This window comes from Euphorbia lathyris, chromosome 9 (genome assembly GCF_963576675.1).
Source record: "Euphorbia lathyris chromosome 9, ddEupLath1.1, whole genome shotgun sequence".
NCBI classification, from domain to species: Eukaryota; Viridiplantae; Streptophyta; class Magnoliopsida; order Malpighiales; family Euphorbiaceae; genus Euphorbia; species Euphorbia lathyris.
This window is the reverse complement of record NC_088918.1, coordinates 17076220-17220044: the sequence shown is the minus strand read 5'-3', so window position 1 is coordinate 17220044 and position 143825 is coordinate 17076220. Positions and strand designations below refer to the sequence as shown.

General features: G+C 35.3%; 7 protein-coding genes, 5 long non-coding RNA genes, 11 other non-coding genes and 8 pseudogenes across 43 annotated transcripts in view; 16 read left to right on the top strand and 15 right to left on the bottom strand.

Annotated features, from left to right (window-relative positions):
* LOC136205576 (uncharacterized) overlaps positions 1-1507 on the top strand; it is a 1757-nt gene extending 250 nt beyond the window's left edge. The window contains exons 2-3 of the mRNA XM_065996231.1: positions 334-491; positions 1237-1507. Of these exons, the coding sequence (XP_065852303.1) occupies positions 334-491; positions 1237-1368 (290 nt within the window). The 3' untranslated portion in view covers positions 1369-1507. The remainder of the gene's footprint in view (positions 1-333; positions 492-1236) is intronic.
* LOC136205577 (uncharacterized) lies at positions 1400-15841 on the bottom strand. 10 transcript variants are annotated; one of them, XR_010676008.1, is made up of 10 exons: positions 15366-15841; positions 15180-15270; positions 11740-11838; positions 7250-7573; positions 6986-7084; positions 4091-6674; positions 3913-3999; positions 3743-3836; positions 2598-2670; positions 1400-2333 (listed from the first exon to the last, which is right to left on the bottom strand). It is a non-coding gene; the product is annotated as an uncharacterized lncRNA (long non-coding RNA). The 10 variants fall into 10 exon arrangements; XR_010676002.1 differs by having other exon boundaries at positions 3913-6674; XR_010676007.1 differs by having other exon boundaries at positions 3743-3782; positions 3913-6674.
* Positions 3134-3329, bottom strand: LOC136207512 (U2 spliceosomal RNA). The gene has a single exon (XR_010676659.1). It is a non-coding gene; the product is annotated as a U2 spliceosomal RNA (small nuclear RNA).
* Positions 5343-5504, bottom strand: LOC136207820 (small nucleolar RNA snoR127; annotated as a pseudogene).
* Positions 5784-5979, bottom strand: LOC136207510 (U2 spliceosomal RNA). Its single transcript, XR_010676657.1, has one exon. It is a non-coding gene; the product is annotated as a U2 spliceosomal RNA (small nuclear RNA).
* Positions 6335-6416, bottom strand: LOC136207852 (small nucleolar RNA snoR127; annotated as a pseudogene).
* On the bottom strand, positions 7299-7459 carry LOC136207630 (U1 spliceosomal RNA). The gene has a single exon (XR_010676761.1). It is a non-coding gene; the product is annotated as a U1 spliceosomal RNA (small nuclear RNA).
* LOC136207511 (U2 spliceosomal RNA) lies at positions 12034-12229 on the bottom strand. Its single transcript, XR_010676658.1, has one exon. It is a non-coding gene; the product is annotated as a U2 spliceosomal RNA (small nuclear RNA).
* LOC136207830 (small nucleolar RNA snoR127) lies at positions 13168-13359 on the bottom strand (annotated as a pseudogene).
* Positions 13840-14006, bottom strand: LOC136207831 (small nucleolar RNA snoR127; annotated as a pseudogene).
* Positions 14303-14498, bottom strand: LOC136207533 (U2 spliceosomal RNA). The gene has a single exon (XR_010676678.1). It is a non-coding gene; the product is annotated as a U2 spliceosomal RNA (small nuclear RNA).
* LOC136207877 (U1 spliceosomal RNA) lies at positions 15415-15574 on the bottom strand. Its single transcript, XR_010676962.1, has one exon. It is a non-coding gene; the product is annotated as a U1 spliceosomal RNA (small nuclear RNA).
* A 7550-nt stretch (positions 15842-23391) lies between the features above and the next one.
* On the top strand, positions 23392-31111 carry LOC136206038 (uncharacterized). Of its 5 annotated transcripts, none has more exons than XR_010676191.1 (8): positions 23393-23927; positions 24685-24762; positions 26228-26370; positions 27195-27265; positions 27401-27496; positions 28835-28927; positions 29059-29606; positions 30806-31111. XR_010676191.1 is itself a non-coding variant. In XM_065996947.1 (7 exons), the coding sequence occupies exons 1-7, from the start codon at positions 23481-23483 to the stop codon at positions 30838-30840; spliced, it is 963 nt and encodes a 320-aa protein (XP_065853019.1). In that variant the 5' UTR covers positions 23392-23480; the 3' UTR covers positions 30841-31111. The 5 variants fall into 5 exon arrangements, 2 of the variants coding, with proteins under 2 accessions (XP_065853019.1, XP_065853017.1); XR_010676190.1 differs by having other exon boundaries at positions 30759-31111; XR_010676192.1 differs by lacking the exon at positions 24685-24762 and having other exon boundaries at positions 23392-23927; positions 30759-31111.
* Positions 31112-35182: 4071 nt separating this feature from the next.
* Positions 35183-39494, top strand: LOC136206839 (uncharacterized). Its single transcript, XM_065998024.1, has 7 exons — positions 35183-35578; positions 36439-36557; positions 36645-36710; positions 36919-37116; positions 37533-37651; positions 37832-37937; positions 38146-39494. The coding sequence occupies exons 1-7, from the start codon at positions 35353-35355 to the stop codon at positions 38677-38679; spliced, it is 1368 nt and encodes a 455-aa protein (XP_065854096.1). The 5' UTR covers positions 35183-35352; the 3' UTR covers positions 38680-39494.
* A 2972-nt stretch (positions 39495-42466) lies between these two features.
* On the bottom strand, positions 42467-46648 carry LOC136207143 (large ribosomal subunit protein uL30y-like). Of its 2 annotated transcripts, none has more exons than XM_065998429.1 (7): positions 46568-46648; positions 45295-45479; positions 45067-45164; positions 44806-44863; positions 44593-44672; positions 43770-43872; positions 42467-42932 (listed from the first exon to the last, which is right to left on the bottom strand). In XM_065998429.1, exons 2-7 carry the CDS (start codon positions 45475-45477, stop codon positions 42717-42719), a joined length of 738 nt encoding a protein of 245 aa, XP_065854501.1. In that variant the 5' UTR covers positions 45478-45479; positions 46568-46648; the 3' UTR covers positions 42467-42716. The 2 variants fall into 2 exon arrangements, with proteins under 2 accessions (XP_065854501.1, XP_065854502.1); XM_065998430.1 differs by having other exon boundaries at positions 46573-46648.
* A 20942-nt stretch (positions 46649-67590) lies between these two features.
* On the top strand, positions 67591-71309 carry LOC136205855 (F-actin-capping protein subunit alpha). Its single transcript, XM_065996682.1, has 10 exons — positions 67591-67867; positions 67972-68087; positions 68193-68282; positions 68400-68464; positions 68599-68760; positions 68931-69009; positions 69132-69209; positions 70450-70524; positions 70599-70634; positions 70888-71309. The coding sequence occupies exons 1-10, from the start codon at positions 67759-67761 to the stop codon at positions 70993-70995; spliced, it is 918 nt and encodes a 305-aa protein (XP_065852754.1). The 5' UTR covers positions 67591-67758; the 3' UTR covers positions 70996-71309.
* A 566-nt stretch (positions 71310-71875) lies between these two features.
* LOC136205854 (pentatricopeptide repeat-containing protein At4g31070, mitochondrial) lies at positions 71876-74459 on the bottom strand. The gene has a single exon (XM_065996681.1). The coding sequence runs from the start codon at positions 74375-74377 to the stop codon at positions 72503-72505; it is 1875 nt and encodes a 624-aa protein (XP_065852753.1). The 5' UTR covers positions 74378-74459; the 3' UTR covers positions 71876-72502.
* A 16378-nt stretch (positions 74460-90837) lies between these two features.
* LOC136206894 (uncharacterized) lies at positions 90838-91649 on the bottom strand. Its single transcript, XR_010676475.1, has 2 exons — positions 91275-91649; positions 90838-91140 (listed from the first exon to the last, which is right to left on the bottom strand). It is a non-coding gene; the product is annotated as an uncharacterized lncRNA (long non-coding RNA).
* Positions 91650-95297: 3648 nt separating this feature from the next.
* LOC136205715 (uncharacterized) lies at positions 95298-102873 on the top strand. The gene is made up of 2 exons (XR_010676058.1): positions 95298-95615; positions 102193-102873. It is a non-coding gene; the product is annotated as an uncharacterized lncRNA (long non-coding RNA).
* On the top strand, positions 95320-95480 carry LOC136207836 (U1 spliceosomal RNA). Its single transcript, XR_010676944.1, has one exon. It is a non-coding gene; the product is annotated as a U1 spliceosomal RNA (small nuclear RNA).
* Positions 96632-96826, top strand: LOC136207525 (U2 spliceosomal RNA). The gene has a single exon (XR_010676671.1). It is a non-coding gene; the product is annotated as a U2 spliceosomal RNA (small nuclear RNA).
* On the top strand, positions 97130-97254 carry LOC136207848 (small nucleolar RNA snoR127; annotated as a pseudogene).
* Positions 98109-98304, top strand: LOC136207526 (U2 spliceosomal RNA). The gene has a single exon (XR_010676672.1). It is a non-coding gene; the product is annotated as a U2 spliceosomal RNA (small nuclear RNA).
* On the top strand, positions 98660-98821 carry LOC136207819 (small nucleolar RNA snoR127; annotated as a pseudogene).
* On the top strand, positions 100695-100890 carry LOC136207507 (U2 spliceosomal RNA). Its single transcript, XR_010676654.1, has one exon. It is a non-coding gene; the product is annotated as a U2 spliceosomal RNA (small nuclear RNA).
* On the top strand, positions 101976-102163 carry LOC136207824 (small nucleolar RNA snoR127; annotated as a pseudogene).
* Positions 102874-112552: 9679 nt separating the features above from the next.
* On the top strand, positions 112553-113846 carry LOC136206661 (uncharacterized). The gene is made up of 2 exons (XR_010676372.1): positions 112553-112999; positions 113419-113846. It is a non-coding gene; the product is annotated as an uncharacterized lncRNA (long non-coding RNA).
* A 2748-nt stretch (positions 113847-116594) lies between these two features.
* Positions 116595-116755, top strand: LOC136207879 (U1 spliceosomal RNA). The gene has a single exon (XR_010676964.1). It is a non-coding gene; the product is annotated as a U1 spliceosomal RNA (small nuclear RNA).
* A 9032-nt stretch (positions 116756-125787) lies between these two features.
* Positions 125788-128442, top strand: LOC136206820 (uncharacterized). 2 transcript variants are annotated; one of them, XR_010676451.1, is made up of 6 exons: positions 125788-126048; positions 126145-126243; positions 126406-126477; positions 127049-127138; positions 127244-127380; positions 128021-128442. It is a non-coding gene; the product is annotated as an uncharacterized lncRNA (long non-coding RNA). The 2 variants fall into 2 exon arrangements; XR_010676450.1 differs by lacking the exon at positions 127049-127138 and having other exon boundaries at positions 125790-126048.
* A 2152-nt stretch (positions 128443-130594) lies between these two features.
* On the bottom strand, positions 130595-137383 carry LOC136207271 (uncharacterized; annotated as a pseudogene).
* Positions 137384-142817: 5434 nt separating this feature from the next.
* Positions 142818-143825, top strand: part of LOC136206573 (uncharacterized) — a 4904-nt gene continuing 3896 nt past the window's right edge. For 2 of the 6 annotated variants that reach the window (XM_065997676.1, XM_065997672.1), the window contains exons 1-3: positions 142820-143163; positions 143257-143355; positions 143516-143825. The exon at positions 143516-143825 is cut by the window's right edge and continues 1702 nt beyond it. The gene's annotated coding sequence lies outside the window, so the exon portion shown is untranslated. Of the gene's footprint in view, positions 143164-143256; positions 143356-143510 lie in introns of all 6 variants that reach the window. The other 4 variants (XM_065997674.1, XM_065997677.1, XM_065997673.1 and 1 more) reach the window with 4 other exon arrangements.

Here is a 143825-nt window from a genome sequence, read left to right as displayed (position 1 = left end):
TGTGAGTGTTCTGGATATGCATTTGCCATATGTTTTCTTTTTCTTCCTCTTAATTGATGCTTAATTTTTAAACTTAGATTAAACTGTATAATATAAAATTATGGGATAAATACAAAAAAAAAAAAAAAAAATCATAGTTTCACATGTATTTACAAATTTTTAAACCATATGAATGATTTTGCAAATTCGTAAAATAATATTTTTTTAGTTTGTTCTGAAATTATTTTAATGGAAATCCTTAAATTTGGAATATTTTATTGTCCATGGAAATTATAATATGTTATGAATATTTTTACTTTTCTTACATTTTTTTGGGTTATATTCATATGGCAGAAATTATGGATTCTGCTCAAGCTTCAAATAAATCTTTCTGTCAAAAAGGAAATTTTGAGAATGAAAGCCTTGTTTCTCAGCTAAAGATTCAGTTTCATGAATTCATTCATTCTTCTATGGATGATCACAAGACTTGCTTCAAGGCAAAATTTCACAAGGTACCTGTACTTTACTTATTCTACAAGATTATGCATTTTTTTTATAAAATATATAAATTAACCCATTTACATTATTTTTAAATAATTTATTTATTGGGATAAGTATAAAAATGAATTTTATTGTTTCACACTTTTATAATGACATTCCCATAGTTCAAAGGTTACAAACATTGGTTTTCTAAAGAAAGACTTTTTCCTTCTCACTAAAACCGTTAGTGAATAAGAGAAATTTGAGCCGATTTAATTATTATTTTTATGTTTTAAAATGCTTTTATATGTTAGGAGTAGATGTGTTCATGGACTGGGCTCGATCGAATCGAACATGTTTTGCTAAGTCCTCTATTAATTTAGACATACTCGATCGGGCTTAAATTCCAATCTCAACTCCCAACCCAAATAAGCCCATTTAAAAAAATATTTTTTTATAATAAAAATTAAAATGTATACTTAAATATAAATTTATTAATTAATATTAATATGACGGATCAGACCAAGTCGGCACATCCAATTTCTATAAATTCCAAGCCCGTCTTAGAAATAGGTGAGCTTTAGCGGATCTATACCGGTCAAGACATGATATCAACTTTCTTTGCCAAGCCCGAACCATGATATAGATTTACACAGAAACATCTCTGTAATGATATAAAATGGTAATGTTTATTTTTATAGTTTGCCCTTATTTTCTTAGTATAGTTTATGAATCTTTAAACTAATTTTTTTTATTAACTAATTTGGTTGAAAACAGGCATATGACAGAGTAAAGCAGTTAGGCGAGTTTAAGATGTATGCTAGACCTAATCCTAATCAAGATGGAAGCTCTGTTCCTAACTCAACTCTCAACTCTTTCTCATATCAAATTGAAGACCCTTTTAGTTGAAAAGTTCTACTGTATTCATGTAGTAATAATATTCCGACCAATCAAAAAGAGATGTATCGACTTCATAAGAAATTGATGTTAAGAAATAAATACATTATTCTCAGAGTACACAGTAGAATTTCTCTTTTTAGTACACAGTAGAATTTCTCTTTTTAGTTAGGCAACTCTAATTTGTTTTGTTTTATTTAATCTTCAATTAAAAACTAATTTGTCTTAGTGTAACATATATATATACTGAATTTATTTATTTTTTTTAATTAGATTAAGTATCGATAAATTTCCATAGAAGGATGGAAAAAGTTACTAGCAAAGCACCAAAAAAACATCCGTCCTTCATCTCGACATCGACTTGAAGAGTTCTTATTCTAAGCATCTCTATAATTATAAATAACGTGACACAATTATCACATGACAACCCTATAATTAACTCTCTAAAAAATCAGCTATAGAGACGTTTACCTATATCGATTGATGGTAGTTCTAACATTATAACTAGGTAAAACTCAGCCTGTGCTCCAAGAGTAAAGTTTGAGAATAATCAATGGGAGCAAAAGAATTATATATGCAGTGTTGTTGAGTTGATTGAACTCCCAGCCAAATCCCCCATCTCTGATTATTTAGCAAAAGTATCAGGACTCGACGCAGTCTACTAAATATCACCTGTGTCTTGAATCTACAGCGTTTTCTGATTAATCCACCAAGTAACACTTGCAGTTGAAGCTCTAAATATTTATCTTTGTTACTTTGTTGTGCCATTAAGTTAATGTATTTGTATGTGCAAGACCAAACTCAAAGAAAGTTGAGCTGAATCAACTATGGGTGTAGCAGTAAATGCTGGTTCAAAGATTTTCATTTACACTCTTCTTTGGCCTCTTGGGTCTGACTGATTGAGGCTCAGGACCTGGAAAAGTATCATCCAACTCATAATCCAAAGTTGTATTTCATTCGTTAAATGTGCCTTTCCTCTGTTAACAAAGATCATATGCATAACTCTTAGTTTTTCAAGAAATGAATTAGCTGCATTTAGATTCGCCAGACAATGTAACATTACTGGCTAATGCTACCAAAAATTAACTACAAAAACTTATGTACCATAAACAGCTTTTGCTAAGATCTAAGATCTTTAGTTATTATATTTGGCGATCGATCCATCATTTGATTCATTTGTCTAAGGATAAATTGGTATAGTTACTAACCATACATATCTTGAAAGAGAGAGAAGAGAGTACCTTCTTGTTATAGGATTTTGCTTTCTCTGCTCAGGCCTCACTTTCTATCAAATCTTCATGATTTGAAATGCCCCTGTTTCACAAACATCAACCTAATGAAATTATTAACTTCTTTTAGCTATTCATATACCCAAACAAAAAATTCCTTTTAATGCCTACAAATCAATGAAGGGAGTTTAAACAACTTCAAGTTTTTTGTAAAACACCGACCTCTGCAATTTCACCTAGACAAACAGTGCTAACAAAGGATAATGACTTCTCTAGTCAGCCAACAACCAATCCCTAAATGATCAAACATTGGATGGCACCATATCTAATGCTTGATTGAAGACATAGACAATTGACACCATGAAGCACAGCAAATTTATGGACACTGAATCGTAATATGATATAATGAAATGAAAGAACGCCCTTTTGATTTACCCCTGAAACAGTCTGACATCAATCTATTAGCTCAAATACCAACCAATACTTTGATAATTCAAATAGAAGTCAACAAAATATAAACAAAAACTCTAAAGATAGAACTGGATTTGGAGGGGTAAGCCAGGCCAATGCTATAGTGCAACGCAATGACGACTCTTGAAGACCCTAATGGCAAGCCATTAATATAGGCCTTCCCCCTAAAAAAATTAATTTAATATCGTGTGGACCATTGGTCCACATATCAGATATTAAACTGATAAGAACAGATACTACACTTGATCTTAGCCAAAAGGCCGAGAAAGGTATGCTTCTACCAATGTTAGGCTTCTGTCTTTATATCTCACTTCTTGGTCCTCAAAGAGCTTTCTTTCCAATGTGGGAATGTGGGATGTTTGTAAAGTAAATGACACACTTTCTCACTCACTTTCAACAATTTTATCCGCTGAATAGCAGACCCAAGGCAAAGTATTTCCATCAAACAACAATTATATCAGCTGAATACCATATCTAAGGCAAAGTTTTATCGGCTGATTCCTCAGTATGGAGTAATAATCAACATTCCCAGTATATCAGAGCAAACAAAAGATAATGACTCAAACAAAAAACATGGACAATGAAACTATAACTCCTTCCTTCCAGTTATTCATATACCCAAACAAAAACGTCTTTTCAACACATAATAATGAACAAAGGGAGTTTCAAAACCAGTTCAATTTTACCTTGCAATGTTCTACAGCACGAAGGAAGAAGCTGAAAAACCTAGCCAACGAAACCAGTAGATAATCATTGCCTCCAACAGAAAGAATCGAATCCCTAATTGATAACCCATCCATTGTTCAACAAATAACACACCCATTGTTTGGATACTGAGAATATAGCATAAACTCACCTTGTATATGAAGTCGATTAGATGAACATAAAACTGAAACTAGAATTGGAAGGGGGCCTGGCACAAATTATGACGTAAGCTCTCTCTCTATGTTGCACGTGCATGGAAACGATTCAGACATCAGAATGTTATTTCTAAAACACAGCCTTCATAAAATAGCCTTCAAACAAAAGCATACATGAAAATGACATGGACATGAAATGCAGGAACGCCACTAAAGAGAATTGTCCGTGCAACATAGCTTCTCAGCAATCACACGTTCATTTCAGACATTACAATAAGCAGTATTCTTCCATGAAAAGCAAGGATTCATTCATGGATACCCTGATGGATAACGCAATACAAAGACATTTAAAATAGAAAACGAACTGAGCTTAATGAATTGGAACTAGAAATTATATTCCCCAACAACAAAAATCAACCAAACAGAATAGAAAAACACAAGGAACAGAATAATAGAATCAATAGAGAGATCTAATAATAGAATCAATAGAGAGATCTACTGCCTAAACTAACTGTCAGTGGAAAAAACTCCATAGCCCAAGCATAAAGCTGAATACTAACTGAATTCCCAAAGGATGTCTTTGACAATCTAAACTCTCACATATATAACCTATAGTATTCTCTCTCAACAAACTCCAGCTAAGCCGATAAACCATATGTCATTCGATTCCCAATTTAACCTCTTATTCCATTATCACATTCTTTATCAGACTCCAAGGTTCCATGGATCTAAGATTCCTTTTAGTGCCTAAAAATCATCAAACTTAGTATAAACAACTTAGAGATTGACATACAACAACCTAAAAGGCATCTCCGCGATTTCACCTATTGGAATGCCTCGGGACTGCCTTTAGTAAGGAAAGAGGAAGCTGAAACATAAATGACAAAGCATGTGCAGTAAACAATCAGGCCTAAGTATCAAAATCCTAATTGATAAAGAGAGTTCAGTGATTATCGAATATCAACTTCCCAGAAATGCAAAAAGCAATAGCCTACCATCATAAATAAATAAACTAAAAAGGATGATAAATAACAAAAAGGACTATGCCACAAGAGCATGAGAAGTAACCTAGTATCTCTCAATCACTTCAAGTTCTACAAGACAACTGACTTTTATCAAATAACGGAAGTTCGCACAGAACCACAAGACATACACTAAAATTAACTCGTAAGGAAAAGACAACCATATTGCATCCACGAATTGACACTTGCATTTCTGTAATACACAATGTTATCATGTTTATATGCTTCTCAGGAATGGCATTTGCATTTCTTCATACATATTTAGTAATAATCTCAACATTGCCATTACTTCACCCGGACAACTGACCTGCATCAATTGATGGTAGTTCTAAAATTACCACTGGGTATCACTGCAATCAAATTACAGGGAATAGACAACCCCAGAGCAAACAAAGGATAATGACTCTGGTCAGCCAACAACCAATCCCTAAGTGATCTAACTATTTGTTGACGTTACACAGGAGGCATCTACATGCCGTTGCAATAACTAACCGAAGCCTTGATGACATAGACATTGCCTTATGGAGCACATCTGTTTCTGATTTGGCTAAATAACATCATTCCAGAGATGGGGGAATAAAAAGTTAAGCTCATTTGGAATGCGTCAGAAGATATGGCGTGGTTTGAGAGGCAAAGAGAGCAAAAATAACCTCATCAGGACCTAAAAACACCATGATGCACCAAAAAGATTATATATACTTTGAATCACAATCTATTAAGAAATTTACCCCTGTTGTCAAACTCAATGAAGGAAGGCTCTCTTGTGTGAGCAAATTCAAAGTATGCTATTTCAAATAAAAGTCAACAAATTAAAAATCAAAAGGCCAATACTATTACTAGAAGTGGAGGGGTGAGCCAGGCCAATGCTATAGTGCAACACAATGGCGACTCTTGAAGACCCTAATGGCAAGCCATTAATATAGGACTTCCCCCTTAAAAAATTAATTTAATATCGTGTGGACCATTGGTCCACATATCAGATATTAAACTGATAAGAACAGATACTACACTTGATCTTAGCCAAAAGGCCGAGAAAGGTATGCTTCTACCAGTGTAAGGCTTCTCTCTTTATACTTCACTTCTTGGTCCTCAAAGAGCTTTTTTTCCAATGTGGGATGTTTGTAAAGTAAATGACACACTTCCTCACTCACTTTCAACAATTTTATCCGCTGAATACCAGACCCAAGGCAAAGTATTTCCATATTTTATCAGCTGAATACCATATCTAAGGCAAAGTTTATTTGCTGATTCCTGTATATGGAGTAACAATCAACATTCCCAGTATATCAGAGCAAACAAAAAGATAATGACTCTTGTCAGCAAACAACCAATCCCTAAGTGATGCACCATATCTAATGCTTGGTTGAGTTTACATGGGAAGCATCTATTATGTGCCTCTGAAATAACTAACCCAAGCCTTGAAGTCATTGCCTTATGGAGCACATCTGTTTCTGTTTGACTAAATAACATCATTCCAGAGAGGGACTATGTAACATCCTGGTCCAATACCATGTAGATATTGTCCGCTCTGGCCCAATTCCAACACATTGGGCCTCACGGCTTTAAAACGCGTCTGCATGTATTGGATTCTCATCTTACTAATAAGCCTCAATCACTCCCTCTCCATTTCCAATGTGGGATTCAGTTCATTCCTGCCCCATCGCCATCCCTTAGGGCCGCTCCTTGCTCAGGCCTTCTACCCCGGCGCCACCATCTTCGGACCGGGTCGTTACAGACTAAACACATTAAAGTGCCTCAGAAGATATGATAATTGACAAAGAAAAAAAAAGCATCTAATCTAATTATGTCCAATTTAAAACCTCATTTGGATGACCAATTTAATATTTTGATTATTTTGAAACAATAAAACAAATTAACAAGCATCTAATCTCCATGATTTGAACTTTGAAGTGGCTCAGTTTCAAAAGCATGGACAAAATGAAACTATAACTCCTTCCTTCCAGTTATTCATATACATACCCAAACAAAAACTTCTTTTCAACACATAATAATGAACAAAGGGAGTTCAAAACCAGTTCAATTTTACCTTGCATACAGTACGAAAGAAGAAGCTGAAAAACATAGCCAACGAAACCAGTAGATAATCATTGCCTCAACTTAGCCTCCAACAGAAAGAATTGAATCCCTAATTGATAACGAGAAATAATGATTAATGAACCAATAACCTACCCATTGTTCAACAAAAAACCCACCCATTGTTTGATAACGAGAAATAATGAAAATCAACTTCCAATATAAGCATAATAATCAACTTCCATTTTTGGATACTTAAAATATAACAGAAACTAACCTTGTACATGAAGTCGATTTGATGAAGATAAAACTGAAACTGGAATTGGAAGGGGGCCGCGCGAACGCAGGCCCCCACTGGCACAAATTATGACGTAAGCTCTCCCTCTTGGGGAGACTTTAGGGAAGCACCCCTCCAGAGTGCAATGGAGGTCACTACCCTAGGCCATGAGCCTCTTTGATCACCCATTGACCCCGTCCAGGTAAGTATGTTTCTCCTTCGATCTTCAGTCTCATTTATGCGGTTGCTGCTTCATTATCCTCCTCGTGCTTTCCGATGTGGGATTTTCTATCTAGGCTTTTCTTCCACTGTTATTATGAGTTACTGAACATTAAAAATCAGTTGGAGGAATAATGAGTTCTTTAAGGGGACAAAAATGGAGATTTTCATTCTAAAGACAAACGAAGATGGGAAGTTCCGTTCCTTCACTCCAATCCACCCCATTTACAAAACTACTTTTATGATTAGAAATTAAACTACAGTTTGACCCCCTAACTTTGCCCTTATTAACTATCAATTTTAAAAAGCCTAATACACAAATAACCGCTTGAACTTATCCAAATATTACAACTGCCCCCTCAAACTTTTAATTGTAACAACTTACCCTTTAAACTTATCTAATTATAAAACATAACCCCAAATTGGGAATTTTTTTATCCCGTACTTGAAGCAACCGTAAAAACGTTTCCTCGGATTCGTATCACGCTAAAGATCTGATTATCACACTCCACGAGCGTTGCAATTTTTGTATTTCATGTGTTTCTTCAATTGCAGTCCATGTCAGTAATTTGAGATTATGTTTACAATTGAACAAGTTTGATGGGTTATGTTTTATAATTGGACAAGTTTGAAGAATAAGTTGTTACAATTCAAAGTTCATGGGGGAGGGGAGAAGGGCAGTTGCAATATTTAGACAAAGTTTAGAGAGTTATTTGTGTATTAGGCCATTTTAAAATCCAACTTAAAAGTAACTCAACTGCCTTTTTTTTCAACTTTAAACAAGTCTTGGACTGTTGACTTCTTCAAAAAGATGTCCATAAATACATTTTGACAATCACCTTAGTAATCACATGGTACAGAGAGCGTATCTTTAAATTAAGGGAGATGAGAGAGAAATCGTGTCTTTTATTATGGGATAAGGTATCCATATTTATAGGTTTAAGTTATAGTTAAAAAAAGTCCTTAATGTCCCTTGTTCTCTCAGGCCATTGTAACTTAATTGGATCTTAAAGTGACTACGGAAGGCACTTTCACCTAGCTAGTAGACTTAGATTCTATATGGAGCGTTGTTGCTGGGCTTTGAGGCCCAAATGCTCAATTAGAAGTTCCTCCCCATTGTACAATCATAGTGAAAAATATGTGTTAGTCTCCCTGAGGGTAACATGCCTTCAGTTCTCGTTGGTTTTATGTGTCCGAGGTTGCGGATGCGAGCGACTGCGGAGTGTCGAGTTTCAAACACGTGTCTTGCACGCATTGATTAGCAAGAATGACGGTTTTAATAACGCCTTTTTAGATACGTGTCTCATGCATATCAGAATCAATAATGGTTTTACAAGCGTGTCGGGTAATTTTTTGAAGCGTCAACCGTCCTTATTTAAAGGCAGCTAATAAAGGCGAGCTACGATTGGCCTTCCACGATCGATTATAAATAGGCCATCTAACTATGATTGTTTCTTTTGCCTTTCAGCTTTGAAGTTCTTTCTCGTTAACCGTGTTTTTTTTTTGGAGGATGATGATATTTTTGTTCTTTTGGGACGTAGAGAACTTTTTCTGTCATCCATACAGATGACCCTACATTCTAAAGTTGATGAAAATTATATTCTAAATAACTTTATGGCTAATTACAAATCTAGCCCAATTAAGATGGGTCATTTACATATCTAACACACTTTGCTTCCATCTTACCAAATTAAACCATTTCATCCATTTTGGACAAAATTACCCTTAGTTCTATTGATCGATTCATCTTCTTCTTCTTCTTCGGTTCATCTTCTTCGATTTCTGATATCAATCGTTAGCAATTTTTGAAGTATTATGTTCAATTTCCTGTAGAAATTGTATGTTTTTAGCTTATACGCCTGCTTTTCTCGCTGGTCTTGCCTCTTTTTTCATCTGTAATGGTATCATTTCAATTTACTATATTTTCCATCATTTTCCACCATTTTTCTCCATTGTTGTCGCATTTGTGACGAAATTTGTCGCATTTCGTCACAAAAACGACAACAGTTGTCGCACTTCGTCGCAGTCACATCTGCGACAAAAGTTGTCGCATTTGTGACGAAATGCAACAAATTTCGTCACAAATGCGACAACAATGGAGAAAATGGTGGAAATTTGAGAAAATTTCAACGATACCATTATAGATGAAGAAAGAGGCAAGATCATCGAGAGAAGTAGACGTATAAGCTAAAAACATACCATTTTTACGGAAAATTGAACATAATACTTCATAAATCTCAAAAATCGCTAACGATTGATATCAGAAATCGATCCATCGATCAATAGAACTAAGGGTAATTTTGTCCAAAGTGGATGAAATTGTCTAATTTGGTAAAATGGAAGCAAAGTGGGTTAGATATGTAAATGACCCCTCTTAGTTGGGCTAGATTTGTAATTAGCCCATAACTTTATTTCTTAAACTTATTGGTTGTGAGATCACTTAGTTGTTGTTTTGTTAGGATAGAGAAAATGACCATTTAGATAGAGAAAACTCGGAAAATAATGATTTAGAAATCTAAAATGTTATTACATGAAAAATGTGGCTCTAAACAACTTTAAACCTTAGAATTTTTTCTATTTTAAGATCGTCGCCTATCATTTTGACATCGTTTACTATCGTAAGTGGGGTTGTAAAGGGTAGAGCACTACTCCCTAATCCACTTCCCTGTTTAGATGGGGAATCTCCACCCCGTATCTTTTGATGAAATGGAGAAAAAATTGTTCACATCCGCATATCCGTGGAGATGTTCCTCATTACTTAAATTCTAAATAACATTTTCTTTAGTGTAATTTAAAATTTTATCACACAATCTAAATATAATCTGTAAAATATTGTATAGTTAATACACAAAATGCAGCAATCATATTTAAAAATTCATATAAACTATAAATCATCGAATTTAAAAGAAAAAAGTACTTTAATCTACCAAACATAATATTAATTCAATTAATATTTTTTTTCTAAATGCTTAATTTTTCAAGATTTGAGTCATCCAGATTTAAAAAGCTATAAAACCCAGATTTTAATTTTGAAGTTTTTGAGTTTGCATCCAAAAATCACAGACCAAAGACAACATTGTTGATGAGGTGAAGTTTGTTGTACAAGCAAGGAAGAAGATGGATAGGATAGGTTTTAATTTTGATTTTTGAGATTTCCTTACACAAAACGACCGCGTTCCACATCGTTTCATATAACAAGATTCCAAAAAGTTTAAATTTAAAACTAAACTAATCTAATCTCTACTACTACACAGCAGGCAGACCAAACCCCCTTTTTACCTGTTTTCTTTTCTTTCATGACAAAATCCCTTATCGTCCATCTCTCACCACAAAATCCCCGATCGTCCATCTCACCATTTCGAATTGAAACCCTAATCGTTCTTTTCTTTCACGATATATATCTCTCTCACTCATTGTCCGTCTCCTATCATACTTTTCTAAGAACGACTTCCTCTTCTCTCTCAGTAGTTGAATTTGAAATTTAGAAATCCACGTATCAAAATTGATTTAGGTGGTACTTTGAATTAATTATGATTAAGGTGTGAACAAAATTGATTTCTTGCTATAACTATGAATGGTGTTAGAATTGATAATGGGTTGGATATTATTTAGTTATGTTTGCATATAAACTTTAATTAGATTTATGAGTTATTTTTATTTAGATAATTAAAATAATGTGTATTAAGAATTTAATTTTGTTTAATAGGTTTGAATATAAACTTTAATTAGATTTATGAGTTAATTTTTATTGTTAAAGTAATATGTATAAACATGAAAGAATATAATAATAATTTTAAAAATTTATCATTTTTGAGTTAGTATGTCAACTTAAGTCCAACCTAAATTTTTTTTATCAATCTCGTATCAACCCAGAAATAACTCGTAATATGTTTAATAAAACATTAATCCAATAACTTTGAGTTGGATTCATATAGTATTTTTAAGTCGTATTTGATTCGTTCATCATTGACGAATTACTAGGCTTTGGTTGAGTCCGCTTCTCAAGTGTGCCTTTCCTCTGTTAACAAAGATCATATGCGTTTCAAGACATGAATTAGCTGCATTTAGATTCACCAGACAATGTAACAATGCTGGCTAATGCTACCAAAAATTAACTACAAAAACTTATGTACCATAAACAGCTTTTGCCAAGATCTAAGATCTTACTCTAGTTATTATATTTGGCAATCGATACGTCATTTTATTCATTTGTCTAAGGATAAATTGTTATAGTTACTGTTATATATCTTGAAAGAGAGAGAAGAGAGTACCTTGTTATTGGATTTTGCTTTCTCTGCTTCTTGTGACTGCTGAGGCCCAGTAGCTTCAGCCTCACTTTTTCTATCAAATCTTCATGATTTGAAGTGCCCCTGTTTCACAAACCTAATGAAAATTATTAACTTCTTTTAGCTAATCATATACCCAAACAAAAAATTCGCTGTCAAACAGAGTCTGACATCAATCTATTAGCTCCAATTTCAAATAGAAGTCAAACAAATAAAAAATCAAATGCTCTAAAGATAGAACTCGAGGTGCGAGAAAGGCCAATACTATAGCTGGAATTGGAGGGGTGAGCCAGGCCAATGCTATAGTGCAACGCAATGGCGACTCTTGAAGACCCTAATGGCAAGCCATTAATATAGGCCTTCCCCCTAAAAAAATTAATTTAATATCGTGTGGACCATTGGCCCACATATCAGATATTAAACTGATAAGAACAGATACTACACTTGATCTTAGCCAAAAGGCCGAGAAAGGTATGATTCTACCATTGTTAGGCTTCTCTCTTTATAGTTCACTTCTTGGTCCTCAAAGAGCTTTCTTTCCAATGTGGGATGTTTGTAAAGCAAATGGCACTTCCTCACTCACTTTAAACCTTGTCAACAATTTTATCTGCTGAATACCAGACCCAAGGCAAAGTATTTCCATCAAACACAACCATTTTATCCCTCTGAATACCATTTTGCATATCAAGATGGCCATAATGCTTCACAACAAAATAGCAAGCTGGTTGCTTATATTCATTCATCAAAGAAATCTTCAGGGCTAATTTTCCATACAGAGAAACAATCAAGACTGGCAAGATGCAAAGCAAACAAAGGATAATAATAATGGAAACATCATCCCTGGTACTTAAATTCCCCTGAAAATTTGAGAGAACATAGCTCTACAACAAGGGAATGGATGAAACGAAGTATCAAAGCCAAACAAAGGGTCAACAAAGCATCAAGCTTCAGATAGTAGACGTCCAGAATAATAATTTAATGAACTAGAGCAGGACAAGTAAACTAGTATCTCTCAATCACTTCAACCAAACAACTAACTTGTATCCACAAGTGGTAGTTCACACAGAACCAAAAAACATACACTAGAATAGGTTATAAGGAAAAGACAACCACATTCCGTCCACGAACTAACGCATACATTCCGTAATCCCAATAAGTCACAACGTGATTTTGTTTAGGGAGAAGTAAATTAGCATCTCTCAATTACTTCACCCAGTCAACTGACTGTATCGGTAGTTCTAAAATTACCACTGGGTATTACTGCAATCAAATTACAGGGAATACACAACCACATTGCATCAAGCATTTCCATTCATAATTATGAAAACAAAAACCAAGTCCCAGTTTTGATAATTTCTTTGAACTTCTTTCTCTATCTTCATTCCTTAGTAATAATCAACACTTCATCATGACTCTGGTCAGCAAACAACCAGTCCCTAAGTGATCAACAAAGGACGCGCTTCTACATAACATAAGGCACCATATCACACGCTTGGTTGATGTGCATCTATGTGCCTCTGCAATAACTAACCCAAGCCTTGAAGACATAGACATTGCCTTATGGAGCACATATGTTTCTGATTTGGCTAAATAACATCATTCCAGAGAGGGAACAAAAAAATTAGAATGCCTCAGAAGATATGGTAAAGACTGTGGTTTGAGGGGCAAATAGAATTAATACTCTATGGATGTAAAATTCTAGCATTACTTTGAATTAATACCATGAAGCACAAAAAAGATTATATACTTTGAATCACAAAGCAAACTACCTTTGAACTATTTATCACTCAACAAAACAGAAAGTTCACTTCCCAAGTCTGAAATTTACGAAATGCACATTGCAAGTTCCATCATTCTTCAGCTTCACCAACCATACATATTTAGTAATAATCTCAACATTGCCATTATATAGAGAAAAACTAAAGGTTATAGAAGACGTTTAGGGAGAAGTAAATTAGCATCTCCCAATTACTTCACCCGCACAACTGACCTGCATCAATTGATGGTAGTTCTAAAATTACCACTGGGTATTACTGCAATCAAATTACAGGGAATAGACAACCGCAGAGCAAACAAAGGATAATGATTGGTCAGCAAACAACCAATCCCTAAGTGATCTAATCTAACTATTGGTTGACGTTACACAAGAGGCATCTACATGCCGTTGCAATAACTAACCGAAGCCTTGATGACATAGACATTGCCTTATGGAGCACATCTGTTTCTGATTTGGCTAAATAACATCATTCCAGAGATGGGGGAATAAAAAGTTAAGCTCATTTGGAATGCATCAGAAGATATGGCGTGGTTTGAGAGGCAAACAGAGCAAAAATAACCTCATCAGGACCTAAACTTCTAGCATCACAGATAAAATGGAACACCATGAAGCACAAAAAAGAGTCCAACTCAATGAAGGGAGGCTCTCTTGTGTGAGCAAATTTACCCCTAAAACAGTCTGACATCAAACTGCTGCTATTTCAAATAGAAGTCAACAAATTAAAAATCCAAAGCTAACAATATAGAAAGGCCAACACTGTAACTGGAATTGGAGAGGTGAGCCAGGCCAATGCTATAGTGCAACGCAATGGCAACTCTTGAAGACCCTAATGGCAAGCCATTAATATAGGACTTCCCCCTAAATAAATTAATTTAATATCGTGTGGACCGTTGGTCCACATATCAAATATTAAACTGATAAGAACAGATACTACACTTGATCTTAGCCAAAAGGCCGAGAAAGGTATGCTTCTACCATTGTTAGGCTTCTCTCTTTATATTTCACTTATTGGTCCTCAAAGAGCTTTCTTTCCAATGTGGGATATTTGTAAAGTAAATGACACACTTCCTCACTCACTTTCAACAATTTTATCCGCTGAATAGCAGACCCAAGGCAAAGTATTTCCATCAAACAACAATTATATCAGCTGAATAGCATATCTAAGGCAAAGTTTATCTGCTGATTCCTCCATATGGAGTAATAATCAACATTCCCAGTGATGACTCTTGTCAGCCAACAACCAATCCCTAAGTGAAGCATCTATGTGCCTCTGAAATAACTAACCCAAGCCTTGAAGGCATTGCCTTATGGAGGGACTAAACACATTAAGCTCATTAAAGTGCCTCAGAAGATATGATAATTGACAAAGATTGCGCAGTTTGAGGGCAAAAAGAACAACAAAGTAACCTCATTTGGATGTCCAATTTAATATTTTGATCATGTTGAATCAATAAAACAAATTAACAAGCATCTAATCTCCATGGTTTGAACTTTGAAGTGGCTCAGTTTCAAAAGCATGGACAAAATGAAACTATAAGTCCTTCCTTCCAGTTATTCATATACCCAAACAAAAACTTATTTTCGACACATAATAATGAACAAAGGGAGTTCAAAATTTGATGATAACCTAAAACCAGTTCAATTTTACCTTGCAATGTCGACAGCACGAAAGAAGAAGCTGAAAAAGATGGCCAACGAAACCAGTAGATAATCATTGCCTCCAACAGAAAATCGAATCCCTAATTGATAACGAGAAATAATGAAAATCAACTTCCAATATAAGCATAAAAAACATACCCTTTGTTTGGAGATTGAGAATATAGCATAAACTCACCTTGTACATGAAGTCGATTAGATGAACAAAAAACTGAAACTGGAATTGGAAGGGGGCCGCGCGAACGCAGGCCCCCACTGGCACAAATTATGACGTAAGCTCTCCCTCTTGGGGAGACTTTAGGGAAGCACCCCTCCAGAGTGCAATGGAGATCACAACCCTAGGCCATGACCTCTTTGATCACCCATTGACCCCGTCCAGGTAAGTATGTTTCTCCTTCGATCTTCAGTCTCATTTATACTTCGCTGGTTCATTATCCTGCTCGTGCTTTCCGATGTGGGATTAGCTTTCAAGGATTTTCTGCCACTGTTACGAGTTACGACCGGCTACTGGAAATTAAAATTTAAAAATAAGTTGGAGGAATAATGATTTCTTTAAGGGGACAAACATGGAGGTTTTCAATCTAAGTCCAATCCACCCCATTGACAGTACTTTATTTCTTTGAATTTTTTTTTGCTGTGAGATCATTTCGTTGTTTTTTTGGTTAGGACAGACAGAGAAAGTGACTATAGGAAACTACGAAAAATGATGATCTAGAAGTTTTTTTTTTTTTTCCTATTTTGAGATTGTCGGAGGATCATTTTAACATCGTGTTAAATGGAATACCTCTCATACATATTTTGATACGTGTAACATGGATCCATGATCGCACTATTTCAATTATTAAGACAATACATATATCCAAATGTGAATTAAAAATCCTTCAAATGACATCAAAGATCGAATGTAAATTATAAATTTTTAGAAAGCAACAGGGAGTGGAAAGGTAAATTGCCTTTCACTCTTCTCTCCATGCTTTTTCTCACAATTGTTTACGGAGAAAGGTTATTACCAACTTTGATAACACACCAACTTTAATGATAAGCTACGTAGCGGTAGTTTGTAACTAATTAATAAAAGTTACACCCAAATACATCCTACTAAAGTTGTTCTAAAAACTCAATAAGTGGGTTGCAAAGGGTATAGTGAGAATCCTCATTCTCATCCCTTTTGATAAAATGAAAAAAAAATTATCGTCGTCCGCATTTCTGTGGAAATGTTCCTCGTTACTTAAATTATAAATAATATTTTTTTCAGTGTAATTTAAAATTTTATCATATAATATAATTTAGGCAAATATAATCTATGAAATATTAGTATACTTAATACAAAAAATGCATCACTAGTAATTAAAATAAACATTTAAAAATTCATATAAACTATAGATTGTCCAATTTAAACAAACTACATTAATTAAACAAACATAATATTGGTTCACATTGTCTTTTTATACCTTAAAAAAATAGCTTTTCCATCTAAAAGCAACGTTTAGTAAATGCAAATTATTTACCTTAAAAGATGAGCAATATTTGGTAAACGAAAAATCGTTTTCCTTAAAAGCTAAGAAAGTTGTAAAAATTGCTTTTAGTATAAGCTACAATTTGTAGCTTTTGAGGAAAACAACTTTAGACTGGAACTTTTGGTTACAACAATGTAAACTCGCTCTCAGGTATACAAAATTAGTATTTTATGAAATTATGAGATATTGGGATTGAGTAGTGTTCTATCTTCGTATACGGTCACTTGTGCCGAGAGCGGTTCCTAAAATACACTCTAATGATCAAGTTAGTAATTACTTAGTATAGATAGCATATCTTTAAAGTAGGGAGAGAGATGAGAGAGAAACTAGATCCTTTATTGTGGCATGAGGCGCCCATATTTATAGGTTTGATCTATGGACAAGAAAACTCCTTACTACCCCTAGTTCTCCTCAGGTCGTAGTCCCTTAGTTGGGTCCTAAGGTAGCCGCAAAGGGCCGTATGATACTACTAGTGGGCTTAACTCCCGTGTGGAGCGTTGTTGGGCTTTAAGGTCCAAATGCCCAATCAGAAGTCCCCCACCTATCAAACAATCGTAGTGAGGCACTAGGTGCTAGCCAGTCTGAGGGCGACATGTCTTTAGTTCTCATTAGTTTTATGTCTCAGAGGTTGCAGAGGTGACCTACTTACAAGGTATTGGATTTCAGACACGTGTCATACACGTGTGGATTAGTAAGAATGACAGTTTTTAACAACGCCTTTCTGGACACATGTCTCATGTATGTTAGAAACAATAATGGTTTTGCATGCATACATGGGCATGTAGGAGTTTTTAGTCTGTAGGAGTTCTCACAATTTTCGATTGTCTTATTGCATGGCTTTCTAGGTTGCCATTTCTTGTTGGTCCCGTATAACGTGACAAGGTTAGTTCCAAGGGGGGGATATGAAGTATTTAAAATTTTGTCCGTTAAGGCTGACTTCTTTTCTTTTAGAAAAGGTTTACACAGCGGCGCTAAGTAGTTTTAAGACACAAGCTTAGTCAACTGGTGACTAAGTCTGCTTCTTTCCTTGAGTCAAGAGATAGCACTTAAGTCTATTCCTGAACTCAACTTCTTAGTGCACTCAACTCAGTGTCTGTTCGTTACTTAGTCAGTTTTATAGCAAGCAATATATAAAGGAGTTTAAAGGTTAGAAATATGTTACTCATCAGACATATCCTGGTTCGGCCTCTCCGCCTACGTCCAGTCCCCGGAACTCGTTCCGAGCTTTTTGAATCCTCTATTGAGCTCTTTAAAGGTAGAGCACGAAACCCTTTACAACAGAAGCTGAGTATACAAGAGTACCTTCCTCTATTCCTCTACTCACTCCTATAACTACCGCTGAGTACTATAACCGAGTACTCAGCTTCTCCTTTCTATTCTTCTAGAAATGATAAGTGTTTGTCCTAAACAACAATTGCTAAGACACTTTAGATGAATGAAATCACTCTAGACTTTTACACAATGATTGGAATTGGTGTAAGATTTGCTTTGCTTTTCTCACAGAACTTCAAGTATGAATTTGGTCAGCGTTTCGACTTGATTGAAGATCTGCCTCGAATGAAGCATTTGATAGGCCTATTTATAGTGACACTTTAAGCACCGGTGATTTTGAATTTCGAAATAACCGTTGGAGGCAAACGGCTTCCTGTCGCTTTCAATCTGGACGTGCTCAGTGTCGTTGGCCAATGAGATTCTTGTATCTTCTGTCTTCGGCAGTGCTCAACAGCTTTTCGTCAGATGAACAGAATGTTTCGACATTTATAGCAAAGTCTTCCAGACAGCTAACTGTGTCTTCTGAGCTTTACCCAAAGTAGAAATACTTTATCTCCAAGTTGGTTTTGTTCTATCGCTGACTTGTACTTCTTGTCGTTCAACTCAACAGCTTCATCTTGAAGCAATTGATAGAAGGCTTCTCGATCCTTCTTCACGCTGAGCTAGTGCTTTGCTTAGAACGACTGCGTTTTGTCTTCCTGGGCCGTGAGGTCTTGATCTGTTGACTTGGGCTGGACTTCCTCTTATGGGCCTTTAGGCTTTTTATCTTAATGTCTTATAAATCAAATTAACTCAACATTGAACAAACACATTAGTGTGAATAAATCAAGGCATTTAAATTTAATGTGTTAGAATATTTTTTATCAATTACATAAATAATTTTGTCAAATCAAAATCATGTGGAAAGGTGTTTCAACAAACTCCCCCATTTTGATGTTGGCAAAAATATTCAGTAAGGAACTCAGTGTTGAGCTCCCCCATGATAGTTGACCTTGTTTTACTCAAGATACTCCCCCGTAAGGGTTGAGCTACTGACTTAGTTTTACTTTAAACATTTCAAGGTTTAATCAAGTAAGTCTAAGGTCAGTTTTCAGAAATAGGTCAGCTCATAGAACATATTCTATTTAACTCAGTTTAAGTTATGTGGAAGATTTAGATATCAGAGTACGCTGAGTATATCTTTGTTCAATGAGTTTTAGTTGAGAAGACATGTAAGAGAGGTCAATTTATAGATCAACACAGCAGACAATCATGAAGCAATGTAAGCACATAACACAGTTGATTTAATGAAGATACATTAAGTGTTTAGCACAAAACATAAGTAGGCATCACATAAGATTAGTCAGTTTTGAAAAAGGTAAATGCATGCATAATTTTGTATTAATGGTCAGCACAACAAAATACATTAGGAAAAGAATACAAGTTTTAAATCTAGCAATCCTAGTCAAGCTATTTTTTCTTGTAGTTGATCTGGACAAGATGCTCTTTGGCTTTTCCCTTTTGTTTCTGCTGACTTCCAGATGCTTCTCCTATTTGCTGAGTTCTTTGAGCTTGTTCTTTTTCCCCCGTTTTGCCAGCATCAGGTGGAGGAGGAATGAAGGTGTCTTCGAGGGCAGCACGAGTTAATCTGGCGGAATATGCCTTAAGCTTTTTCGTGCTTTCATTGAGACCGTCAAAGACGGGAATACCATCATCCAGAACATAACGGGGAACCCTGACCGAGGCACTAAGCATACTAAGGATTTATTCTTGAGACTTCCCAACCCAGTGGATAGTGTTAGTCAGCATGGCATAAGCTTGATGAAACATCTTTAGCAAGGCCGAATCATAATACTGACGTTGAACATTTGAGTGGCGCACATGGTTGAAATTGACTTGAGAGTACCTCAGAATTTCATTCGTCTTGAGTTGGTCAGTTTCCATCTCTTCCTTACTCAAGTTGAGTAGACGGACAGCCTCACTGATTTGCTCAATGGAGCATTGGGAGGAGGAAGAGAGTTGCTCGTTGGTTTTGGCTTGCTCAGATTGAAGCTGGGTGAAGAGTTGATAAACTTCAGCAGAAGTTGCATACATTGAATTCGCAGGTGACAGGTTTTGAAGTTGACCCTGAAGAGAGTTCATGTGATTGACCATTGTCAGTTGGAGTTCGTCCAGCTTTGTTATTGATTCCTGCTTGGGCTGTTGAGACTGGAGTGAAGTCATGACACTCAGAAGATCCTTAAGACCTTTGATTTTTGTGAGAAGCTGAGTGACAGACGAAAGTTGAGTTGGCTCAACAGGAACTGACCCAGCGGCGTCGGCATTGGTTTGATGGAGGTCCTGGAGTAGAGCTTGAGCTGAGTCAATGATTCTTCGACCAGACTCAGTAGCATTCAGATAAGCATAGGATCCATCATTGTTTGACCCAGTTGCCGGAATATGAATGAAACCGGATGGAGGAGGTGTTTGGTTCAATTCATTATTTGAAGTGCCAGCATGATCAGCGGCTGGACTTGAGTTTAGATTTCCAGCAGGAGCTGACTGGTTGATATTCTGCATGTGAGGATGTGAAAGAGGATGATCGGCAGAATTATCTACTTGCTCAGAGTCAGGCTGAAGCTGACTGGTTTGAGGAGGTTGAGGTGTTTCAGCACTGACCTGAGCAGGTGTTTCCTTGGCTAGCTCATTATGTTGAGGAGCAGGAACTTCGAGCACTTGCTCGGTATCAACTTGATGTTGAGTAGCAATTGAGTCGGCATGTTCCTGCGGTTGAGAAACAGAGGCTTGCTTTTCCTGTTGCTCTGGTGGAGAAAACTCAGTTTGATCAGAGAAGAATTTGAACTACAGATCGGACAGATCAGTTATGGGATCTCGTAAAGGTGAGTCACCCAGAAGGTCAATAACGGGGGATTTTTTAGCCTTCTTTTTAAGTCTCCTTAATCTCCTAGTCTTTTGAGGAGAGGGGTCAGCAGGAATGGACTCAATTGAGTCAGTAGGTGAAGTTGCCCCTTGATCAGCATGATCTTTTGCTGTAGGCTCAGCATCTTCTTCAACCTACTCAGTGTTGGTTGGTTCATGTTGCTCAACATCTGCTGTCTCATGTTGCTCAACATCTACTGTCTCCTCAGTATCAAACTGACCACCCAGTTCTTCTTCATTTTGGTCAGTGGGGTTTTTCTCAAGAACAATGCCCTGACTTCTCACAAAATGAGAGTCTTCAGAGATAACGACTCCAATTGGAGGAACGTCGATGGGACTTAACCCAGAAGAGACCTTCTTCTTCTTTCTCAGTGGTTGCTCAGGAGTGTCCTCTTTTTCTTCTTCTTCAGGCTCAGCTTGCCTTTTGAGGTTTTCTGCTGACTTAGGCTCAGCTTGACCTTGTGCAACTTGAGGCTTTGTTCCTTTGGACACAAACCGAACCTTCTTCGGTGGAGAAACAACATCTTTTGAAGAGGTCTGAACAACTTTTCTCTTTCTGTCCTGTTTGTCAGCTTGAACTTGCTTTCCCTTCTTCCCTTTTCTAGTCAGCATTCCCTCTGTTTCCTTAACAGCGGCTCCTTTTCCTTTCTTGGGAACAATAAGTTGATCGTAGACCAGTCCGAACAGTGCAGCTGCAGTAATCTCAGTTCCCCAGACATGCTCATCGCACCAAATAATGAGAAGTTGGGATTGATGGCTTTACGTTGGGTTCATCTTTCATACATGTGCTAGGGGCGATCCCTATGATACACTATAACGATCAAGTTAATGGGCGGTGAGGGTAAGATAACAATGTATGTAGAGAGAGTATGTGTGTGTCTAGAGAGAGAAATATTAGATCATTTATTATGGGATGGGATCCCCTTATTTTTTTGGCATGGCATGTGGGGCGGTATAAGGTCCTTAAATTTTGTTTTTTGAAGTTTAAATTTTGTATTCCTTCATTAGAAGACTGATTTTAGATAATAAAATGTTATTGAGACACATGTATATTCAAAACTATTTAAAAATAAATTCAAAACGAGCCGCTCGATGAGCTTCAAGCTCGAGCTCTAAAATTCCAGGTTCGGCGAGCTTCGAGCTCGAACCGAGTCCGATCTTCGAACTTCTCGAGTCGAGCCAAGCATGACCCTGTTCGGTCTCGGTTAGGCTCGTTTGCACCCTACTCATATATATAGTCTAACTACCTAATATGCGTATTAATACAATTGATTACAATACCTATTTTATTATCTCATTCTTCTTGGGTGTTGTTATTCCCAACCCCATTTTTACACACTTAGCCTAAGGAAATGACGAAAATGTTCTTACTGTTTTAGTCTTTGCAAAAAGTTTTTTTTCTCTCTCTACGGAACGCGAGCGTATAACGACGTGGTGAGGCATGATAGCCACACGCCCCACCACGTGGTGAGGCGTGATGTTCACATGCCCACGTGTGAATTTTTTTTTCCAATTTTACATTTTAATTATTATTCTAAACAATTCTAAATATTATAATTATTTTAAAAAATTCTAAATATTTTAATTATTAACATTATAATTTGAATTATAATTATTAACATTATAATTAAATAATATACATGAAGTATCAAATATGTATTAAAATGTGTTAAAAACAATAAGTTCTAAAGAATTCTAAATATTAAAAAATTACAACAAGTCAATTCGCTCGGTTCCGTTCCTCCATAATCTGCTCCAGATCAGTCCTAACTGGTGGAGTCTGCTCAACGGGCACGAGTGCGATCGCTCGCTGAGCGATGTCTGCCAAATGACTAACCTACTGCAAAAAATTTAAATATTAGAAAAAACATAGGTAAAATAAAAATAAATAATAAAAAACTTACATATTCGCTATTGGAGCGAAAATGGTAGTGGCGTATGAGTATTACGGATGTATGAAAATAAAAAATATTATTCTAACTAAAAAATATATTTTAAACTAGAAAAAAAATTAAAAAATAATTCTAATTATAATTTTTTTAAAAATTACCCCAGGACATATAAACATCATGCCCTCACACAGGTGGAGGCGTGTTGTTCATACGCCCTATCTGTGGCGGTGGCGTATGAGTATCACGCCTCCACCACAGATGGGGCGTATGAACATTACGTCTTTACCTGTGTAGGGGTGTATTGTTTATACGTCCCTACCTGTGTCGGGACGTGATGTTCATACGTCCCGATACAGAAATCAGATTTTTTATCCGATTTCAGTAAATAAAAATGTAAATCAATCAAATTTCGATGCAAATTATGTACTATGAGTCCTTTTCCGCGACTGCTCCTCACCCGATCCATGTTTTTTGTTAATAAATTAGTTCAGATTAGATTAAAGAGAGTTTACTTTGTTCCAGAGAATTTGAGAATTTTGAAATTTGAGAATAGGGTATTTTGATCTTTTTCCGAGACTCAGCGTGGGAAATCGTGGATGGGTATAGTAATCCACCTTTTTTTAACAGCTCCAGTAAGTGAAGCATTTAGCTAACAGGAAATGGAAAATCAGTAGGTTCCCTCTTTTCCGTACCAGTCCAGTGGAGAGGGGAGAAATGGGCAATCCATTTCTTTCCCTGCGATTTGCTGTATTTTTTTCTCTCTCTCTCACAGCCTCAACATCTTCCACTCGTTTCTTCTTCAAATCACAGTCTCAATCTTCTTTACCGCCGATCCCGAAAGCCACAGCCGGCGATTTGCTCTCCGTCCTTGGCCCCACATGCCAATCCTCCAAAGTCACCCCTCTTCTCTCCGACGAACTCAGAACCTGCCTCAAATTTCTCGTCCCTTTCGTTCCTCTTGAGCCCATATCTCTGTATGAACCACACTCTTCTAGACGGAGACTCTCTTCTCAACGTCTCAACCGGGAAAGAAGCCGGAGAGAGGAGAATGAGCTCATTTGGTGGCCGCCTGAGCCCGTCCTTGAGCTGGCTCGCCTCGCCTTTGACTCCGGCGGCGATCCTGATGCAATTTATCGAGCGCTGGATCCTACTGTCTTGCCTGTGAGTTCATGTTTTAAGTAACATCTGTTTATGCTCTTTGAAGTTTAATTTTAAGTGCTTATGTTTTGGATAGGCAAAAAGCGTTCAGGTACTTATCATTCTGACTTTTCATTTCAATACATTATACCTCCCTGAATTCTGTTCATTCTTTTTTCACATTAAGTTCATACTGCCAAACTAGTTAGCGTTACTTTCTTCAAAAAAAAAAAAAAAAAAACTAGTTAGCGTTACTCAATTCATTTCACATGAAGTTCATACTGCCAAATTAGTTAACGTTATTCAATTCATATGGGTTTGAAATTTGTACTTAATAGATCAGGAGCAGTTGAATTTGGTAAAAAAAACCCGATTCTCATGTGAACTTTAAATTTTAGAGATATCTCACTAGCATCTAAATATCCTATTGGTACCTTGAACTTGCTTAAAGTAATCTTAGCCCTCTAAACTTAGTTAAATTGACTGCCCCCTGAGTTGATATGCACTTCAAACTTGTTCAACTGTCCAAATCTCCTCTTACTGTATTACATACCACTTAGAGGTTAATCGTCTAAGTTCAGGTGGTTAATGAGGCTTCTAAGTTCAAGTGGTTAATGTTTAAATTTGATTTTTACAGCCACGGGAGGATTTGTGATCGAAAATAAGAGACTAGAAGTTTAGTGTCTTGAAATAACAGATGAAGGAATCAATCCATGGCTTTTGCCGTTTGGATGTAGCTAAAATTTAAAGCTAATGTATGCTTTCTATTGTAATGCTATAGGTACCTGATGTTGAAAGATCAAAAGAAAACCGATGTGAGCTTACTAGAACACCATATGGGAGACGCTTCATTAGTGAGGTTTGGGTCGCTATTATTGGGTAAATTACACCTATGGCCACTGAATTTTCACGGTTTGGTCACTAAGAGCATCTCCAAGAGACTCTTAGTGATTTAAGAGTGACTAAGACATATCATCTCCAACAATACTCTTTATAGTCACTCCTTATTTATTATTTTATCATTAAAATTATTAATTGTTGTTATATTCACGAATAGTGCAAGAAGAGAGACTCTTCAATAATAAATTATTAATAAAAAATGAATTAAAAGACACTAAGAGGTGGAGAGATGCTCTCTATTAATAGAGAGTATGAGGCTAAGAGGCTTGCCCCCAGTACACCCTTGTGGTGGGACCCCTCCCCGGACCATCGCTGAGCGGGGACGCGTAGTGGGACCGGACCGCCCTTTTTTTTTTTAATGGGGACTAAGAGGCTGTTGGAGCTGATTTTTCATTCTCCCCCCTCAAATTTTAACTTAAGGGCCAACTTAAGAGGCTGTTCGAGATGCTCTAAGCTTCAAAACATACCATAAAATCACTGCACTTTATACTTTATCACACAGTGCAACTATTATTGACCTACTCTTTTTTTACCTTTGACTCCTCTCTAACTTTTCTCTCTATTCCTATTCTAACCCTCCCTTCCTTCTTTTTTTACTTCATCTCTTTCTCTCTATATTTTTTCTCTCTCTCTCTTTCATCTTTTTCTCTCTTCTCCTAAAAATATAGAGAAAAGGGAGGAATCCTATGATACATTAATTTTCACCTGGTCAGTGATTGACCAAGTGAATTTGGTCAATCACCATTGGATATAATCATCGCTTGAACAAGGTTCGTTTTTCTTTTTGTCCTTTTCTCTTTTCTGGGTTACGTATATTATTTTCTGGGTTTTGAATGATTTTGTTTTAGTGGGATCAGAATCATAGTAGATTGCTATTATTGGAGTTATAATTATTATTATTGATATTATGGCAGTTCAATTATTATTATTTTTCTTTACAATGCTATATGGAATTGAAAATTGTTGTATTCATTTACTGGGACTAATCACTTTATACTTATTTCTATGTTGTTTTAATTATTGCTTACCGAAATAAATTGTGTTAATGATTTTGTTTCTGCCTGTTTTAGTTCTGCAACTTTTGCACTTATTGGGGAGAAAAAGATGAAAGATAAAAAAAATATATATATAATGAGCAAGAGATGAAGTTGTGAAAGAAGGAAGGGAGGGGTAAAATAGGGAGAGAGGGAAAAGTTAATCTAATAAAAAAGAGAGTCAAAGGTGGGTAAGTGGCCACAGTGTAAAATTCAGTAGCTTTTATATTATGTTTTGAAGTTCATTGGCCATATCGTGAAAACCGTCAAAATTCAGTGTCCATGGATGTAATTTACCCGCTATTATTACATACATCTTTTTCCTTGTTTGTTTAAATGTTGTTACGATGGAAATTTATGAAGGTTATTGTTTCCTTTTTCGAATTGCAGGAATTGAATTCTTATTTTAAATTTTTATTTGAATTGATTGTTGCTCGTGGCCTCTCCATTGGGCTGGATGTTTCATTAAATCGTTATGACTTCTTTCATGGGCACGTTTTCATTGCTACTGAAACGGGAAGGCTGGGTATTTTGTAAGTCTGCTCTGCATCTATCTCCTTTGTATGCTCTCACATAGGTGGTAGAAAATTTAAGTGGATATAATTTATAAACCAAAGTAGACCAAAACAAGTCTTGGACTTTTGCTTGATTATAATTTATAACGCAAGACTGTATGTATCCATAGACATGCTTGTATATAACAATATTTGGCCAATATCTACAAGTTTTGGCTCAAGTTCTATTTGTTTGGCAGCAAACGGTTTAAAACACGTTTACATTTATTAAAAACATCCCTTACTAAGATAGCTCAATCGCTCTTTAAAAACATCCCTTACTAAGATAGCTCAATCACTCTCTTTTCAATTCCAATTCCAATGTAGGATTCATTCCATCCTCTTCCATGACCATCCTTTAGGGCTGCTAATTGTTTAGGCCTTCCACCCTGATGTCATCCTCTTAGGATCGCATTCACAGGTCCACCAACTTCTGCTTGGTTCATCTACGAACTAACACATTACGTGGAGAGTTGCTCTTATACCAATTGTAACAGTCTAATTCAATACCATGTAGATGTTGTCCGTTTTAGCTCAAGTTTCCATTCCTTAGGTCTCACGACTTTAAAACGTGTCTACATTTCTTAAGATCTTGAATACTCTAGCTCTTTATGTAGCAGGAAAATCTAAAGGTGCAACTCAGCTGCACCAACAAAGACAGTGGGTTGTTTATCAATGTATAGGCAGAGCAAGAAAGAAACAATAAACTTAAACAAATTGATATTCATATTTTCCTCCAATAGGGAAAAAAAAAATGCTGTCATATTGCATTTCTATATATGTTTAACGCTTTATACTTTCAGATTTCATGCTAAAGAATATCCAGCGTATGATAAAAAAGTATTTCCATGCAACATGGGTTATTGCCAAAAAGGTAAAGGGTCAATCAATGATTACTCAGATCCCTATTAGTGAAGCAGTATAGCAATTTTCATCTCATTTTATTACACTGAATTTGTTCATAGCTCTTTGCAGTTGTTTTGCTCATAGTGGTTGAATGTTCTCTTAGGTTCTAATGTAACTTATGATGATTCAATGAATTTGCGGAACATTCTTTGGCTAGCTCCATTTCCAAGCAATTCCTCCAAAGCTTGGCTGGCACCTGGTATGCTCCCTTAAGTCAATTTTGTATCAAGTTTGTTTTTATGCTAGTTAATTATAAAAATGAGATGCAGGTAAAAATCTTGGATAAATTACAATTATGGTCCTCAATTTTGGTCTTACTTTATGGACCTTAAACTTCAAAACTATATATAAAAGTCCATCAATTTTGCCCTTTACTAACATAAAAGTCCCTTAACTTGTGACCACTCTAATAGAAGGTATCTCTCCATTGTAGAATTGATGGAGATGATGTTCTAAGCAACTTTAATTCTCGAACTTTTTGGTTTTGAGATCATTTAGGTGGGATGGTTAGGAGAAAAAAAAAAGTGGATGCTTAGAGCGAGAAAACTCTGAAAATGGCGATTTTGGTAAATTGAAAACATGGTTCCATGGGAAATGTAGTTCTAAACAACTTCCATTGTTGAACTTTTTTTCATTTTGAGGTTGTCAATGGTCACTTTGAGGTTATTTACTTTCATAAGAGAGTTTTATGTTAGTAAAGCGCAAAGTTCATGGACTTTTATGTCCGTTTTTTAAGTTTTCCAAAGTTGAAGTGCTATGAGTGTAATTTACCCTAAAACTCTCTGTAGCTTAGATTATGAGTCAACTGTTTCTCCTTTTATCTTAGCTGGTGGAAATATGGGGTCCTTGATCTTTCTGTGGTTAATATCCTTCAAGATGATATCAGTTGTTGCAATCAGTTATTTGGCTAGTTGGCTATGTTTCTTGGTGTGGGTTCATTTCTACTGTTTTAGCCTCATGTTTGTGTACATCTTAATTGTAATAAAGAACTGCATGCATAACAAATACGCTTACTGAAGTTAAAATAGGAGTTATAGGGGTAAATTGCACTCATAGCTCCTTAACTTTGACCTTACTTTCGTTATAGCTTATGAACTTCAAAAGCGACATAAAAGTTCCTAAACTTTGTCTTTTACTAACATAAAAGTTCCGTTTGAAAATGAACAATCTCAAAATTGACAACATCAAAATATAAATACTCAAGAATTAAAGTTGTTTAGAACCACATTTTCAATTTTCCAAATCATAATTTTCGGACCTCTCTCTCTAAACAACCCCTTTCTCTCTCCTAACTGAATAACATCTAAATGACTAAAAAATCAAAAAGTTCTGCTTAGAATATCATTTTCGCTGGCTTTATAATGGAGTGTCATCTGTTATGGAAGTAGTCAAGGTTAAAGGACCTTTATGTCCGGTTTTGAGTTGAGTGGCCATGGGTATGATTTACCCTTTCTTAGGTAGATACAGTAAAAAGGGGTGCAGTGACGTCAATATTGCTACTACATGCGTGTAATGCAGTTTGCTGTCGATTTGACAGGAGTCCTGGTTGTGTTGGATGCCCATCCAGGAGGAATCATATACCGAGATATCGTACCTAAATATGTCGATTTTGCAAGAACCATATATGAAGGTTTGTATTTCTAACCCTTTTGTTATTTTTAATCTTATATCATTCGGCTTGCAAAATTAGATGTACACATGTTAGTGTTGGTTAAATTTGGTATACTAAGCTTTATCAGCATGATATTATTGGTCTGGCAGAGGATTTTGGAGAAGTGGTGGTTGATGTCAATTACTTGAAAGTCGAAGAGACATTTCCTAATTATCAGATCTTCATATGTTGAGTTAAATGCATGGTTGTTCACCGGATTTTCATGGTTATGTTAAAATGGTCACTCAGCTTTAATGTGTCTCCATACAATCATTCAACTTTGAATTTTGTCTCAATAAAGTCACTCAAACAATTTTAAGAGTAAAAATACATCGGAAATGTGATGTGGTTGCCACATCTGCAGTACTCAACTTTCAATGCTGACTAAACTGACACATGGCTACCACCTAAACGACATGTGACTACCACCTAGACGGCCAAAATATGTGTCAGCTAGGTGCAGGCACATGTCGTTTCGGTTGACTAGTGCTTGCGTGGAATGCACGTCATATTTCCGGTATCTTTTTGCTCTTAATTTGAGAGTGACTTTATTGAGACATAATTCAATGATTTTATTGAGACAAATTGAAGTTGATTGAGACGATCATAAAAGTTTGGTGACCTATGTTGCATTTAACTGGTTGAAAACCTTTCCAAGGTATGCAGCAGTTCCTCTATTTCGTTACCTCTTAGACATTGCTATGGTGTACTGCTGCATTTTTGTTATATCGCTTACATGTTTTTGCTTGGAAGTCAAGTTCGAGCTATAGAATGGGAAGATATAGGGCTATGTTGCACATATATTTTGATTTTAAAGCGTATAACATTTCCGTATCCATTTCAGACTCGGAATCTCTCAGAAATTTGTAAGACACTTTGGGTCACATTTCCATGATTTATAAAAATTGGAAATTCATTTCATGTGTTTTCAGGCGTGAATCAATATGATCTGATTCACGATGTTAATCAAATGTTCAATAGGTCCGTGATATTTTCTAGATTATCTTCTACAAGTTTTAAAATTAAAAAAAAAAAAAAAGAGCTCTTTTCCCTTCTATTATGGGACTTGTAACTCTCTATTTATATATATATACATATATATAGAGGGGTAAACAATTTATTAGTTTCTACATTTTTATATATTACACTAGTTAGTCCTCTGTTTTTTAAATAATCATATAGCGTGTCAGTTTTGTATTCGTCTAACCCCTTTAGTCCTTTTGTTAAACTTAATGGTCAAATGAAATTAAGAATGATAATTTTATCCTAATTTTAATGAAAAGAACATTTACTTTTTCTATTTTATTTTATTTTTCTCACATAAACTTTATTTTTTATATTATTTTTTTTTCCCATGTCATATCTTTTCCAATATTAATATTAAGTAATCAATTTATTAATTTTTATATAATTATAAAACTTTAATTTAGTGGCATAGAATTTGTTTCATTAGAAAAATAAATGAAACCTATTTAGAAAGTTATAAAATTAGAAGTAGAGCAATATAAAACTGTAAATTTTAGATTATAAATATTTTATTAAATAAAAATAAAAAATTTAAGAAAATAGATAATATTCCCTCCATTCCCTTGTATAGGTCAATCTACCAAATTAGTTTTTTTTTTTTTTCAAATATAAGTTATTTTAGGATTCCAAGAATCTTTAGTTTAGTTTTTTAGTCCAAATATTAATTTTTTTTTTTATTGGTACATGTATTTTTTAATATTTCATTGTTTATTTTCTGATAGTGATATTAGAGAGAATTTTTTTTAGTTAACCAATATATTTCTTAATGTGTAAAATACTCTAGCCGACACGCGTGTCAACTGACTTGGAGAATAATCCGGCCATTTTCAGCGACGGCGAATTTCCTTTCAGCGACGAAATGTTGATTTTTAGCGACGCCGAACCAGCTTTTCAGTATAAGAAGAAGATACACCAGACAAGAGGACAAAGGCTGCTCCAATTCCTTACACCTCTTATTTACCATTATGCCATTTTAGCCTTATTGTTGCCCTTTTAGTCTAATTCCCTAAATGCCATTTGGCATTTCATTCCTATTCTATCCCTGTGACTCTTTATTATTTGTAACCCTACCTAGATTAGTTATGTCTTTTACATTTTATTAGAATGAGCTATATAAGCTTCTTTCTTTATACGAAACACAGCTTTTAATCAATATAATTCTATCTTCTTCTTTATGAAGTTTTGTTGAGGTTTTCAACCTTCAACAATGGGGAATCTTGATTTTTTACGGATTTAAGCCGTAAATCCGGGATTAACTCTCTAGTTTAGCTAGAGAATAACTTCTTTGTTAGTTTAGGATTAAAACTAACACGTCTCGAGATCGATCTGTAACAGAACATCGATTGAACCTCTAATCCTTGACTCTTTATATCTTCTGGTTCTTTGACTGGTCTGGTTTTGACAACCATGATTGTAAGTGATAAGAGAAAAGAAGATAAAAGGGCTAATAAATTATGTTTGTAACTTTCAATAAATGTTAATATTATTATAAAAATGTAAAAAGTTAAACTACTAAATAATTTATATAACTGTATAAATTTTAAAAATATATATTTATAGTAAGTTACTAAAGTTAATATTTATTATTGTTACGAAGAATTTACTGAGACGTCACAATAATCTTTCACCAATTTGTCCAATGTGCAACGATGATGTTGAGGATGAGTCACATATTTTCTTACTTTGCTTGTTCTCTCAAGAGGTATGGTTAGAATTTTATTTGGATAATCGTATGTTGAGTGTTCGAGATTTTGGTGTTTGGTTGGATTTATTGTTACGGAATTTTGACCACTCCGTTTCTGGTAAAATCTTCTTTGTTCTCTTGTGGCTTTGGAAGAATAGGAATAATCATGTTTGGTCTCATTCTTGCTTATCATCACGAGATTTAATTCGTGTTGCTTCTAAGGAGTTGGAAGAGTGGAAAATTGCCCAATCTTTAAGACAAACTGGTTTTTCTGGTTTGGCTGGTCGTCTGGCTAATTGGGTCTGTCCCGATCTTGGTCAGATTGCTTGTAACGTTGACGTTGGCCTATTTCATGATGAAGGTTACTGCTCTTTTGTGTTTATTTTAAGGGATCATTCGGGTTCGTGTTTATTTGCATGTCATGGAGGTCTGAATGGATGTTTTGAACCAATATTGGCTGAGGCTATGGCCATTAAAGAAGCTCTTTCGTGGATCAAAGATTGTGGTTTAAAAAAGGTGGAGATTCGTTCAGATTGCTTGTCAGTTGTTCTTGCGATTAAGGAGCGTTATCAATCGATTTCGTATTTTTCTGAGTTGATTTCTGATTGTATTTTGTTGATTCAAGAGCTAGATGATGTATCTATCTCTTTTGTTAAACGGTTAGCGAACTGTGCTGCTCACTGTCTAGCCCAAGCAGTTAGTTCTGTGTCTTACCGTAGTGAGTGGCAATTTGCCCCTCCATTTTTGTCCTCTATTCTTTTTGCTGATATTAGCCAATAATATTGTCTTTTCTTAAAAAAAAAAAAAGTTAATATTTAGGGTAAATAATTATAAGGTCCTTGTGTTTTTACCTAATACACTACTTAGTCCCTATGTTTTTAGAAATAATTATATAGTCCTCCATTTTTTGTTTTTGTTAACTCTTTAGTCATTATGCTTGGATCAATGGTCAAACTATACTAAATAAATTTCAAAATACCAAAATTACCCTTTACTTTATGTTTTAATAATAAAACATATTTTATATTTTTTTCTCTTTTTTCCTACATAATCATAATCTTTCCATTATAAACTCCAATATAAAGTAATTGATTTATTAATTTTTATAAAATTATAGAACTTTAATTTAATAACGTAAAATCTATTGACTAAAAAAATAAATGAAAAATATTTCAAAAATTATTAAAATAGGAGTAAGACTATCATTGTAAAAAGGTTTTACAATTCTAATAAATTTTACGAATGAAGAAAAAAATATATGATTTTTAAAAAATTATAATAATATTTAATGTTAGTTTAAAGATATTATATCAAAAAAAATAATTGCAATTTAAGAAAATTAATAATACATTTTTTCAAGTATATTAATTTCAGTGTATATGTAATTCAAAAATTTCATTAAAACTAATTAGATTAAATTTGAAACTAAAAGATTAATTTTTTAATGTATATAACTAGGGACAAATTTGGACTTTCATTTACAAAAATAGATGGAAGGACTAAAGAATTGATTACGATAAAACTTAAGGACCTTGTAATAATATGATGGACTTACTAGCGTGTTAAGTAAAAACGTAAGGACCTTATAATTATTTACCATAATATTTATTATAAAAATATAGAAAGCTAAACTGCTAAATAATTTATATAACTGCATAAATTTTAAAAATAATATATTTATAGTAAATTACTATTTTGAGTTCATATTATTTTTTATTTAGAAGAAGGATAATTGTTTCATTAATAGAAAAAAGTAATATATTTCGATATCAAAAATTTAAAACTTATAATCTAGAAATACATAAAAAAAATTAAAAAAGTACATAAAAAAGTTTGAATCTGCATTTTCAATATCATAGATCGTGATAGGGCAGTAATAGACAGTGTTTGAAACTATTTTTGGCATAATGGTGAGAAATAAACTACACCCTGAATCGACTTTAGGGTCATTTTCGTCAAAAATGACTTCATGATCTTCCAATGAATCGGATCTATGTGATGATAGAAAGCATGATAACACTCATATAGGAAGAGTGACGACAAACACCCATATAGAGAGACATTTTAAAATAAAAGGTAGAAAGAACAAAAAAACTATAAATAAAGAAAAATGATTTTTTTTTAAAGCGATTCCAAAGAAGTTGTGGATAGTTTCAAGAGCGATAAGGCGGATTGGTCCGAGTTTGGAGGTATCATCTTTGATTGTAAACATATTCTTGCTAATAGAAACAATTTCTTAGTTTTGTTTTCTCCACGTGTAGCGAACGGGGCTGCTCATGTTATAGCACGTCAGGCCCGATCCAATGCTCACGTTTTTACATCATTTACCATCCCTAGTTGGTTAGGTGATGCACTTTGTAATGATTTGATATCATCTTCTTAATACAATTGTTCGTTCATCTCACAAAAAAAAAATGATTTCATGATCTTTCAACGAGTCAGATCTATATAATGATATAAAACATGATAACACTCATATAGAAAGACAGACGATAAACACTCATATAGAGACATTTCACACATAAAGGTAGAAAGAACAAAAAAAACTACTCATTCTCTTCCACAATACATGTCTTTTAAGGTTAATGCATACTAATTAAGAAATGCAATTAATTTTAAGTAAAAGACTTTGTTATCCTTGTCTTAATTGCATCCACTAGTAACTTTATCTATTCCCAAGGTAAAAAGTCAACTTAAATAGGGGTATATTTGGTAAAAGTAAATTAATGTGTATAGATTGAAACAAAATGACATGTATTGTAGAATAAAAAAAATCTCTAGAAAGACATGTATTATGGAACGAATGGAGTATAAATAAAAAAGAAACTACTCAGTTTATTACAGTAGATCAAATTAAAAAATTATTTAATAAAAAAACAAAATAAAATAAAGAATTGTTTTATCATCGCATAAAAGCTAGAAGAAAATTTCTAAAGTCTAAATGAAGAAGACTGCTGAATCATTTGAGTTATTTATGTATTGATTTTTTTTTTTTTTTGTGGATTATAAATCTATTTTGACTAACAAAATTTGTGCACTATAAAAAAAGAAGCATAATTTATAATTAAATCGGCTCTGGACATGGCAATACTAAACAGATACTATCATATACTATTAAATTATTTATCTGTTACTAATTAAAATTGATTTAAGTAATTAAAGGTTTGAGTTGTTTAAATTGAATTTTGAGTTCGAATTGTAGCATATTTTTTAGCACACGTAAAAAAAATTAATTTAGAAAAAAAAAAAAAAATCTAACGAGTCTCGAACTGAAAAATTAGAAAAGTTATAAATAAATATTTTACCCCATTGCACATTTCATTGGATTGCTCTGGAATCGTAGCAGGACACAAGGCAGGAGCTCAATAAAGCTACCCATTGATTGACCCTGGTAGAAAAGACACGTCTTTCTTCGGGCCCACAGAATACTATGTAATACTTACTTCTGTTTGTATTCGGCCCATAAGATATTTTATCTCTTATCCAAATTTCATAACTATAAAATCGCTTACATCAGCATAACGGATCCCGCTACTACGTGATCGGGTCGGGTCGGATCCCCTTCCACTACCGCCTCCACCATTTCTCTGCTTCCTTCCTACTTTTCCTCTGCCTCTCTGAACCTTCCTCTTGCTCCTTCTCTCTACACAGGAAATCTTGTGCCATTGTATTTTCAAATTTCATTTGCATATTAATGGCCGTACATAGGATCGAAAGAGCAGATCTATGGAAGAGCAAAGCACGAGTATTACAGCTTCGTCTCACAGAGCGGTTCCGAGTGGCGGTTGACCGTCATCGCCAACGTCCGCCTATGTTTCCTCATGGTTATTTCTCTTCCACGGTTCAACATTGGCTCACTCGCTTCCGTGACTTTCGACAGGGTTCTTTGCAGTCTTCTTCAGCCTTTTATCGCAAAAGAGGTGCTTCATTTCTTTCCTTTCTCGTGTATTACATTGTCGGCTTTGTTCTTCGTGTGTTGAAGTCGTATTTTGTTATTTGATCGTTCTAATACGACGGAGTTCTTTACTTAGATTTCTTTTCTTTAATTGCCGTTATGTTTAGCTTGCATCACTTCGAATTGCTTAATTTTCGTGTCTGCCTGTGTAGTTTTGCTGATCGATCCATATGTCAGATAATCAGATTTTAGTTCTCAATTAGTAATCAGCGTTAGAAGTTACCTATTGCAAGCAGTCAACGTTCCTTTTCTAGGAAATTAACTTTCATTCCCCCGAAAAGAGATTTCAGCTGATTGCTGCTACCTTCAGCAACCTTACATCACTTCGAATTGCTTAATTTTTGTGTCTGCCTGTGTAGTTTTGCTGCAATGATCTATCTATATGTCAGACAAGCAGATTTACTGCTCAATTAGTAATCAGCGTTAGAAGTACCTATTGCTAGCACTAGCTGTTTCTTTTCTAGGGAATTAACTTTCATTTCCCGAAAAGATTTCAGCTGATTGCTGCTACGTTCAGCAGCCTGGCGTCACTTCGGATTGCTTAACTTTGTGTTTGCCTGTGTAGTTTTGTTGCAATGGTCGATCCATATGTCAGATAATCAGATTAGTGCTTAATCAGTAATCAGCCTTAGAAGTTACCTATTGTCAGCAGTGGCTGTTCCTTCTAGGAAATGAACTTTGATTTTCCCAAAAGAGATTTCAGGTGACTTGTTAATAGTACTTTCCCTTATTCAAGTTGGGGATTCCAGGGTATTGACTAGCTTATCTTCTTACTAATGTAATCATTAAATTAATCATGCTTATGTTTGGATTTTTGTTATGCAGTTAGTAAAGATTTCAATGCTGAAGAAGATTCTGCTATTATTCGCATTCTTCAGTCCGTTGCTGTTCCTCTCCTTGGAAATATGTGCTATGTATTTATGAATGGCCTGAACCGCGTGCAGGTGTGATTATTTGTTTAAATCACCTAATATTTTCTTTGGTTGTTGATAATTCTCAAGATATTAACAGAGATTCCTTGGTAATTACAGGTCTATGGGTTAGAGAAATTACACGACACCTTGCTTCATAGGCCTAGAAACAAGCCTCTTTTAACGGTACAACTCAGTTACCCATTAAAATGTTTAACCATCATACTAGTCACTTTTGTCTGATTTAATTGGCCATTACTCTGTCCTGTGCAATTTTTGGTTATTTAATCCCTGTTTGATTTCAATTTCTGTTTTACTTGTATGATAATTTCTCCTTGGTAGATCATGGATCATGGTAATGAGTTGGTTAACATTAATATTTTGCCTACTGCAGGTGAGCAATCATGTTGCTTCTGTTGATGACCCATTTGTTATTGCTTCGCTACTTCCGCCAAATGTACTCTTGGATGCTCAGAACTTAAGATGGACCCTTTGTGCTACTGATCGATGTTTTCGCAATCCTGTTACATCTGCATTTTTCCGATCTGTCAAAGTTTTGCCTGTTGCTCGTGGTGATGGAATTTATCAGAAGGTACTGTCATGAGTTTGTAAATTGAGTATATTATTTAATTGTTGTTTCAGAACTTTGAATGGATGCACTAACACAGCATATTGAGTTGGCTCCTTGGATGCTCTGGAAGCATATATGTCGTCTGTGATTGAATGTTTGCAAATAGCATTGGGGAGTTCTAAATATTTGGATATCTGCATTTGTAGAATATTCACATTCAAATATGCATTATTCTCAAGCTTGCACTACTTGTAGAAGTATCTTCTGCTAAACTGAACAATAGAATCAGCTGGAAGATCATGCTTGATCTCTTTCTGAGTCATCAGATCCCAAATCCCCCACTTTTATCAATATATTTTTTTTTCCTGTTCTTCTTGATTGTGAACTGTCTTTCCTCTCTTAAACTATTCTCCTTTTCTTTCTTGCTTCTGCTGCAGGGGATGGATATGGCTCTCGCCAAGCTGAACAATGGTGGATGGGTTCACATTTTCCCAGAAGGAAGTCGTTCTCGTGATGGTGGAAAAACTATGAGGTCTTCAAAAAGGGGTGTTGGGAGGTAAGAATCTATCTAAGGGACTTCTAACAATTTCGAGCTAGGAAGGTGATAGGGAGATGCACACATTTTTGTAATTAAGCATATAAAACTTTCAAGTGGAGGAAATCTAATCTGAAATATATACTTTACTTCCTTTGATAGCCATTTGATTTGATTATTGTTATGTTTCATATTTCTTAGGTTGATTCTTGATGCTGATACTCTCCCTGTGGTTATCCCATTTGTACACACGGGCATGCAGGAAATCATGCCTATAGGAGCTAAGTTCCCTAGGATCGGTAAGACGGTACGTAGTCTATCATATGAAGTAACATGTCTCTATGTTCCCCATTACATTATTTTCTACCTTTGTTTTTCTTTGTGACTCTTCTTATCTACCATCTCTTAGGTTGTCTCATTTGATTACTTTTTCTAATTGCTCTTTTCCTTGCGAAATGTGATTATTATTCTTTTTTTTCTGCATTGCTCTCACTATTTTTATATGGTTAATGCAGGTCACAGTGCTTGTTGGTGACCCCATTCATTTTGAGGATTTGGTAAATGCAGAAGGAACAGAGAAAATATCAAGAGGAAAATTATATGATGCTGTAGCTTCAAGAATTGGCAGCCAACTACTTGAACTGAAAGTTCAAGTTGAAAAGCTAGCATTTAAACAACAGTCTATCATGCAGCCGCAACCTAGCGCAGATAGGGCAGCTGATATGCTACAACAGGTTGATTGGGATTCATTTGGTATGGGAAGCATTGTGTTTTCTAGGGATGATTCATTAGCATCTGAAAATCAACTGAATCCCGAAATAACCACTCATAATGAGACTATTTTGCCTGAACGAAGTTTCAGAACGAGCGGAGTGCTTTCTAGTCTGCGCGGTTCTATGGACCCGACTGAGCTACTAGGTTTCGCTGCCAAGGGTTTTCTTGCCAACGTTATGGCAAAGGAAAATACGCATAGAGTTCCATATGTCAGCCCATTGAGTGCATGGAAACAATATTTAGAAGTTAACATGCTACAACTAAATACATGCTAACAGAATTACCGAGTTGACATTTTTGTAGATAAAGCATGATTTTGATCGAGAGAATCTGAAATGTTTTTGCAAATAAAGCAAGATTTTGATCGGGAGAAGCTGTGTTGACTATGTTTCAACTCATCAGTGTTTGAATGGTTCAATTAATTTGTTGAGTTGAGGCTGCTAATAGAGTTATATTAAGTAAGCTGGGTGTAGGTGATGTTTTGTAAATTGTGACAGCTACTTAATGGAATGAGACATTCTAAGGGGTGTTTGGTATCTCCTTTTCATGCTACTATTTTCCTTTTCGCTTCAAGAAGGAGAATTTTAGTTGTTTGGTTAGTGACTTTCTGTTTGTCTTTTACCACTGGAAAGTAGCCTTTTATAAAAGCAAAGAATCCGTGACTTTTGGAAAAGCAATCTTTTCCAACAGCAAACCGTAACAGCAAACAGTAGGTAAAACAAACGGACTCTAATTGTGACAGCTACTTAAAGGAATGAGTCGTTCTAGTACATTCATTGGCAGATTCATGAACTTCTTCCCGCTGCGATGTGGTCATGGACAGATTCAGATTCACTGACAGGTTGCACTTTTTTGGTTATTTGTGTTACAATCGATATTTTTTGTGGTTTTCGTATACAAAATTAAAATCTTGTATACAGCTTACATGAATTTTTCCAGCGAACTTTTATTGTAAGCATCCAATGTTTGGAGGATCCCCACACACATCGCTATACACGTTGTTTCCCTTATGAGGGCTCTTACTTGCCATAATTTCTTTCCCTCTTGAATTTATCCTGAATAGGTGTTTGGTTACTATTTAATTTCTGCCCTAGTGTAATGGACATTGCAAATGTTCAATTTTTGGTAAATTATGAGTGGTACTTTTCTTCTAAATCTCTCTATGAAATTACCATTACATATTTTGTGGAAAAATATATCTCGAGGCTTTCAAACTTTCACGTTTTTATGCAGGAAAACTTTTCAACTATTTTTTCATTCAACATTTAAGGTCCGTTTGTTTGACCTATTGTTTGCTGTTACGGTTTGCTGTTGGGAAAAACTGTTTTTCAGACGTAAAAAGAAAACAAGATGTCACTAACCAAACACCTAAAACTCTCATTTTTGAAGTGAAAATGCGTCTATTGGTATTTCGTGTCTCTTTGTATGTAAACCTCATCCTATAATGGGCATATATTATGGACTATTTCAGAGCCCATAATGTTCATAGAGTTATACCCTATGGAGGCATCCACCTCCTTCGCGAAGATTAAATGTCCGACTCTCTTAGTCCTTAGTAAACTAGAGTAGATTGCTTAGGCGAGTACAGACTATTGATCCAGGAGGCTGTGGAGATCTGACACCAAATGTAGTCCATGCCTCCTATAGTGTTCTTATACCAACTCGACCTCCACGATCAGCGTACATTGATATGTTTCATTCACTACTTTTTGTTAAGGCTCCTCGTAGCTTCGGATCTATCCATGTTCATTCATAGGGATGACAATTTCATGAGATGGACTTGTATAAGCATATTTCTCATTTTCTTGCCTAAGGTGATATACACGGTATGTAGAATGAGTTAAACTTTCAAAAATCCGAGTCCGGCTCAATCCAATACACCTTTATATGATAAGAAATTACATAGAAAATCATGTCTAAATTCCATCCGCTCAAATGAAAACCGTAGTAAAAAAAGGGAATCGATTGCCCCTTACAGTTTATTTTTTCCAAATTAGGAGTTATTTAGTTTTGTTTTTACTGTTTTTTTTATTTAAAAATAAGAAAATATTAATTAACCCTTTTTATAAGGGATATTCTATGCTAAAAGTTGTTTAAGTTAACGATCATTTGACATAATTGTAATTTCTTTTATAAGTATGGGAACTTGTAATAAATTAAGCCTTTCTTCACATCTATGTAACTATTCCATTTTTTTTAGTGTTAGGTTTAGGATATACACTCGGTACACGGATAATGTGATGTATCGAGCTAATAATTTGATGACATGTTATTTATTTTATAGTATATGACTTATAATTTAGAGTTTAGGATTTATAATTTAGAGTCTAGAATTTTATTTTAATAATTAATTTAAAAATAATTACTCAATTAATTACACATGTTAATATAGATTTTATTAATTAATGTACCACATGTTATTAAATTATTAGTCTGATGTACGGATAACTTAGTAGTGCGCTGATACTATACTAAAATCTCTCTAGGTTTATGGTATATTTAGGAAAATATTGATTGTTAGGTGGTTTTGATTTGGCAAGTTAGAATGTGTTAAGTATGTTCGATACAGTTTTTATATATTTTTTCTTTTAATTAGTTCATATATTTTCATGTCCCCTTTATATTTTGTTTGTTCATTATCAATATTTGGAGTAAACTATATTCATCTACCCTTATAATTTAACTTCAAACCCAGCATAAAAGATTTGAATTGTAACTTTTGAGCACTTCAATAGCTAGTAACACTTTGGTTTTACTTTAGTTATTTAACTCTTTGGTTTCTACTAATTAATTCATGTATATTTTCATATTAGAAGAGAGAAAATTGATGCTTAGAAAGGAAAAAAAAACTACAAAAATTATGATTTCAAATCGATAATGTAGTTTTAAAATATGGTTCTAAATAATTTTAATCCTTTAAACTTATTTTGAAATCATTTACCGGGACAAGGAACATCAACACCATTTTCCATTGCCATTCCTGGATCGAAACTACCCGTTTCCGGAAAGAAGGCACTGAAACCATTTACATTTTACATCAAGTTTTGAAGCACGAGAGGTGGCAAAATGACACACGATCCGATTACACGACACGAACACGACACGGATTTTTAGTGTTAGTGTTGAGCTTAATAGGTAATGGGTCATTTTTGGGTTGACACGAAACTGACACGCTAATTTTTGGGTTGGGTTAGTGTTGATATGTGAACCCGAAAACGACACGAAATGACACGGATATTGAAAATTATTGTTATATTCTCTCATGTTTTTTTATGTCACTTTATTAATAAAGATAATAAAATTATAATTATTAATTGCAAATATTAATTTGAATTTTCTAAATTGTTATAAACACATTACATAACCCTCTAACATGATATTATCGAACTTTTCGATAATTATTGTTAGCATACTAATCTAAAAATGATATAAAATGTTTAAAAACAGTACCAAATCTTCTTATATTTTTAAGAGTTATTATTAATATATACGCATAACAAAATTACATGTAACCCGAAAACACGACACGAAATCGACACTAACCCGAATAGGTTAACACGACTTTGACACGAAAGTTTTTGGGTTGGATTTGGGTTTACTCTTTTTGACACGAACCCGAAATGACACGACACGAACACGATAATTGCCAGGTCTAAGCACGAGAGCCAATAAAATAAAAGTTAATTTAAAAAAAAAAATATATCTCATATAGTTTCATGCTACGTGATTTTTTTTTTCCTCCAAAACATTCTACTTCGTTTCTTTCATTTTCATGAGTATAATTTATCCTATAAAACTAGGAGTTTTTAAGCTTTTTTTTTTAAAAAAAAAATAATTGCGCAACGCGCTTACATTAAAGAAGAAAAAAAAATCCCCACCAGATCCGGATGTGATTCGAACCCATAACCTCCCAAGGCATAAGTAAGCTCTCAACCACTAGGAGTTTTTAAGCTTTGAAAACAACTGATTAGCCCTTTTATTTAAGGGCAATAATTAACATCTTCAAAGTTCAAAAAGTCAAATCTTTATGGTAATGGTAAACTTGAAAGGAGTGCAAATATATTAGACCAAAAATGAAAACTTGCCTGTTCATTAATAACATTTGGACTCAGAAAATTCTTTAGAATTGTAAAATCTCAAAATAGCACTATAAAATGGAAACTATGAAACTACAGCGTAAGAAGATAAGAATCTTGAAACAGAAAGAACTGTCCCTAACACTCAGTAATGTCTGAAAAATACTCAATCTATCTTTCTTTCTTTCTTTCTTTTTCTGAAAAAACAGAAGACATAATCTAATATAATCTAATTATTAATTGATCCTCCTAATAAGCTCATTGATGTAATCCTCACGATTACCAGCATCTCCACCTTCCACATAATGGTTCCTCTTTTTCTTCAAACCTCCAGATGGAGCACTCAGTTGAAATGGCCATAGAAAATTGTTTGCTTCCTTGAAATGAGGACCCACACTCATTATCTCATGAATCAAATCTTCCATGCAAATTATCCCAAATTGTCCCAGACCCTGCACATGTATACAGATTCATATGAAGCTATGTTGCATGCAACTTTAATTCTAAAGTGTTTTTGTATCTGTTTCGAACCCGAAACTCTTGCAAACTTGTACAAAATGTTTTGGATTATGTTTCCGTAAATTTAAAGAAATTGGAAACTCGTTTTTTAAATAGAAACTCGTTGCTTAGAATGTGATTTGCTCTATGTTGCATGTAAACAGAAACAGACACGGATATGAAAATGGATGTTATTTTTAAAACATATAAGAAACGGAATGTGGGAAAACGTGTAAACATTAAAAACATAAGCACATATTCATAAATATACAAGTATAATGATAAAAATTGTCATCAATTAAGAAGTTTTAGCTAAAGATGAAGTTTCAATCAGCTAGAATCATAGTCGAAATTGTAATTGGATTGTGTTTGTTTTCTATTTTCAATATTTACGGAAACTTGTCTGGGAACATGTTGTACTGGTTTCCAGGGGTTTCGTTTCTGACAAGGATGAAACACGGAAACGCTACTAACGAAGAGTTTCCATGGAACATATGTGCTTTCAAAAATGGATCAATGCTAATTACATGTTCAATAAATTTGGAATACTTTATAGCTCATCTTCTACAAGGTTTATGAGAAGATCACTTTCTTCCTCTATTGTATAATGTACATTCTTAAATTTTACAAATTTATAACAACATCTATATATTTTTACTATCTACATGTTTTCCCATGTTTGCATTCCCTATATCTTTTCCCCACATTTCTGTCTCCTATATTTTTTTGCAAATATCGTTTCTCAGTTTCTATTAAACGTAGATGTAAAATGGGCTAGTGAACATCATTACCTCTTCAATGATGGAGTTATCAGTGAGGGCAATTCTCTGATTGTTCAGCTTGCCAAAACCCCTCTTGTAGAGCAACTCTCTCACGCTTTTAAGATTGGGATATCTACAAAATGAAAAATATCATCAAATCAGAGTACATGCTCCATACTTATTGGCTGTATAAATCATTTTTAAACTGGGAATCTAACATCTAGAAGCATATGATGCACAGACCAAAAACAATTATCAATCAAGAACTGGAATTTCATGTTTCGATGCAATTTGATGTGTATAGCAAAGAGCAGTGAACTGAAACTGTTTTCCTTCCAATGGGTAATTGATAAGAGGCGAAAAGCATACAGAGACCCTTGATCATTCTGATTTTGTGGACTGGATTGAGCCCCTGATATATCATTTTAACACATCCAATAATTTATTTTTGGAAGCCCTTGATGGCAGAAAAGTCAACTTTGAACATAGAATTCGATTCATAGAGCGTTACTCATCTAATCTACATCCCAAATTTGCATTTTTAACAATTTGAAAATAGTTTTTTTCTAAATGTTTGACTTATTTATCTATAAAGCAACTACTCTAAAAACTATAATTTCAGAAGTAGATGACATGAGTTAGATATTCACAGCTGACTTGGCAAACAGAAGCTTAAAATGTGACCAAAAATAAATAATCAAGGCCCTAATGTGTTGAAATAAAAGATGAGGGGCTCAATCCACCACAATCAGAATGATCAGGGACCTCATGATACGTTTTTTCCTTGATAAGAACCTCAAAGAGGAACTCCAAAATTGAATTAATGAAATCGTGATGAACCAAACTGCCTTACCCATAAGTAACATATGGTTCAACCCTATGCAGCATGTTGATGGTTGCTTTATTCACTTTCAGGAACACACCATTAAATATCTGCCAAAGAAAATTTAACAGTTTAAGACACTGCCACTAAATGGGTTAAAGTACACAGGGATCAAGCCACCATATCAGTGAACGCAAAAGGGTAAAGTGTCTTAATATTAGTGTTAAATATTCAATAAATTACCTGTCTCAGACGCAGAAGCTGCAAGATTTTTCTTGTCTTTGGATCCATTGCATTGATACTGTCAAGAAGCAACAGTAAAGTAAATAGAGATGTCAAATTTAACAGAGATATGATCATGAATGGAACAAGAACGGATGTGACACTATGAATATTTCAGCTTTTTTACTATGCTTACCCACAAATACGAACTCATATATGATCATGAATGGAACGAGAAAGGACGCGACACAATGAATATATCAGCTTTGTTACTATGCTTACCCACGAATACGAACAATGAATAGCAGTTTGGCCTCTGGTTTGACATAAAACCCTCCTTTCAGTTTGGCCTCTCTTTTCAATGTGATCAACTCTCTTTCCTGTAATATATATATGCAGGAAAGGACATATCACCATCTCTAGCTTGAAGCGAAAAAAGAAAATAAGGCACTCCATATCACAAAACAACAAGAAAAGTCATTTTGTTATCCATTGAACTTGGCTCATTACCTGCTCTCTATATTCTGAAGCATAATTCTCAGCCCTCTTAAAGATGATCTTCCTATTTTCAGCATTCTTTTGCTTCCTAGTCTGTGACTCTTGGTTTTTCAACAGTGCCCACTCCTCAGTTCTCTTCCTTTTCTTTAAGGCAGATTCCGGTATGATAGCTGCTACCTTAGTTTCTTCGGCCATTTCTGTACACAGATAATAGAAAAAATAAGCTCAGCTTGCAGAGTAAAAACCTATAACATAATTCACAACTCAAAAAACTAGGCAGGTGGAAAAGAACATCAGAGAGTAACATCAAAATCACAGAATTGGAGAAGATAATGAAAGTGTAACCTTCCTAATGCAAAAATCACTAGTTCAATAAAAAATTTATCATGTTTGTTTCATAAACTCTTGATATATGACTAAAATTAGTGGGGCGTGATTCACAAAAAAAAAGGTACAGTATAAAAATAAAACTCGTGATTTTGTGCATTTGCAAAGAGTGGTTTAAAACTTTACAAATGCCTATTAGAGGTTTCCTCCATTTGCAAAAGACAGACTTATACACTAAAATCGTCCAAATTTTGCTTGTGGCAAACATTCAAAACAAAATTTCAACAGTTTTACGTCTCATTTGTACCCCTCATAACATATAAGAACATCTCAAAGCTGAACAAATGATAAAATGACTAAAATTTCCCTTGTTTTCTAACAATTGTGAATAGGTAGGTTGGACGAAACCAGAAATCCGTATATATAAACTTTTAAACTACTGGAACTTACTCATCCCAAAAGGCAATGTATATCATTCTCTAGAAAAATGTTTAATCAAAACAAAATGAAAATCCGAATCATAATTGCATACCTGAATAATTATAAACACCACACGACTAAAATTACCCTATTGCACGACACTTCAAGATTCTACTATCATTTGCTCGACACCAAACAGAAAAATGCTAGACACTCTCTTATATCAGTTCAAAATGCACAAAAAATTGTATTACAGAAATTAAAAGATGTGACAAAACAAACACGACTAAAATTGCTCTATTGCTAGACACTCAACATTCTACAATCATTACCTAGACACCGAAAAAAAAAATGCTACATTGACGATATTACGCCCGCAGACATTCTCTTTTATCAGTTCAAAATGCTAAAAAAAAATCATAAAATAATTGTATAACTGATATTCAAAGATGTAACAAAACAAAAATCCATTGAATCAAAGATCACATAGATAATACTTAGAAGAACGAATACAAAGATCAAGCATTGATTTGGTTACCTCACCTTCTTGAGCCGAGAGCTAGCGAGCAGCCAACGAAGAAAAAGAGCAAAAAGGAAGGTTTCTGTCGAGGAGAAAATAACTTATAAGCAGTTTTCCAAAATGTCATAAATGGAGTTTCTCACCACATTTAAACGACGTCGTAGTTAGATCGTGAAGTGGTTATTTGGTCATTTGACCAGAAAACTAGGTCTTACTGTGCTTCAAGTTAAATGTCCATGGTTGAGTTGAGTTGGGCTGGATGCTCAATTACTTCGTGAAATGAAATTCAGATTTAGTCTTTAAATCAAACGTTTCAAATTAATATCAATTTTAAGGTGCCTGCTATGGTTACTTTGTTTTTTACAAAGTACCGTTACTTGGTGTGGTTTTTACCATTGGATGATAGAGCATAAAATTAATCCAATGGTGAAAACCACACAAAGTAACGGTACTTTGTAAAAAACAAAGTAACCATAGCGAACACCTCAATTTTAGTTTTACGTTATCGAAAATTAGAAATAATTATTTAATGGTATTTAACGATCATTTTATACTTTTTAGATATCAATTATGTCTAAAATATTTAGTATATTACTAACAAAATTACAAAAACTCTGTTAAAATAATTGTTAGTGATATTTTACGAATAATGCTAATTTTAATATTGTCACGTGTGGTTTGGGTGCAAGCGTGTCAAAGAAGTTAATTCTCAATTAATATGGAGGACTATATTTATGAAAAATGCATACGAAAACTTGAAATCTAATTAAAACGATGGGAGAAGCATGCGAGGATTGAAAAAGTCCATCTTGAGTTGCAATTAGGGCTGGGCGCGGATCCTGGAGATACTGGACCGGACCGAATATCCGAGGAAAAAAACTCCGGAATTGGACCGGACCGTTGACTTTTTTTGGAAAACCGAACTGGATTGGACCGTTGACTTTTCGTCAAAGAACTGGATCGAACTGGACCGAAATTTATCCAGGACCGGACCGATAACCGGATTGGATTGGATTGGATTGGACCGAACTGAAATAACCGAAAGTTTAGCAATAATAAATTTATATTTCACATATTAACTTTATATAAAAAGAAATATTATATAATATAGTTATACATTTTGCAAGGTTTGGTAAACTAATTACAATAATATAAATTTATAATTTATTAATAAGGTATAACATTATTATATAGTCATAAAAATTATCCCGATTAATTCCCGTTTATAAAATGAAATAAAAAATATTTACCTAAAATGTAGAATTGAACACCTAACCAAATGGAACATTGTTAATCACTTTAACCATTTGAACCAATTCTACTTCTTGTTATCCATTTAATTAAGTAACAAATATTATAAGTTTTAAATATTAAAATTTTTAAGCATTTTATAAAATAGAATCTCGTGCTTCTTTTACCCATTCTCTCTGTTTCGATTTTTTTCTAGGGTTCTATCTCCTCCATCGCCGCTACCACCTCGTACACCGCTGCTACCACCTCGCACGCCGCCGCCACCACCTCCACCTTGCACACCGCCACCTTTTACCGATCTAAACTCTAAACTTTTATATTTCAATTTCTAAACTCTGTGTTGTGTAGATTTGAAGTTATGTAACTTTGATTTTGTGGGTTTTTTTAGCATTGTTGTCTACCGTAACTTTTAATACTTTGATTTTGTGGGGTTTTTTAGCCTTATTGTCTACTGTAACTTTTAATGAATGTTGTTTACTTCCTAAAAAAATATCATTTATTTCAAGTTATGTAAGATAATAAAATTTTATATTTTATTATCTTGTAAATTAAATTTTTAATTTATTTTTTAGGACTTAAACTATTAGATATTTATCCGAATCACCGAAAAATTATATTGGATTGGACCGGAACCGAATCTCCGAATCCCCGAACTGGACTGGACTGAAATTTTGGGGCAATTCAATTCTGGAGATTTATTCTTTCAATTCAATCCTGGAGATTTCCTTTTATTAATCTCCGAATTTCAATCCAATACTGGAGATTCATGAATCCCCGACTTGGACCGAACTGTGCCCAACCTTAGTTGCAATAGAAGCTTAGTTAGTTAACTTAATTTCACTACAAATATAGTAAAGGAAATATAAATGCAAAAATCAATGATAAATGAAAAAAAGTCCATTGTATTAGATGTGAGAGAATAATTACAATTGTTTGAACACAAAAAGTAAGCTATTACAATCAAGGTTAATTCTATACACAATAGTTAACTCAGCTGCATAATTAATTTTGAAATAAAATGATAATAGAATTGAAAAACGAATAACGAAATTGAATTCAATTAAATGGAATTGAAATAACATCAATTTGAAAATAGAAATGGAATTAAAATGACAAATTTGAAGCCAAACAAATGGCTAAATTGACGAGGTTGATTCTAGAATCGGCTTGAACCTCACGAGCAACCGTGCAAGCTGATCGAACTGTCGAAGATGATTGATTTGTGGTGAGGCTTCGATAACAATCTATATATAATATAAAACAGTAACGATGGAACTGAGGTGTCACTTCCTCCTTTTTTAGTGATAAAAAATTTAATATATTAATTTTAATTTTACTATATATATTTATCTATAAAAATATTATTTTATCCGTACTATATCTAAGAGTTCTACAGAATTTAAATTAATCCCTAAAATCTCTCTAATTCTCTACACATCTATCTATATATAATATAAAACAGTAACAATGGAACTGAGGTGTCACCTCCTCATTTTTTAGTGATAAAAAATTTAATATATTAAATTTAATTTTATTATATATATTTATCTATAAAAAGATTATTTTATCCGTACTATATTTAAGAGTTCTACAAAATTTAAATTAATCCCTAAAATCTCTCTAATTCTCTACACATCTATATATAATATAAAACAGTAACGATAGAACTGAGGTGTAACTTCCTCATTTTTTACTGATAAAAAATATAATATATAATATAATATATTAATTTTAATTCTATTATTATATTTATCTATAAAAAAGATTATTTTATCCATATTATATCTAAGAGTTCTACAAAATTTAAATTAATCCCTAAAATCTCTCTAATTCTCTACACATCTATATATAATATAAAACAGTAACGATGGAACTGAGGTGTCACTTCCTCATTTTTTAGTGATAAAAAATTTAATATATTAAATTTAATTTTATTATATATATTTATCTATAAAAAGATTATTTTATCCGTACTATATTTAAGAGTTCTACAAAATTTAAATTAATCCCTAAAATCTCTCTAATTCTCTACACATCTATATATAATATAAAACAGTAACGATAGAACTGAGGTGTAACTTCCTCATTTTTTACTGATAAAAAATATAATATATAATATAATATATTAATTTTAATTCTATTATTATATTTATCTATAAAAAAGATTATTTTATCCATACTATATCTAAGAGTTCTACAAAATTTAAATTAATCCCTAAAATCTCTCTAATTCTCTACACATCTATATATAATATAAAACAGTAACGATGGAACTGAGGTGTCACTTCCTCATTTTTTAGTGATAAAAAATTTAATATATTAAATTTAATTTTATTATATATATTTATCTATAAAAAGATTATTTTATCCGTACTATATTTAAGAGTTCTACAAAATTTAAATTAATCCCTAAAATCTCTCTAATTCTCTACACATCTATATATAATATAAAACATTAACGATAGAACTAATGTGTAACTTCCTCATTTTTTATTGAGAAAAAATATAATATATAATATAATATATTAATTTTAATTCTATTATTATATTTATCTATAAAAAAGATTATTTTATCCATACTATATCTAAGAGTTCTACAGAATTTAAATTAATCCCTAAAATCTCTCTAATTCTCTACACATCTATATATAATATAAAACAGTAACGATGGAACTGAGGTGTCACTTCCTCCTTTTTTTAGTGATAAAAAATTTGATATATTAATTTTAATTTTATTATATATATTTATCTATACTCGCTAACCAATCTTTAATCAAAAAAATATATATTTATCTATAAAAAGATTATTTTATCCGTACTATATCTAAGAGTTCTAGAGAATCTAAATTAATCCCTAAAATCTCTTTAATTCTCTACAAATCTATATATAATCTATATATAATATAAAACAGTAACGATGGAACTGAGGTGTAACTTCCTCCTTTTTTAGTGATAAAAAATTTAATATATTAATTTAAATTTTATTATATATATTTATCTATAAAAAGATTATTTTATCCGTACTATATCTAAGAGTTCTACAGAATTTAAATTAATCACTAAATTCTCTCTAATTCTCTACACATCTATATATAATATAAAACAGTAACGATGGAACTGAGGTGTCATTTCCTCATTTTTTAGTGATAAAAAATTTAATATATTAATTTTAATTTTATTATATATATTTATCTATAAAAAGATTATTGTATCCGTACTATATCTAAGAGTTCTACAAAATTTAAATTAATCCCTAAAATCTCTCTAATTCTCTACACATCTATATATCTATATATAATATAAAACAGTAACGATGGAACTGAGGTGTCACTTCCTCCTTTTTTAGTGATAAAAAATTTAATATATTAATTTAAATTTTATTATATATATTTATCTATAAAAAGATTATTTTATCCGTACTATATCTAAGAGTTCTACAGAATTTAAATTAATCTCTAAAATCTCTCTAATTCTCTACACATCTATATTATATAATATAAAACAGTAACGATGGAACTGAGGTGTCACTTCCTCCTTTTTTAGTGATCTAGATATAATATAAAACAGTAACGATGGAACTGAGGTGTCACTTCCTCCTTTTTTAGTGATAAAAAATTTAATATATGAAATTTAATTTTATTATATATATTTATCTATAAAAAGATTATTGTATCCGTACTATATCTAAGAGTTCTACAGAATTTAAATTAATCCCTAAAATCTCTCTAATTCTCTACACATCTATATATCTATATATAATATAAAACAGTAACGATGGAACTGAGGTGTCACTTTCTCCTTTTTTAGTGATAAAAAATTTAATATATTAATTTTAATTTTATTATATATATTTATCTATAAAAAGATTATTTTACCCGTACTATATCTAAGAGTTCTACAGATTTTAAATTAATCCCTAAAATCTCTCTAATTCTCTACACATCTATCTATATATAATATAAAACAGTAACGATGGAACTGAGGTGTCACTTCCTCCTTTTTTAGTGATAAAAAATTTATTATATTAATTTTAATTTTATTATGTATATTTATCTATAAAAAGATTATTTTATCCTATATATCTAAGAGTACTACAAAATTTAAATTAATCCCTAAAATCTCTCTAATTCTCTACATATCTATATATAATATAAAACAGTAACGATGGAACTGAGATGTCACTTCCTCCTTTTTTACTGATAAAAAATATAATATAATATATAATATATTAGTTTTTATTTTATTATTATATTTATCTATAAAAATATTATTTAAAGTAAATGTGAAAATCAAATAATAATATTTAATTTATATAACACATTTATGTCATTAATTGTAATTATTAGATTGTATTTTTATTAATATTTATATATTAAGATGAATTCGTGCATCGCACGGGCCAAAAACTAGTTTGACCTATATACTTGGTACATGGTAGAAATGTTTCAGAATGATGTATATCGGGCTTGTAAAAGAATCAAATGACTTGAAATGTTGTTGGGGAGGCTAAATAATGAACTTGTGCAACTCGGAGTTGATTGTAAATGTACGAAAGAACCAAAGGTTGTGGTTCAAATCTCACATCTTACCTCTAAAAAATAATAATATTTAGAATGTTAGAAATAAAAGGGTATTGTCTAACTGACTAGAAATTAAAACTAAGCACAAAAATAAATTCAAGTACACAATAACAATTTCAACAATAAAATTGATAACAATTAAAGCAGATAAAATTTTAGAGTAGCTTGTGGATTTATGGACTGACGCACACTGATTGCGTTGTCCTTTGAGAGGAAACAGTCTGTCTGCACCGAGTAATAATCAACCACGTCCCTCTTGCAAGATACTTCAACCCGCTGAAATTCTAGTGTGCAGCTAAGAATTTCTCGAACCGATTATTCTCAATGCTCAAATAACAATTGTGATTAAAGGCACCAAAATTGAATTAGGATAAGATAAATTCAATGATGCTAAATAAAAGTTAGGCTACGTTTTAACACAGCAGCCAAGAGTAAATATATGAGAATCTCTTTTTTTACACAACAGCAAAAGAAAACCAGGAAATTAGAATTAATCTGATTTGAGGGACGGAATCTTGAAGAAGAAGGGAGTGAGAAGAATTGAGAGAAGATGTTTATTTTTTTTTGCTGATTACAAAAGTGTGTATAATCAATTGTGTACATCTCTTTTTATAGACAAGATAGGTTAACGTTAATGCTTGAAATAAGGGGAATTATTAGATGTTGAAATCATGCACAGAATTAGTGGAATTGACCAATTATATTGGGTGATCTTTAAGAACAAACTTTTACCAAATAAATAGAATAAATTTTAATTAAAAAATCTAGCATTCCCTACATAATTAAAATTTAATTATTATTTGAACATATTTTACTGTGTAATAGGTGATAGGCACCTTTTGGGTTTGAACCTCAAATTAGTGTCAATGAATTTATCCTGAAGATACCATAGTAACATAAATGTTTTGAACTGCTATCCAATTAGAATCATAAAAGAGTTTTCAATTTTTTTTGGGTAAATTCCAAAAACATTCTCTGTGGTTTCATGTTGTTCACAAAAAACCCATGTGGTTTGTTTTTACTAAAAAAAGGACTGTGTTATACGCCGTTACACAAAATAAGGAAAATGACTTAACAGTGTTAAATCTGATGACGTGGCAAAGGGAAAAATTGTCCGAATTAAAATAAAAAAATAAAAATAACAAAAAAGAAGAAAGAAAATTAAAATCATTAAAAAAAAACCCCAAATCTTCTTCTGGGCCTTCTTCTTCGCCTCCTTCTTAGCCTCCTTCTTTATCGTCGACCGCCATCAACGCCAGCAACGAACTCAAGGCCTTCTTCGCTCGTTTCACTTGGCCGTCTCCGATCCGTTGGTGCTCCAGAGCGGTGACGGTGATTTCTGCGAATTTCAAGCACTGGCGGACGTAATCAACGCCGCTGGAAATTTTCGATTCCAGATTTCTGGAAATTTCCAAATTTCTGGAATCGATAAAAAAAGAAAGAAAAAAAGAGTGGATAATTGTTGAACCCTTGTATAATTGCTACTACTGGTACTGGTACGATTCCAGCCAATTTCTCTTCCCTATCTATTTCAGCGCCTCTGTCTAATTCGAATTCAAAATCGACTCCTCTTTCTTTTCACAGCAGCGACGGCTTATTACATGATGCTACTGCCTCTAACATCATGAACCGCCTCTAACATCCTCTTTCAGAAACTTTGCATCTGTGATTAAATAGCCTTGTCTAACTACATCCTCAATTTCATTGTCATTTCTCCTCCACTTCATCTGCAATGTTCTTATCTAAATTTTCTGCTGCATATTCAGTAGCTTTAGAACCTCCATGTTCATCAAAAATACCAAACATAGCGTGGAATAGAAACGAAATAAAACCCACAGTTAGTTTGAGTCTGAAAAAATGGCGTTCTATTTATACCAAAACATTAGGGAAGAGAGGAGGACGGCGATTACGAGAAGCGCGGAGAATGGCAGAAAGATTTACGGGTGGGCGAAGAGAGGAGGACGGCGATTAAGAGAAGGGTGGAGAACGGCAAAAAGCTTTACGGTCAAAGAGAGACAGAGCGAAAAAGAAAAGAATAAAACAAAAAAAATGGTTTTTCCATTTTACCCTTTGCCACGTCATCAGATTTAACACTGTCAAGTCATTTTCCTTATTTCGTGTAACGGCGTATAACACGGTTCTTTTTTTTGGTAAAAACAAACCACATGAGTTTTTTGTGAATAACATGAAACCACAGGGGTTGTTTTTGGAATTTACCATTTTTTTGTAACAAACACATTTATCAACACTATTTATTTGAAAACCACTAGATAACATAACATTGTCAAATTTCTCATGTCATTGCTTAAGTGCTTGTTTCAAATCATAAAGAGACTTCACAAGCCTGCAACTTTATTTTCTTTCCCAGGTATAATGAAACCTTCTGGTTAGTACATATATATTTCTTCTTCTAAGTCACTATTTAAAAAGCGGTTTTTACATCCATTTGATGAACTTCTAATTTATAGATAGAAGCTAAAGCAAACAAAAGTCTAATCGTAGTAATTTTGGAAACATGTGCATATGTATAAAAAAAAGGGTCTACACCTTCCTCTTGTTTAAAATTTTTAGCCACTAATCTAGTTTTGAACTTTTCTATAGATCCATCAATTCTTACTTTTTTTTCGAAAGATCCATCTACAACCAATAGTTCTATAGCCATGTGGAAGATCACATAAAAACCGTGTTTTATTTGAAATAATAGAATTCAGTTTGTCATTTATTGATTCTTTCCAAAAAGGAGCATCAGATGATGTCATGGCTTCATGATGTGTTTTTGCTTCATCTTCAAGTAAAAAAGTGTAAAAATCTGAACAAAAATATTTATTTTTTCTTTTCCTTTTTCTTATTCTAAGTGTTTGGGAGTCATTAAACACAGGATCATAACTGGAAGAACACACTTCTACACATTTAGAAATCTTATTTTTCATAGGAAAAATATTTTCAAAGAAGCATGCATCTTTAGATTCCATAATAGTGTTACTAGAAATTTCTAAAATATCAGAGTTTAAAACTAGAAATCAATAACATATATTGTTCATAGCATAACCAGTAAAAACACAGTCAATAGTTTTGGGTCCTATTTTTCTTTTCTTAGTAATAGGAATATTGACTTTTGCTAAACACCCCCACACCTTTAAAAAATTTAAAGATGGTTTTTTATCATGCCAAAGTTCATAAGGTGTTTTGTCACTATTTTTATAAGGGATTCTATTAAGAATTATACATGCAGAATGTAAAGCTTCACCCCAAAAATTATTAGCTAAACTAGAACTAAGCAACATAACATTAACCATATCCATAAGAGTTCTATTTTTTCTTTCTGCTACTCCATTGGATTGAGGTGAATAGGGAGGTGTGACTTGATGAATGATAACATGATATTCACAAAATTCATTCATCTCATTTGATGTGTATTCACCACCTCTATTAGGACGTAATTTTTTTATTTTCTTATCAAGTTGATTTTCAACCTCAACCATATAAACTTTGAATCTATCAAACAATTCACTTTTGCAATTGATCAGATACACATAGCAAAACTTAGAAAAATCATCAATAAGGGCTTGATTGGATGGAAGGTAGGGAAGTGTAAATAAAGGAAGGGTAGAGAAAGATAGGGAAAGGTAAAGGAGGGGAAAGAATGGTAATTTCTAACCCTTTAAAACCCACCGAATTGGTGGGTTGAAAATTGGATGAAATTTCTTAAAAAAAACCATTCAAAACCCCTCAATTACCCTTACCCTTCTAATTTTTTGTGTGTTCCAAACATGGGTTTGTAAAAACTCTTACTAACCCTCCCCCCTCCCAAACAAGAGTTTCTATCAACCTTTACTAACTCTTCCCTTATTAACCCCTCTAAACCCCCCCATCCAATCAAGCCCTAAAGGTAATAAAATATCTCTTACCACCACAAGTCAAAAAATTATTGCTATCACAAATATCACTATGAATTAATTCCAATAACGATGATTCTCTTATCATTGGTTTAAAAGGGCTTTCTAGGTTGTTTAGCTTGAACACATATTTGACATTTTCCCTCTTTGTAATATCATGTTTTGTGATTAATTCTAAACTCATCGTCCTTTTCATAGTGTCAAAATTTACGTGTCCAAGTTTGCCATGCCAAGAATTATAACATTCAACAACAGTAACAGAAGATTCAAAAAAAGACTCTTTATTAATGTCAGAAAAGGGCACTACATTCAATTTATATAAACCATTAACCAAATACCCTTTTCCAATAAAAGTACCATGTCTAGTAATAACAACTTTATTTGAACCAAGTACAAGTTTAAAACCATTTTGATCTAATAAAGAAGCACTAATAAAAAAAATTCTTAAGCTAGGTACATGAAGAACACCATCTAAAACAAGAGAATTTCCTGAAGATAATTCTAACTTTATTTGTCATTTTCCTAATATTTGTGCTCACTCTCATTCCCCCATACTCACATATTTGGCACTTGAAACCTGATAAGAGGAGAAAAACCTTTTATCAGCACAAGCATGTACATTAGTAGCAGAGTCTATCCACCAGTCATTTGAGTTAAAAATTGTATTTAACTCTAGGCTAGAGACAAAGTACATGTAAGTTGAGGGATGAGAGCTAGGTTCATGGGTCACCATATTTGCTTAAGGTTTTTGAATGGTTGGTCCTTTACTTTGTTGACCTTGACCTTTGAAGCAATTTTTGGCAATGTGATTGGTCTTTCTGCAAATCCAACAGTCTAAGCTCTTTTTCTAATTAAAATTGTTAATTTTTGGTTTATTGTTATTAAAATTGTCATTGCCATCCGAATTTTTGTTAAAGGCGTTTTCTTGAAATTATAAGGTCAAGACTTATGGACATTTTCAACAATATGAGTTTTTGCGTGAAAATCAGAATTTTGTTTAAAAGTGATACGATGTTTCTCTTCAATTCTCAAAGAAACAATCAAATCATCAAAGAAAAACTTTATGGTTTTTGTTTCAAGCCTCTAGCAAAATCAGACCAAGAAGGTGATGATTTTTGGGAAGACACAAGTACAATATCAGGAAAATCTATGCCTTTAATTTTCAAATAAAAAAGGGTAAATTCCAAAAAAACCCATGTGGTTTCATGTTTTTCAAAAATAAATCTTGTGGTTTGTTTTTACAAAAAAAAAAGGACCGTGATATACGCCGCTATAAGAATTACGGAAAATGACTTAACACTGTTTAACTTGATGATGTGGCAAATGGTAAAATGGTCTGAATTTGTTGGGGATTCTTCTTCTTCTGTTACAGTTAAAGGTCTTCTTCTTCTTCTTCTTCTTCTTCTTCTTCTTCTTCTGTTACAGTTACAGGTCTTCTTCTTCTTCTTCTTTTGTTTCTTCTTATTCTTCTTCTCTCTTCTATTTCGATGTCCGATATCTTTAGAGTTGATGAAGGATCCAGTAACTATGTCCACCGGGATCACTTACGATCGTGAGAATATTGACAACTGGATAGAGCATGGAAACTTCACTTGCCCTATTACGAATCAGAAATTGAACAATCTCGATCCGATTCCCAATCATACCATACGTAAAATGATTTAAAATTGGTGCGTCCAGAATACATTTTATGGGATCGAAGGAATTCCTACGCCCAGAATTTCTGTAAATTTCGTCCAAGTTTTGGAGATTCAATCCAAAATTACTGCTTCTCTGAAGCAAATGATCAAATTGGATGCGGAAATTTGGTCACAAAGATGAAGGCATTAATGAAGGAAAGTGAAAGAAATAAGAAATGCTTCATCGGTAATGGCATCGCCGGTGTATTATTAGAAGCTTTCGACCAACTTTCACTATCTTCCTTCAAAGGTCCAGTTTTGGAGGAGATTTTGTCGACTTTGACGTTAATGATTCCTCTTGATAGAAGAAGAAGAATAAGAAGAAGAAGACCTGTAACTGTAAAAGAAGAAGAATAAGAAGAAGACATGTAACTGTAAAAGAAGAAGAAGAAGAATCCCCCAACAAATTTGGACCATTTTACCCTTTGCCACGTCATCAAGTTAAACGGTGTTAAGTCATTTTCTGTAATTCTTGTAACGGCGTATACCACGATTCTTTTTTTTTTTAAACAAACCACAGGATTTACTTTTAAAAAACATGAAACCACAAGGTATTTTTTTTGAAATTTACCCAATAAAAATGATGTTTTCAAAATCATGAATTTGATTAGAAACACTTTTACCATCAACCATACAAAAATCAAGGAAGTTTTCAATAGAGTATCTTTTTAAACTCTTTTCTTCATTTTCGTATTTCTTTTCTAAAGAATTCCACAACTCAATGGCAGTTTTGATATGACAAAAAATATGATAAATACTATCAGATAGAGCAATTAAAATACGACATGACAAAGAATATCCGTATCTTTAAAATCATCTCTATCCCTTGATCCCGACGCACTACTAAACTCAACAATTTCTATCATATTCCTATGAGTTGAATTTTTCTCTTGATCACTGCTTAAGATCACTGAAAAGAGACCTAGTTCAGTGAGCCAAAATTTCATCTATTATTGCCAACAAAGAAAATTCTGACCCGTAAACTTTTCAGGCTTCCTAGACAACGACTTAATAAGGTCCATAATAAACGCTTTCATCTCAAAGAATGTTAGAAATAAAAGGGTAGTGTCTAACAGACTAGAAATTAAAACTAAGCACAACAATAAATTCAAGTACACAATAACAATTTCAACAATAAAACTAATAACAATTAAAGTAGAGAAAAGTTCAGAGTAGTATATGGATTTTTGGATTGAAGCACGCTGATTGCGTTGTCCTTTGAGAGGAAACAACCTGTCTGCACCGGGTAATAAACAATCACGTCTCTCTCGCAAGATACTCCAACCCGGGTAATAATTCTAGTGTGCAGCTAAGAATTTCCCAATGCTCAAATAAAAATTGTGATTAAAGGCACCAAAATTGAATTAGGATAAGATAAATTCAATGATGCTAAATAAAAGTTAGGCTACGTTTTAACACAACAACCAAGAGTGAATATATGAGAATTTCCTTTTTTACAGAGCAGCAAAAGGAAACCAGGAAATTAGAATTAATCTGATTTGAGGGACGAAATCTTGAAGAAAATGGAGTGAGAAGAATTGAGAGAAGATGTTTGTTTTTTGCTAATTACAAAAGTGTGTATAATTAATTGTGTATATCTCTTTTTATAGGCAGGATAGGTTAACGTTAATGCTTGAAATAAGGGGGAATTATTAGATGTTGAAATCATGCACAAAATTAGTGGAATTAACCAATTATATTGGCTGGTCTTTAGGAACAAACTTTTACCTAGTAAATAGAATAAATTTTAATTAAAAAATCTAACAGTAAATGTACAAAAGAATCGATAAAATTGGCTTAAATTATTAATGCAACAAGTAGTATAATCAGAATTTGAGAAGTTGTGTTTTTAGGGGTGTAAAAAAGTGACTGTAAAACAAGTTTCCAGATACCGATTGGGGCGAAACGAAAGCCAAAAGTTAAATTTAGGATGTTAGGAACAAATGTAAATAAGAAATTGGTATAGAAACGAACTATAAGGCTAGAAAAAGTTAGATCTTGGGAATAACATATTTGTTTTATTGCTATTTATTTTTCGTCATTTTCCCAACAAAGAGATCCTTAATAAAAAAAAGAACTGTACTTAAAATTTCAAAATAGAAATTTGGGCTCATTTTAGGCATAAAATATGGATTGAGTCAGACTCCATGTACGTAGTTAATTTACTTCGACTTCATTTAATGGATGTTCCTTAGAGCATTCGACAAGAGTGGTTGCATTGTCTCAGTATTTGCTCTATGATAAACATTATTTTTACATACATCTTTAGGGAAGGAAATCGCGTTGCTGATGCTTTGGCAAAGTTTGGAGTCTCTTCCTCAGTGATCAATTGGTGGCCTTCAGCTCCTGCTTTTTGTCACCGGTTTATCAATGATGACATCTGTAATATTTTTCATTTGCATTTTTCTTGACCTTTCCTATACTTTTCTCCTTCCCCTTCTTCTTGTTTGTTCTCCTTCCTCTTCTCTTGTTCAAACACTCACCTTTTCTTTTTTAATATATGACGGGTTTGACTGTTCTTGGGCCATGGGTGCTCTCACCGCTCAAGATCTGTCTCATCCCAATTTCTATAAAAAAAAACTACATTTATAGTAAAAATAAATATAATTTTGTTGTCCCCTTTTGGCCCTGACCTTAGGCGGTCGCACTCCTGATTTACGCCGAGAGTCGGCCCTAGTCATGAATATTATTATCTTCACTTCACATATGCGTCGTGTTCACGTGAAAGAATAAAGTTTTTATCACATGTTTTGCACTTGTTAAATAAACATATTAAAATATAATATTATATATTAATTAAGGCTGGCTTAAGTAGTTAATGACCTCGAGTCTAGATACACATAAAACTTTAATTAAGAGAGGATCCACCAAAAAGGTTCCGACGAGCCTTAAACTGAAAAATCGGATAAACTATATAAAAAATATAATATTATATCAAATTTAAATGTATTTTATTTTCAAATACATTCTAAAAATGTTAAACGTATAATTTTTATCTTTTTAAATGAACCGATATATAGGCCTATTTATTTTACCTACGGTTTGCTGTTTTTATTGAAAAAAACTATTTTTTCTAAAAAGTATGTATTCCCTATTTTTGTAAAATACTAATTTTCAGGTATAAAAGTTAAATATAAAATTACTAATCAAACTCTTAAAACTCTCTATTCTAAAGTGAAAAAACAAATGGTAGCTATAAACACCCCGTAGTTATCATATGATATTAAACTCTAATCTATCATAGACAAAATTTCACCTTAGAGCAACTCTAGTGGTGAGGATAAAGGACCAATTTGCAATTTGCCAATTACCCCCAACCACTAGAGAAGAAATTTTGGAGTTGTTTTGTTCTGGCGAGTCGCTGAATTCAGCGAGTCTCCAAAGAAAATTGGCTGAAAATGGAGCCAACGCACCATAAAGGAAAGACAAGAAACGCTCTGTGCAAAACAAATGAAAAAGGTGTGCGTGGAGTTGTAGTGTTTATATGTGGGTGGGATAATATTTTATCCTGAAAAAAGCAAGAAATGGTGGGTCCTTATCTCCACTTTCATTATTTAATTGTTTTGTTTTAAATTTAAGATATATTATGGGTTCTTTCAACTTTTGTGTTGATATCTTTATTGTTGTTTAAACTTGTAATTTTTAATTGATTTTTTATTATAACAGTTTTTAAAATTTAATATTCAGCAGCTCAAATTTTGATTTTCCATCACAACGGTTATATTCTTTGAAAACTTCAAACAATTCAACGGTAATTTTTTTAAAAAATTATATAAATACATACAATTTAACCATAAATAAACCACAATATTTTTCAATCTTCTTTCACTCTTTATATTTATTTTTCAATGGATCCCCATGATGAATATAGTCAATATTTCTCATCCATTGCAAATTCTCAAAACACCGAAAATACAAGCTCACAAAGTCCTCCAATCCGACCTATTCCACGAAATATTCAATATGATCCTCATATGTCATATTCCACGACTCATTCGTTATACTATAATCCAAACAGTTATAGTCAGCCACCGATTGCAGTAGGTAATCTGCCAGGGATGTCAGGATACTTTCCTCGTACCCTGTATCCTCAAGAACCATATACGGTTCCTGAAAATACGAGAAGAGACAGTTTCGGATCGTCGACCATGCCAGACGAATCTCCAAACATCGGTTCCGTTGCGGAGTCTGAAGTTCCAATAGTTTTGGAACCAAATGCAAACAATAAAAAATCAACGAAAATGAAGTGGACAAATGTACGTGATGTACATTTATGCCAGAGTTGGCTGATAATAACCACAGATCCACTTGTGGGCACAGATCAAGCGAAGAGGGATTATTGGAAGAAAATTGTAAGTTGTTGAAACACCTTTCCACATGATTTTGATTTGACAAAATTATTTAAGTAATGATAAAAATATTCTAACACATTAAATTTAAATGCTTTGATTTATTTACACTAATGTGTTTGTTCAATGTTGAGTTTAATTATTTAAAAGACATTAAGATTAAAAAGCCCAAAGGCCCATAAGTGGAAGTCAAGCCCAAGTCAACACATCAAGACCATTCGGCCTAAGATCTCAATACACGGTCGTTTTGGTACCAAGCACAAGCTCAGCATGAAGAAGGATCGAGAAGCCTTCTTTCAATTGTTTCACGAAGAAGCTGCTGAGTTGGACGACAAGAAGTACAAGGACAGCGGCAGACAAGAACCAACTTCCAGACAAAGTATTTCTACTTTGGGTAAAGTTCAGAAGGCACAGGAAGCTGTCTCGTGGACTTTGCCTTAAATGTCGAAACATTCTGTTTAACGGTCGAAAAGTTGCCGAAGATAGAAGATGCAAGAATCTCATTGGCCAACGACGCTGAGCACGCCCAGAGTGACAATGACAGGAAGTCGTTTCCCTCCAACGGTTATTTCGAAATTCGAAATGACTGGTGCCTCAAGTGTCTCTATATAAAGGCCGTCCATTTGCTTCAATCGATGCAGATCTTCAAATAGTTGAAACGTTGACCAAATTCATACTTGAAGTTCTGTGAGAAAAGCAAAGCAAATACCTTACACCAATTTCCAATCTTTGTGTAAAAGTCTAGAGTGATTTCAATTCATCTAAAGTGTCTTAGCAGTTGTTGTTTAGGACAAACACTTTATCATTTCTAGAAGAATATAAAAAGGAGAGGCTGAGTACTCGGTTATAGTACTCAGCGGTAGATATAAAAGTGAGTAGAGGAAAAGAGGAAGGTACTCTTGTATACTCAGCTTTTATTGTAAAAGGTTTCGTGCTCTACTTTTAAAGAGCTCAGTAGAGAATTCAAAAAGCTTGGAACGCGTTCCGGGGACTGAACGTAGGCGGAGAGGCCGAACCAGGATAAGTCTGCTGAGTAATATCCTTCTAACCCTTAAACTCCTTTAATATACATTGCTTGCTTAAAACTGACTAAGTAAAGAACTCACGCTGAGTTAAGTTTGCTAAGAAGCTGAGTTCAGGAATAGACTCTAAGTGCTATTTCCTGACTCAAGTAAAGAAGCAGACTTAGTCACAAGTTGACTAAGCTTGTGTCTTGAAACTACTTAGTGACGATGTGTAAACCTTTTCATAAGAAAAGAAGTCAGCCTTAACGGACAAAATTTTAAATAGTTCCTATCCCCCCCTTGGAACTAACTTGTCACGTTATAAGGGACCAACATAAGTTACTATAATCAGTGGAAGAAGGAAGGTCTTGATGTGAATGACCAAATAGCTTCCTGTCATTGGTACAAAATTAGTAAGGATGTATCTGATTTTCATGGAACATACACTACCATCAGGGAGAGCCACCCAAGCGGTCACGATGAAGCACATGTAATTAGTAGGGGTAATGAGCTATTTACTCAAATATGTAATAAAAAATTTACTTATATGCATTGTTGGAAAATCCTCAAAGGGCAGCCTAAGTGGCATGAGTTTTCAGATAAAAACAAAGCACAAGGTTCTTCAAAAAGAACAAAAAATTCTGCTTCAGGTGCCTACACTTCTTCAGGCTCGGCTCAGGAGGCAAATGAGGGTGGAACACACGAAGCGGTCGAACAACGTCCAATTGGTCAGAAGGCAGCAAAAAATCCGCTAAAGCTAAAAATACTGCCAATATACCTGATGGCTTATATTGGGATGAGTTAAAAGTGGATAGAGGGAAACGACAATCATCTCTTGATATTATTGCTCGTGCAGTTCAACAGCGGGAAGTAAACCGTCTTCAGGAAATTCGTGTACAAGATTTCGCAATCCTCGGTAAAGATACCTCGACTATGGATGATGAAGCTCTAGCAGATCACCGTAAAATGTGCCACTATATTAGGACTAAGTATGAATTTTAATGCATGTTATGTTATGTTTTTATTTTTATTATGTTATGTGTATTTATTTAATGAACTTTAATTTTTAATGAACTTTAATTTTTATTATGTTATGTGTATTTATTTAATGAACTTTAATTTTTAATGAACTTTAATTTTTATTATGTTATGTGTATTTGTTTAATGAACTTTAATTTTTAAGTTTTTTTATAAATAAATAAGTACTTCATTAAAAATACTGAAAATCACATCGAAAATACGAAAATTACAACATTAAAAATACGAAAATTACTTCATTAAAAATACTGAAAATTACATTGAAAATACGAAAATAACAACATTAAAAATACTAAACATACATGGCTTGAAAATACTAAAAATAACATTGAAATTACCAATCCCTCTTATTGATGGGCTCATGGCTTGGCGACAAATTCATAAATTCATAAATTCATAATCGATATCGTCGTCATCATCTTCATAATACTCCATGTTTTCTGAACTAGCATAAACCCCAGCAGACTCCTCTGCAAGACATATCTCTTTATATTCCTTTATTGTTTCTGAATAGTCGTTTGGAAGATTTCGCCAAGGACCATCATTCCAATTTTGACTAATGAGGTAGTTGTTTTTCTGTGCACAAACTTCTTCCAGTTGTCTGGATACGGAACGATCCCATTTTTCACAAACAGATAATGGATAAGCTTCATAAATCTCATGAAATGAATTATATTTTGACAACTTTAGAAAGAATATGGCATGAATTTTCCTTTCCGTCGGACGCAATGCACGGTATTGCCTTATTTTCACCCCTATCAAATTGGTGAACATATCTTTCCATGCATCAATAGGCATAAACTATTTTAGGAATGTCACAACATTCGCAGGAATATTACCTCCGATGAAACCGTTACACCATTCTAGCATGCAAAATTCAAACGGAATATAATGCATATAATATAGGAACCACAACATGTGAAGAGATCGAACTGGAAATTGGCCATCGACCGGAAGCTTAAAACAAAACATATATGGGAATAAAGGATGAAACATGCATGGAGTAACAAAAGTATTTCCATGAAAACAAACAACATCATATTGATAAGATAACATGTGTTCAGTGCAAGCTGGTCGGTCGAGGGTTTCGACAATACTTTGTTCAGGTGGAAACTTAGGGAAATTTTCATCTGTATTAGCATTAGGGTGAGATGAAGCCATTTAGGAATTTTTCAGTTGAACCTTCTCTGAATGTAGAAGTAATTGTTCCGAGTAAGTCATAATTTATAGATGTAGGATAAATTATTACTCATTTCCATGATTTCAATGTTTGCATCATTATTATTTGACTTCAAACTCCCCATAATTATTCGTACGACTTCAAACTCCACATGATTCATAATTTGACTTCAAACTCTCCATAATTCATAATTTGACTTCAAACTCTCCATAATTATTTGTATGAATTCAAACTCCCTATTATTGATAATTTGACTTCAAACTCCCCATTATTGGTAGTTTAACTTCAAACTTTCCTATATAAACATTTAAAATATGTAACAAACACTCATAATCTAAAATATCATCACTATCTCACCAAAATGTCTTCTGATAGTAGTGCAGAATACGAGCTAATGATACAAAGTGCGATTGAAATGATTCAAGAGGATAATGAACTTGATCTTTATTTACTTCAACAAGTACAACAACAAGCCGACCACAATTCTGAACCTCGAAGGAGAAAATATATAAGATGTGATCGAGAAGCTGCTGCAGAACGTATGTATAATGACTACTTTGCTGCTGAACCAGTTTATTCAGCTGAAGTTTTTCGAAGATGGTTCCGGATGAGTCAAAATTTGTTCCAACGTATAGTGGAAGACCTTGGAAATTACACAACATATTTTCAACAAAGGGTCGATGCGGCAAAAAAAAAATGGCTTGTCTCTACTCCAAAAATGTACAGCTGCTATGCGCATACTTGCGTATGGATCTCCGGCTGATGCTTTTGATGAATACATAAAAATTAGTGAGTGCACATCATTAGAATGTGGAAAATTTTTGTCGTGCTATTATCGAGGTGTATGGGCCTGTGTATATGAGGAGGCCTAATGCTGCCGATGTACAACGTTTAATTCAGATGCACGAGGAACACCATGGGTTCCCTGGGATGCTTGGCAGTCTTGACTGCATGCATTGGGCATGGAAGAATTGTCCAGTTGCATGGAATGGGCAATATACCCGAGGAGATTATGGATATCCAACAATCATGTTTGAAGCAGTCGCTTCAGTCGATCTTTGGATTTGGCACACATATTTTGGTGTTGCTGGGTCCAATAACGACCTTAATGTTTTGAGCAGATCCAATTTGTTCCAAGATAATTTAAAAGGAACAGCACCGATGGTTCAGTTTACTGTTAACAACAAGACATATAATATGTGATATTATCTAACTGATGGTATCTATCCCGAATGGACTGCTTTTGTGAAAAGCTTTCTACATGCTAATGACCCGAAACGAATATGTTACAAACAAATGCATGAGAGCGCACAGAAAGATGTTGAACGAGCATTCGGGGTACTTCAATCCCGATTTGCAATAGTACGTGGACCAGCACGTACTTGGCATAAAAAAAACTCCACGACATTATGGATGCTTGTGTAATATTACATAACATGATTGTTGAAAATGAGAGGCACACTTACTCAAGAAACTTTCCAACTCAGGAATTTTCTCAGCCCATAGTTTCTGATGACATTCAACATGGGCCTGTTCCGAATTTCGCTGCTTATCTTGCAAGGGATTTACAAATCCGCGATAGAAACATGCACGGTCAACTAAAATTGGATCTAGTTGAGCACATCTGGGAACGTTTCAGAATCACCGATATTACTACTTGAACGTCGAAATTTTTTACTCTTTCAATCATGTTTTCCTTTTAATTTAATGCATTTACCTTGTTCGTTTTTTTCAAATGTATGTTTCCTTAATGTAATGCACTTTTGTTAATTACTAAAATCGATTAAAATTCGGAGAAAATAAAATTAAAAGTAATGAAAAATAAATATTATATGACGTGTGAGATCGTGATTGTGACTAACTATTAGAGATGATTTTGTTTGGAGTTGTTTTGTTGAGAAGATTGTAAAAATTGGTGAGGTGGAGTGGTTGGAGAACCCTCCAACCACTAGAGTTCTCTTATCCCAATAAAGAACGTTTGTTTGCCCAAAACGGTGACGTACACTGTTCATCCGATTCAACAATTCGACGGTCACGATCACCTAAATTGCCGACCCCGCCTATCCAAACATTTCGACTCGTCCGACCCCAAAACTGACTTTACAGATCACACAACAAAACTCCTCCCTCTCTCTTTGATTCCTTTTCAAATCCATAAACTGTATAGCTGAGAGCTCTCATTTCGTCTTCCATCTATGAATTAGAGCTAGAGAGATAGTGAGACATTGAACAATGGCAGAAGAAGAGGAATACCAGGAGCTTAGCGATAAACAGAAGAAAGAGATCGCCAAATGGTTCTTCCTCAACGCCCCTGCCGGTGAAATTGAATATGTTGCTAAAGGTCTCAGTTTCTATATGCATACTGTGCTGTCAATTCTTGGATCGACTGGTGTTCTCTTGGTGGAATTTATTTATTGATTTTGTCGCCGGCTTCTTTTTATGCAGATTTGAGATCGGTTCTGGATGACGAGTGTGTATATAACGAAGCAGCTCAAGAGACATTCCCTCTCTACAACAAATCTCACATGATTTGCCTTGAACTTCCTGATCGTAGTGGAGAGGTAAAGCCTTTTATTATGTTTGATTTTGATTAGCTTACTTTCCAGTTTTGTATCTGTTGTAATTACGGATCTGTTGATTTGTAAAATTTGAATTGTGAACTGTAGGTGCTGATTACTCCTTATAATGAGGTTAATAAATCCGAGTATCTTGATCCTAGAACTGCTCAGGTTGCTAAAGTTAACCATGTTAAGCAAGTAAGTTTTGCAGCTTCTAGAATTTCTGACCTGCTACATTTCATTCTATGACTTGTCAACTAAATAAATGAATTGCTTGTCCATCTTTTTTTATTTTTATGTGCTAAATTGATTCAGGTTTGTACAGCCGTTAGACCTGCAGCTGATGATGAACTTCCATCGGCTTATATTGAGGACTTTCGGTATGCTTTTTGAACTCTTTTGGTGTTTATTCTGGATTATGATGATATTCTTAGAAAAATGATTGTAATAGCCGACATTTTTCTATAGGTATATTCAGTTTAACTTTGGCTCTCATACTATTTTTCTGTGGCAGTTATTGTCTTGATGCAGAATTACTTAGATATGTTGGCGAAGCTTACCCTAAGGGAGTTTGTTCTGTGTTCTGTGCTAATGGAAAAGATTTGGAGGGACCGGGATCCAATTTTGAGTTGGTTGTGGTGATTTCTGCTGCTAAAATTAGCCCACAGAATTTCTGGTATATATATCTTGTCAAGTTCTTAGTTCTAACTGAATTTTCTGCTTTCTAAATGATATTATTTTTCTGTTGGGATGTATTCATGTTGTGCTGTCACATGCTTTTGTTGTATGGCTAGAAATTTATGTTTGTGCATTGGTAACAATGTTCTATTGCATATCGGATGATAGCAATGGAAGCTGGCGCTCAGTTTGGAATATTGAATTCAAGGATGATGTTCAAGCGCTGGTAATTAAAGGAAAACTAGAGGTACTGTGTTGGTTTTTCACCATGATGCACTGCACTACACTGCGTAGCATTTTGATTTTTAATGTAGCTTATGCCAATATGCTATTGGTTTTATGACTTTATCCTTTGATACTACTTCTCAGGTGAATGCCCATTATTTCGAAGAGGGGAATGTGCAGTTGGATGCAAAGCATGACTGCAAAGATGAGACTATATTTCAGGTTGTCGCAGCACTGAGATTATTTATCCTGTTCTCTTTTTCTTTTTTTCTTCCTTTGGAGTATTTCATATTTGTCCAGGATAGTTGTGGAATAGGTACTTTTATGAGAAAAGGTATATTAGACTATTACTAGCACTGTTATTAGAATCTTACGATTCACGACTCGATCGATTCAGCATATTTCGAGCCAGGTATATAGGGTGAATCTAAATTATCACAGAATCTTACAATTCGAATGGTACGATTCAAGTCGATTCAGCTCTATTTCGAGCCGGATCTACAGGCGAATCTAAATTATCACATAATCTTACAATTCGAATGGTACAATTCAAGTCGATTCAGCTCTATTTCGAGCCGGATCTACAGGCGAATCTAAATTATCACAGATTCAAGATTGTTATTAGGAAAACTGTAACTCTAATTCAGGAAGGAGATAAATTAGTGGAAAAAGAACCAATAAGAAATAAGATTATTATAATTAATTAACAAATCAAAACATATTAACATGATTTTCCAATTTCAGTATGCAAGTTCCGTCCCATCCCATTTAGAAAATGTCTTTACTTTGTCGTGGTGCAACAACATTTGATCAGAACTAAGTTATCTTCGTTATCGTTCATCAAAAACTTCAACAACAGAAACTACTAAACTAATATTTGATAATATTTTAAGTTCAATATGGTAAATATTTTAATTTTTTATAATATCATAAATTTGAACCGAATCTTAAGATTCGACTCACGAATGACGATTCAGAAAATGAGGATTTCTATTCACGAGTCGAATATCGATTTGACAACTATGATTAGGATTTACAAATATTAAGCTGTTGTTGGAGCTTCATGGTTTCTGTTCCTAATGGTGAAAGTTCATAATATGGGCCAACTTAGTGCATGCAGTTTGATTATCTATTTATGGTTTTGACGCCCAGCTACACTTGTTGCTCCAGGTTTCTATTGTAAATCTTTTTGGATAAGTTCAAAGCTTGGTCTTAGATTTTCTATCCTTTCAGTCCATTCTTATTGTAAGTTTGGTTTATCGGGTTCCGATAAATCACCAATGAAGCATCAACGCTGAAATGCTTTTCTTTGCTTTTCAGTCACCCATCCCAATTTGTACCAAAAATTGTACTTGTATTTATTGATGTGCCTCTACCAATTTTGAATTTCAGATGGTCAACTTTTTTGGTGAAGGGAACACAGTACTGAAAAGTTAATTGATTGTTTTATATTTCCTTTCAGACAGCTGATGATTCTGCAGTTTCCATAATCAATATAATTCGGCAACATGAAGCAGAATACCTCGCATCGCTTGAGGTACTCAGCATATCTTTTTACGATTAGATATTTCTGTTTTGGGGCTTCTTGTGCTTACAATTTTTATTTTACAGGCTTCCTATTCAAATCTGCCAGATACAACTTTCAAGGTTGGTTTTTTCCGAATCACTCTGCTGATGAGGAAAATTTTGATAGATGTTACTGGATTTTTGCATAAAGATATACGAATTCTGGTTTTATTCTTTATTTTGCTTATCTACATTTAAATATTTTTCGAATTCTTCTAAAATATAATCACTTAACGAGATGGAATTTATAGCAGCAGAAATAAATGATTTGTCTCTATATTTTCTTCATTCCTATTTTAATCGTGTGACTGTAAGTGGTTCCTAAATGATGCAGGATCTTCGAAGAAAACTTCCGGTTACTAGAACGCTATTCCCATGGCACAACACTTTACAATTTAGCCTGACAAGGGATATCCAAAAGGAACTTGGAATTGGAAAATGAGTTATACAATTTACAGATGAGATCCCGAATATCAGTTTGTATGCATCTTTGAGAAGCAAGCTTGGAATTCGAAAGTGAGCAATTTCATGCCAGAAGCATTCACAGCATTGGCCGGAATACGAAATAGGAGGTGAGACCTTTGACATGCTTGTCCATTTGTGTATTACTTTTCTCTTCTCTTTGATCATAAGCAATGCCATTTTTATGCGCTTATTGTTACCTTCAATCATAGTTCTTTTCAATTTTGGCTTGAAGTCTTGTATTGTGTATAGTGTTGTACTTTTGTTGCCAATTATATCATCCCTTTCTTATCATGTGGAAAACTGCAATGTTTGAAATATCTTGAATGTCGAAGAGTTTTTTTTTTCATTATTTAATTGACTGTATATACAGGTAATGAAAGGGAGTAACAAAATCTCTTATAGCTGTAAAACATGAAATAAATAAGGGACAAGGATAAATTTTGCATTGGGGAAGTTCAATTATGCTCTTATTGTAAGAAATAGCTGTTTTCCCCAATTTTACCATTTTAAAGGTTTCCATTGCTAAATTTTTTTGGTATTTACTAAAAGAAGGTAAAATTAAGCAAAATAGCATAAGGACAAAATGGTGCTATTTTGTACTATGAGTATAAAATTGGAAGCATTTCTCCAATAATTGTATGGAAGTTTACTATTATCCCAATAAATAAAAGGAAAAGGTATACGATGAATACTTTTTGCACATTTTTAAACCACATTTCATTTCGAAAATACATTAAACCATTTTTTCTTGAACTTTTCCTTAAATAACATTTTTTTCAACTTCTCCCTTAATGATAACTTCTGTTTCTATTTGTTTGTTTTTTAAGAAAAAGAGATGTTATTAAAGATTTGCTCTTAAAGCATTACGGAAAAAGGGGTGGGATTTCCCAATCTCCATGATCAAACACAGAAGCAGTTGCTCTAGCTAGCATATGAGCAAACTGACTCGTTGAATGCCTAACAAAATTGGTACAATTTTCTAAATTCTTAAGGATGGGTGTACAATCACAACAATGACATCAAGCATATAACTAGAAATGAAATCATGGGACAAAGCATGAACTAAAACTTGAGAGTTCGATTCTAGCAAGACATGACTAGCCTTTTTTTTTTTCCAACCAACTCAATGCCTCCTTGCATGATAAAGCCTCCACTAGCAACGATTCAAGAGGGTAGGAGAGCATCTTGTTTCGAGCAACCATAAAAGAGGTAGGCAAACATCCTGCTTCGAGCAACCAAAAAGATATATTGAGAGAGTTTCTTGAAAACTGAAGCATCGAAATTATGACCAGCTGATAGCTCCTTGTGCGACTTGGGGACTAGATTTATTACACGGCAACAGGCAACAGATGTATTAGACCGATTTCTAATTACAAGAAGAGTACCTTTATGAAGCTGCTAATTCTTAATTTTCTTAACAAAGGATAGAGTTACCAAGGTATATTTTGTGTCACTATTGAGTTACCAAGGCATGAATACTAATATCATGCTGAAATTCTGCTAAATCCGTTGCATTTATTTAGGCCTTGTGCCCTCATAAGTCTTCTCACCTCTTCTACACCACACCAATTACCAGATTCAGCATAAATCATACCCAGCAATGTATAATTCGCAGCATTCCCCGGTTCCGATTTTATGATATTTTGTACTAATATTTCTGCAATTTCTAAATGTCCATGAATTTTACAAGCTGAAACCAAAGAGCTCCAGATTTTTGTACTAGGTTTCATAGGCATTGTTCGCAGAATATCGAACGCATCATTAATTTTCCCCGACTTTCCAAGAAGATCAATTTGACAAGCATAATGCTCAACATTTAGTCGGATTTTACCTTCTTTCCTGATATTATTGAAGATTTCTTGTCCCTCACTAACAAGGCCCGAATGGTTGCAAGCTGATAAAACCGCGAGGATTGTAATTGCGTCGCCTTCCACCCCTCTAGCTCGCATCTCATGATAAAGACACAAAGCTTCTTCACCGTAACCATGTAAGCCATAACCGGCAATCAATGTGCTCCACGATATAGAATCTCTAGTATGCATTTCTTTGAAAATTTGATGCGAAGCCGCGAGACAACCACATTTTGAATACATACTAATAAGTGCATTCCCAATCGAAATATCCATGTCATCGTCAATTCCACATTTCACAATGTAGCCATGAGTTCCAGTTCCATGCTCAAGTGAAACTAAATTTGTGCAAGCATTTATCACTGCCAATAATGTGATAAAATTTGGTTTGATTCCTTCTGCTCTCATCTGATTAAAAAGCTTCAGAGCTTCAATAGTATCCCCGGATCGAGAACAAATTCTGATAATTGAACTATAAATCACAACATCTTTAACTTTTGATCTCAGAAAAATAAGCTTAGCAGACTTCAATCCGTCCCCAAAACTGCAGTAAAAGTGAATAAGAGAAGATGAAAAATGATGATCCGAATCAAACCCGTGACGAAAGGCATATCCATGAATTTCTTTCCCATGCTTAAAATAACCCAACTCAGCAATAGCAGGTAATGTTGTAATCATTGTGACTCGATTAGGTCTAACACCATCAATTTGCATTGCCAGAAAATAATCAATGGCCATACCATATTCTAAATTAGCAGAGCAACCAGCAATCACAGCAGTCCATGAAACCTCATTTTTTACTTCCATTTGATCAAACACTTTCAAAGCCATGGACGATTCACCACACTTGAAATACCAATCAATTAAAGAACTTAATACAAAAACATCCTCCTCAATCCTCTCATCAACAATAACAAGACCATGAATTACTCTTCCTAATCCTCTATTCATGAACCCTAAACGTTCAATTACAGATATAACACCAGCAATCAACTCAGCTTTAGGCACAAAACCACATGTATACGTTTCCTTAAACAATTCAAATGCTTTTGAGAAATATCCATTTTGTATACAGCAATTTACAATAGAATTCCATGAGATCGTATCTCTCAGAGGCATTGTGTCGAACACTTTAAGTGCAAGCTCATAATCAGAAAATTTCGAATACAAAGAAATGAAGGAATTAGAGACGACAGGATCATAATCCAAACCCGATTTAATGGAATTGCTATGAATTTGCAGAGCCAAGTTGCGGAAGTGCAAGGAAGAGCAAAGTTTGACTAGTGTAGGAAGAATGAAGGCGTTATGATGGAGAGGAGTCGTAGAGTGGAGTTGATATTTATAGAAAGTAAGTGCTTGAGTGTATTGTCCTTTTGAGACCATATCTTTGAATTTGGCATGGATGATTAAGAGTGATTCTGCCGGAGCTACAGTTGATATGAAGCGTCGGATTTGGGTGATTCTGCCGGAGCTACACATTTTGCGTTTGGTCATTATATTTTCATTCATGCACTAATTCCAGAAAAAAAAAAAGAAAAAAGGCGGAATCTTGCCAAGTTTTAACCAGTAATATAATATGAAGCTTTTCAAGGGTTTAAAAAAAAAAAAAAAAAAAAATATTCCATTGCAGAGAATCGAACCGGGTCTCCTGGGTGAAAGCCAGATATCCTAACCGCTGGACGACAATGGAAGTTATTGTTTAATTTCCACTAACTAAATATATTTTGTTATGTTAAATAATGACAATCTCTTTTATTCTTTTCGTATGGAATCAATTACATTTTGAAAGTGTAAAATTACATTTATGGTCATTCAGCATTACTTTTACTTAGGGATGGTAACGGGTAGGGTATCCACGGGTAATGTCATTCCCAAACCCTTACCTTTTTATTTTTTAATTATCCGTACCCGTCCCATTACCCTAACGGGTATACTTTTTGCATCTCATACCCTTCTCATTTAATCCGTGGGTACCCGCGGATACCCTTACCCGTTAAGAATCAATAAATAAATAAAAATATTACAAATTTAACAAACTATAAATTTAATAAATCATCAATCTAAAAATTAAATAAATTAAACCTTATTAAGAATAAAGTAGCTAAGTGGTATCACTCAATTGTTGAAAAATAAATGGTTGGGGTTTAAATTTCATGTCTTACATCTAAAAAACAATGATATTTATTAATATAAAATTTTTTTTATGACGGGTACACTAGGGGGTATTCTCATACCCGTCTCATACCCTTTTATACAGGGTACGGGTAGTTCCATTAGGGTCGGGTAGTGCCGGGTACCCGTGGGTACACTACCCGCTGTCATCCCTACTTTTACTACCATAATAACTCTTTAACATTAAAACCGAACGTAAAAATCCTTAATTTTTTACCCTTTTATTAATATAAAAAGGATTTATTTTTCATAAAAAAATATATAAAAATGATTTATAAATTTAGGGTTATAACTGAGTAGTCTGGCTATAGAGAGGGAGTCTCTTACTTTTTATTCTAAGGGAAGTGTCGCGCCCGTGCCCGCGGTTCGCGAACTTTATATATCTTCGATATGGCTCCCGCTCTACTGGTTTTCAACGGTGCTGGATAGTCCCTCTAGGGAGACTATTCAAGGGGTTTTTGAGTCGCCACCAATCAGTTTGACGGTCTGATTGGACACCGATTTGATTCCGAATTGACCCATTCGGGTAAGCTCGGATAAGGTAATGGTCTGCGATGACTCTAAGCTCGGTTTCCGGTTACGTGTAGGGAAGAGACGTAATCTCACCCTACCCCGCCCGATAAATCGGTACTGTTGTACTTCCAAATGCTTGCTCTATGTGCTTGTGTCTATGATCGCCTTGAAATGTTGTTAATTGTATCAATTCAAGCCTTTGACGATACTTGTAAGGTTGTGGTCATACGACCGTAATAGAATCGTTATCCAACGATCAAAATTGATAGAGGAACCCGTAAATTATTTTTATTTGTTGGTTAAATATAGTTTAAAATATTAACACATTTTTTAAAGATATTAATTATTTATTGTTTATCTATTTGGACCACTATTCAATGATCGAGGTAATCCAATCGTTTTATAATTTCTATTCAGAAATTAAAACTTGATTAATGAAATTTGAGAATTAGTCGAAGTAAATGAAATTTAAGTAAAATGGAACTAGTTCCTCAGATCTTTTTCTCGAGCTAATTAATTGCATTTAAATCAAAGAAAACCAATTGAACTAAGTTAAAAGGAATTTACTAATTAGAATTAGGTAATTAAAATAGATGAGTTGAAACTTGACTCAAATTAATAAAAAACCCAATCTCATTTTAATAAAGCCCACTTCTAATTTCAAGATTAATATCAGCCATCTGATTAAGTTTGATCAGATGACTATTATTAGCCCTACCATTAATTTAGGATATAAATTAAACCTTTCTCCATAACTTAAATTAGTAAACCCTAGCCTCCACTGTACACCTTCTTCTTCTGCTCTCGTTTTCAGAAACATAGCAGCCATGACCGGCCACCATATTACCACAGCCGGCGTCGTTTCATGTCGTGGATCTCCGTCAGTCTTCGTCCATTCACCTGTCACGGGTAACCGTCTTATGTTTTCAGCCTGCCTCAGCTTCCGCCAGCCTTCTCTCCTCTCAAATCTGCTTCCGTGAAAAGAAAAGAGCAGTAGCCATCCGGCTGGCCACCGCCTCATCCGACTTCGGCCGCATCAGTCGTCCGTCGCTTGTCGGTCTGCATCTTCTACCTCCGTTCGTCCTGCCGCACCTCCAAGGGCTGTGGTAAACAGCAAAACGACTCATAACAGTGTGGGACTGGGGTGATTTGAGATCGGAACCACCAGTCCTGTTTCCAGTTCGTCTTCTCCGATGACTCAAGTGAGTTCAGTTTCGTTTTTCTTACCCCGATCCTTCTTACGGTCCACTTTTTGTTGGGTAAGAGGATGTAATTTTTTGCTTTCCAATATTCTAACAATTTCTCCCTGTTACCAGATCTGAAGCTTGAAGAGATTTATTTTCCAGAATCGCTTTCCTTCCTCCGTTACCGGATCCTGGTGGCTGCATTGGTAAAGCCTCTTTAAAGAACACAAAGGGGAGACTAAATGCTATGTTAAATTGAGTTAATTATTTCTGGTTAGATTAGGTTAATTATTTTTGTTTTCTTTTGGTTTTCTAATCATCTGATAATGATTTTTATTTTCTGAAACTTGTAATAGTAAAACAAAATATAGTGGAAAGCTTATTCTATGTAAATCGTGAGAGGTCGAGTAAGGTTCCGAGTGATATTTGAATGAAATCAGATTGAATCTTTTTTAAGGGTAAATAAAAAAATAATTTACAAATGAACTAACTTTAAACTTTAATTAATTTTTTTGCAAAATGTAAATCTGCTTGATTTATTTAGAGGATTAGGACAAATATAAATAATTAGAATAAATATAAATGGTTAGCTTATAGTAATGTTAGTCTAGTATAAATAGGAAAAAATATAAAGTTATCAGAATGATAAATGGTTAGTAGAGGATAAATATAAACACATATACGAAGAATAAAATACAAGTTCTAATTAATATATCAAGCTAGTAATATTAGTAAGTGGTTAGTGTGCATTTAATAAATAATATGTAAGTAAAAGAGCTGAAAACTAATAGAATTTTATTTAAAATTTATAAAATCAGATCATTTCAAAAGCAAAATAGATGTTTTTAATCACTGTTTTTATAAACTAGGAATAAAAACCCTTAGCTCAAAGCTTTGGAGATCAAATGGAGAAAGAATTGATTTATATTGAATTTTGGTGAATACAAGATTTTCACTCCTTGGATACTCTTAAACTTGAAACTATTACATGAATTTCTTTCTGATTTTGTTTTTTTTGCCTAAAAACACAATTGTTGAATTTGGCCTCCAATCCACTTTCCAAATTGACCCCACCCCCCTCATGAATGAGCAAAAGAAGCTCTTTTTATAGCTAGATTCCAGTATGGGCTGTAACTTTTTCAGCATGACTTATTTTATTTCTTGTGTCTTGAAAATGAGATTTCTGCATGTGATTTTGTCTTTAGTCTTGAGAAGAGGTCCTGTTTTTTTTCTGTCTTGAAAGTAGGTTTCTCTCTTGGATAGAGAACCATAATGCTGCCATTTCTTGAATTTGTCCTTCAAATTTGAATTTTGGATTTTTTGCTTTAGGACTATTTCCAGGATTTGAAGCTTTGGGTTGTTGAGGGGATGGATTTAATCTCATGTTCATCTACAAAAGACCAATAATGTAAATTGATTAGTTTTGTAAAATGCAAATTGTATTTCTTAATAAAAGCATCCTATTTTGTTTTTGTTTTATTATTTTTTATAATTTGTTTTCTGAATATTAATTCATTCATCATAAATTAGTTCTAAGAATATTGTTCTAAATATGATCTTATGTAAAAAAAATTATCTTTAATAGATAATCTTTTAACAAAAAAAACATATGTAAAACTATATCTATTTTTTTTAACATTAATTATAAAATGAATGAATTAAGTTCATGACATTAACTTAATTATTAAATAAAAATTGAGTTTAACTAATAATTTGAAATATAACCATTTCAAAATTATATTCACAAATAACACATTACATTTCACATATAATTTATATCAAGATGGAAGATACTTTTGTTCCAAAGAATTATATCTTGAATTGGATTTGGTCATTGTATTGAGATATAACAAATTGGTGTACAAAAGCCTCATTTCTCGAATAACCATATCCAAGAATGAAATGCTTTATTTCTGATATAATATATAAATTTGTTCAAATTTCAAATATTGTCAGTTAAAGCATAATAATGTCCCGGACAAAAATGGGTATCTACAGCTGCCCCCCTTTGTATATCTCCATTGAAAATGGAGTATACAAAGTACAAATAGATAACCATTTTTGCACTTTATTGAGCGAAAAAGTAAAAACTTAAAAACTATGAAAGGTTTAGTAAAACTCCCTGAATGTTCGGATCAATCTGTGTTGATCTGACTTGAGTCGTGTTGATTTGATTTTGGTTTGTGAGTGTTTAGAGCGGCTCCCCGCAACCGATATGTGAGTGTTTATAGCGGCTCCCCGCAACCGAATGTGAGTGTTTAGAGCGGCTCCCCATAACCGATATGGAGTATTTAGAGCGGCTCCCCGCAACTTGTGTGTGAGTGTTTAGAGCGACTCCCCGCAACCGATATGGAGTGTTTAGAGCGGCTCCCTGCAACTTGTGTATGAGTGTTTAGAGCGGCTCCCCGCAACTTGTGTGTGAGTATTTAGAGCGGCTCCCCGCAACTTATGTATGAGTGTTTAGAGCGGCCCCCCGCAACTTGTGTGTGAGTATTTAGAGCGGCTCCCCGCAACTTGTGTGTGAGTATTTAGAGCGGCACCCCGCAACCGATATGGAGTATTTAGAGCGGCTCCCCGCAACTTGTGTGTGAGTATTTAGAGCGGCTCTCCGCAATTTGTGTGTGAGTATTTAGAGCAGCTCCCCGCAACTTGTGTATGAGTGTTTATAGCGGCTCCCCGCAACTTGTGTGTGAGTATTTAGAGCGGCTCCCCGCAACTTGTGTATGAGTGTTTAGAGCGGCTCCCCGCAACCGATATGGAGTATTTAGAGCGGCTCCCCGCAACTTGTGTATGGGTATTTAGAGCGGCTCCCCGCAACTTGTGTGTGAGTATTTAGAGCGGCTCCCCGCAACTTGTGTGTGAGTATTTAGAGCGGCTCCCCGTAACTTGTGTATGAGTGTTTAGAGCGGCTCCCCGTAACTTGTGTGTGAGTGTTTAGAGCGGCTCCCTGCAACTGATATGGAGTATTTAGAGCGGCTCCCCGCAACTTGTGTATGGGTATTTAGAGCGGCTCCCCGCAACTTGTGTATGAGTGTTTAGAGCGGCTTCCCGCAACTTGTGTGTGAGTATTTAGAGCGGCTCCCTGCAACTTGTGTATGAGTGTTTAGAGCGGCTCCCCGCAACTTTGAATGAGCTTTTATAGCGGCTCCCCGCGACTGGAATGAGCTTTTATAGCGGCTCCCCACGACTTTGAATGAGCTTTTATAGCGGCTCCCCGCGACTGAATGAGCTTTTATAGCGGCTCCCCGCGACTTGAATGAACTGATGTGGTGGACTTTTTAGTCCACGGTGATGTTATTTGAAGTCATTATTTTATGTGATTGATGATGTGATTACGGAGATTCTCTATCCATTATTTACATTTGCTTTTAATTTTTATTTTTTTTTAAATTTGGTTGGTACGATAATGTTGATCGCTCGCCAGGCTTTTATTGCTTTCCTCCAAAATAACTTGGTGGCTATGCAGGACAAAATGTATTCGCACACATGGAAGATGCATGTAATGATTTATGAATGCATGCTTTTAATGATGCGTAAATGTGAGATGTCTTGCTACTCTACTTTCAGTGAGAACTTTCGCAAATGAACTTTTGGGAAAATTAGAGCTTTCAATGCAAAAAGGATATCATGATTTTTTTCATTTTTTTAAGGATTGTTTAAAAACCTTTATTGAAAACACCATAAAAGATGTTATGTATTTTTTGAGAATATCTTTCTTGTCTGTTTGGCTCATTCAAAATGCATAATCCAAGAGAGATCATCGCTACTCCTTGGGGATCTTGACTTCATCTGGTTAAAGGCCTCGATTGCTTCCGATTTTCTTTGATTTATTCTTGAGTTTGTTCCTCTGACTTCTTGTTGTCTTCGAGGATGATCTGAATCTCCATGCTCTTGAAGATTATGGTTCTTTATAATATGTGTATTGAACCATTTTATCTTTTGTTCGTATCATGGGAAGGTATCCTGCCCCCGATGCTCTTTGTTTCAATTTCAGCACTATTGGTACCTCTGTTTGATGGAGCTAGTGCCAAGGAAAACTTTTGGTTGCCCCCTAGCAAGATTGATGAAGAATGATTTGAAGTGGTGCATCAATGTCCTGTTTCTGTGAGGGAATGTGATTCCAGAAAAGTTAACCATTCATTTCACATATTTTTCAGGATCATGACTCTTTAACAAATGCATAAAACCATTTCAAAGCAAGGTTTATGAGGAAAAGATGAATGTTGGTATGAATTGTGTCTTTTATTTTTTATTTTTCATTTTTTGGAATAATGGTTTAGATAATGAACCCATCAAAAAGTTCAAATGATCAAAGAATAGTCCATTGCTCCACGTGTCTCGACATGGTATTCTTCTGAATCTCGCCTTTATTGGTGACATCGTCTCGATTGCCCCACTCACATTTTGTCTTGTTGATGAACTCACTGGCTTGTATTGCTGGCATTTCTGTGATTGCCCCCAGTTTCGCTTTTTCTGTAATTGTCAACTCCTATCAGTTCAAACTTGAACGAGTTTATGTTGACGTTACGGAGATCAATCTTGTTGCCCCCAATGCTTCTCATGTTTTGCTTCTGGAGTGCTCTTGTTGAAGTCTTTGCACAAATTCTTGAAGTTTTTTTTTTTTTTTTTTTTTACACTCATTTTTTCAATTTTTGCTCTTATTTGAATAACGAGATGAGCTCCTTTTGATCATCTGATGAGAAGACGTTTCTTGTGGCACATCCACATGTATGCTTGAATCATAGCTTTGTATTTTAAGTAGATTATCGAGATCAAGTCAAATTTGAAATGCAAATTGTCATATGCATAATTTTCTTAGTCCTCTCTGCTAACATAGACTAACATCATGATGAAAGATCAAAAGGTCTTTTCAGGTTTTCAAGGGTTGAAGGTAATAATGATGGAAAAGGTTTAGAAGAATCAGGTAAACCAATTGATTTTGAGAATTCCTTGTTTGTCAAAAGGAAACTACTATTTTTGATGATTTTTTTAAATCGGCTTTCAATGTCACACGTTTAATCTTTTATCGCTTGACTTTTTCTTTTGCCTAGATTTCCTTTTGAGAATGTCAATCTAGCAGGCTCTTTTTTCCTTTTTATTTGCCCTAACTTTTGCCTAGTTCACCCTTTCGGTTTTTGAACCTAACGGGCTTTTTTTTTTAAGATTTCAGCGACTTTGTTCATATGTTATAGTGTCTTCAAATGTTCTTTAGACAAATTGAAAGAACAGTGACGCTTTATTGAATTTTGACCATTCTTCAATCAATTGGTTTCCTTTTTGGAAAACGGGGAAATTGGCGATATGAAAAAAAATGTTTATGGCTCAAAGGGGTGAACAAAGGAGTATATTGAAAAAGGTAGGTTAAAGGCTGAATGTACGATCCAAAGAAGGCCTTAATCATTTCCTTAATCATGAGCAGTCTGATATTTCGCTTCGAGGAATAATCAAATGATTTTAAATTTTGACTTAATCAATACAATTTTCCTAGAAAATGACAAATTGATTGCAAGACATCTATCATGTGGTCTTCATTGATAAGATCAAACTTCTATTTCTTTTTCTTTTCTCTTTTTTTTTTTCTTTTTTTCACTTTTTTTTTTTGTTTTTTTTTCAAACCTCAACTCAAACATCTCTCAAGTGCGTGAAGGTCAATGGAAATTCTACCTTGATCATTATCACTTTTCAAAATGGTTTCATTACCTATTGGTGAACGATGTGTTTGAGAGTGAATGAAAGGAAGAAATGTAGTATGGGGTATGAATAAAATGAAAATGATAACATGCATTTTATTAAAGAATTATGATCCTGATGATATTTGAAGTGAATGTCCGCATTCTGTAAATCTTGGGGAAAATTTAAGAGTGTTCCATAATACATCCCCTGTTCGACCAAAGTTTAAGTCTTTTGAATGGTATTCGTTTCTGGCGCTAGGGTTGTACTCTTTAGAGCAAGGTGATTGTAGAGGTTCAGAATGTTCTGGTAATTCCGAAGCAATTTGTTGAATAATTTTGCGTGAGGCATCAAAGTAACCCGACTTTCTTTTTTCCCTTTTTTTATGATTCATGATCTTTATTTATTGTTTTTTTTTCTTTTTTTTGTTGGATTATTTATTGAACAAGCCAAACAGACGATTTTTTTAAATGCGTTTTTTTCATTTTTATTTTTTTAAAAAAGACAATGCAAATGCATGAGATGTTGAAAGCCTTTTTTGTTTAAAGAGTTCTTATAATTTTGCTCTCGTTAAAACAAAGAATGAAATATAACACACGAAATGCATGTTGTGTGAAACTAGGTCACATTTGACCATGTCATGTATGAAAATGTTACGGTTATGAAAAAAACATTATAAAAGCTTATGCGTGATAATGAATGACACAAACTGACATGTGAAAAGGAGACTGCACAACTACAGTGATGTACGGACTCAAAGCAATCATTATAATGTTGAATGATTGTACCTACGATATGAACGATTGACAGGGGGTGTTCACATATGCATGACGACATAAATCACGATATATGATGTCATGTAGCCTAGATGTACATTGACATAATGATATGAAATGTGACAAGAATGTACAACACGGAAAAGGGTATGAAATGAGGAGACGTATCTTGTGTAATGGAGTGCGCCAGAACACATCATGTTGTGAGATGTATGATAAAAACATATATTAGACACACGTGTACTGACGACATGATACAACGTATGTAATGATGTGATGTGATGCTATCAAAATATAATCTCATTATGCAAGAAATGCTTCTTTAGACATTCTTCGTACACAGTATCGGAATAAAATATAAATATAAATTTCGATAATTATCTCTTTCTTCAAGCATATTCATCGTATTATATTATCCCCTTGATGAGTTAATCAATCTATTTTGATACTTATTTTGTCAATCAACTTTTCATTGTTGTTTTTTATTCAAGATTTCCATTATGCTTGAAGAAGATGCCATTAGAAAGTATCGAATATCCATATTTATATATTTATTCGATAATGGGTAGAAGAGAGAAAACAAAGCATAAGAAATCATATTCCATTTTAAAGCTTTTTATTTTTATTTTTTTTAGTAGCGAATAAATGATAAAATCTCCCCATTTAAATTATGATTATAACAACTGAATTATCCTTAAAAGGTCCATTCCATTTCTCAAAATATCTTTGGACAAAAGATGAATCATTTTGGCATCTGAAAAGTGATTTATTTCATGCTTAAGACAATGTTTTCAATCAAATAGGTACTATTTAACATCCTAGACATTTTAGGGATAAGACCGTTATTATTTTCATAATCTTTCATGGGAAAATCAGGTTATGGTAGACGTCGACACAAGTATATATAATTAGGTGTAATCATACATAGACATGTAAATCAAATCACACCAAGCAATTTTTATATTATGATGTAAATCCTATAGGGTTAACCTGCACAAAAGGGCTAGCTTCTATTGGGTAGCTCTTGGATCTATTTCTAAAGGTACAAAAGTCGTGGTTCGGGTCACAAATCCTTAACCCCATCATTGCTGAGTAGGGAAGTCCAATTTGAGTTGAGTCGTTTCAGGACCCCAACCTCGGTGTTCCCGAGAGGACAGTCCGTACTTTGCCTCGTCCTAGATCCTAGAAAAGGGTAAGATCATATACATGACCTTTGAGTGCAAGTGTGATAGTGTGGCTTTAATGATATGCCAATAAAATAACATTTATCAAAGCAATAACATATACAATAGTGAACACATAGTATAAGCATATAAAAATACGTACACAGCCAGGAAAACCTAGTCCCCAGTAGAGTCGCCAGCTGACGCGCCCGTGCCCGCGGTTCGCGAACTTTATATATCTTCGATATGGCTCCCGCTCTACTAGTTTTCAACGGTGCTGGATAGTCCCTCTAGGGAGACTATTCAAGGGGTTTTTGAGTCGCCACCAATCAGTTTGACGGTCTGATTGGACACCGATTTGATTCCGAATTGACCCATTCGGGTAAGCTCGGATAAGGTAATGGTCTGCGATGACTCTAAGCTCGGTTTCCGGTTACGTGTAGGGAAGAGACGTAATCTCACCCTACCCCGCCCGATAAATCGGTACTGTTGTACTTCCAAATGCTTGCTCTATGTGCTTGTGTCTATGATCGCCTTGAAATGTTGTTAATTGTATCAATTCAAGCCTTTGACGATACTCGTAAGGTTGTGGTCATACGACCGTAATAGAATCGTTATCCAACGATCAAAATTGATAGAGGAACCCGTAAATTATTTTTATTTGTTGGTTAAATATAGTTTAAAATATTAACACATTTTTTAAAGATATTAATTATTTATTGTTTATCTATTTGGACCACTATTCAATGATCGAGGTAATCCAATTGTTTTATAATTTCTATTCAGAAATTAAAACTTGATTAATGAAATTTGAGAATTAGTCGAAGTAAATGAAATTTAAGTAAAATGGAACTAGTTCCTCAGATCTTTTTCTCGAGCTAATTAATTGCATTTAAATCAAAGAAAACCAATTGAACTAAGTTAAAAGGAATTTACTAATTAGAATTAGGTAATTAAAATAGATGGGTTGAAACTTGACTCAAATTAATAAGAAACCCAATCTCATTTTAATGAAAAGCCCACTTCTAATTTCAAGATTAATATCAGCCATCTGATTAAGTTTGATCAGATGACTATTATTAGCCCTACCATTAATTTAGGATATAAATTAAACCTTTCTCCATAACTTAAGTTAGTAAACCCTAGCCTCCACTGTACACCTTCTTCTTCTGCTCTCGTTTTCAGAAACATAGCAGCCATGACTGGCCACCATATTACCACAGCCGGCGTCGTTTCATGCCGTGGACCTCCGTCAGTCTTCGTCCATTCACCTGTCACGAGTAACCGTCTTATGTTTTCAGCCTACCTCAGCTTCCGCCAGACTTCTCTCCTCTCAAATCTGCTTCTGTGAAAAGAAAAGAGCAGTAGCCATCCGGCTGGCCACCGCCTCATCCGACTTCGGCCGCATCAGTCATCCGTCGCTTGTCGGTCTGCATCTTCTACCTCCGTTCGTCCTGCCGCACCTCCAAGGGTTGTGGTAAACAGCAAAACGACTCAGAACAGTGTGGGACTGGGGTGATTTGAGATCGGAACCACTAGTCCTGTTTCCAGTTCGTCTTCTCCGATGACTCAAGTGAGTACAGTTTCGTTTTTCTTACCCCGATCCTTCTTACGGTCCACTTTTTGTTGGGTAAGAGGATGTAATTTTTTGCTTTCCAATATTCTAACAATTTCTCCCTATTACCAGATCTGAAGCTTGAAGAGATTTATTTTCCAGAATCGCTTTCCTTCCTCCGTTACCGGATCCTGGTGGCTGCATTGGTAAAGCCTCTTTGAAGAACACAAAGGGGAGACTAAATGCTATGTTAAATTGAGTTAATTATTTCTGATTAGATTGGGTTAATTATTTTTGTTTTCTTTTGGTTTTCTAATCATCTGATAATGATTTTTATTTTCTGAAACTTGTAATAGTAAAACAAAATATAGTGGAAAGCTTATTCTATGTAAATCGTGAGAGGTCGAGTAAGGTTCCGAGTGATATTTGAATGAAATCAGATTGAATATTTTTTAAGGGTAAATAAAAAAATATTTTACAAATGAACTAACTTTAAACTTTAATTAATTTTTTTGCAAAATGTAAATCTGCTTGATTTATTTAGAGGATTAGGACAAATATAAATAATTAGAATAAATATAAATGGTTAGCTTATAGTAATGTTAGTCTAGTATAAATAGGAAAAAATATAAAGTTATCAGAATGATAAATGGTTAGTAGAGGATAAAAATAAACACATATACGAAGAATAAAATACAAGTTCTAATTAATATATCAAGCTAGTAACATTAGTAAGTGGTTAGTGTGCATTTAATAAATAATATGTAAGTAAAAGAGCTGAAAACTAATAGATTTTTATTTAAAATTTATAAAATCAGATCATTTCAAAAGCAAAATAGATGCTTTTAATCACTGTTTTTATAAACTAGGAATAAAAACCCTTAGCTCAAAGCTTTGGAGATAAAATGGAGAAAGAATTGATTTACATTGAATTTTGGTGAATACAAGATTTTCACTCATTGGATACTCTTAAACTTGAAACTATTACATGAATTTCTTTTTGATTTTTTTTTTACCTAAAAACACAATTGTTGAATTTGTCCTCCAATCCACTTTCCAAATTGGCTCCACCCCCCTCATGAATGAGCAAAAGAAGCTCTTTTTATAGCTAGATTCCAGTATGGGCTGTAACTTTTTCAGCATGACTTATTTTGTTTCTTGTGTCTTGAAAATGAGATTTCTGCATGTGATTTTATCTTTAGTCTTGAGAAGAGGTCCTGTTTTTTTTTCTGTCTTGGAAGTAGGTTTCTCTATTGGATAGAGAACCATAATGTTGCCATTTCTTGAATTTGTCCTTCAAATTTGAATTTTGGATTTTTTGCTTTAGGACTATTTCCAGGATTTGAAGCTTTGAGTTGTTGAGGGGATGGATTTAATCTCATGTTCATCTACAAAAGACCAATAATGTAAATTGATTAGTTTTGTAAAATGCAAATTGTATTTCTTAATAAAAGCATCCTATTTTGTTTTTGTTTTGTTATTTTTTATAATTTATTTTCTGAATATTAATTCATTCATCATAAATTAGTTCTAAGAATATTGTTCTAAATATGATCTCATGTAAAAAAATTTATCTTTAATAGATAATCTTTTAACAAAAAAACATATGTAAAACTATATCTATTTTTTTTTAACATTAATTATAAAATGAATGAATTAAGTTCATGACATTAACTTAATTATTAAATAAAAATTGAGTTTAACTAATAATTTGAAATATAACCATTTAAAAATTATATTCACAAATAACACATTACATTTCACATATAATTTATATCAAGATGGAAGATACTTTTGTTCCAAGGAATTATATCTTGAATTGGATTTGGTCATTGTATTGAGATATAACAAATTGGTGTACAAAAGCCTCATTTCTCGAATAACCATATGCAAGAATGAAATGCTTTATTTCTGATATAATATATAAATTTGTTCAAATTTCAAATATTGTCAGTTAAAGCATAATAATGTCCCGGACAAAAATGGGTATCTACAGGAAGAATAGAATTAATCTAATTAACAAACAGTATTAGACTTGTTTTAATTAATTTGTCTAATTAAATTAAAATACTAACACCCCTTTCTCTCTCTTCCCCCACCGTTAACACCGAATTCACGGCTCTCTCTCTCTTTTCTTCCAATTCACGACTTCTTTCCCACCATTAACACCGATTCACAGCTCTCCCCTTTCTCTCTCTTCCCCACCGTTGATCACTGATTCACGGCTCTCTCTCTTTTCTTCCAATTCTCGACTTCTTCCCCACCATTAATCACCGATGCACATCGGCTGCATGTTCTCCTCTTAATCTAATCCTGCGAATTGGTTGTTCTCCTCTTAATCTAATCCCTAATTGCTGCGAATTGGGGAAATTGCAAAAGAGAAAGAGAATCGGCTAGCCACTCTGCCGACCAATAAGTCTCCAACGCCAGCGCTGCTCCTTCTGCCACCGGTAAGTCTCCAGCCGAATTGGTTTTTTTTTGCTGTTGGTGTTGGTAACATTTGCTTAAAAGCTTAATTGAATTGCTTAAAAGCATAAAAGCTTAATTGAATTGAAAGCATAAAAGCTTAATTGATTGAATTGCTGTTTTTTTTTTTTATGAATCCTTAATTGAATTGCTAATTGAATTTTGTTTTGATAAAAGCTTAATTGAATTATTGTTGTTGGTAAATTCGCTCATGCTCAAATTCTGGTATCTCTCAATTAAATTGAATTGCTGTTTTTTTTTTTTTTATGAAATCTTAGTTTGAATTGCTGTTTTTTTATTTATAAAAGCTTAGTTTGAATTGCTGTTGTTGCATAAAAGCTTAATTAAATTGAATTGAATGGTCTTCGGTTAATTGAATTGAATTGAATGGTCTTTGTTTAATTTAGTTGAATAGTCCTAAACTTTGTGTTTAATTCTAAACTTTTATATTTCATTTTGCTATGTAAACCTATAATTTCTTTGTACAACAGTGAAAGTCCACGAGTAATATTGCTAGGACTAGCTTAAGAAACCTAATCACCAAGAACCAATATGATGTCTACATATTGAGAGCAAATAACAGTTTGATTTTTTTTATATGATTTTGAGAGCAAATAACCATTTAATTTCTTGTCTGATTTTGAGAGCAAATAATCGTTTGGTTTTTTTTGTCTGGTATTGAGTTCAAATAAGGGTCTGATTTTTTTTTGTTAATTAGATCAAATAATAACCTGGTCTTTTCTTGTTTTATACAGATGGAAGATGACAATGATTCTACCTTTCAAATTCATGATTGAGCAATAATATTATGAATAACGAAGAGTCGGATGGAGAACAAGATGCCGACAATGAAGGGGTAAGTGATCAATTTAAGCCTACAAAAGAAAAAGAATTTGAAACATTAGATGATGTTTATAAATTCTATAATGCTTATGCCAAAAAAGTTGGATTTAGCTTTCGAATGTCTTCGTCGAAGAAAAAAAAGAGCACGGGAGAAATTATTAGGAAAGAATATGTATGTTCAAAGGAAGAAAAATCCAAAAAGTTTAGTAATGTTGATGCCAAAAGGCATCGGGGACAATACAAAGCTGGTTGTAGTGCTAAATTGGTTGTCATGAGTGTAGATACCCATTTTGTCCGGGGTAATTTCTCATTTTTTAGTAATTTTACATTTTTTAACTAATTTATTTCATAAATATTTTTATTATAGATATTTACTAAATAACTAATATTTGCGAAAAGGAACTGAAATTATATAAGATCCCTATAATCGGTTAAATGTTTATGTTATAAAGATTAAGTCGATTGATTAGGATGACCATTATTAATTAAAGGAATGTCATTTCTTTGATTAAATATGAATGAAACTATGTTTAATTTTATTTGATAGAATTATATTCAAAATGTAAACACGTGTTATCTAGTTATAAAATAGCAATTAATTTTTATGTTGTTATTCTTAAAAAAAAAATGAAACACATGAAGTAAATAAAAGTTTAAGCATAATTTACAGATTTGCAACTAATGACCCCAAAGCAGGAGGCCCAAGTCCAAATTCAAAGCCCATTAAACAATCAATTAATAATTGAAATATACAAAACTAATTAATAGAGTTTAACACTAATCAACAACACTTTACACTAAATAATTAAAAAAATCTGCCTATATAAAGAGGCTGGTGGAACCAAAGGGGATACAGACAAAAAAAAAGGAATTTAGAAGAGAGGCAGCTCCATTTTCTCTTTTATTCTTTTGTTAACCCTTTTATTTATTACTGGCTGCATTCACTTCATCTCTTTCTTTGATATTTATTATTGGCTCCATTCACTTCAATTTTTTTTATCTCTAAAGATGGAAAGTCTGGACCATTAAAGTCTTAATGGTTCTGTCTCTAGGTTCTAGAGACAAAACCATTAAGTTTTCCTTTAATGGTCCCAGATCTACTTCCTTAATAAAAAGAAGGAAGCTTTAATACCTAAACATCAAAGGCCATTTAAAGACTTTTTCTGGTCTCCAGGTTCTGGAAATACAAAGGGTCTAAGAGATCTGGAAAATATACCTATTTTCCAAATCTGGAAGAATTCCTTAGGATGTTTAGACACTAAAATTTCCTCCTTGTACTCCTTACACTACTCTGGTTTCTTTACTGAACCATGAATAAAAACAGAAGCTTTATAAAAATGGAGCCTTTTTTGGTACAGTGAAAACTCAAGGACCCCAGAACCATGAATAAAAACAGAAGCTTTATAAAAATGGAACCCCTTTTTTACAATGAAAACTCAAAGACCTCAAAACCATGAATAAAAACACAAACTTTAATAAAAATGGGACCTTTTTTTATAGTAAAACCCCTGAACTAAAAAATCCAGACACCAGCTTCCCAAAAAATAGGACCTTTTTGGTAAAAAGGCGAATCCTTTCCTGTAACAACCAAATTCAGGGAACCCATAAGCAAAAATAAAGCACAAACTCGTAAAAGGAGGAATTTCTTTCATTAATTAATCCAGGAAATCCCGGAACCATCATCAGGGTACAAGTTAGATATAACATTCGTAAAAAAGGGCTTTGCTTCAAATAAGTTGTGGTCACAAAACACAAAAATCACAAGTAACCATCTTTGTGTTCCTTAGTCCATAACAAATTAACGAATCACCACGAGATCTGCATTCCGAGTTCCAAAGAAAAGGCACAAAGAAAGGCACAAGCAGGAAAGGCACAAAGAAAACGTGATTCACCTTAAGGAAATCCCGAGTCCGTAGCAAACCCACGAGATCTGTATTCCGAGTTCAAGGAAAACCAGAAAAAATGCAAAAAAGCTTAGCTAGACACAAGGAGCAAACGGAAAAATACAAAAAAAAACGCAAAGAACAAACACAAACAGAAAAAAATACAAAAAACACGATTTACCTTAGGAAAAAACTGTGTGCATGAGTAGATCGGACCTCATAGGTACCTCGGAGGCGCCGAACGATGGCTGTCCACTCTCCAAAGGTGTCGAACCGTCTATAAATCCCATAAGCAGGGTAGATCGGAGTTACTCGGCTCCGTTTCACCCATAAAAACGGAGAAAACGGTCACCAGATGTCGGACTAGAGCCAGACTATGTCCAAAGAAAGAGAGAAGGACATGGAGGATGGGAGCCGCCATGAAACCACCATGATCGGAGGGCTTCCTCCTTTTTCTATCGAAAATAAGAAAGAGCAGAAGGAAAGGTTAGGGTAGAGAGGGGGGAATCACACAAGTCTAGAAAGGAGGGAGGTTTGTCTGTCGGCCAAGGAATAAGTGAGGAGGAGCTAGGTTTAGTTGTGTATAGGGAGCAATTTATACTAGGGTTAATGGGAGATGGGCTTTAAAACAAATCTGGAAATTTATATTTTGGGCCTAGATGCTGGACACCGAAATTATACCCACTCATATGTTTATATTCCTTTGATTTTCAACTTTCCTTCAATGTTGGTTAACTTAATTGAGTGAGTCTTTTTCTTTTTTAGCTCAATTTTGTTTTGGACTTGATTTTTCTAGTTCAGGTTAATAAAATCTTTTTTTTCCTAAAACGAATTTTATAATTAATCAGATCCTTCCTAATTTGATATTTTTTCCTTATCCTAATGTTCACTATTCTAGGTCTTAATTTGGCCAATTTAGTTCAATTTAATGGTTTTGCATACTAATTAACACTTCCGATAATTAAAATGGCTCGATTCATACGTTATGTTTTAGGGTTATGAGGGCGGTCGAAAGCAAATAATTAACAAAACAAACAACCCGATTCATATGCCTATGTCACAGGGGTATAAAAAAATCGGTTAAAATAAAATTAACTAAAATTAAACGACTTGATTTATAACCTTATGTCATAGGGATATAAGTTAAACACGTACAAAACTAACAAAGTTAATGCGAGTCAATTTATGCATTTACGTTTTAGGGGTATAAAAACGGTCAAAAAATAAAATTTAATTAAAACGGTTCTCTCCATACGTCTATGTTTTAGGGGTATGGCGATATCCGCGTTGAATTAATTAACAAACGGCCCAATTCATACGCCTATGTCATAGGAGTATGGAATCGGTCAAAATGAGACTAATCGAACCACTCCGTTTATACGCCTATATCAAAAAATAATAACACAATAATAGTAGATTAGACAAACGTTAGCATAAAAAATCACATCCCTTTAGTACCAATATTTGGGCGGGGTAGGGTGATTAATCAAGTTTTTCTTCCCTACACGTAACCGACAAACGAACCAAAAATCTCTATTTCGCAGACCCCCTTATCCATTAAAATTCAACCATTACCGGTGTCCAATCACGCCCTAATTTTGATTGGTGGCGACTCTAAAGAATAGTTTTAATCAGGAAAAACTATTAACCGATTTAGCTTCCGGCGTTCGTGCCCCTGAAAAATCCGGTAGCGACAGTGAGAAATAAAAAACATTTGTTTATAGTGAAAACATTTAATGAAGATCACAATCACCCGTTCTAACCCCATCAAAAACACCATTCCTACGGTCTCATCGACAAGTTTCTTATGTTGCAAAATCCTTGAATGAACAACTATCGGCGGTGAATATACCTACACATCAACAATATAATTTTCTCCAAGTACAAGCAGGGGTGTAGAAAATATCGGGTGCACACAGAAGGATTTGTATAATCATGAAACAAAGAAGCGGTTGAAGTTAAAAGGACGCGATGGAGATATATTGCATCAATATTTCGAATCAGAGGTGGCAAAAAACCCTTCATTTTATTACAAAATTGATGCGGATGATGATAAAAAAATTATACGTTGTTTTTGGGCTGATGCAACGATGAGACGGAGTTATAGATTTTATAATGATGTCATCATTTTTGACACTACATATAACACCAATCGGTATGGGATGATATTTGCGCCTATTTTAGGGGTCAACAATCATAGACAAACTGTGGGAGAGCCATGAATCAGTGTTAATGGTGGGGAAGAAGTCGTGAATTGGAAGAAAAGAGAGAGAGAGCTGTGAAATCGGTGTTAACGGTGGGGGAAGAGAGAGAAAGGGGTGTTAGTGTTTTAATTTAATTAAACAAGTTAATTAAAATAAGTCTAATACTGTTTGTTAATTAGATTAATTCTATTCTTTCCTTAGAATAAAAAGTAAGGGACTCCCTCTCTATAGCCTGACTGTATAACTGAGACAATGATTCTATATTTTCATATAAAATTCACCTAACGGAACAACCGTATTTACTTTTCCTAAAAAGTGGGGATATGGTACAAAATCTCTCGATTTAATTAAGTGCCACATGTCTTGATTTAATTAGCTGTGGCATACCACATCAAATTCTGATGTAGTATGCGTATAATTTCTCATCCACGAGGTTCTTACATATATATATTTCACATTAAATACTTAGGTGCTGTTTGATAAAACTGAAAATTAAGTCCTGAAAAAATAAGTACTGAATTTTAAGTGCTGAATATTATAAGTGCTGAAATATTTGGTGATATAATTATTATAAAAATATTAGTCGATAATGTTTAACTTAAAATGTTAAGTTAAATATTTTGACTTACCAATATAAGTGTTTTTTTAACTTAATTTATTCATTTAAGTGGTGGAGAAATAATTGTTATCAAACACACTTAAATTAAATAAGTGCTTAATATTTTAATTTAAGGCATTAAGTGAGTTATCAAACAAGGTCTTATTTTGTATTCCGTAAGAGAAAAGAAGATATAGTAATTAAATCGATAATATATTTGGTAGATTAATGTGCGTTTTAAATTGAACAATTTGTAATTTATATGAATTTTTTAGATGATTATTTTTATACTTGGATAATTTTTATTTATTTATTTATATTTGACCGATTGAATTATTACTTATCAATTATGGTGGATCCATTTGTTGTGTTAAATATAATATTGTTTTATAGATTATATTAGTCTAATTATATTATATTGAAAAAAATTTAATTATACCGAAAAAGACTCTATTTAGAATTTAAATAGTAAGGAATATCCCCATAGGAACCGAATCATATTTTCTTCATTTCATCAATGGAACGAGGATGGAGATCCTCATCTAGACGGAAACATGGATCAAATGACTAGTTTCCATCCCCAACCTACCCTTTGCAATCCTATCTACGATAGTAAACAACTTCAAAATAACAGCCGATCTCAAATTGAAAATTGTAAAATTTAAAATTATATTTCTCATGAAACCAAAATTTTAAATAATCTTTTTTTTAAGTTTTATCTCTTTAAACAATCATTTTTTAAGTTTTTATGTTCTAACCAAATAACAACTCTAGAAATAAAAATATCAAGAATTAAAATGAAGTGAAGAATAACATTTTCATTAGCTACGGTTATGAAAAGACATTTATATTAAATAAAAAGTAAAGTTGAGCTTTTCAAAAAAAAAAAAAGTAAAGTTAGAGATACTTTTATATTCAATTTCAAAATTGATAACAAGTGACAATTTCTGATATGAAAATACGATTACAAAGCCAACCCGACTGACACGATACCATTGACACGAAAATCATTTTTTTTAGCATTTATAATATAAAAAAATCATATGGAACATAAATATGAGATAACACGATTTTAACACGAAATACGAAATTGACATGTCTACTATTATGTTTGTAAGCCAAAAATTAGGAACATACTCTAATTTCCAATCATATAGGTAATCCAGAATTGTATTTGAATAAAATTAGTATGTGTGAACGGGGTCGATTAGGAGTCAGGGAAGGAACTACTTTCCCATTATCTTTCCTCTTTTCTTTACATTGAAATCTCCATCTTTGTCCCCTTAATTTTAATTGTCAGTAGGCGGTCATAATAACTGGTAACAAGGGAAGAAAACAATTTAGAGCAAATCCCACATCGGAAATGCACGACCAGAGTAATCAAGCATCAGGTTATAAATAAGAGTCCAGCTCGAAAGAGCAACATACTTACCTGGACGGGGTCAATGGGTGATCAATGAGGCTTATGGCCTAGGGTTGTGACCTCCATTGCACTCTGGAGGGGTGCTTCCCTAAAGTCTCCCCAAGAGGGAGAGCTTACGTCATAATTTGTGGTAGTGGGGCCCTGCGTTCGCGCGGCCCCCTTCCAATTCTAGTTTCAATTTTGTTCATTTGATTGAATTTTGGTAATGTGCAGAAGTTGGTGTTCAAGCAATGTTTATGTTGAAGTTTGCTCGGTAAAGCCTGAGATGCACGTTTATTAATTTTTCAGTACAAACAGGTATTTCTTGTTAACCTATCCTATTAGGCGAGGCGATTGTTTGTTTATTTTATGTAGCAACAAACAAAGAATTAGGTATTGCTTATTTTGTCTCTGGGAAGATGATATTCGGTATCAATTAGGGATTCGATTCGATTATACCTATCAAATTTGAACTGGTTTTGAGCTCCCTTTAAGTACGTGTTAGAAAGAAGTTGTTGCTTGGGTATATGAATAACTAAGAGGAGTTATAGTTTCATTTTATGATGCTTTTGAAACTGAGGGACTTCAAAGTTAAAATCACGGAGATCGTATGCTTGTATTTTTGTTTTGTTTTTTATGCTGAAGAATGATGGAACTTGCAATTTATGTGCTTCATGGTGTTCCATTTACCCGCAATGCTAGAATTTTACATCCATAGAGTATTAATTCTATTTGCCCCTCAAACCACACAGTCTTTATCATATCATCTGAGGCATTCTGATTTTTTAGTTTGCTATTTTTTTCACTCAAGGGAGCCTTCCTTGAGTTATATTCAAAGTATATAATTAATCTTTTTTTGTGCTTCATGATGTTCCATTTTACCTGTGATGCTAGAATTTTGTTGGAGTCCCTCACGAGGTTATTTTAGTTTTGTTTTCCCCTCTGAGGCATTCCAAAGGAGCTTATTTTAGTTATTTAGCCAAATCAGAAACAGATGTGCTCCATAAGGCAATGCCTTCAAGGCTTGGGTTAGTTGTTTTAGAGGCACATAGATGCTTCCCGTGTAAACTCGACCGATTATTAGATATGGTGCATCACTTAGGGATTGGTTGTTGGCTGACAAGAGTCATTATCTTCTGTTTGCTCTGATATCCTGGGAATGTTGATTATGATAAACTTTGCCTGAGATATGGTATTCAGCGGATAAAATTGTTGAAAGTGAGTGAGGAAGTGTGTCATTTAGTTTTACTTTACAAAAATCCCACATTGGAAAGAAAGCTCTTTGAGGACCAAGAAGTGAAGTATAAAGAGAGAAGCCTAAGAATGGTAGAAGCATACCTTTCTCGGCCTTTTGGCTAAGATCAAGTGTAGTATCTGTTCTTATCAGTTTAATATCTGATATGTGGACCAATGGTCCACACGATATTAAATTAATTTTTTAGGGGGAAGGCCTATATTAATGGCTTGCCATTAGGGTCTTCAAGAGTCGCCATTGCGTTGCACTATAGCATTGGCCTGGCTCACCCCTCCAATTCCAGTTGCAGTATTGACCCCTCGAGTTCTATTTGCTAATAGACTGTGTTGAAAAGAAGTTTTTGTTTGGGTATATGAATAACTGGAAAGAGTTATAGTTTCATTTTGTCCATGCTTTTGAAACTGAGCCACTTCAAAGTTCAAATCATGGAGAATTAGATGCTTGTGAATTTGTTTTATTGTTTCAACATAATCAAAATATTAAATTGGACATCCAAATGAGGTTATTTTTTGTTTGTTTTGTTTGCCCTCAAACTGCACAATCTTTAATGAGCTTAATGTGTTTAGTCCCTCCCTCTCTGGAATGATGTTATTTAGTCAAATCAGAAACAGATGTGCTCCATAAGGCAATGCCTTCAAGGCTTGGGTTAGTTATTGCAGAGGCACATAGATGCTTCCCGTGTAAACTCAACCAAGCATTAGATATGGTGCATCACTTAGGTTTTCATCAATTAGGGATTCGATTCTTTCTCTTGGAGGCTGACAAGAGTCATTATCTTTTATTTGCTCTGATATACTGAGAATGTTGATTATTACTCAGCCTTAGATATGGTATTCAGCTGATATAACTGTTGTCTATGAAGCACCGACTCGGGTGCGGACACGGCAAACGGCATTTTTAGAAAATATGAGATACGGGTGCGGCAGGACACGGCAAATTCTATATAATTAATTCTCTATATATTAGATATAAAATATATAAAAAAAAAACTTGCTAAATCACAAAACAAATCGAAGAAGGAAGAGAAAGAAGCTCTAAGCGTTTATAATCGCGATACCCAGGTGAGAATTAGATGTAGTTTGGTTTTTTTTTTTTTTTTTGTCAAATTTTGTAATTGAACCATAGGTTTTAAAAGATTTAAACAAAAACCCTAAACTTTTACATATTTTCACCATTAACCGAGTCTCCGCCGTGTCCCCCCGAGTCCCCTCCGAGTCCCTACAATGTCACTGCCGAGTCCCATCCGTGTCCCTGCCGAGTCCCATCCGTGTCCCATGTCATCGCCGTGTCCCCGGCGAGTCCCGCCGCCGTGTCACCGGCGAGTCCACCGAGTCCGGCACGGCCACGGCGACCCCGGGGAAGAGTCCGTGCTTCATAGACTGTTGTTTGATGGAAATACTTTGCCTTGGGTCTGGTATTCAGCAGATAAAATTGTTGACAAGGCAAGTGAGTGAGGAAGAGTGTCATTGCCTTTACAAACATCCCACATTGAAAAGAAAGTTCTTTGAGGACCAAGAAGTGAACTATAAAGAGAGAAGCCTAACAATGGTAGAAGCATACCTTTCTCGGCCTTTTGGCTAAGATCAAGTGTAGTATCTGTTCTTATCAGTTTAATATCTGATATGTGGATCATTGGTCCACACGATATTAAATTAATTTTTTTAGGGCGAAGGCCTATATTAATGGCTTGCCATTAGGGTCTTCAAGAGTTGCCATTGTGTTGCACTATAGCATTGGCCTGGCTCACACCTCCAATTCCAGTTTTAGTTTGGCCTTTCTTGCCCCTTGAGTTCTATCTTTAGAGCTTTTGATTTTTAATTTGTCGATTTCTATTTGAAATAGCATAGTACTGGTTGATATTGGAGCTGATAGATAAATTTGCTCACACAAGAGAGCGCTTCTTCATTGAGTTAGACAACAGGGGTAAATTTGCTAATAGATTGTGATTCAAAGTATATAAACTTTTTTGTGCTTCAAGGTGTTCTATTTTACCTGTAATGCTAGAATTTTAGGTCCTGATGAGGTTGTTTTTGTTGTGTTTGCCTCTCAAACCAAGCAATCTTTATCATATCTTCCAAATGAGCTTAATGTTTTTAGTCCCCCATCTCTGGAATGATGTTATTTAGCCAAATCAGAAACAGATGTGCTCCATAAGGCAATGTCTATGTCATCAAGGCTTCGCTTAGTTATTGCAACGGCATATAGATGCCTCTTGTGTAACGTCAACCAATCGTTAGATCACTTAGGGATTGGTTGTTGGCTGACCAGAGTCATTATGTTTGCTCTGCATACGTGGAGTGTTGATTATTACTGATGGTTACTCATTTTTAATATGTTATGGGATGTATGATTGATGAAGCTGAAGAATGATGGAATTCTCAATGTGCGTTTGTTAAATTTCATACGCATTTCCAAAGGTAGTTTGCATTCCAAAGGTAGTTTGCTCAATCAAGAAAGTCTGATCCTTCTATGAAATTAAATTGCATTGTGATTGAAAGAGTAATGGATGTGTGGTCATACGAGAAAGGATCGGGTGAGTAATGAAATAATTAGGACAAAAGTAGGGGTCACATCTATTGAGAATAAAATGAGAGAAAACCGACTAAGGTGGTTTGGCCATGTGAGACGTAGAGCGCTTGATGCGCCGGTTAGGAGAACCGAAGAGTGGCAAAGGGATGTAGTGGTGAGGGGTAGGGGAAGACCTAAGCAAACTTGGAGGAGGGTGATCGAGAGTGATATGAGTTTACTGGGAATTGAGGAAAATATGGTAGTGGATAGGACGGAGTGGAGGGAGCGAATTTGTGTCGCTGACACGACTTGATTTCACGGTTTTATATGATGGTTCATGTTAGCCGACCCCGAATCATTTCGGGACTAAGGCTTTGTTGTTGTTGTTGTGATTGAAAGAGTAATACCTTTTTGTGATTCATGGTCCCATATTACCAGTGATGCTAGAATTTTACATACATGGAGTATTAATTATCTTGGAGTCCCTGATGAGGTTATATTTCTTTTGTTTTGTTTGCCCTTAAGCTGCACAATCTTTTATTAATTATCATGTCTTCTGAGACATTATAATGAGCTTAATGTTTCTAGTCCTTCTATAGAATGATGTTGTTATTTAGCCAAATCAGAAACAGATGTGCTCCATAAGGCAATGCCTTCGAGGCTTGGGTTAGTTATTGCAGAGGCACATAGATGCCTCTCTTGTAACCTCGACCAAGCATTGGTTATGGTGCCTTATGTAGAAGCACGTCCTCTGTTGATCACTTAGGGATTGGTTGTTGGCTGACCAGAGAAGTCATTATCTTTTGTTTAAAAATGTGTATACTGGCAATGTTGATTATTACTCCATATGGAGGAAGAACTGCAAATGCCATAGCTGAGAAGCAGGTAAACAAACCACGTTGTGACTTATTGGGATTACAGAATGCATGCATCAGTTCGTGATTGGAATGTGGTTGTCTTTTCCTTATAACCTATTCTAGTGTATGTTTTTTGGTTCTGTGTGAACTACTACCTCTGGATACAAGTTAGTTGTTTGGTTTAAGTGATTGAGAGATACTAGTTTACTTGTCCTGCTCTTCCTAAACCTAGCTGATTTTCTAGGGAGTTCATTAAATTATTATTCTGGGACGTCTACTATCTGAATCTTGATGCTTTGTTGACCCTTTGTTTGGCTTCGTGTCATCCATTCCCTTATTGGAGGCTAAGTTCTCTCAATTTTTCAGGGGAATTTAAGTACCAGGGGTCATGTTTCCATTATTATTATTATCCTTTGTTTGCTTTGCATCTTGCCAGTCTTGATTGTTTCTCTGTATGGAACATTAGCCCTGGGCAGACCTTCTTGTTAACCATGAAGATTTCTTTGATGAATGAATTAAGCAACCAGCTTGCTATTTTGTTGTGAAGCATTATGGCCATCTTGATATGCAAAAATGGTATTCAGAGGGATAAAATGGTTGTGTTTGATGGAAATACTTTACCTTGGGTCTGGTATTCAGCAGATAAAATTGTTGACAAGGCCTTAAAGTGAGTGAGGAAGTGTGTCATTTACTTTACAAACATCCCACATTGGAAGGAAAGCTCTTTGAGGACCAAGAAGTGAAATATAAAGAGAGAAGCCCAACCGTGGTAGAAGCATACCTTTCTCGGCCTTTTGGCTAAGATCAAGTGTAGTATCTGTTCTTATCAGTTTAATATCTGATATGTGGACCATTGGTCCACACGATATTAAATTAATTTTTTTAGGGGGAAGTCCTATATTAATGGCTTGCCATTAGGGTCTTCAAGAGTCGCCATTGCGTTGCACTATAGCATTGGCCTGGCTCACCCCTCCAATTTGAGTTCTATCATTATAGATTTTGATTTATAATTTGACTTTTATTTGAAATAGCTGATGGATGTCACACTGTGTTTTAGGGGGTAAATAATTAAATAGATTGATGAAGGATTTATTTTATTAAGATAATCAACTGATAAATAATTAAGTAATATAAACAAATTATTTCAGTTTCGCTCTACCTTTTTATCTAAAGTTAATTCAGTGATTCAGGCTGACAGTTTTATATTCGTGCATATATGCAACTGGTGGAGCTTAGGAATGATTGCAATCATATGGTAAATTGTGATACTTGAATGAATTTCATTTTCATGAAATGATGCACACTTGATAAGTAATTTGCTCCTCAATCAAAAGTGTGTTCTCTCATTTAGTTAGATCATATTACGATTCAGTGTCTATACATTTGATGTGCTTCACGGTCTCAAATGCTGTAGATTCAAGATACAGGTCGAGTCGTGATGCGAAACAATCAGAGATGGGATTTGGTTGGGAGTTCAATCAACTCAACAACATTGCATATATAAGTAGGGTAAATGCTCTTGATTTTGGATGTAATGCTTTTGCTTCCATAATGTGCAAAATTTGAGCTGTAGCATTAAGATTTATGCCAAACTTTACTCTTGGAGCACAGCCTGAGTTTACAGATAGCTGATAGCTTGTCTCTGTAATTTTGTAATTTGCTCCTGTTCTATAAAATAATTTTTGTGTTTACGAAGGGTAGATTGGGAATTAAAGGAGACATGGTTTATGGGCTTAGCTAGAGTTCCTTGAGAGAAAAGGAAAGAGTGTACAAGTTATATATATATTATGCAATAGATTTCTCTATTGATTTTATAATTCCATTCATTGTGTTTGTTTGTTCTGTTTGATTGATTTGTTGTTGGGGAATACATTTTCTAGTCCCAATTCATTGCATAACCTCTGTCCATCTTCTATTTTCTATATCTTTGTATCACGTTATCTATCAGAGTCCCTGATGAGGTAATTTTTCTTTTGTTTGCCCTTCAAACCTAGGCTATATTTATCATATCTTCTGAGGAATGAAGTTAATGTTTTTAGTCTTGAAACCTCTCTTGCCCTGGAATGATGTTATTTAGCTAAATCAGAAATAGATGTGCTCCATAAGGCAATGTCTATGTCTTCATGGCTTGGGTTCGTTATTGCAGAGACACATTTGCGTAAGCTGAACCGAGCATTAGAAATGGTGCCTTATGTAGAAGTGCATTTTCTGTTGATCATTTAGGGATTGGTTGTTGGCTGACCAGAGTCTCATCCTTTGTTTGTTCTGTATATAGGAGAAATGCAAATGCGATCCCCGAGAAGTGGTTACAACTGCAAATCCGATTTTTCATGCCAAAATGACATTGATTGAATCCAAAATGACATTGATTGTCACGTGGTTAGGGATCACTAAGTTTCTTGTTTCATTGGGAACTCCTTATGTCACTTCTCAAAACAAGTTAGTGATTTTCTTGTCTCTTGTTAGCTCTTAAATGATCCCTATGTTGTGCTATTTGGAGTGTTCATCCAAGTTGTAATTGAAGAAGAATGAAGCAGCAGCAGCAGATCATAAACTACCATTTTGGCAGGAAATTTTTCATTTTGGGATTGAACATTTAAACTTGTATCGTTTTGCCTTTTGGCACCATATAGTTATACTTGAACTTGTAATTTTTGCCGTTTGACACCTTTTAACTTGTCAATTTTTGGGTCTTTAAGATTCTGATTTGACAAACTCAAATGATCAAGTTTGAAGTGTGTCAAATAAATAAATAAGGGGGGTGTTATAGGCTCAAACTTGACAAGTTGAGGTAGCCAAACTGCAAAAAGTTATAAGTTGTGTGGAATGGGTCCAAATATAAATACATGGTGTCAAATGATTACGAGTTAATTTTGTATTAAACCTTCATTTACCATAGTAATTACCAAGCTAATTCTGTAATTCTTGCATCAACCAATGAGAACTCATTTCATTCTATTTATCTTTCTCTTAGCTTTACAAACTACAAGAGTAACTGAACTGTTAGTTCTCTGTATGACAAAATAATTATTCCAGGTGAAGTGATTCATGGAACAACAAATGCTTTGATTACGCAGTCAATTTGTCAATTTGATTTATGAAATGCTTTGTTGTACTTCACAATTCAATGATCAGACATAAAAGATGGTTTGCTTTGCTTTTAGAATTCGCTCTCCTTGGCAGTGATGAATACCCGATTGGTTTGTTGGGTGAACAAATTTACACATGTAAATATAACTTTTTTTTTTACTAAATTGCTAAATCGAATTTGTTCAATTTTTTTCAAATATATATACATGTTACCAAGGACGAGCCTTGGCGTAACGGTAAATGTTGCTCTCGTGTGACTAAGAGGTTACGGGTTCGAGTCTTAGTGGAATTCCTCCCCGACCCTCGTTTAAATAAAATTATTATTATATTTTTTCATGTTTATATTTATTACTTTAACAATGGAAATAAAATATAAATGATCAGTGAGTACGATTTAAACTTTTCATAGTTTTACATGTGATTCCAACAGAAACAGTAAAATTTTCATATGGGTATTGCTAAATACCGCCTTTAATTTCCGGTTCACCACACTGTTTTGACCGTTATACCCTTTCCACTTTTTTTCCCCTAAAACCTTCAAAACTCTCTCTAGTTTTCTCTCCCGAGCACAAATCCCGGATTTGAAAAAAATGGATCAAAACATTCCCGAAGACAATGAGTTCGAACACGAGGTAATATTACGAGAATTAAAAACGTTATTTAGCATTTTTTTATTTATTTTTTATTCGATTTTTGCCTGGGCGGGTGGCGATTACCACCCGTTCTTTAGGCCGAACGGATGAACTACCCGTTCGGCCTAAGGAACGGGTGGTAATCGCCACCCGCTCCACCTATGGAACGGGTGGTACGCGCCACCCGTTTCACCTATGGAACGGGCAGTACGCGCTGCCCGTTTCCACATATGGTGGAACGGGTAGCCTGCCCGTTCAGGCAAAAATGGGCAGAAATTGCCCCGAATTAATTTCGAACGGGAGAAATAGCCCCGAAGTATTTTTTTTGTAATTTTAATGTAAATTTTTCGTATATTCAGGTACCGATAGAAGATTGGAACCCCGATAACATTGATTATAGTTCGCGTTTTATAACGGATACCGTTTTCCCCTCCAGTCAGGATGCTATTGATTGGGCAAAAAAGATAGCTATTCAGAATGGGTTTGAGCTTGTAATATCTTCGCACAAAAATGGGGGAAAACAGAAGTTGTTGCGCTGTTCACGGGGTGAACGATATAGAGGTGTTGTGAAAAATGATGAAGATCCTGCAATTAGGAAAAGTAAAATTAAAGCGTGCCGCTGTAAATTTCAGATTAAAGCCTATCAACATGCAGACCTTTCGGGATGGGGGATAAAGGCTAAGGCTGGGTTAACTGGAATGCATAACCATACAATGCGTATGTATCCAGAGGGAAGTCGGCAAATGAGCGGACTCAGTATCGCATCTAAACAAATTGTGCGTGATATGTCTTCAGCTCAAGCAAAGCCTTGTGCTATTTTAGCAGCAGTTAAAGAAAAACACCCAGAGGACAACTCAGTAATTAAACACATATATAATTACAGGGACAAAATGAGGAGGGACGCGTTTGAAGGTAGAGACCTGGCTAGTCAATTCTACCATATTGCTGTGGAGAACAAATATGTCAATTACACACAGGCTGATTCAGGTGTGATAACGCATGTGTTCATGACACATCCAGAGTCAGTTGATATGTTCAGGACTTACCACTGGTACATCGGCATTGATTCAACGTACAAAACAAACAAGTACAAAATGCCGTTTGTTGAGATTGTTGGGATGATGCCATGCAATAATAACTTCAAGATAGCGTATGCTATTGTTAAAGACGAGACCGAAGGGAGCTATCGTTGGATTTTGCAAAGGCTGAAGATTTTGCTTGGGGATGATCTTAACCCGACCGTTGTTGTTAGTGACAGGGAGCTTAGGTTATTAAAGCCGATACAAGAAGTTTTTCCACAAGCAGCGCACTTGCTATACACTTGGTATATAAATAAGGATGTGGAAGATCGTGTGTATAGAATCATTGGAGATAAAGGCCTTGCCTCTAAATTCAAGAATGGCAAATGGAGAACAATATTAGAATCATTAACCATTGAGGAGTACGAGACCAATCTTATGATGATGAAGGAAAAGATGAGCAGGTTCAAAGGAGTTATCTCGTATGTTGAGGAGACGTGGTTGGTGCATAAGGAGAAGTTTGTTGTTGCTTGGACAAAGGAGTTCCTACATTTTGGTAACACAACTACTTGTCGAGTGGAGAGCGAACATGCTAGTCTAAAGCAATGGCTCAATACGGCAACTGGGTCCCTTGACACGGTATGGCAGAAGGTTCACAAGCAGATTGAATCACAAGCAACCAATATAAGGTATTTGCAATTTCTTCTACTGCGATTTTGGAATTTGCATTTAGGGTTGTATCATTTCACTAACTAATAATAATTTTATATTCGTATCAGGTACATGCTTGAACAGTCGCGGCTTCGTCAAGCAGTCACTTTCACCGGACGCCCATTAAGCCAACTTGTATTCAAAGTCTCTCATTATTGTCTGCAGTTGTTGAATCAAGAGTTAGAGCGTATGAGAGGGTTGAGCCATGAAGTGTACGTGCGTTGCGGTTGTGTATTGAGAACATCGCATAAGATACCATGTGCATGTGAACTATGTGTGGTTCTGTAATGTTACAGGTGAATTCTGATGACTTATGTGTGGTTCTGTAATGTTACAGGTGAATTCTTATCAATTATGTGTGGTTCTGTAATGTTACAGGTGAATTCTGATGAATTATGTGTGGTTCTGTAATGTTACAGGTGAATTCTGATCAATTATGTGTGGTTCTGTAATGTTACAGGTGAATTGTGATGAATTATGTGTGGTTCTGTAATGTTACAGGTGAATTCTGATGAATTATGTGTGGTTCTGTAATGTTACAGGTGAATTCTGATCAATTATGTGTGGTTCTGTAATGTTACAGGTGAATTCTGATCAATTCTGATTAATATATTCGAACATGTGGTATTCCAACGGCTATATTCCAACGTCTATATTCCAACGTCTATATTCCAACGGCTATAAGCTAAATATGCCAAGGAGATATTGAAGAAATATGAACTAGAACATTGTAAGCCAATATCCACTCCTATGGGCACTGACACTGTCCTCTGTGCTGATGAAAATGGTAAGTCAGTAGACAGCAAGTTGTACCGAGGTATGATTGGCTCTTTACTTTACTTAACAGCAAGTAGACCGGACATTCAGTTCTCAGTATGTTATTGTGCTAGATATCAGGCTAACCCTAAGGAATCCCATTACATAGCTGTAAAAAGGATCCTTAGATATTTGCAAAGCTCAGTTAATGCAGGTTTGTGGTATCCAAATACTCCATCTATAAAATTAAACAATGTTGCTACTTCAGTTATCCACATTTACTCTTTACATTACGATCAACGAAAACTCTCAAACATAAATGGCTTCATCTGATTTTACCAACGAGTTCCCTAATTTTCCTCCCGAGAAAAGCATAGTTTCAACTTTGAATAAGTCTGATTGCACGACGAAGATGCTTGATTACCAATACTACGCAATCCGTGTATATGGAGAGACATTTGTGAGTCCAACAATGTTCCATCCTGAATTTCCATTTATGTTTTGCTTCAAGCTTCCGTCTGCTGGTGAGTTTCCAATATACTCACTACACATGCTGTGGTTCTTATGTTATATGTATTACATGCCTTTTGAATTTGCTCTAGAGGAATGGTTGAACAATTTGAATGAAGGAAATATTCCTAGTCATATTCAAACATTTCTGAAGTGGTTTATGCCTATTGATGACTGGAAAGCTATGTTCGCCAGACTATTGCGTGATAATCAGAGGGGAATCATCCCTAAAAAAATTTCAACTCCATCATCTTTTTAAGATGGACAGAGTCTGAAATTTCTCATGAGGTTCATCGAACTTATCCTTACTCGATCGTGAAAAATTGGGATCGCTATAAATTAGAGGTTCGAGTACTACAGAGTATCAGCGCTTCAAAGAACGATTACCTGCCAGGACGAGCTTGGCCAAGAAATAGAGGAAATGCTCCATGGAACATTTTTCCTGTGGAATATGAGACGAATATTGCAGAGGAGAAAGAGATATACCTTGCAATACAGTCAGGTGTACCAGCGACATCTTCACCAAACATTCAGGTGTACGAAGAAGATAGTGACTAATGTCTTTTTTTTTCCGGTTTATGTCGTTGTAATGTCTTTTTTCAGTTTATGTCGTTGTAATGTATTTTTACAGTTTATGCCGTTTATGTCGTTCTAATGTATTCTTAAATTTGCAATAATAACAAAACATACCACAAAAAAGTACTAAAATATCAATCCACCAAATTCAGTCAAAATAGTACTAAAATACTTCAAAATACAGTCATAACTTACTTGGCCAAATGCCAAGCATCCATAATCTCCTCTAACGACTGCCTATATACAATCGCAGCATCCTCGTCCAGATGACTCATGTGATCCAACACAGTTTCACCCCAGCCAGATAATCGACTAACCCACTGTAAAAAAGTAAAGAACAAAAAACAAGGTTAATATCATTTCACATTTCAGTAAATATCATTTCACATTACTAGACCAGTAAAGAAAAACCAAAAATAACTTACAATCTCACTGTTTGAGCGAGTATAAATAGCCGGTCCGGGTGCAACAATCTCCAGAAGTAGACGAGGGTGTGAGTGACGGGTGTACCAATGCATGTACTGATCCTCACAATCTGATGGAGTATGTGCTGGAGTGAATACAGACAGTATAAGGACGGACGACTGGGGAAAAGAGTCCCAAATACCCTGCACCATCACAGCTGGCACCTCTACACGATACTTCAAACTGGTCCACGGGCGAACAGCCTTAGAAGGCTGCAATATCGGTCTAGGAATGGTCTGCACATGTCCAAGCTGTCGAAGGCATCGCCCCGGCATGTACGGCTCGATCACATCCCGATACCGTATCCATCCAGAATATAGAGTCCTCAGGGTCTCAGTAATGGCATCAGGGCCATACGGCATCCACATGACCTACAGGTGTATAAAATTACATTAACACATACAAGTAATACACAAATTTGTTTTAATTGAACAGTATTTATAATTATAAAGCAAGTATACCTCATTTGCTGTCAACACATCAAGCCGGGCATGAAATGCTCTCAGCCGCTCATCGCTCTTCTCCATCGATATAGATGGCCACAACGAAGCCCTAGGAAGATCCGGGTCAACTGTAACTGCCTCTCGATGTGGCCTGAAGCAAGGAAAATACTCGTAAATCCAGGACTGGAGCAATGTCATACAACCCGTCATCTGCCCGCAATCTCCTCTGGTAGCAATACCAAGATGACGGTATAGATATGCTAGTGCAGCTGATCCCCAAGAAAGTCCAACGGCTCCAACCGCCGAGTCCTGCACCTCTAACAGACAAGAAGGTCGGATGCGGTCACCACTCTTGTCTACGAACAAGGTGGAACCGAGCATCAGCCACGTCCAAGCTATAGCCTGGGTCACAGGAATCCGATCACCTCTACAGTGCTCCATGACGGAAGCGGCTCGTATACCACCAGAAGCATAATGACGGGCATCTAACTGAACCCGAGTCACCCCAAACAAATCCATCACACACTCCTTAAGCTCATCAACAGTCGCATCAGCAGTCACCATGGCACCATCTACGGGGATGCACAATATCTCCCACACATCATGCATCAAAATGGTCATCTCGCCAAATGGCATGTGAAATGATGACGTGTTTGGCTGCCACCGCTCTACAAATGCCGTGATCAGAGCAGCATCTATGTGACTGTGCATAATACCAGGTAAATGGAACAAGCCAGATGACTCGATATGCGACTGAATCGTCCGGGAAGAACCACTGTACCATAATCTCAGCTTCGTGCAATATCCTGATCTGGTATGACACCTAAGGACGCCCCTATCCTGACCGGCCCATATAGCACATGCAATATGTCCCAAAAAGCTCGGGATCACAGCACCATCAAATGGACCCCCGGGGACGGGGTCCTTCACAACCCAGTCATCCTCTACACTCCTCGATCGCTTGCTGCTACCTGAAATTACAGCAAACGGTTTACATTAATTTTTTAGTATATTTTTCAATAATCACGATTAACACAAATACAAATAAACACATTTTTTAATTTCTCTTACCAGAAGAAGATGCTGCGGTAGAAGAAAATCGTCCGTCTCGACCCCTCGTCACAACGCCACGATCTATGGGGATAGTATCAGCACTAGGACGATGCATAGAAGCATCCCCGTCCATGTCTATATCAGCCGCCTCATCCCGTCCATCAGCACGCTCCGCCTGTGCAGCATGTGCCCTCCGGGCGTCCGCCATGAAACGCTGCTGCTCCTCCCGGTCCCGCCGAGCAGATGCAGTAACAGGACGTGAAGACGTGCGTCTAGGGTCAGCTCCCTCCTGATCCTGTAATATTATTTATTTATAAGGTATATTCAATTTAACATATTTTTTTTTTCTATACGTTCGGGTCTGCCTACGCCCGGTCCGTGCAATTTTTTTTAAAAAAAATTCAAAATTTGCCCCTTTTTGGCCTGGGCGGGTGGTTTACACCACCTGCCCTATGGTCCAAACGGGTGCGGCGCACCAGTCGGTCTTAGGGTTGACCAGTGCGCCGCAAACGTTTGGCCCTTAGGCCAAACGGGTGGCGCATGCGCTCCACCATAAGGTGGAGCGCATGCGTTGTACGCGTTCCACCTTAAGTGGAACGCGTACGACGAGCGACCCACCCCATGGTGGAGCGCATGCGCCGCGCGTTCCACCTTACGATGGAGCGCGTGCGCCGTGCGATCCACCATAGGGTGGATCGCTCGACACGCTCCATCTCCACCTACGGTGGAACGCATAGTTCATGCGTTCCACCGTAGGTGGAGATGGAGCGTGTCGCCCGCCTAGGCCAAATTCTGGGATTTTAATCCCGAATTTCGGCCCGATTACTCACGATTTTGATAATTTTTTTTATGGAAATACTTACCGTAATACCCATGTATCCTTTGCCGATGCCTCCTCTTCGTGCCATCTCGTTTTTGGTCGGTTTTTTTAGAATGGAAAATAAGTTGAGAGGATTTGGAATTTTCAAAACTTATGTTTGAAATAATGAGAAGGGCAAAAGGGTCAATACAGGGCGGTGAACCGGAATTTTAGTGCGGTATATAGTCGCCCACTTTTCATATCCTATTAACACATTACACAAATTATGATATTAACGACTAAGAGATTTGTTGTAGGGGTAGGCACAGTTCAATTAACCGATTAATTAGGAATTTTTTTGAACCTAACTAAATTTATCAGTTTTTAAAACATTAAAACTAAAATTGGTCCATATATATTGGTTAACTGAAATTTTTGGTTAACGATTTTTAATTATCTCAATGGTCAATATTTAACCGGTTAACTAAAAATAACAGTTAGGCTATTTTTTTTATATCCAAACCTATTAAACAAAATTTCATCAAAAAAAAAAAAAACCTATTAAACAAAATTAAATTCTTAATACACATAAGTTTAAATATCTAAATAAATTTAACTCATACATCTTTAAAAAAAAAAAAAAAAAAACTAATACAATCTGATTAAAATTTATATTCAAACATAACTAAATAATATCCAAACCATTATCAATTCTAACATAGTTCATTGCTATTGCAAGAAATGAATTTTGTTCATAGAACCACCTTAATCATAATTAACTTCAAAGTACCACTTAATTTTGATAGGTGGATTTTTAAATTTCAAATTGAGCTGCTGAAAGAGAAAAGAAGAGTCATTTTAAAAAAAGTAGGATAGGAGATGGACAATGAGTAAGAGAGATATGTCGTGAAAGAAAAGAACGACAAGGGTTTCAATTCGAAATTGAGAGGGACGATCAGAGATTTTATGGTGAGATTTTATGGTGTGAGAGGAGCGATCAGAGATTTTGTCAAAAGGGGGTTGGTCTATCTACTACATAGTAGAGATTAGATTAGTTTAGGTTTAAATTTATATTTTTTAGAATTTTGCTATACGAAATGACGCTGACACCATTCCATTTAAATGGGACGCGGTTGTTTTGTGTAGGAAGTTTTAGAAATCAAAATTAAAATCTATCCTATCCATTTTCTTCTTTGCTTATGTCGCAAACTTCACCCATCAATAATGGTGTCTTTGGTTTGTGATTTTTGGATGCAAACTCAAAAAAATTCAAAATTAAAATATGGGTTTTATAAATTTTTAAATGTGGATGACTCAAATCTTGAAGAATTAAGCATATAGAGAAAAAAAGATGTATTAATTGAATCAATATTATGTTTGCTAGATTAAAGTACTTTTTTAAATTGGATAATTTATAATTTATATAAATTTTTAATTATAAGTATACTATTATTTTATAGATTATATTTATATTGTACGATAAAATTTTAAATTACACTAAGGGGGTGTTTGGTTAGACATGTCGCGTCCGTGCCCGCGGATCACGAACTGTTTATATCTTCGATGGTTCCCGCTCTACGGGTTTTCTACGGTGTTGGACAATCCCTCTGAGGAGACTGGTCCAATGGGTTTTCGAGTCGGCACCAATCAGTTTGACGGTCTGATTGGACACCGATTTGATTCCGAATTGACCCATAAGGGTAAGTTCGGATAAGGTGGTGGTCTGCGATGATTCTAAGCTCGGTTTCCGATTACGTGTAGGGAAGAGGCGTAATCTCACCCTACCCCGCCCGATAAATCGGTACTGTTGTACTTTTGCATGCTTGTTGTACATGTTCGTGTTTACTATTGCTTTGAATGGTCATTAATTGTATATATTCGAGCCATTGACAACGCTCATAAGGTTTTTGTCGTATGCTTATCGGGATCACTATCCAGTGATCAACATGATATGGTCGTTATATAATCGTTATACAACGATCGAATATTAAACATAATAATGTATGATTTATCAATTATTTATCGTTTATTTATTTAAATCATTATTCAACGATTTAGATAATCTGATCTCATAATTTCTATCCAACCGTTAAACCCGATAAATAAAAAGACATCATACATTATCATCCCCATTAAATAAATATTTTAGTGAAACTGGCGAAAAGAGAAATCATCATATTTATTAAAAAAATATAGTTACGCGCATTGTATCGATTATTTTCCGTTTATTTATCTGAATCACTATCCCGTGACCGATATAATGCGGTCGACAACATAACCACTATACAGCGGTTAAAATCCGATTGATTGCAAACCGTTATATTTATTTAAATAAAAATAGTTATTGTTAAAACTTAAATTAGAGATGTATTAATCTAATATTAATTTACAACAATATATAATATAGATTAAATAAAACTAAATTAAGAGTTAATAAAATTAAAACTAAAATGGAAAGAAGTTTGATATATACCAGCATAGCAGATGAAGAGAAGTGGAGTCAAGCATAGCAGATGAAGAGAAGTGGAGTCAAGGCCCATTTAAATTAATAAGTATCCAGGATCCGTTTGAGTGAAATGGAGGGTATATAGATTATATTATGAGTTTTAAATTTGGATATTTAGGGTTTGACAATACAACAGCCACCCTTCATCCACTTGCTCTCCTCTCTCTCCTCCTCCTAAATCTTCTTCCGTGAAAGAAAGGAGCAGCAGCCATCCGGCCAGCCACCGCTCACCACTTGCCCTAGTTCCAGTCGGATCCGCTGTCTGCCGTCGTCACGACCTGCCGCTCGCTTTGCCGCTGTCCCATTTACACGGCCTCCGTCTTCTTTCTCTTTCCCAAAGAAATCGATTTCGCAACTCCTCCCCATGGCTGCTGGCGACCCCCTGTTCAGCGACGGCAACCTTCTACAGAGGATGAGGAACCCACGATCTCCTCACGGCGACGGCGACGGCGACCACCTCCGATGCGTTAGACCGGACGGCCAGAGGCGATGTTGACGACGCAAATAGCAGAATAAATCAAAGTGAGTAGATCCGTATCATTTCTTTTTTATTTCTCAAGATCTAACTTTCCTGCTTGTGATTTTTGTAGTGCTTTTTGTGTTTGGATTTGGAGTTTAAATGATAGTGAAAGTAGAAATTACATGTGAATGGTGTTTGAAATATTAAGAATCTTAATATTTGCAGGATATGAACAATAATGCAAAATGAAAAAATCACAACAACGTAATAAATGACTCAATTGTATAGGTGAAGGAATTTGTATTGATATTTTTGCTTGTTACACTTGATTTTGTTTGAAGCAGACTCGATTCTGCTTTCTGAATCTACATTGCTGATTTTTTTTCAAAGACTCTCTTCTCTTTTTGTTTTTTTTTTGCTCTAACGTTGTTGCTAATCTCTCCTCTTCTCTTTTTTCTCTGGTGTTCCCCCTTGATATGAGTGGTCTGTGCCCTTTTAAAGATGATGGAGCCTGCTCTTCATTGGCTGAAAATCAGCCTCATTTCAAGGTTGCTGACTGAAATCACGGGCCCTCTTTCTTTTCAAATGGGTGCCCATAAATGGCATCTTTTCCTGCTTCTTTTCATTGAAGACCGAAAATCACACAGTCCCATTAATTTGTCTTTTATTATTTTTGTTGATTTCTGTCTTGGGAGTTGGTTTTTCTCTTGGTTGAAAACTCCCAATTTTGTACATGTCTGGTAAATTGCTTTGCTTTGAGATTATTTTCAGGATTCATTTGAGACTTGATTTGGAGCTGTTGAGGGATGAATTTAATCCCATGTTCACCTGCAAATACAAAAAAAATGTCCATTGATTAGTCTTGTAAATGCAAATTTTATTTCTTAATAAAAGCATTCTATTTTTATCTTTTTGTTTTATTATTTTTTTATAATTAGAATTTATTTTCTGAATATTAATCCATTCATCATTAAATGGTTCCAAAAATAAACTATGTTCTAAATATGACTTTATGTAAAAAATTATCTTTAATAGACAATCTTTTAACAAAAAATTATATCTAAAATCATATCTATTTCTCGAACATTAATTATAAAATGAATGAGTTAAATTCATGATCTTAACTTAACTATTAAGCAAAAATTGAGTTTAACTAACAATTTGAAATATAACCATTGTAAAATTATATTCACAAATAATACATTACATCTCATATATAATTTATAGCAAGATGGAGGATACTTTTATTCCAAAGAATTATATCTTGAATGGGACTTGGTAATTGTATTGAGATATAACCAATTGGTGTACAAAAGCCTCATTTCTCGAATAAACCATATGTAAGAACGAAATGCTTTATTTTTGATATAATATATAAATTTGTTGAAATTTCAAATATTGTCAGTTAAAGCATAAAAATGTTCCGGACAAAAATGGGTATCTACAAGACATATTTAGAGCAGGGAATGAGAATCACAATAATTAATTACCTTTGTTGATGTTTGGTTTTACAAGTTTTGATATAGGAATGGAATCATATTCACCCCATTATGGGAATCAACCATTCCCTATTCCTTCCCGTTCAATCAAATATGATTCCCATTCTTTTATCAAATTTAATTGAAAAAAAATAAAAAATAAAACCGACGTTCTATATTATGTTAACTGCCTATACATAAACTTTCTTAAAAAAAACTGCCTATACATAAACAAAAAATAAAATAAAAAGCTAAACTACTCCATATACATATGTTCTACGTATACTATATTCAATTTTTTTTTTTTTGAAATGTATATTATATTCATTCATATAATATAATATTCTATATTTTTAGAATAATAATTTTTATATATTAGTATATTTTCTTTATTTATTAAAATTTAAGAAATTTTAATTTTATCCGATTTCGATTTTGATTTTGATTCCAATTCCGAAATTTGAACCAAACACTCTTAAAAGTAATCGGATTCCGATTCCGAATTAAACCAAACAAAATAAATAAATAGTCATTCCGATTCTGATTCCGTAACATTCCGATTCCGATTCCAATTCCGATTCCGAAGTTTGAACCAAACGTCCCCTAAAGAAAATGTTATTTAGAATTTATAACTTTTTCTCTATTTTATCAAAGGAGACTTAGGGAGTAGTTCTCTACCCTTTATAACCCTGCTTACGATAGTAAACGATATCAAAATAATAGACGACCCCTGCTTACGATAGTAAACGATATCAAAATAATAGACGACGATCCCTGCTTACGATAGTAAACGATATCAAAATAATAGACGACGATCTCAAAATAGAAAAAATTTTAAGATTTAAAGTTGTTTAGAGCCACATTTCTCATGTAATAACATTTTAGATTTCTAAATCATTATTTTTCGAATTTTCTCTATCTAAATGGTCATTTTCTATATCCTAACAAAACAATGGCTAAATGATTTCACAACCAAAAAGTTTAAGAAATAAAGTTATTTAAAATATAATTTTCATTAATTTTAGAATGAAGGATTATCTGTAGGGATGGTAGAAGAAGTTCTCTACATCCCAAAAGAACAAAAATATTATCATCCTCCAAAAGCAAAGAACACAGTTAGCGACCAAGAACTTCAAAGATCTAGGGAAAGACAAAAGAAACCATCATAATTAGTTAGATGGTATATTTATAATCGATCGTGGAAGACCAATTGTAGCTCGTCTTTATTAGCCGCCATTAAATAAGGATGACTGTTGCTTCATAAAAGGACCCGACACACTTGCTAAACTATTATTGTTTCTAGCAAGCATGAGACACGTATCCAGAAAGACACTATTAAAACCCGTCATTCTTACTAATCCATGCTTGCAAGACACGTGTCTAAAACCCGACACTCCGCAATCAGCTCGCATCTGCAACCTTTGACATATAACACCAAAGAGAACTGAAGACATATCACATCCAGACAAACTAACACATATTCCTCACTACGACTGTCCGATGAGGAGGAACTTCTAATTGAGCATTTGGGCCTCAAAGCCCAGCAACAACGCTCCATATAGAATCTAAGCCTACCAGCTGGGTGAAAGTGCCCTCCGTAGTCACTTTAAGACCCAACTAAGGGATCGCAGTCTGGGAAGAACTAGAGACAGTAAGGGCTTTTCTTACCCATAGCTCAGACTTGTAAATATGAACGTTTTATCCCACAATAAAAGATACGGTTTCTCTCATCTTCCTTACTTTAAAGATATTTTCTCTATACTACGTGATTATTAACTTGATTGTCAACGTGTATTCATGGACACCTCCTCCTGGAGAAGTCAAAAATCAAAGATTTATTTAAAGTTAAAAAAAGGCAGTTGAGATGCTTCTAAGTTGGATTTTAAAATTGATAGTTAATAAGTGCAAGTTAGGGTCAAATGTAGTCTACTCTAATTTCTAATCATAAAAGTAGTGTTGTAAATGGGGTGGGATTGGAGCGAGGGTATGGAACTAGTTTTCCCATCTTCCTTTGTCTTTAGAATGAAAATCTCCATTTTTCCTCGAACTGATTTTTAATTTTCAGTAACTCATAATAACAGTGGAAGGAAATACTGGAGAGAAAATCCCACATCGGAAAGCACGAGCAGGATAATGAACCAGCAACAGTATAAATGAGAGTCAAGAACAATTGGGTAACATACTTACCTGGACGGGGTCAATGTGTGATCAACGAGGCTCATGGCCTAGGGTTGTGACCTCCATTGTACGCTGGAGGGGTGCTTCCCTAAAGTCTCCCCAAGAGGGAGAGCTTATGTTATAATTTGTGCCAGTGGGGGCCTGCGTTCGCGCGGCCCCTTCCAATTCCAGTTTCTGTTCTTATCAGTTTAATATCTGATATGTGGACCAATGGTCCACACGATATTAAATTAATTTTTTTAGGGGAAGGCCTATATTAATGGCTTGCCATTAGGGTCTTCAAGAGTCGCCATTGTGTTGCACTATTGCTTTGGCCTGGCTCACCCCTCCAATTTGAGTTCTATCTTTATAGTTTTTGATTTATAATTTGACTTTTATTTGAAATAGCTGATCGATGTAGATTGATTAAGGATTTATTTTATTAAGATAATCAACTAATAAATAATTAAATAATAAACAAATTATTTCAGTTTCGCTCTACCTTTTTATCTAAAGTTAATTCAGTGATTCAGGATTACAGTTTTATATTTGTGCATATATGCAACTGGTGGAGCTTAAGAATGATTGCAATCATATGGTAAATTGTGATACTTGAATGAATTTCATTTTCGTGAAATGATGCACACTTGATAAGTAATTTGCTCCTCAATCAAAAAGTGTGTTCTTTCATTTAGTTTGATCATATTACGATTCAGTGTCTATAAATTTGCTTTGCTTCATGGTCCCAATTGTCTATGTCTATGTCTTCAATGAAGCATTAGATATGGTGCCTTATGTAGAAGTGCATCCAATGTTGATCATTTAGGGATTGGTTGTTGGCTGACCAGAGAAGTCATTATCCTTTCCTTTGTTTGCTCTGCATATATGGAGTGTTGATTATTACTAAGGAATGGAAATAGAGAAAGAAAATTTCAAACTGGGAACTTTCATGACTTGGTTTTTGTTTTTATAATTATGAATGGAAACGCTTGATGCAATGCAGTTGTCTATTCCCTGTAATTTGATTGCAGTAATACCCAGTGGTAATTTTAGAACTACCATCAATTGATACAGGTCAGTTGTCAGGGTGAAGTAATTGAGAGATGCTAATTTACTTCTCCCTAAACGTCTTCTGTAACCTTTAGTTTTCTCTCTATATAATGGCAATGTTGAGATTATTACTAAATATGTATCAAGAAATGCAAATGCCATTCCTGAGAAGCATATAAACATAATAACTTTGTGTATTACTGGGATTGCAGAAATGCAAGCGTCAGTTTATGGATGCAATATGGTTGTCTTTTCCTTGTGAGTTAATTTCAGTGTATGTCTTGTGGTTCTGTGTGAACTACCGTTATTTGATAGAAGTCAGTTGTCTTGTTGTGATTGAGAGATACTAGGTTACTTCTCATGCTCTTGTAAACGTAGCTGATTTTCTAGCGAGTTTTTTAATTATTATTGTGCACGTTTATGATCTGAATCTTGTCGATTTCTTGACTTGTGGTGTCTCACATTCTTGAACTAAGTTTGTTATTTTGACTTACTTTCTTGCTGATGCTTACATTTGGGTTTGATTCTTAGGGTCATCCATTCCCTTTTGGAGGCTATGTTCTCTCAATATTAAGGGGAATTCATGTTTCAGCTTCCTCTTTCGTTACTAAAAGAAGTTAGAGTTTCATTAGATAGATCCTTGTTAATTAAATGATGATATAGATGATGAGCCGAGGATGGAACTTTTGTTGGTAAATATGTGTCGCAGCTTGCCCCTTTGCGTTAAGTGTAGCCAAGGTTTCTCTCGTATCGTATACCCAGCTTGCAATTCTATTTTAGGTTTACTACTAGCGTGTGAAAACGGATAGACAATCAGCCATATAAGCAATAAGCACAGTCTATCTGGTTCTCACTGACTGTTCAAGTTTATTCTTCTCTAGAAGCTTCGAAGGCATAGTTCTTTTTCTTATTTTCCTAGTATCCAAACATGTAGCTTTACATATATTTCCTCCTTTGTATGCTGTATTTTTCATCCTTTTTGCATAATCTGTTGTTAGTTTATTTGTTTATGATGGTAGGCTATTGCTTTTTGAATTTCTGGGAAGTTGATATTCGATAATCACTAGGTTAAGGCCTGATTGTTTACTGCACATGCTTTGTCATTTATGTTTCAACTTCCTCTTTCGTTACTAGAGGCAGTCCTGAGGCATTCCAATAGGTGAAATTGGGGAGATTCCTTTTAGTTTGATGATTTTTAGGCACTAAAAGAAGATATAGTTAATTTTTGGTACATAAGTTTGGATAGTTAATTTTTGGTAGCATTAGCCAGTATTCTAACATTGTCTGGTGAATTCAAATGCAGCTAATTCATGTCTTGAAACGCATATGATCGTTGTTAATAGAGGAAAGGCACACTTGAGAAGCAGACTCAACCAAAGCCTAGAAATTCGTCAAAGATGAATGAATCAAATACAACTTTGGATTATGAGTTGGATGATACTTTTCCAGGTCATGAGCCTCAATCAGTCAGATCCAAGATGGCAAAGAGGTCAAAGAATAGTGTAAAAATGAAAATCTTGAACCAGCATTTACTGCTACACCCATAGTTTATTCAGCTCAACATCCATTTACTAATGAGTTTGGATTATGAGTTGGAAGATACTTCTACAGGTCCTGAGTCTCGATCGATCAGACCCAAGAGTAACAAAGGTAAATATCTATTGACGGAGCTGCAACTGCAAGTGTTACTTGGTCAGCATATCTCTCTCAGAACAGGGATCACTTTTAGCACTTGATTTAGTTGAAGCATCATCAGAGAAAGCTAAGCTTTTCTCTGTTGTAAAATGTATATATAATTATGCTAGTATATATATTACAGGAGGTTTAGAGCTTTGTTCCACAATCAGAAAATGCTGTAGATTCAAAGACACAGGTGATATTTAGTAGGCTGCGTCTAGAGATGGGGTTTTTGCTGGGAGTTCAATCACCTCAACAACATTGCATAGGGTAAATGCTCTTGATTTTGGATGTAATGCTTTTGCTTCCATAATGTGCAAAATTTGAGCTATAGCATTAAGATTTATGCCCAACTTTACTCTTGGAGCACAGCCTGAGTTTACAGATAGCTGATAGCTTGTGTCATACTGTAATTTTGTAATTTGCTCCTGTTATATAAAATAATTTTTGTTTTTACGAAAGGAAATGCTGGCCTGTGATGCAATGTGGTTGTCTATTTCCTGTAATGTGGCGTGTGATGCAATTACCTAGACCGCTGTCGGGCATCCATTCCAAGGTAAGATGACAGCCGTCGGACATCCATTCCAAGGTAAGATAGCGGAGATGTCTTTTATGTTGTCTTACATCAAATTTGAACTGGTTTTGAGCTGCCTTTGAGTACCGTGTTAGAAAGAAACTTGTGCTTGGGTATATGAATAACTAGGAGTTATAGTTTCAATTTATGATGCTTTTGAAACTGAGGTACTTCAAAGTTAAAAGCATGGAGATCAGATTCGATTGTTTCAATTTATCAGTTAGTTAATCATCTGAACCTTCATTTGTTGGAAGCAGGGGACGGAACCATCCATAGTAAGAGTAGTTTCAACGGTCGAGCAGCAAGGCGAAACCATTTGGGGTGGTTTCGGCGGTTGGCCTAGCCCCCTTTGTCTCCGCGGCTACTCTATGCTGTCTAATGTCTAATGCTTGACTGTTTGCAATTTCCCAAAATATCTTCTTTTGTAAGAATGTTTTTTGCATGTGCATGTATCGAAAACGTATTGAAATAGAGGCAATAATCATATATACGACTTAAAAATACTATATAAATCCAACACAAAGTTAGTGGATTCGTGTTTTATCAAACATGTTAAGATACATGTTATTTTTGGGTTGATACAAGTTTTTAGGTTGGATTTAAGTTAATATACTAATTAAAAAAGGACAAATATTTAAAATTATCATGTGTATACGTATTATTTAACAATGGAAATAAAATATAAATGATTAATGAGTACCACTTAAATCTTTTTTTTTATTTTATTTTATTTTATAGTAGAGTACCACTTAAATCTTTAATCTTTCATAGTTTTATCTGTTATTTCTAGTCTTTCATAGTTAAATCTAGACTTGTTCATGGGTTGGGCCGGGTCTAATCGGGTTTGCCATATATTTACATTGTCCAAACCCAGTCCAACCCGCATTATATTCACATCGGGCTCCGACCGGATTGGGTTGGATTAAAAAAATAAATTTCCAAGTCCAGCCCGGCCCGTCCAACTAATATATATATATATTAAAAAAATTAAAAATAAAAAATAATTATTATTCCAACAAATAAAATTGCAAGTAAAATTTAATTAATTAATCTGTAGTCTAATATGAAGTTATATTTGTAATTCTTTTAATTCTAATAAAAAGTTAACAGTTACTTTCAAAAAAAAAAAAAACAGTTATAATATACATTTTGTAACGATAATATAAATTTTTATAAACCATTATACATATATAATGTATGTGTATAGTATTAAATTTCAATTGATAAAAAAATCATCAACACAGATATTGTTATTCTAAAAAAAACTCAAATATAAATATAAATGTATAAAGGTGGAGCGGACAGGGCCGGGCCGGGCTAATTTGGGTTTTCAAAATAAATCCCAAGCCCAACCCATTTTATATGCGGGCTTGTATGGATTGAGGCCAGATTGGGTCAAATGATGAATATACATGTCCAAACCCAACCCATGATGAACGGGTTTCGACGGGCTGGGCGGGCCAACAGATCTATAAACAGATCTAGTAAATTTGTGATTCCTAATAGAAATAGTAAAATTTTACATATTCTGTTAACATATTACACAAATTATGATATTATTAACGTTTGAGAAATTTGTTGTAGGGGTGGGCATGACTCACTTAACCGGTCAATTAGGAAATTTTTTGAACCTAACTGAATATATCAGTTTTTAAAACATTAAAACCAAAATTGATCCATATATATTGGTTGACCGAAATTTTCGGTTAACTATTTTTAATCATTATCTTTCTTTCTTTCTTTTTTTTTTTTTTGAGAATGCAAACATTTCATTAGATAACAAGGAGAGTACAATGATAGCATGAAAACGGTAAGGAATAAAACCTTACATAAGTATAGGCTATGCCTAATACATAATCCACAAGGGCAAGAAATAAACTACAAAGAGTAAAAAAAGACATTAAAGATACCACTAATACAAACAACAAATGGAACATATATTGCCAATCATTCCAAATTCGCAGAGAAGCAACTGTAGTTCTGATTTCTTCATTTAACCCATTCGAAATTTTTAATCATTGTCTTATCTTAATGGTCAATAAAAAGTAATGGTTAATCCTAATTTTTATCTAAATCTAGTGGTTACCATTTTATCCTTTTTTTTTTTTTGGGTAGAAACAGGAAAAGAAAAAAACAAAACAACAAACACCTAACCTGGAATCAGCCTAGGAAAGCTAATCCCAATTCTATCCTCTAAAAGAAGAGAAGAAAGAAAGATAGGAGGGTCAGAAAGGGTAGACACGCCTAACATCCCCTCGTGACCAGTCGCCGCCAATCGATCCGCAACCCGGTTTTGCTCTCTGAAAATGTGGCTGAACTTAAGGAACTCAAAGGAAGAGCAAAGCCTTTTAATAGCTTTAATAAGGTTGCGGCTATTAAGACTGTCGCGCCCGTACCCGCGGATCGCGAACTTTATATATTCGATTCGACATGGCTCTCGCTCTACTGGTTTGATAACGGTGCTAGACAGTCCCTCCAAGGAGACTAATCAATTGGGTTTTGAGTCGCCACCAATCAGTTTGACGGTCTGATTGGACACCGATTTAATTCCAAATTGACCCATTCGGGTAAGTTCGGATAAGGTAGTGGTCTGCGATGATTCTAAGTTCGGTTTCCGGTTACGTGTAGGGAAGAGACGTAATCTCACCCTACCCCGCCCGATAAATCGGTACTGTTGTACTTATACGTGCTTGCTCTTATGTGTTTGTGTTTATTATTGCTTTGGAGAGTCATTAGTTGTATATATTCAAGCTATTGACAACGCTCGCAAGGTTTTTGTCGTATGTTTACCGAGATCACTATCCAGTGACCAACATGATATGATTGTTATATAATCGTTATACAACGATCGAATATTAAGACATAATAATGTATTAAAATATAATAATCGGTTTCAATTATTTATCGTTTATTTATACGAATCACTATTCAGTGATCGAGGTAATATGTTCGTCATATGACCGCTATTCAGCAATCAAAGCTTGATAATGAAAGTTGTATATTATTAATATTTGTTGATAAAAACATAGTTTTAATGGGATTGACAAGGGAAAATTATTATATTTATTAAAACATAATAATATACGACTTATTAATTATTTATACGAATCACTATTTAGTGATCAAGATACAGACCACTATTCAGTGATCGAGATAGTTGTTTAATAAAAGGATAAATTAGTGCAATGACTAAATTGCACCAAAAGTAGAAATAATTAGCTAATTAACCTAAATGCTTGAATTAAAATAATCTGATATGAATTATAAACTAATTTTTTTTTTTTTTTTTTTTGGTAGAAAAGGAAAAGAAAAATGAATAACAACAAACTACCCAGGAATTAGCCTAGGGAAGCTAACCCCAATCCTATCTTCTAAGAGAAGATGAGAGATGAAACTAGGGGAAACAGGAAGGGTAGTAACGCCTAACGTCCCTTCATGGCCCGCCGCCGCCAAGCGATCAGCAACACGATTCTGCTCTCTAAAAATGTGTCTGAACTCTACGAACTCAAAGGAGGAGCAAAGCCTTATAATAGCTTTGATGAGGTTGCGACTGTTAAGACCCATAGAATGATTCTCAGAAATCATTTTGATTGCTTCCAAATTATCAGACTCCACAGAGAGCCTCTTAACACCCAGCCTTTTAGCAAGATTGATTCCAGTAAGAATAGCCCAGAGCTCCGCAGAAAAGGAAGAACCCAACCCTAAATTCTGGGAGAACCCAGAAAGCCAGACGCCCCCTACATCTCTAAGCACACCTCCAGCCGCAATCTTACCGTTACTGAGGCAGGAACCATCAGTATTCAGCTTCACAACCCCCTCTCTTGGCCTGCTCCATCCCACGAGATGGACATCACAACACTGAGAGGCTCTGGCAAGGGACTCTCCTTTGAAACTATCGATAATAGAGAAAAGTTTTTTCGAGAAGAAATCAGCTAAGTTTGTCATAAAAACAGTTTTATCTCCAAAAATCTCCTCGTTTCTCCATTTCCAAACTTGGTGACAGATAATAGCAAAGAAAATGTCACCATGCTCCATGTATGGAAGCAACTTTCCTCTAACACCATCAGAGAACCAGTCGACCTCAGAATGTGCCATGAAGGAAGAGAAAATATGGTGTGGGAGAATTTTCCTCCAAACCTCTTTACTATTAGAGCAATCTCTAAGAGCATGGCACAAAGTCTCAACATGGCCTCTGCATCTACTGCAAGCTCCAGAATCAGCCAAGTGCCTTCTGTGCCTATCCGAATTAGTAAGAAGCCTGTCCTTAACGCCCAGCCACAGGAAACTCCTAATACGGAAAGGAACTTTAAGGGTCCAAATCGACTTCCACACATCCGAGGGAGGATCAGATCTAAAGAGAGAGAAAGCTTCAAAGGCCGATTTGCAAGAATAAACTCCATTGTTAGTCAGCGCCCAACAGTGCCTATCCAAGTCTTCCTCTTGATTACTCACCTTCACTCCCCGCATTCTAAGGAGAGTCTCAAGGCTAAAGAAAGTATCAAACTTTGACCAGATCCAGTCCCCTTCCGAGTCAACCACATCGGCAATCCTCCAGTTGCGTATATCACTAGGCGGGGGGGAAGAACACACCTCAATTAACGGTTTATCCCCAATCCAGTTATCAAACCAGAAACTAATGGACTTACCATTCCCCACCTCCAGGCCAACTCCCGAGCAGAACTCATCAAACACAGCACTAAGTCCTTTCCAGAGGAAGGAACAATTAGCAACTCTCTCTTTCGGGCCCCCGAAGATTTTGTCTTTCCGATACTTACCACAAAAGAGGCGAACCCAAAGAGAGGAGGGGTTTTGCCACATACGCCAAAGGAGTTTCATTAATAAAACTTTATTATTGTCCTTTGCTTTCCTAATACCCAGACCCCCAGAATCTTTAGGCTGGCAAACCTCACTCCAAGGCACAAGATGGATCTTCCTGCCCTCCGCAGCTTCCCCCCACAGGAACCTACGGTTAATCTTGTCAAGATCATTAAGCACAGGATCCGGAAGCTTACAAGCCTGCATGATGTGATTGGGAGCAGCACAATTAACAGATTGAATTAACGTGAGGCGGCCAGCGAGAGACAGAGTCTTGGCTTTCCAAGTGGCACACTTCGAATTAGCTTTATCCAAAGTCTCTTTGAAGGAGCCTTTAGACACACGCTCACTATGGAGGGGAACGCCCAGATACTTCCCAAGAGAATCAGTAAGAGGAATACCTGAGAGATCACTTAATCTCTTACAGACTCTCTGATTCATATTCTTAGAGCACATCATCCTAGATTTCTGGATATTAAGCTTCTGCCCAGAGGCCGAACAAAAACAATCCAGAATATCCATAATGACTCTCAACTGCTCCTCATTACCCTCAAGAAAGATAAGGACATCATCTGCAAAGAATAAGTGAGTCACCTGGGGACAGAAGCTGTTGATCGCCACAGGGTGGAAACTCCCATTATCAATCGCATCCTGAATCAGGTGAGAGAGCCTCTCCATAGCAATAACAAAAAGGAAAGGGCTCATAGGATCCCCCTGACGGATTCCTCTGCCCGGGGAAAATTCCTCCGACATATCCCCATTGACCATAACTTGAAACACAGGAGAAGAAATACATACCTTAATTAAACTTCTCCAGCTGTCCGGGATTCTAGCTCTCTCAAGGCTCTCCATCAAGAAATCCCAATTAATTCGATCATAGGCCTTCTCTAAATCCAGCTTCAGAGCCACAATTGAAGGAAAGGGAAAAAATTATTTATTAAAGGAAAGGGAAAAAATTAAAGCTTAGATAAGTAAAAGGATGACAATTGTGATAGGGAAGGGGCATAATTGAATCCAATTTTAAAGATTGGGTCAGTGTGCATCGGATTGAATAATTGGGGGTTCAATTTGTAATAATAAAAAGAAATGAGGTAAGAACCTCACATTACGGATTAGGGTTGCATTCCAACCCATTCACCGCCTCCATTTCCTTTTCCTCTCTCTTCTCTCTCAAATTTTTGCTGTTAAAGAAGAAAGCAGCGGTCATCCGACCAGCCGCCGTTCTTTACCGAGTCTGCTTCGTCGTTTCCCGTCCATCCCTTCATCGTTCACCTCGGTCCGCCGCGGCGGAAGCTTCGCGGACGACAGAGGTAACCGGAGACGAGTGGATCCGTGTCTCGGCGTTCCCGTATTTCTTCAGGTACCAGTTTCGTGATTTTCATTTTTTGTATAGAGCTTTACTCGTTTTTTTTTTGTTGTTGACTAAGACCTGATGTTTTTTTTTTTTACTTTTTAGCTCAACTGTGTCGTGTTTCAAGATAGCGGTGAACTGAAATGGTTTCTGGCTAAATGGCGGTTCGGCTGATCAGATCGGTAACCACAGATTCTGAACCCGGTAAGATTTCATCACTGTAACTAAACCTTATTTGTTTTTTTTTTAACCTTATTTGTTTTTATTTATTTATTTAGTTAGATGTTAACTCATGTTTGGAGTTAATATCTTTTATCCGGATTATAATCGTTCTATTCTAAACCTTGCTCGTTTTTCGTAGCTCAGAATACTTGCTATATCAGACAGATAAAGGAAAAACTCGACACATCTAATGAAGACAAGAGTAAAAGGAAAAAGGTAATCAATCTAGCCTAACTAATTTTAATAGTTAATGCTAGCTTATATTTTCTTGGGTTATGACTGAAGTTGCAATATACACTTTACTGAAAAGAGTAAAAAGAGCTCAGGAAAGGGGGTACTGAACTCAGTTGGATTGATATCCTTAACAACGTATTTCAGAAATGATGTTATTATTGAAAGAGTTTCTGTTGTTTTTGCAATTTTAGACATTTTCAGGTCCTTTTTAGAGGTTCTTTTTAGTTTGGCCATTTTTGAAACTTTGTTTGCTGTGTTTCTTTTTATCCCCCATTTTATGTTGGCGTTATGTTTTGTTTCATTTCCAGAAACCCATTTTTCATTATATATTCACAGCTTCATTAAAAAGTAAGGATTAGTAAATCAAAAGTCCAAACAAGTTCCATTATGCCTCTGTTTTATTTTCTATGGACCTGATACATATAAAAAGGTTTTGATTTCATTTTATTTTATTTATTTCTCATTGTTTTGTGTCAACTATTTTGCTATTTGGTTGTTTATTTCAAAACGTAAATGCTATCTTTAAGGAAAGTATAAGGTTTCTGTATGTTAGGGAGAAAGAGCTACACAACTCCATCTCCAGATACGCCCCTCAAGTAACCATCCGGTCACTTCAGGATATACTAAACACTTGTATTAAAAGGTCTCCTTTATTTTTACCCTACTGCATCTTTTCTGGTTTAGATGTTTGTTTTCTTAGGGGTATATGTACATGATTAGAATTCTTTGGTTCATTGTGTTTTTTCAGGGTCCTTCATGACTATGGATTGGGCATTTTAACTATCTTTTGGTTGAAATTTATTCAGCTGGAAAGGGCATTGTTGAGGTTGAAGTGGCTGAGGTTGAAGGATTCTTATCAAATTTGGGTTCTATCTTTCTAAACAGGTATATACAGTGGGTTTTCTCTTACAATTTGTGCTACTACTTGGTATTCTTGCTGGTTGGAACCTTAAATGGGGGAGTCCTTAATTAGTAGATCACATTTTTCACCAATATTGAAAGATAAGAAAAGGCTACATTCTTTCTAATCCTATGAGGGCTTAAGACCTTACTAGAACTCAGAACAAATAAATGGATAGGGGCTGTTAAAGCTTTAAATTAAACAATGTGCAAATAATAAAGCTTTTAAATAAGAATCAGGATAGTAAACTTAAACATTCTACATGTACTGAAACTAAAAGACAGGGACTTAAACTTGCAATAGAAAACTGTATTGTATTACCAACCTTACAAAGTAGGTTTGACTTTGAGCCTGGAGATCCTTAGTTAGAATGCTCCTTGATTACAGATAGATTTTTACAGCCAAGAACCCTCAGTACAGAAGGTTTGATTCTTGAAAGAAAGTACAATTCAAATCAACTCTCTAAAATGTAGAACCCTCTCTATTACAAGCCTAGTAGATTTTGCCTCTCATTTTCTCGCTTTTTTTTCTGTTTTTTCTTGCTCTTTTCTTGCTGATTTTTGCTTTTTTTTTTTTTTTTTTTTGCCTCTTTTGGTCTAATATTCTTGCTGCCCCCTGTTTCAGGTGCTCAACCCCTCTATTTATAGAGGTCCGGACCATCCTGGGATTGAGAAAGATGTTGTCCCTTTTGTGATGAATTGTCTTATCTTCTGCATTTTGCAGTGGCTGGTTTCAAGGTGCAGGCTGCTCAACTTTGGCTCCTTCTTCTTTTGGATTCAAGTCAAGCATAGATCTGTCTTCCTCCTCTCTTTGGACTCAAGCTAAGTAATGCATTTGTCCTTTATTTCAGAATGGCTGTTTTCAAGATGGTTCAGGATGCAGGGACTATCTTCAAGATGGAGAGTTTGTCCTTTCTTGTTTGAATTTTTTGGATAGAAGATTGTTTTGGCTGTACTTTGTGTATGTATTGGCTGTAGAACATCGAAATTAGTTTTTGTAAATGTAGAATTTATTTTTCTTAATAATAATAATAGCACTTTATCTTATTTTTGATAGTGCCTTTATTTTATTTTTATTCCATTGTATTTTCAGTTTATTAATTCATTTGTTGTAAGCTAATTTTGGAAATTATATTCTAAATATAATTTATGAACCAAAATCATTTTAAAAGTAATTATGGATAACTTTTAAAAATTGAATTTGTCATAACTTTGTATTTAGATTATAGGGATTTCCAATATAATTTCACAACTAATGAATTAAAGTTGGAAAATTAATCTAACCAAAAAGATACAAGTTGAAATTAACTAATAAATTTGAAATATAACCATTCCAAAAATCATATTTAGAATACAACTAATTATATTTCAAATATAATTTATGACTGAAAAATAGTTCTATTGCAATAAATCACATCTCTAATATAATTTGATAATTATATCGAGATATAAAAAATTGGTATAAAATATAATTTTTCTTAATAAATTATACTCGTAATAGAAAGTTTGCATTTCTAATATAATTCATGAATTTGTTAGAATTCCAAATATAATCAGTTAAAGTTTTTTTTTTTTAAAAAAATGTCCCGGACAAAAATGGGTATCTACAGCTGCCCCCCTTTGTATATCTGCATTGGAAATGCAGTATACAAAGTACACATAGATAGCCATTTTTGCATTTTATTGAGCGAAAAAATAAAAACTTAGAAACAATGAAAGGTTTAGTAAAACTCCCTGAATGTTTGGATCAATCTGTGTTGATCTGACTTGAGTCGTGTTGATTTGATTTTGGTTTGTGAGTGTTTAGAGCGGCTCCCCGCAACCGATATGTGTGAGTTTTTAGAGCGGCTCCCGGCAACCGATGTATGAGTGTTTATAGCGGCTCCCCGCAACTTGTGTGTGAGTGTTTAGAGCGGCTCCCCGCAACTGATATGGAGTGTTTATAGCGGCTCCCCGCAACTTGTGTGTGAGCTTTTAGAGCGGCTCCCCGCAACCGATATGGAGTATTTTAGAGCGGCTCCTCGCAATCGATATGGAGTATTTAGAGCGGCTCCCCGCAACTTGTGTGTGAGCTTTTAGAGCGGCTCCCCGCAACTTGTGTGAGCTTTTAAAGCGGCTTCCCGCAACCGATATGAGCTTTTATAGCGGTTCCCCGCGACTTTGAATGAGCTTTTATAGCGGCTCCCCGCGACTGGGATATGAGCTTTTATAGCGGCTCCCCGCGACTTGAATGAACTGATGTGGTGGACTTTTTAGTCCACGATGATGTTATTTGAAGTAGTTATTTTTCTGTTATTGATGATGTGATTACGGACATTCTCTATCCATTATTTACATTTGCTTTTGATTTTTTTCAAAGTTTGCTGGGACGATATTGCTGATCGTTCATCAAGCTCTTACTGCATTCCTGCAAAATAACTCGGTGGCTATGCAGGATGAAATGTATTGATGCACATGTTTAAATGCATGAAAAAGTTCTTTTTATCAAGATCATTGTTCGGAATTTTGGAAAAACAAAATTCATCGCCCTTTTTTTTTATTTTATATATGTTCTTTTATTTTTAATTATTTTGCCCATTGGCTGGCATCGTCTCGTGTACTAATATGTTGCTCCCGGACATCGCTGTTTTAGATCGAGGTAAACTGAAGATGTCCGGAAAGTGGTTGGGGAAGCTGTCAACTTGTTTTCAACCTAGCAGGCTCTTTATTTTCTTTGCCCCACTTTTGCCTAAGTTGCCCTTACGGGTTTTCAACCTAGCAGACTTTTTATTTTGCTTGCCTTAACTTTTGCCTAAGCCGCCCTTATGGGTTTTCAACTTAGCAGGCCCTTCATTTTGCTTGCCTTAACTTTTGCCTAGATCGCCCTTACGGGTTTTCAACCTAGCAGGCTTTTCATTCTTGTATGCCTTAACTTTTGCCTAGATTGCCCTCACAGGTTTTCAATCTAGCAGGCTTTTCATTTTGATACTATTTTTCTTTTTCTCTTTTTTTTAAAAAAAAAAAAACTAGAATGAGACTCCATTTCAATGTATTTTATGATTCAACAGTTTATTTATTTCCAGCGAAGTTTTCTTAAGCGCATGTAGATGAAAGGAAAATTTACAAAAGGAAAGTGCGAAAGGAGGTATGGACAAGGGTCAGACGCACATTTTATTTATTCAGAAAAGATTACAATCTTGACATACATGAAAGTCATAATCTACGCATAATATCTCTTAACAACATCTGAGTTTATGGGATTTTCAAGCTGTTCCCCATCCATGTTGGTGAGGACTAAGGCTCCTCCTGAGAATGCTCTCTTCACCACATATGGTCCTTCGTACTTCGGAGTCCATTTTCCTCGTGGGTCTTGATGCCTCAGGAAAATCTTCTTCAGGACGAGATCCCCCTCTTGAAAGTTTTTGGCTCTTACTTTCTTGCCATACGACCTTATCAGTCTTCTCTGGTATAACTGCCCGTGATAGATTGCAGCCAACCTTTTTTCTTCGATAAAGTTCAACTGATCATATCTTCTCTAAACCCATTCCGACTCATCGAGCCCTGACTCCAACATGATTCGTAGCGAAGGAATTTCTACTTCAACAGGTACAACGACTTCCATCCCATAGACCAAAGAGTATGGTGTAGCTCCACTTGATGTCCTCATAGTAGTTCGATACCCATGTAAAGCGAATGGTAACATTTCGTGCCAGTCTTTGTAAGTGAGCGCCATTTTTTGCACTATTTTCTTGATATTTTTATTAGCTGCTTCTACGGCGCCATTCATCTTTGGATGGTACGGGCTCGAGTTATGATGTTTAATCTTGAACTGAGCGCACATCTCCTCCATGGCTTTGTTATTGAAGTTCTTGGCATTATCCATGATGATCCGTTCCGGTAACCCATACCGGCATATGATGTTATTCTTGATGAACTTCTTTACAACTGCAGTGGTTACATTGGTGTATGAGGCTGCTTCTACCCATTTCGTGAAGTAATCGATGGCTACAAGGATGAAGCGATGACCGTTTGATGCTTTTGGTTCGATAGATCCAATAACATCTAACCCCCACATTGCGAAGGGCCATGGAGCCACCATCACATGTAATGGTGTGGTCGGAGCATTTATATTATCTGCGTATATTTGACACTTGTGACATCTCTGAACGTACTTGATGCAGTCCGATTCCATGGTGGACCAATAATATCCCATCCTAAGAATTTTCCTTGACAAGGCATGTCCTCCTAGATGAGTACCACAAAAGCCCCCATGTACTTCTTCTATTAGTCGCTTGCTTTGTGCATGATCAACACATCTTATTAGTGTCGTGTCAGGACTTCTCTTGTAAAGAACGTCTCCGCTAAGGAAGAAATTTGTGGCCAATCGTCGTATTGTCCGCTTATCTGTTTCTGAGGCTTCCAAAGGGTACGCTTGGTATTGGATATATTTCTTAATATCGTAATACCACGGCTTCTCATCAGTCTCTTTTTCTATGTTCCCACAGTACGCCTGAGATCTCCTGAGTTCAATCTCTATTGTTGGGAAGTCTTTGCATTTTTCTAGCTCGAATGCCGCAGCTAGCGTTGCCAAAGCATCTGCCATTTGGTTTTCTAAATGGCACACATGTTCAAAGTGAATGTCGTGGAATTCTTCAGCCATTTCTAAGATGTGTTCTTGATACGGGATTAGTTTGGCATCCCGGGTTTCCCACTCCCCATTTAGTTGATTGATCACCAAAGCGGAATCCCCATAGACCTTTAGCTTGCGGATATTCATCTCCAAAGCTGCTCGAATGCCTAAAGCACATGCTTCATACTCAGCTATGTTGTTTGTGCATTGGAAACAAAGTCTGGCGGTAATCGGAAAATGCTTTCCTTCTGGGGAGATTAGCACCACGCCTACACCATGACCTAGGGCATTTGAAGCTCCATCGAACCTCATGACCCAGTAAGTAGTACCATCTTCTTTTGTGTCTGCCACAGTAAAGACTTCCTCATCTGGGAGAGAAGCATCCAATGGGGTACCATGTTCCACCGGATTATCCGCTAAAAAACTAGATATTGCGGCCCCTTTGATCGCCTTTTGAGGCACGTAAATTATGTCATATTCTGCCAACAACACTTGCCACCTTGCGATTTTTCCTGTCAGTGCCGGCTTCTCAAAGATGAATTTGATTGGATCCATAGGGGAGATCAAATGAGTAGTATTGTTCAACATATAATGCCTCAATCTATGTGCTGCCCATACTAACGCTGCTCAAGTCTTCTCTAACGGAGAATACCGGGTTTCACAATCTGTGAACTTCTTGCTGATATAATAGATGGCACGCTCCTTCTTCTCAGATTCATCTTTTTGTGCCAAGAATGCCCCCATTGAGTTCTCGTGCACCGTTAGATATAATAGTAATGGCTTTTCCGGATTTGGTGGGTGCAACACTGGTGCATTCTGTAAGTATTCTTTGATTTTATCAAAAGCTGTTTGACATTCTAAATCCCATTTTCCTGGATTGTTCTTTCGGAGTAACTTGAAGATGGGTTCACATTTCATCGTCATTTGAGCAATAAAATGGGCAATGTAGTTAAGCCTTCCTAAAAAGCCCCTAACCTCTTTCTCTGTCTTCGGCGGAGGCATCTCCGAGATTGCCTTGATCTTTGTAGGATCTGCTTCAATGCCCCTCCGACTAACAATAAATCCTAACAACTTTCCCGATGTTACCCCGAACACACATTTATTGGGGTTCAGCCGAATACTGTACTTTCGCAGCCTTTGGAAGACTTTCCTTAGTATTTCCACATGATCTTCGTTTTCCCTGGACTTGGCGACCATATCGTCCACGTAAATCTCCATTTCTTTGTGCATCATGTCATGGAACAATGTCACCATGGCCCTTTGATAGGTGGCTCCAGCATTCTTAAGTCCAAAAGGCATCACTTTATAACAGAAGGTTCCCCAATAGGTTATGAAGGTTGTCTTTTCACGGTCTAGCAAATCCATCAATATCTGATTATACCCCGAAAATCCATCCATCAAGGATAACATGTGAAACCCTGCAGTGTTGTCCACCAACACGTCTATATGTGGTAAGGGAAAGTTATCCTTTGGACTTGCTCTGTTTAAATCCCTATAATCCACGCACATTCTAACTTTTCCATCCTTCTTCGGGACTGGGACTATGTTTGCAACCCAATCTGGATAATTTGACACAGCTAGGAAACCAGCGTTAAATTGCTTCTGAACTTCTTCTTTTACTTTAAGGAGAGTTTCTGGCTTCATTCTCCTTAACTTCTGCTTGATAGGTCTAGATTTTGGCCTAAGCGGGAGCTTATGCACTACAATATCTGTATTTAACCCGGGCATGTCTTCATAAGACCAAGCGAACACATCCTTATACTCTCTTAGCAAAGCAATTAGTCTTCCTTTGGTTTCCGCATCTAAGGATCCATTTACTTTGGTCTCTTGTGGCTTATCATCTGTACCCAGGTTTACTATCTCGATATTGTCTGTTTGTGGTTCCATACTCATTTCCTGTCGTTCTAGCATTCTCTCGATTTCAATAGGGACTTCTTCTTCAAATTCTTCATCAGATTCGACCTCATATACTGGACAATCGAAATTATGCGTAGGTTTATGATCATCAATCATGTCAATTTTATGATCGTCCCTAAACAAACATTCATAAAGGAAAAAGGAAAAAGCAATAAGCAATGGAGGGAAAGATGACACAAGAAAGGTGGATTAAAAATGCGCTTTTTATTGATCAACATCAACGAAAACATTGCCTTTTATTTATTATCTTTAAATCTTAGGCATAATTTAAAGATTTCACACAAAATTATTCCATCGAAATGGGAAACTCGTGAACATTCCAATTCTTTAACTCTTCCTGGCAGTCAAAAACCCAATCTTGATCATTTTCAGCTTCATTCCTCTCCAAGATTGCTGCGATTGTGGGCGTGTATGTCGCTGCCTTTGTGAAGGTGACACTAATGTGTGGGATGTTGAGGGGCATGTCTCGCACCAGCTTACCCTCAATCTTGGCTATGCGCTTCTCCTTCATGCGAGCATAGAACTTCCTCATGTCTTCTGGAGTGAGTTCATATCCTAAACCCTCTCGGAAGCGATTCCCCTTAACATCTATAACTTCTCCCATTTTGACTGGTTGTTGCCCCACAACTTGCCCCCGAGTCATTTCTTTGGCGACCATGATGGAAGCAGGTGAGAAGCGAGGCTCAAAATATTTGGGTCCTTTTGCCGTGTATACCACATTTACTGCCTCGAACACCTGAAAGGAGCTCTCGATGACATCCTCCTCTTCTTCTATGTAAGGAAATGATGAACACTGGCTGATCAGCAAATCTTCTTCTCCGGACACCTCCACTAGCTGATTGTCCACAATGAATTTTATCTTCTGGTGCAGAGATGAGGGAACAGCTCCGGCAGAATGGATCCATGGTCTCCCCAGCAACATGCTGTATGCCGGGTGAATATCCATCACTTGGAAAGTGATATTGAAAATGGTCGGTCCGATTTGTATGGGCAAATCGATGTCTCCTATCACCTCCCTTCGGGTACCATCAAAGGCTTTCACGAATATGCGGCTAGGGCGTATGTAGGAGCTATCAATAGGCAGCTTGGCTAGTGTTTTCCTCGGTAGTATATTCAAAGTCGAACCATTATCAACCAATACTTTTGCCACCGAGAACTCCTTGCATTTGACGGTTATATGCAGAGCTTTGCTATGGCCCGTTCCTTCACAGGGCAACTCATCCTCCGTGAAAGTCAAGTAATTTGCTGCAACTATATTGCCGACAATGTTATCCACATTCTCTACAAATATGTCATGACTGACATATGCCCGGTTTAACACCTTAAGAAGCGCATTTTGATGAGATTCCGAGGTCAAGACTAGTGATAGTAATGATATCTTCGCTGGGATTCGATTTAGCTGCTCAATCACCCGATACTCACTTTGTTTCACAATTCTCAAGAATTCCAAAGCGTCATGGTCAGGGACGGTGTTTCTTACCGGAGGTGTATCGAATTCTTCCTGAAAATGAACTTCACCTTCTTTGGCCTTCCCTTTCCTACGCATATCAACTTCTTCTTGGCGATTTCTTCAGAAGAGAAGCAACGGCCGCTTCTGGTCATTCCTGACATTCCAGCGATGTCTTCCCTGGTTTGAGCGCTATTACATGATTGAGGTATTACTTTATTATCGTATATCCACGGCACAGCTTTGTCATTCTCGTAGGGGAAAGGAGAAGGGATTTGGACTTCTAGTTTTACAAAGGACACCCCAAGGTCATCCGACTTCACCGGATCTTTTGGGACCCAATCAATAACTAGCTGAGTTGGCTTCATCAATTCATCCCCATGTAACATATTTATCATATGCATACCTTCATTCCTTCTTCCGAAAGACAGAATTCCTGAGTTCATGCATTCTTGGACCTTTTTCCTAAATAGCTCGCATTTCTGAATTGAGTGGTCAACGTCCCATTCGTGATACCAACAAGTAGTACTTCTTGCGTCCTTCCTTTCTATGATTAAACATGTCTCACATATGGCTTGATATACCTGCTCCATTGGCATAACGACGTTATGCGCCTCAGTCCTATACTCACACCAATCCTCATCCCAAATGGCATTAATACTAGTGTTCCCATGGCTAGGCAAAGGGTTGTTCTTAACATCTGGCTTCTGATTAGTCTGATTGAATTTCAACCAACCTGCCTTTACAAGAGACTGGACTTTTCTCTTGAATGCGATGCAGTCCTCGATGGAATGTCCTACAGCCCCAGCGTGGTATTCACATTTGGCGTTTGCATCATACCATTTCGGATATGGCGGGGTCACAGGAACCGTTGGTGTAATCGATACCTGTCTATTTTGCAATAGTTGCGGGAACAACTCCGTATAAGTGATGGGAATCGGCTCTATAGGCTCCCATTCCCTCGTTCGCCCTCTGGTTCTTTGATTTCCAAAGGTGTTTCCTTGGGGGATGTTTGCTACATAGTTATCCCGAGGTAAAGTCATCCCATAAGTAGGCACTTCATAAGAACGCTCCACCGTGTGAGCCTCTTTTTTGAATCCATTTCCATTTTTCTTCATAATGGACTTATCTGAAGATGCTCCATCCAATTTCCCACTCTTGATGGCTATTTCTACTCTCTCTCCGACCACGACAAAATCAGAGAAACGTGTCGCACTGTGGGCAATCAAAATCCCATAGTATGGGGATTTGAGGGTTTCCAGGAAGATACTGATCATTTCTGTCTCTGTTAGGAGAGGTTTTACCTGAGCCGCCCGGTCTCTCCACATGATGGCGTACTCTCGAAAAGTTTGGTCCCTTTTCTTTTCGGTCATCCTCAAATCCTCCCTAGTAGGAGCTAAGTCCACATTATGCCTGTATTGTTTGATGAAGGCATCGGCTAAATTTCTCCAACTCCGGATGTGGATCTTCTCGAGTTGCATATACCATCTCAAAGCCGCTGCTTGCAAACTTTCTTGGAAGACATGGATCAGCAACTTGTCGTTGCTTGAGTAAGATGCCATCTTGCTGCAGTACATGGTTAAGTGCTCTTTTGGACAGGTTGTCCCGGTAAACTTCTCAAAGTCCGGGGTTTTAAACTTGTAGGGTATTACAATATCGGGAATTAGGCATAGGGATCTCGCGTCTATGACCTCGTGGTTCCCCTCAATGCTCCTCAATCTTTCCTCGAGCGATTCCAATCTTTCATTGCCTGCTTTCACCTTATCAAAGTCTGGCACTACAATTTCAATATTGTCTTTCTGGAGATTTGTGTTATTGTTTCCAGACCCTTCCCCCTCTGCATCGTCCTTATGTCCTTCAGGGTTAGAAGTTTCAGGTCCTCCTGCGGCCGGACCCTTGTCCTTAAGCAACCTCATTAGCATGGCCATTTGCTCCTTCAGTTCTTGAATCCCTGCTAGTTGTCCTTTCATTACATCTACCTCCCGTCGGAGCTCTTCATTCGATCGTTCATCCATAATCCTAGTCTTTGATCGTGTTTGGTAGCGGTAAGCCAGGAAGAATTTTGTACACGAGACTATACTTCCAGGGGTCTGTTTTTTTTCAAAAAAAAAAAGTTTATTTTAAAAGTTTTATTTTAAAAGATTTTTTTTAGAAGAAAAAAACAAAACAAAAAAAAATGCATGAGAAGTGATGCGATGCTGAAACGAAACACAATTCCATTAATTAAAACTTCTTTCATACAAACTATCAAATTAAAACATAAACAACAACATTTGACAACAATCTCATCCTTCAGTTAAATTCACCATAGTGCGCCATGTCACACCCGACCCTAAATGACCTCAATCGGCATCGGGCGTGAAATAGAAAGTTCATAATCAATACTTAGGAGTCTCCAACCTCGCCTAATCTGTCGGCAACCTTCTCTATATCCTGTACTTTATCACCTAAAAACATTAAAACCATTTAAAAACGTGAGACAAAAATCTCAGTAAGAAACTATCAGCTATAAAAACCAACTTTACTTAACATAACTACATTATACCTTTAGAAAGGGATTTAATCAAAACCTTATAAAATATACTCAAAACCAAAGTTCATAATATAGTCAAAGTAGTAAACCAAAAACCAAAAATATATAATCTTGTATCGATTCTTGAGTTCAAAACCTTATAAAATATTATAATCAAATAAGCGTTTTTATCAAACCAAATCGTAATCAATCAAACGTAAAACCTTATATCAAAATCAATCATAACGGAAAACATAATCCAAATGAACTTAAAACATTGTATCCATCCTCGAGTTTCTCCCCTTAAGTATCAATCCATAACCACATATATAATCGAGACGTCTCTTAACATTGCCTATCCCATATGGTCTTACCCGACACTTCTTTGCCATACCCAATAGGTCTTTCAAACTGTGTACACAGGCCATGTCTCTCACTGAACATGGTCTTCAAATATGAAACCACCGATCCGGATAGCTCTCGATGGATATCAAATCATAAAATCATAAAATCATGACGTACTCAAATTTCCTTTCACAATCAAATTCCAAACTATTTCATCACCATAAATCATTTGGCTTCAATTAGCCTTTTTGTATCATAAAAATTATATTTGGACTTCAATCCAAAATAATAACAATAATAACCGCAACAGATTTCTCAATCCAAACACAAATCGTAAGAAATCATCAAATTCATTTTGTTCAATATAGATATATATTGAAACCAAAAACATATATGTATATATGTAAATCAACCAAATTAAGCCTTAAATCAATATAATCATGTAAAATATGAAATCCATAGAAGCATAATCAATAGCTTCATTTGAACCGTAATTTCACAATAAAAAGCAAAATCAGGAAAACACAAATTTTACAAAATTCCTGCATAACCCTAAAATATCAATTTCTGAAACTTCTTTGATTATATATATATGTATACATAAAACTCAAAATATACTTGATAGTTACTTACCTTGGTCACTAATTAAAGACCACAAACCCGTTCAATTCGCCTCTAAACTCTGTCTAAGCCATTTCCTTCCAAACACTGCCGAAACTTAAAAACTCTTCGGCTAGGACTTAGATCTATACATAAGGATGCTATGGTTCCAATTTCAAGTGATTCGGACGGTCGAATCTCCGTAAATCAAAGAAATGGTGGAGAAACGGTTCAGAAAAACTGATGAAGAAGATGAAGAGGCAGAGGCAGAGAAAGGAAAAAAATGGAAAAAAAAGAACCAAAGATGATGATCATCATCATTTCGTATATATATATCCAAATCTGGATAAAATCCAGTTTGATCCTTCATCTTTATATAATCTTTTTAAAATTACCCTAAACTTTTAATTGACACATAAAACCATCAAATTAAGTCCAAACTTTTCCTATAGTACCAAATAAAAATCACACACCTAATAATTATAATATATATTAATATTAAGATATAAATTCTAGAATTTTAGACACGGACGTGACACGCCATCTCCTCGATGAGGTCATTCAAGCGTCCATACAATTCTGCCCCCTGAGCATTGGAAACCACTAGTCCTACTTGTATACCGGCCAATTCACGTGATATGCTTCCTGCTCTAGCCGCTATTGTTCTGAAGATCTTTGTGGCTCGAATGATCTGTTCGTCTCTTACTTTCCCCTCTTGCTGGTATAAATAGTTATGATCTTGCAACTCACGGATCTTGTTGTCATAATCCTCGATTTTTACCGATGTGGTGTCGAGATAGTATCGGTACTCGTCAGAAATACTGTCCCTTTCCTCTTTTATCCACTGATTCTCAACTTCCAATTCAAGAATCCTCCTTTGTAGGCAGTCGATTTCGATCTCCTGGGCTGGATTTATGGGGATATCTAAGTCCATAAGTTCTTCAGATCCTTCCAAGACAGTGAACCTCCTTTCCCGGCTCTGAACCCAGCTCCGATGACCATCGCTTGCTATAGTTCTGAGTTGAAAACGATCAACTTTCCTTATTTTCCCCCAAGCCACGAGTATGGCTTGTACCTTGTTTTTTGCACCAGGTTCTTCATAAGAGAAGTTGGACTGCCCTAACCCGGCGGTCACATGTACAAATTGTCGTGCTCCGAACTGTCTACGCACCATACAAGGCGCATAACCAATCCCACCCCATGGTCCGAGGAGTGGCACCCATAAGTAGTCACCACATCTAAAGATAGCTTCTTCTTCGATGTTCCATTTAGCCACCCATTGTATTTGGTTTTCTCCGAGTCGCTCTAGGAACCTTAGCCAATTTCTCCTAGAAGGTCCAGTTTTGGGCCAACCCACTTTTACAAAGTCATTGATGTAGTTTTTTGCCGGATCGTACGCTTTGTTGTATATCACCCTTGGGAAATTAAAGCGTTCAGGACAGTGCAAGTGACTCAGGGCCCATATGCATAAAAGTTGTGTACATCCTTCAAATCTGCCTCCCAACATTCGGCATTTGTCAAGCGATCGAAACGTCTCTGCTAAAATCCCAATGATCGGATTTTCTCCATATACCCTTCGCTGAACGACTCTAGTGAAGTACAAAACCACTTTTGGGTCGACCTTCCCTTTTCGCTTGGGAAACAGAACCAAGCCATAAACCAAGAGTGCTATCATCTTCAGCCCCTTCTCATTGTCACGGTTCTCATCCGCGAATGCTAGCATTTTGGATGTGTCAAACTTATGACCCGACCTCCATTCTCTGATGTCATCGGACTGCTTCCCAACCATTCTAGTTAATTGCCTCCACAGTTTCTCATCCTTATTATAGACATATACCCTATGCCCATCTGTTAATGGAATATTCAAGAGTTAATGGTATTCCTCCAAGGTCGGGGTCAGATCATGTTCTCCGAAAGTGAAACATTTATAGACTGGGCTCCAAAAGTTTACCAAAGCTCTGATCAATGCAGGCTGTACCGGAACATATAACAAGTGCACAATCCACCCATACTGTATGGTTAGGCTTCTGAGAGCTTCATTTGCCAATCTATCAACAATAGTCTTTAAGCCTTTGAGGTCACTCGGGCTTGAGTCAACATCAACCAAACCTGAAGGTAAAACCATACCACGGGGAGCCTTGCTATCTCCATAAACTTCCTGACTCCTTCGAGACCAATCATCAACTGCTCCTTCGCCTAAAACTTCTATCATGTTTGAGGATGATGCCATGAGATTGTGTCAAAGTATTCCTGTTTATGTTTTTATTCGGTAAATGACATCAAAGAAAGTAAATGAGACATTAATATAAAAGAATTGTGTTTCGCTATGGAACCAATGTATAATAAAATTTCCCCATTTAGGTTGTAGTCAATGCCAATTTAGTATTCATCGGAAGATCCATTTTACTTGTTATTTGATAAATCCTTTTTATATCCCGAGAAATGATTTTTCCTTAAGATAACATTATAAAACCTTTAGGCATGTGTGATTTGTCATTTTACAACCTTTATGGGAAAATCATGTCTTATTAATGTCGACACAAAAAGGGTTAGACATAATCATAGATACGTCAATCAAATCACACCAAACAATTTTATATTATGATGCACATCCTATAGGGTTAACCTGCACAAAAGATTGGCTTCTAGTGGGTAGCTCTTGGATCTAATTCTAAAGGTAGAAAAGTCGTGGTTCGGGTCACAAATCCTTAACCCCAATCATTGCTGAATGGGGAAGTCCAATTTGCGTTGAGTGCGTTTCAGGACCCCAACCTCGGTGTTCCCGAGAGGACAGTCCGTACTTTGCCTCGCCCTAGATCTTAGAAAAAGGGTAAGATCATATACATGACCTTTGAGTGCGAGTGTGATTGTGTAGCTTTAATGATATGTCAATAAAAGCAACTATAAGCAAAGCAACAACACATAATTATGAACACATAGTACAAACATATAGAAATACGCACATAGCCGGGAAAACTAAGGTCCCCAGCAGAGTCGCCAGCTGTCGCGCCTGTGCCCGCGGATCGCGAACTTTATATATTCGATTCGACATGGCTCTCGCTCTACTGGTTTGATAACGGTGCTAGACAGTCCCTCCAAGGAGACTAATCAATTGGGTTTTGAGTCGCCACCAATCAGTTTGACGGTCTGATTGGACACCGATTTAATTCCAAATTGACCCATTCGGGTAAGTTCGGATAAGGTGGTGGTCTGCGATGATTCTAAGTTCGGTTTCCGGTTACGTGTAGGGAAGAGACGTAATCTCACCCTACCCCGCCCGATAAATCGGTACTGTTGTACTTATACGTGCTTGCTCTTATGTGTTTGTGTTTATTATTGCTTTGGAGAGTCATTAGTTGTATATATTCAAGCTATTGACAACGCTCGCAAGGTTTTTGTCGTATGTTTACCGAGATCACTATCCAGTGACCAACATGATATGATTGTTATATAATCGTTATACAACGATCGAATATTAAGACATAATAATGTATTAAAATATAATAATCGGTTTCAATTATTTATCGTTTATTTATACGAATCACTATTCAGTGATCGAGGTAATATGTTCGTCATATGACCGCTATTCAGCAATCAAAGCTTGATAATGGAAGTTGTATATTATTAATATTTGTTGATAAAAACATAGTTTTAATGGGATTGACAAGGGAAAATTATTATATTTATTAAAACATAATAATATACGACTTATTAATTATTTATACGAATCACTATTTAGTGATCAAGATACAGACCACTATTCAGTGATCGAGATAGTTGTTTAATAAAAGGATAAATTAGTGCAATGACTAAATTGCACCAAAAGTAGAAATAATTAGCTAATTAACCTAAATGCTTGAATTAAAATAATCTGATATGAATTATAAACTAATTAACTAAATTATTTATCCATTATTAAAGGAAAGAGAAAAAATTAAAGCTTAGATAAGTAAAAGGATGACAATTGTGATAGGGAAGGGGCATAATTGAATCCAATTTTAAAGATTGGGTCAGTGTGCATCGGATTGAATAATTGGGGGTTCAATTTGTAATAATAAAAAGAAATGAGGTAAGAACCTCACATTACGGATTAGGGTTGCATTCCAACCCATTCACCGCCTCCATTTCCTTTTCCTCTCTCTTCTCTCTCAAATTTTTGCTGTTAAAGAAGAAAGCAGCGGTCATCCGACCAGCCGCCGTTCTTTACCGAGTCTGCTTCGTCGTTTCCCGTCCATCCCTTCATCGTTCACCTCGGTCCGCCGCGGCGGAAGCTTCGCGGACGACAGAGGTAACCGGAGACGAGTGGATCCGTGTCTCGGCGTTCCCGTATTTCTTCAGGTACCAGTTTCGTGATTTTCATTTTTTGTATAGAGCTTTACTCGTTTTTTTTTGTTGTTGACTAAGACCTGATGTTTTTTTTTTACTTTTTAGCTCAACTGTGTCGTGTTTCAAGATAACGGTGAACTGAAATGGTTTCTGGCTAAATGGCGGTTCGGCTGATCAGATCGGTAACCACAGATTCTGAACCCGGTAAGATTTCATCACTGTAACTAAACCTTATTTGTTTTTTTTAACCTTATTTGTTTTTATTTATTTATTTAGTTAGATGTTAACTCATGTTTGGAGTTAATATCTTTTATCCGAATTATAATCGTTCTATTCTAAACCTTGCTCGTTTTTCGTAGCTCAGAATACTCTCTCCTTAGGGCCCCCAAAGATTTTATCTTTACGATACTTCCCACAGAGAAGACGAACCCAGAGAGAGGAGGGGCATTGCCACATTTTCCAGAGAAGCTTCATTAATAAGACTTTGTTATTGTCCTTAGCTTGTCTAATACCTAGACCCCCGTACTTTTCGGCTGGCAAACCTCCTTCCAAGGAACCAGGTGGATCTTTTTCCCTTCTCCAGAATCTCCCCAAAAGAAGCGCCGGTTAATTTTATCAAGCTCATTGAGAACAGACTCAGGCAGTCTGCAGGCTTGCATGATATGATTAGGAGC

Excerpts from the sequence above, each read along its gene's own strand:
- LOC136205854 (XM_065996681.1), bottom strand. The coding sequence starts at position 74,377 with ATGAATGAAAATATAATGACCAAACGCAAAATGTGTAGCTCCGGCAGA.
- LOC136206038 (XM_065996945.1), top strand. The coding sequence starts at position 23,481 with ATGGGCAATCCATTTCTTTCCCTGCGATTTGCTGTATTTTTTTCTCTC. Across the intron at positions 24,763-26,227 it reads GGAGACGCTTCATTAGTGAG|GAATTGAATTCTTATTTTAA; the intron begins GTTTGGGTCGCT and ends TTCGAATTGCAG. Across the intron at positions 26,371-27,194 it reads ACGGGAAGGCTGGGTATTTT|ATTTCATGCTAAAGAATATC; the intron begins GTAAGTCTGCTC and ends TTATACTTTCAG.
- LOC136206839 (XM_065998024.1), top strand. The coding sequence starts at position 35,353 with ATGGCCGTACATAGGATCGAAAGAGCAGATCTATGGAAGAGCAAAGCA. Across the intron at positions 36,558-36,644 it reads ATGGCCTGAACCGCGTGCAG|GTCTATGGGTTAGAGAAATT; the intron begins GTGTGATTATTT and ends TGGTAATTACAG. Across the intron at positions 37,117-37,532 it reads GTGATGGAATTTATCAGAAG|GGGATGGATATGGCTCTCGC; the intron begins GTACTGTCATGA and ends CTTCTGCTGCAG.
- LOC136207143 (XM_065998429.1), bottom strand. The coding sequence starts at position 45,477 with ATGGCCGAAGAAACTAAGGTAGCAGCTATCATACCGGAATCTGCCTTA. Across the intron at positions 45,165-45,294 it reads CTTCAGAATATAGAGAGCAG|GAAAGAGAGTTGATCACATT; the intron begins GTAATGAGCCAA and ends TATATATTACAG. Across the intron at positions 42,933-43,769 it reads ATAACTCCATCATTGAAGAG|GGTCTGGGACAATTTGGGAT; the intron begins GTAATGATGTTC and ends ATACATGTGCAG.
- LOC136205855 (XM_065996682.1), top strand. The coding sequence starts at position 67,759 with ATGGCAGAAGAAGAGGAATACCAGGAGCTTAGCGATAAACAGAAGAAA. Across the intron at positions 69,010-69,131 it reads TAATTAAAGGAAAACTAGAG|GTGAATGCCCATTATTTCGA; the intron begins GTACTGTGTTGG and ends ACTACTTCTCAG. Across the intron at positions 70,635-70,887 it reads TGCCAGATACAACTTTCAAG|GATCTTCGAAGAAAACTTCC; the intron begins GTTGGTTTTTTC and ends TAAATGATGCAG.